The 144,179-nt window shown below is 47.2% G+C and overlaps 1 protein-coding gene across 1 annotated transcript; it reads left to right on the top strand.

The window, feature by feature from the left end:
• Positions 1 to 32,551: 32,551 nt before the first annotated feature.
• Positions 32,552 to 104,650, top strand: LOC142570860 (uncharacterized). Its single transcript, XM_075679172.1, has 11 exons — positions 32,552 to 32,605; positions 36,096 to 36,193; positions 42,142 to 42,216; positions 47,562 to 47,618; positions 49,776 to 50,007; positions 53,072 to 53,225; positions 58,020 to 58,165; positions 75,567 to 75,714; positions 81,883 to 82,044; positions 94,194 to 94,223; positions 103,851 to 104,650. The coding sequence occupies exons 2-11, from the start codon at positions 36,142 to 36,144 to the stop codon at positions 103,884 to 103,886; spliced, it is 1,092 nt and encodes a 363-aa protein (XP_075535287.1). The 5' UTR covers positions 32,552 to 32,605; positions 36,096 to 36,141; the 3' UTR covers positions 103,887 to 104,650.
• The last annotated feature ends 39,529 nt before the right edge of the window (positions 104,651 to 144,179 follow it).

Raw genomic sequence — 144,179 nt, 5'->3', positions numbered from 1 at the left:
AATATACCTACCTAAGAAAAAGTCATGGTATCTAATGGGTCAAACAAGGCGAATAAACATGTTGCGCAATCACAGATTCACAAAATCCTAGATCCCGCCCCAATTCCATCCACTCCCCCCGATGTATCGCGCGCGACGGGGAGCAGCGCGCTTGCTCCCCGCTTTTCTCCTTTGGGCCCACGAGACTGAGCCACCATCGTCGGCTCACCCATTCCCCCCCTACCCCCCCCCCCAAGCTTTCACTCGCACAAACAGCATGCGGCGCGCGGTCACGATGTTATCACCCTTGGACTTTATGAGGAACATGAGGGCGACGGCGACGGCAGGAATGCGCCTACAGCTTCCTTATAATTGCTATCGCAGTAATATAATGAGTATCCGGCAGATGAAGTGTTCCAGGACCCATTACTTTCCGCAAAAGAAGTAACAAAATAGAACTTTCACCATGCGACAATTCGCTGTACCGCAACATTTTTTTTTTCCTTTTGTGGGGCGGGGCACCGTAATGAAAAAAAAAACGCAAAGTATGTTGGTCACAATAGAATGCCTACCTTGGGCAACTGATATGGTTATTAAAGGAATATCGAAGAAAACACGAGACTCTTTGTCCACCAAGAACCATGCGCATACTACTCGGTATCCTACACCGGCGAGACAAGTCTTTCGGGAGAGGTTGCGTTCAAGCGAACGCGCTGCAATCCGTCGAGTTCCCACAGTGATGGCGGCTAGCGACCATTGTTTCTTTTTCTCGTCTGCTAGCTAGAAAGCGTCCAAAGCTCTGCCAGGCGACAATGCACTCGGCCAGAGAGAACCGAACACGCACCGAAGTGCGCCGCGCGGTGGTCGGGGCAACACGAGAAAAACGCATGCGCTCTGGCTGGCTCTGGCAGCGCGCGGGTAGGGGAGCGAGAACAAAAAAATTGAAGAGGCTCATTGTGTTCTCGCGATTAAAAGTCATAGTAGAAAACATAAATAAGAACGTAGTTACCTTGACTGGCTTTAGTGTCTTCACTGGATGCTCTGGCGCAGGTGAAAAAAAAATGTTGATATATTGTATGTGACATGACGGCACGAATGAACCACCACAACGCTTCGTCTCATCGGGCCTCGCTACGGGCTTTGTCATCTTGTCCGATAGTGTGTTGATTTGGCTTGTCTCGTTGTATAGCCCGATGTACGACTTTGGAAAAGTTAATGCACCTTTGGCGCCAAATATTTATGGGGACATTAAACTTACAAAGTTCCGCAATTGAAAATCTAAAGCACACGTTTGGAAATGTCAATGCACCTTTCACATCAAAAGTTTATGAGAACTTTATACTCATAAAGTTTCGGAATTGACATCCACGCGCTCCGTAGATTCCATGATAGAGTGTAGATTCCGCGGCCTCCGCGAGATGCCGCGGCGAGCCCGTTCGCCGTCAAAACGTCCTCAAAATTTTGTGCTCGGATTGGGCTGCTTGCGTTATGTGACTCCCGGTGCATGGGCGTTGCCGCGAAATCCAGCCCGAGTTCGCAATTTTCGCGGTGAAATGGCTTTTCGAGCGTGAAAGAGACGTTCTAGACAAAATCCAGAATGATTTTCTGCGCAGGGGGTTGCTTTGGTCGGCGGTACATGGACAGCGCGAAAACATTTCGGGGGGAGGCTGAAGCCCCATAAGCCCCCCCCCCCCCTCCCCCCCTGGCTACGCCCCTGGAGGTGAGAATGCGTCGTTGCACGCCGGGTGCCAGGCCGATAGGTCAGAACTGCCGGTGAGAAGCTTCGTCAAGGGGGCGATGATAGAAGCATAGTTACAAACGAAGCGTCGGAAATATGAGTGTAGGCCGCTGAAGCTGCGAACCTCTTTCATGGTGGTTGGTTTAGGGGACTCGGATATGGCGCTACGTTTTGTGGGGTCCGGAAGTATACCGTCTTTTGAAACTACATGGCCGAGAATAGTAAGCGTCTGAGCGCCGAAGTGGCATTTCCTCAAATTTAGTTGCAGTCGTGCAGTGGAGAGGCACGCAAGGACTTGCTCGAGGCGGCCGAGGTACGACGCAATGTCGGTGGATAAAAAGCACAATGTCATCTAAATAAAGGAGGCACGTTTTCCACTTAGGCCCTCGAAGAATGGCGTCCATCATTTGCTCGAAAGTGGCAGGCGCGTTGCAAAGGTCGAACGGTGTGACAGTAAATTCATATAGCCCATCAGGTGTTACAAAGGCTGTCTCTTGGCGATCGGCCTCTACCATTGGCACTTTCCAGTACCCGGAGCGCAGATCCAGCGAGGGAAAGAATTCCGCTCCTTGCAGACTGCCCAAGGTATCGTCAGAGTGCGGCGAAGGATAGACATCTTTGCGCGTTATTCGGTTAAGGCGGCGATAGTCGACGCAGAATCTTATGGAGCCATCCTTTTTTTTAACGAAGACAACCGGAAATGCTCAGGGACTGTTAGAGGGCTGTATGATGCCACGCTCCAGAAAGTCGTCAACCTGCTGGTCGATGATCCGGCGTTCAGCGGCCGACACACGATACGGACGCTGGCACAATGGTGTTTGTTGGCCAGTGTCGATACGGTGAATGACTGCAGACGGTCGGCCCAATGATGGTTTGTCAATGTCAGTTGAGGCACGAAAACGCTGGAGGAGCGTTCTAATTTCTATGTGATGCGCAGGTGGGAGTTCTGCGTCGACGGCACGAGCGAAGACGTCTACAGGGGCATCGGCCGCGGTGGGAGGAGTGACGGCGCAAATCGGAAGCGATGCCGTACATCACCAAACATGGTAGCCGGGAGAACGCAATCGGAAGCTTCAGAGGTACGCATGCACTCGCCGCGGAGTAAAGATGATGCCTCAACCCTAACGGACCTGTGCGTGCGTGAGTGCTTCTTTTTTTGCTATTCGCTCTTAGCGCTTTAAATACTAAAGGATATACTGCCTGATAACGCGCTTGCAGGCCGCGACATCAGCGCCCCCATGAGTCATACTTGGCTCTAGAAAAATTATCGAGGTGTTACAGGTTACTGGTCAAAGTTGGCGGAAACCAATTTTACAAGTGCTACTACAGCACTATTCTTATGAGATCGTTGTGTAGTAACTTGACATTTACTAGAATACTTGTACATTTGTTTTAATTTTTGTCTTACACCCAACCACTGGCCGTGCAACGACGCTGGAGACATTGCAGGGAGAAAGAAATAAACAAGGACATTGTCGGAATTTCGAGGCAGCTTACAATTTTATAAGAGAGACTAAAATATTGCTTTGCTGAATTTCTGAAATCATCAATTATTTCTATTATCTCATTTGTTTATGCTAACTTATTTTGTCAAAATATTAACAATATGTTCATTACACTTCTAAATTTCAGTTCGTTAGTCCTACACTTCACTGTTCAAATCTAGTTTTGCTTTAATTCTAACCATGAGGAAAACCGCTTGCTTCTTGGCCAATCCCCCATAGTGGGTGTGCGCCAGTGTTCGGGAGACGAGACGAGGCGAGGTCTACATCTGCATCTTCGAGAAAGGTGGCGCCAGGTCTCTGAGAACAAGAGGAGCAGCTATGGCGGATCTAGACGCAAAAGGTATGCAATCCGTTTTTCACGATGATGCAAAACGTTTGAATCAACCTTCTGTCCCTGCGACCCGCTGTCATCAATTTCCTTTAGTCGATAATGGCAGCCGTGGTTGTTTGAGGCGTGCGACAGCAGTAGTTTCCTTTCGTGGACTCACTCTCGTAGCGCCATCATAATCGCCCAAATTTTGTCCTTGCTGCAACTAGCCGGGCAAACTCGCACATACCCCAGCTGCTGCGTCGTAGCGCCGGGGCTACGTAAAGAATGATGTGCACAAACAGCAATTATTTTCGCTTGTGTAGCTCTCACCGTACTTAAAGGACATACCCGCCTGCACAATGCATTTCTCATGAAATGTTGCGGTTTTACTAAGCAGCAGCGTTTACAAACCTAATGTAATAGGCATGTAGCCGCGGTAATTACCACCCGAAGTAGCGCGCAAATTGGCGATGTGCCTCGCCCCTGTGTGTTGTATTCAGACTTGTATCCGCTACAGAAAAAAGAGTAACCGATTACAGTTATGTAGTTTCGTCCGGTGATTTATTTGCTTCTTTGTTGTAGGGATTTCCAGAGATCGTTCTAATGTTATTGTGATTTGTAAATTCTGTACGTGTTAATTGCTACTGTGTAATGATGTGTTTCTTTTTTAGTTTACCGATCCTCGGATGGTAACCACAACTCGTAAATTTTTTTTCAGCTTTGCACTGCACTGTAATGCTGTCTTTGACGCTGTATGTATGTGTTAAATAAATAAATAAATAAATAAATAAATAAATAAATAAATACAATTACATCTTTAAAAAATGGAATTGATAACGGTTCCCAATTATCTGTCCCACGAATATAATTGAGTAATTGCTAAAAAACTGATCGATTACTTGAACTGCATCTTGCTCGCTACTTTAATGAGACTACAGAAGTGCAGTAAAAAGAACGAGCTGACCTGGCTATTTCAATGCGTCCTTTGCAGTCCTTCACACGTTGTTTATCTTCGCTAACACCTGCTTTTCAATGTTTTCTTCGATAATCTTCTCTCGGTTTCTTGCGGCGACATCTGCAGCAACACTGAAAGCTGCCTTAATGTGCGCGCTAAAGAGAAGGGTGGTGTTGTAAAACACGAACTCCTTGCTCACAAGATAGGGGGATGCGCTCCCGATAGGGCCAGTGAGAAACTGAAAAACCAACCATAGATGACCCTCTAGCATCAACTTCCGAAGTAGCTGTCGCTGTATAAAAGTGCCGTTTTTATTTGTCGGTCACCATCTGATGGACCTCTGCTCGGTGCTCTTTACTCGTTAGGCCTTCAGACTTGACTAAATGTAACAGACGCCAGCAAACGTTCTCGTTCCTCGAAAAGGTAGGTAAATCTGCAATGAAATTTAATATAAAGCTGCATAATAATCATACTTGAAATAATGTTCATGTATTACAGTTGCAAGAACAGGTGTATATGAGTGGGGTAATAAGGGGTGTCCTTTTTTTTTTGTCGTTAACATAGTTTTCGAAAAATCACCCGTCGCGTGTAGCCCAATTCTGAATCTTGAGATAGAATACATTCAGAGGCGGACATTCATAGCTTTGGAAATGAAATTGAGTATTTCACGAATCAGTGAATGTTTGCCAATTACCTTATTACCCAATTAACTTACGGCACATATAATGGAATTTGCGAATTGCAGCTGGTTACTTTGAAAGTCACATCCACTCAGAACAAATTCATAAGACGACTCCAGTTTTGAGATAAGTGTTCTAAAGTTTTCGATGCATTGCATTGGTGTTCCACCAACTTTTTGGACTTCACTACATAAAGAAGCACTTTCGTTGAAGTAGGTCAGACAACAGTGAATTTCTACCGCAGTTCTAACTGCATATGTTTTAAAACTGGCGCTAGTTACAAAATTCGTTCGAATTGGGGTCGTCTCGTGAAATTACTGGCTTCAGTTCACGCATTCTAATGTGTACCCTAAAGTAATTAGTTAAAAAGCCTATTAGTGAATTTTCGTTTATTATTCAAAAATGCATTTTCATGTTTTCGTTTGACTGATGTCTTCCTCTTCGAGGGATCTACATTAAGAAGCAGGTTTGCGTTACATGCCACAGGTAATTTATCATCATCATCATCATCAGCCTAGTTACGCCCACTGCAGGGCAAAGGCCTCTCCCATACTTCTCCAACTACCCCGGTCATGTACTAATTGTGGCCATGTTGTCCCTGCAAACGTCTTAATGTCATCCGCCCACCTAACTTTCTGCCGCCCCCTGCTACGCATCCCTTCCCTTGGAATCCAGTCCGTAACCCTTAGTGACCATCGGTTATCTTCCCTCCTCATTACATGTCCGGCCCATGCCCATTTCTTTTTCTTGACTTCAACTAAGATGTCGTTTACCCGCGTTTGTTGCCTCACCCAATCTGCTCTTTTCTTATCCCTTAATGTCACACCCATCATTCTTCTTTCCATAGCTCGTTGCGTCGTCCTCAATTTCAGCAGAACCCTTTTCGTAAGTCTCCAGGTTTCTGCCCCATATGTGAGTACTGGTAACACACAGCTGTTATACACTTTCCTTTTGAGGGATAGTGGCATCCTGCTGTTCATGATTTGAGAATGCCTGCCAAACGCACCCCAGCCCATTCTTATTCTTCTGGTTATTTCAGTCTCATGATCCGGATCCGTGGTCACTACCTGCCCTAAGTAGATGTAGTCCCTTACCCCTTCCAGTGCTTCGCTACCTATCGTAAACTGCTGTTCTCTTCCGAGCCTGTTAAACATTATTTTAGTTTTCTGCAGATTAATTTTCAGACCCACCCTTCTGCTTTGCCTCTCCAGGTCAGTGAGCATGCATTGCAATTGGTCTCCTGAGTTACTAAGCAAGGCAATATCATCAGCGAATCGCAAGTTGCTAAGGTATTCTCCATCAACTTTTATCCCCAATTCTTCCCACTCCAGGCCTCTGAATACCTCCTGTAAACATGCTGTGAATAGCATTGGAGATATCGTATCTCCCTGTCTGACGCCCTTCTTTATAGGGATTTTGTTGCTTTCTTTGTGGAGGACTACGGTGGCTGTGGAGCCGCTATAGATATCTTCCAGTATCTTTACATATGGCTCATCTACACCCTGATTCCGTAATGCCTCCATGACTGCTGAGGTTTCGACTGAATCAAACGCCTTCTCGTAATCAATGAAAGCTATATATAACGGTTGGTTATATTCTGCACATTTCTCTATCACCTGATTGATAGTGTGAATATGGTCTATTGTTGAGTAGCCTTTACGGAATCCTGCCTGGTCCTTTGGTTGACAGAAGTCTAAGGTGTTCCTGATTCTATTTGCGATTACCTTAGTAAATACTTTGTAGGCAACGGACAGTAAGCTGATCGGTCTATAATTTTTCAAGTCTTTGGCGTCCCCTTTCTTATGGATTAGGATTATGTTAGCGTTCTTCCAAGATTCCGGTACGCTCGAGGTTATGAGGCATTGCGTATACAGGGTGGCCAGTTTCTCTAGAACAATCTGACCACCATCCTTCAACAAATCTGCTGTTACCTGATCCTCCCCAGCTGCCTTCCCCCTTTGCATAGCTCCTAAGGCTTTCTTTACTTCTTCTGGCGTTACCTGTGGGATTTCGAATTCCTCTAGGCTATTCTCTCTTCCACTATCGTCGTGGGTGCCACTGGTACTATATAAATCTCTATAGAACTCCTCAGCCACTTGAACTATCTCATCCATATTAGTAACGATATTGCCGGCTTTGTCTCTTAATGCACACATCTGATTCTTGCCTATTCCTAGTTTCTTCTTCACTGTTTTTAGGCTTCCTCCGTTCCTGAGAGCCTGTTCAATTCTATCCATATTATAGTTCCTGATGTCCGCTGTCTTACGCTTGTTGATTAACTTAGAAAGTTCTGCCAGTTCTATTCTAGCTGTAGGGTCAGAGGCTTTCATACATTGGCGTTTCTTGATCAGATCTTTCGTCTCCTGCGATAGCTTACTGGTTTCCTGTCTAACGGAGTTACCACCGACTTCTATTGCGCACTCCTTAATGGTTCCCATGAGATAGTCGTTCATTGCTTCAACACTAAGGTCCTCTTCCTGAGTTAAAGCCGAATACCTGTTCTGTAGCTTGATCCGGAATTCCTCTAGTTTCCCTCTTACCGCTAACTCATTGATTGGCTTCTTGTGTACCAGTTTCTTCCGTTCCCTCCTCAAGTCTAGGCTAATTCGAGTTCTTACCATCCTATGGTCACTGCAGCGTACCTTGCCTAGTACGTCTACATCTTGTATGATGCCAGGGTTCGCGCAGAGTATGAAGTCGATTTCATTTCTATTCTCACCATTCGGGCTCCTCCACGTCCACTTTCGACTAACCCGCTTGCGGAAAAAGGTGTTCATTATCCGCATATTATTCTGTTCTGCGAACTCTACTAATAATTCTCCTCTGCTATTCCTAGAGCCTATGCCATATTCCCCCACTGACTTGTCTCCAGCCTGCTTCTTGCCTACCCTGGCATTGAAGTCGCCCATCAGTATAGTGTATTTTGTTTTGACTTTACCCATCGCCGATTCCACGTCTTCATAAAAGCTTTCGACTTCCTGGTCATCATGACTGCATGTAGGGGCATAGACTTGTACCACCTTCAATTTGTACCTCTTATTAAGTTTCACAACAAGACCTGCCACCCTCTCGTTAATGCTATAGAATTCCTGTATGTTCCCAGCTATTTCCTTATTAATCAGGAATCCGACTCCTAGTTCTCGTCTCTCCGCTAAGCCCCTGTAACACAGTACATGCCCGCTTTTTAGCACTGTATATGCTTCTTTTGTCCTCCTAACCTCACTGAGCCCTATTATATCCCATTTACTACCCTCTAATTCCTCCAATAACACTGCTAGACTCGCCTCGCTAGATAGCGTTCTAACGTTAAACGTTGCCAGGTTCAGATTCCAATGGCGGCCTGTCCGGAGCCAGGCTACGTTAATGGTAAAATACAGAAACGTATGCTGTTAACGGTCAAGAAGCTCAGTCGATATCAGGAATGGCATGGACGGCGCTAAGCAAATAAAGAGTTGAGTAGCAGCTCTCACCGCCCGTGAAGGCGGATATATATATATATATATATATATATATATATATATATATATATATATATATATATATATATATATATATATATGGGATGCTCATTACACCACATGCACATGTTCTCATCCCTTTGCACGCCGTCGTTGCCGCCAAATTTCATCGCTCAATGCTGCGTCCCCTGTTATAGCTTGTTTCGCCAGAAATGTAACTAGTTATGTGTAATTGACTACTAAAAAAAACAAGTAATTGAAGAATAATTAGTTTCACCGAGTCAATAAAGCAATCGTCAAATTACAAGATTACCCGAAAACGTAAATTTTACAGGTAATTCGTTACGCACAAGTCTAGTCGTACTTGAGGGCGTTGCTTTAGTGGGCAATTTCAATCATTTCAGTAGTTTGCCGCGCGCCTTTCCCCACACGATAAGGGAAGAGCGCATAACAGCTTGACGCACGCTATTTCCGCTTTCAGAATAGTTTCCCTGCTCTGTCAACAATGCTCCTTTGAAGCCGCCATGCCTAAATCCCACAAATTCGAAAGCTTCATTGGGTGATAGATCAATTTCAAAACATATTGCCTGAATAGAAAAATAGTAACGACTATCGGAAATCACTCGCTCTGCTCACGGTCAGCTTATGTTGAAACAAGCAAGTCGTCTGGTGTGACTCGCTGCCTTGAACACCATTGCAGTTGCCGCTCAAGCGGAAGATACAGCACCGGTGAAGCCACCAGAAGAAAAGCCTGACCCTTCACCTGACAAGGAAGGCGTACAGAAGAGCGTCCCAGGTACTAATAATAAAATCCTTGGTTTTTTTCTTTGCCGTCAATACATTAAATAAGTGACACATTGTTCACATTTTCTTACAGTACGTTACATTCATGTCTACTATTTATTTTTTCGTCCTGGCGGCGTTAAACATGTACTACAGTCACAACCACTCGGCACGCCATTAGGTTCGTGGAGCAGGTTATGTTAATTGTAAACCATTCCCATAACTGTGCGCGGGGTCTGCTGCCACAATGCCGTGGCAAGAGGATACAATGATCCCGTTTCATCACATGCCAACTCAGGAAGTCGCACATGGTGACATCAGAGAGTTGCTCACGACGCACCAATACAAACCTTCCTCTTGCTTTCGCGCTAACCCAGAGTCTCGATTTCTTTGGGTCTTAGGGCTAGTTAATAAATAAACAGAACAAAACAAATAGCAGCTCTATTAGGCTGCGAAAAAGCAGATCTCGCGTTGTTCCTAACTGTGCGCGCATCCTACGCAACGGCAACATCGGAAAACGGACTGTAACATTAGCAGTAGCAGCCGCGCACATGCAGCTATCGCGCAACATATTTCGTCATTGAATCTGAAGCGAGCACGCAACTTCCAGGAAGACGCAACGAAGAACGAAAGCCAATTTCTCAGCAGTGGCCTCTATACTATATATGGCATATGAAACTCTCTGGGAAACGGGAAACAAAGAGATAGCGACAGTGTATTAGACGTTCATGCCAATCAGATAATGTTTTACGCTACATACTTCGAGTTCACGCTGCTCCTCTGGCGGCCATCTTTCAAAGAAATTATGCCTTCCAACCACTCAGAATGCCGGTGACAACTTCACGTTTGATCAATTCTGGATATTGTAAATAGTAAACAGCTACTTTTGATTACATGATCGGCCATGACATTGAAATTGCTGATACAACGGAAAGCATTGCACCGGATGCACGTATATAGAACTGTGTATGTTGAGTGAGATAAGAGCTGCACTATAGGCATCGCAGGCAGTTTTAATTGGAGGCAAACTTGGCAAGTGCGCCTCGAATGATAAATTGTTTTGTCTAAACCGAAACAGCGCGAATTGGGTAGGCTGCATGAAAGAGAGACATTCTTATTGAATGACAGGAAGTTATTCGGCATACATCTGGCGATCACTGCCGCGGACAACATCAGTCCCTTTCCACATAAGTATGAGGCTCGGAGCAGGAGCTTTGGCGCTTGAAAATAACCGTTGGCTTGACGAACCAACCGACTGAGCTACCTTTCCGGGCAACATTGAAGGATCACGAGTTCAAATCACATTTTATGTTCCTTTTTTTTCCTTTTTTTTTAATGTATTTTCCTTCCTTTTATCACTGTACGGAAACCCTCCTAAAAAAAAAAAATTATATATCCTCAATTATGTGTGGCCACACATGTGCAGGTCATAAATACCAGGTTCTCTAGCCGAGTTCCATCCATGCGGTATAACCGAGCTCAGATTGGTCCACCTTGACTGATCAAATAGGGCACCACTGTAGGTTTAATGAGGCGTAGAACTCCTGCGGGACCCGCCGTGGTTGCTCAGTGGTCATGGTGTTAGACTGCTGAGCACGAGGTCGCGGGATCGGACCCCGGCCACGGCGGCCGCATTTCGATGGGGGCGAAATGCGAAAACACCCGTGTACTTAGAATTAGGTGCACGTTAAAGAACCCCAGGTGGTCGAAATTTTCGGAGTCCTCCACTACGGCGTGCATAATCAGAAAGTGGTTTTGTCACGCAAAACACCATAATTCAATTTTTAATTTAACTCCTGCGGGGACGGTAGAGTATCCGTCTCCAGTGCAAGAGGACCGTGATTCAAATCCCGGTTCCGCGCAATTCTCCACCGGGAAATACAAAAAAAAAAACCGTGTGTTGAGAAAATTGCACAAACAGGCCTGGAGTGCGGCCTGATCCCGGTGACCAGAACCGGTAACGCACTCTCTCACCAGAGCAGGATTGGCCACCCTGGTGCAGTACTTGGCCACAACCTCCTATATGAATACAACAATCAAACCCCGGCCCTCAGTCCCCAGCAGCCGCGAAGCAACTGACCACGGCGGCGGTCAGATCTGTAACGCTGCAGAGGGTGCTAAGAATACCTGGCTCCGGACAGGCCGCCATTGGAATCTGAACCTGGCAACGTTTAACGTTAGAACGCTATCTAGTGAGGCGAGTCTAGCAGTGTTATTGGAGGAATTAGAGGGTAGTAAATGGGATATAATAGGGCTCAGTGAGGTTAGGAGGACAAAAGAAGCATATACAGTGCTAAAAAGCGGGCATGTACTGTGTTACCGGGGCTTAGCGGAGAGACGAGAACTAGGAGTCGGATTCCTGATTAATAAGGAAATAGCTGGTAACATACAGGAATTCTATAGCATTAACGAGAGGGTGGCAGGTCTTGTTGTGAAACTTAATAAGAGGTACAAATTGAAGGTGGTACAAGTCTATGCCCCTACATGCAGTCATGATGACCAGGAAGTCGAAAGCTTTTATGAAGACGTGGAATCGGCGATGGGTAAAGTCAAAACAAAATACACTATACTGATGGGCGACTTCAATGCCAGGGTAGGCAAGAAGCAGGCTGGAGACAAGTCAGTGGGGGAATGTGGCATAGGCTCTAGGAATAGAAGAGGAGAATTATTAGTAGAGTTTGCAGAACAGAATAATATGCGGATAATGAACACCTTTTTCCGCAAGCGGGTTAGTCGAAAGTGGACGTGGAGGAGCCCGAATGGTGAGACTAGAAATGAAATCGACTTCATACTCTGCGCGAACCCTGGCATCATACAAGATGTAGACGTACTCGGCAAGGTACGCTGCAGTGACCATAGGATGGTAAGAACTCGAATTAGCCTAGACTTGAGGAGGGAACGGAAGAAACTGGTACACAAGAAGCCAATCAATGAGTTAGCGGTAAGAGGGAAACTAGAGGAATTCCAGATCAAGCTACAGAACAGGTATTCGGCTTTAGCTCAGGAAGAGGACCTTAGTGTTGAAGCAATGAACGACTATCTCATGGGAACCATTAAGGAGTGCGCAATAGAAGTCGGTGGTAACTCCGTTAGACAGGAAACCAGTAAGCTATCGCAGGAGACGAAAGATCTGATCAAGAAACGCCAATGTATGAAAGCCTCTAACCCTACAGCTAGAATAGAACTGGCAGAACTTTCTAAGTTAATCAACAAGCGTAAGACAGCGGACATCAGGAACTATAATATGGATAGAATTGAACAGGCTCTCAGGAACGGAGGAAGCCTAAAAACAGTGAAGAAGAAACTAGGAATAGGCAAGAATCAGATGTGTGCGTTAAGAGACAAAGCCGGCAATATCGTTACTAATATGGATGAGATAGTTCAAGTGGCTGAGGAGTTCTATAGAGATTTATACAGTACCAGTGGCACCCACGACGATAGTGGAAGAGAGAATAGCCTAGAGGAATTCGAAATCCCACAGGTAACGCCAGAAGAAGTAAAGAAAGCCTTAGGAGCTATGCAAAGGGGGAAGGCAGCTGGGGAGGATCAGGTAACAGCAGATTTGTTGAAGGATGGTGGTCAGATTGTTCTAGAGAAACTGGCCACCCTGTATACGCAATGCCTCATAACCTCGAGCGTACCGGAATCTTGGAAGAACGCTAACATAATCCTAATCCATAAGAAAGGGGACGCCAAAGACTTGAAAAATTATAGACCGATAAGCTTACTGTCCGTTTCCTACAAAGTATTTACTAAGGTAATCGCAAATAGAATCAGGAACACCTTAGACTTCTGTCAACCAAAGGACCAGGCAGGATTCCGTAAAGGCTACTCAACAATAGACCATATTCACACTATCAATCAAGTGATAGAGAAATGTGCAGAATATAACCAACCGTTATATATAGCTTTCATTGATTACGAGAAAGCGTTTGATTCAGTCGAAACCTCAGCAGTCATGGAGGCATTACGGAATCAGGGTGTAGATGAGCCATATGTAAAGATACTGGAAGATATCTATAGCGGCTCCACAGCCACCGTAGTCCTCCACAAAGAAAGCAACAAAATCCCTATAAAGAAAGGCGTCAGACAGGGAGATACGATATCTCCAATGCTATTCACAGCATGTTTACAGGAGGTATTCAGAGGCCTGAAGTGGGAAGAATTGGGGATAAAAGTTGATGGAGAATACCTTAGCAACTTGCGATTCGCTGATGATATTGCCTTGCTTAGTAACTCAGGAGACCAATTGCAATGCATGCTCACTGACCTGGAGAGGCAAAGCAGAAGGGTGGGTCTGAAAATTAATCTGCAGAAAACTAAAGTAATGTTTAACAGGCTCGGAAGAGAACAGCAGTTTACGATAGGTAGCGAAGCACTGGAAGGGGTAAGGGACTACATCTACTTAGGGCAGGTAGTGACCACGGATCCGGATCATGAGACTGAAATAACCAGAAGAATAAGAATGGGCTGGGGTGCGTTTGGCAGGCATTCTCAAATCATGAACAGCAGGATGCCACTATCCCTCAAAAGGAAAGTGTATAACAGCTGTGTGTTACCAGTACTCACATATGGGGCAGAAACCTGGAGACTTACGAAAAGGGTTCTGCTGAAATTGAGGACGACGCAACGAGCTATGGAAAGAAGAATGATGGGTGTGACATTAAGGGATAAGAAAAGAGCAGATTGGGTGAGGCAACAAACGCGGGTAAACGACATCTTAGTTGAAATCAAGAAAAAGAAATGGACATGGGCCGGACATGTAATGAGGAGGGAAGATAACCGATGGTCACTAAGGGTTACGGACTGGATTCCAAGGGAAGGGATGCGTAGCAGGGGGCGGCAGAAAGTTAGGTGGGCGGATGACATTAAGACGTTTGCAGGGACAACATGGCCACAATTAGTACATGACCGGGGTAGTTGGAGAAGTATGGGAGAGGCCTTTGCCCTGCAGTGGGCGTAACTAGGCTGATGATGATGATGATGATGATGATGATGATGATGATGATGATGATGATGACTTCTTTCTGTATAGAAAGATAATCACTGCAGACATACGTCTTTTGCGGTTTGACTTTTTACGCTCTCTTTCTCTTGTACGCCACTCACCATGCGCAAGCTTTCTGTCATTTAGGTTGCGGCATTGTGTTCACGGGTCTCCACATTCGTAGTTCCGCACACAATGCTGGCTTGTCTTTTTACGAGAGAAAAAAAATAATTGGCAAAGACATTTTTTTTTTGTGACCTTATCTATACGTATTCGCTGGCTCGCTAGCACTTTCTATCCTAAGGCGCCCCCCAAATCCCACGAGTCATGGAAAGGCAGCTGAAAAGAAAAAAGAGCTTTTAGCCTGCGAGCAAGGTGTTCAAACACTGCGCCACTTCAGTTCTAGTTAAATTAAGTGCTGGGGTTTTACGCGCCATTCCACAATTTAATTACAAGCACGCTGTAGTGGGGGACTCCCGAAATTTGGACCGCCTGGGGTTCTTTAACGTGCACCTAAATGTAAGTACACGGGTCCTTTCGCCCCCATCGAAATGCGGCCGCCGTGGCCAGGAGTCGATCTCTCGACCTCATGCTTAGCAGCCGACAATCATAGCCACTAAGCAGCCACGGTGGGTCACTTAAGTTCTATTAAAGTGGTGAAGGAGACATGCGTCACTTTTAGGAAAGCACCCACAAATGACTTCGCCTGTGAAAGTAGCTAATTCCGCTTGCGTTTCTTCTTAATACCTTTAACGTCATTTTGTATAGTCGGCCGTCAGCGTCCCCTAACTTTGGGTCCCTTGTTTCTAAAAACTCTGTAAGGAGACGTGCCACTTTGCGCGTGTATCGCGGAGGACCAAAGCGTGGCGTTTTAAACGCAGCAGCGCTATGCGCTGCAACAATAACAACAATGGCAACAATGCCAGTGATGCAGTTTCCACGCTCTGTGGAAATCGGTGAAAACGAAACTTTCACGGGCGAGCATAGCAAAATGGTGCATTACCGCGACAGACGCGGTGCAAATTTTTTAGTATAGTCGTATGCGCGTCCCTCAGCCACCACGGTGGACGTTGCAGAGTAAGCGAAACATGTTATTCAGCACTAAAATGCGTTGAACCACAACACCAGACGGGCTCGACACTGCAGACACGCGCCAAAGCGCCGCATTGCAACGAAGATGCGCACTAAATTTCGGCGACGCGCGCGTCCCGTGGACTTCTCTCTTTTCAACCAAGAAGGTGCGCGCGCTCGCTGTTCATAATTGTTGATGCGCAACTTGGCCAACGCAGTAACCATCTCAAAGTGCTGGCTTGCACGAAGGAGAATTCACAGGGGCTTCTTGTTTTTGTATATGCTTTTAACACCGTATACAGGGTGTCCCCCATAACTTGAGCCAAGACTTTAAAAATGAAAGGCACATCGGAAGCGAATTGAACCGAACGCATACAATTCACAGTAGCCTATAGTAACTCAGACAATTTTTTTTGTTGTCACCATAACTCACTAAGTAATTCAGTTTATTTACCCAACTAATTAATTATTGGCTGAGGACCCCAAATATGATACGCAGATACGTAGAGCATCTTCAGAAGCCACCGACTGAGTTGTTTCCTTTAAGTTATATCTCACGTAGCCTTTTTTTTCCGGGGTTGCAACGAAAGCCCGCAAAGTAGGGGAAAAGTCACGCGACGGTGCGCTTGCGCAGTGATATCGGGCAGTTCTCAAGTGTGCGTTCGGTGAACAAAGTCGGCTCCCGTCGGGATACGGCGAAAATGCGTGCTGCTGGCCGAGCGCTGCCGATGAGATAAAAAAAACGCCCTGCCGCTTCCTCGTCGCCAGTCACGATGCAGCGTGTGCACGGAACGCTCCCGGACTTTCCTAACCGTGGCGGCTTGCTCGTTGCTGCTGCTGTCTGGCCCAGTAGTTCGCACTTAAACAAAAAAAATTACGTGTTCGGTGGTGCGATCAAACTTCTGTAACCCCTGCAGCACAGCTGACCGATGCCATCCAACCATTAGTTAGGCTAATACAGCGCATACGCTTCTATCGTGCCAACGCGAACTACCTCTCTGAGACGACTGCCGCGGCGTGTGCCACACTGCGTGGCATGGGCGCGCCAGCTTACCTTGCGCCAAAAAGCCAGGAATGAATTAGGCAAACTTATAGCACTTCATTAAGCGCTTCATGAAAGCTTCGCTTCACGTAGATGATTCCAAGATGTGTGTTAGATCTGCATATCTCTTCAAACACACACACACACACACACACACACACACACACACACACACACACACACACACACACACACACACATATATATATATATATATATATATATATATATATATATATATATATATATATGGTGGGCTAGCTATGGCGTTGTGCTGCTTAGCCTGGAGGTCGCGGGTCAAATCCCGGCCGTAGCTGCCGCATTTTGGTGGGCGCGACGTGAAAGAACGCCCGCGTGTGCCGTGCATTGGATACGCGTTAAGTATCCCCAGGTATTCAGAATAAGTTGCGCCCTTCCCCCCCCCCCCCTCGCTACTGATTCCTCTGACTTCCGGCGGCTCGAGCCTAGCTTTCTTCAACGACAGAAGAAAGATTTACGGTTGTTTAAAATTTACGGGCATTTCATTCCGAATACGGTGGCTCCCGGCAAGTTCTACAGGCCTCCGTCCGTAACACATTCTGCGGATAAGCGTCCGACATGCAGCGGCATTGCTTTTTTTTTGTTTTTTTTTAACAGGACGTGTTCTTTCACTTTATTGCTCGCTTTCCTTTCGTCAATGACAGCGACCGAGGCGACGAGTGGCGTGGGTTCTAAGCGGACGAGCGTGACGTCCGTGGATGGAACGGGCGCCGGCGAATCTGTCAACGTGGCGCGACGGAAATCGGTGCTGTTTGGGGGTGAGCTTGAATTCGGTGCTGCACGCAGCTTCATCTAACTGAAGTTTTAAGAAGATATTGGGCGTTCGTGTTAAAGAAAATAAATACACATAATAAAATGAAGAATACGTTTCGAATATCCTGTGTCAAAGAATTTTCATCATCTATATCTTCCGATATTTGTTCGTGACAGAGTAGACTATGATATTTTGGAGTCACACTCCCGCGGAAAATGTCCGTTGGGCATGGTCCACTCGTTACTTGGTGTGTTCGTTATCAGGAAACTATGCAGTAACTTAGGGTCAACTCCTGTTTCTTGCACAATTGGAAATTGAAAGGCATGTCAAATAGTGTTCGGAGTATAGAAGGAAGCGAAAAAAAAAAGAAAACATTTTGTTCCACTTTCCATCTCCCCGTTTCATTGGTTTCGCTTTTTTATTATTATTGTTTGAGAAGCAGTAAAATATTTGGCATTCCATTCGATGTAGAAAACCACATTTTTCAATATTTGCATTCAATTCGAAAATTTCACAATTTGAACACCTCTGAAGAAATTTACGCCGAATGGAAGCTGCATTTACGTTGCTACCCGCACACAGCAAAGCAAAAAAGAAGTGTGCGCGATCGGAAATGATGTTCACTCAGGCACACCACAGTGGTATATTAGCGTTGCGTCACAAAGGCTGCATGTGGGAGACGGGAAGGCAGTGGGTTTGCAGGAAGAAAAAAAAGTGGGGTAGGCAGAAAGAAGGCCTTCAAGAATGCCAACACATCCTGAAAGTGTGTGCGACGCATCCGTTGAGCAGTCAGCTGCCTCTCTCGGGCTTTCAAAATATATATATACAATGAGACACTCCGTTTGCTTAACATATATCTTCGTATTTAACAAGTCACGTATTCCAACCCTATATAGCTTCTGTCGGTCTATATTCTACCTATATAATGTGATGCTTATGGTTCCGTGTCCCTTCTTATAGTATTGTTATGGTCATTGCTACAAAGTTATCATCAGTGTTTATGGTTGCCTGTCATATTTTATTATTGTTAAACTATGTTTTTTTTTTGCAGTCAGTGTTACCGTGATAACTAGAATACAACTACTGAATACCTCACTTTGGTAAATGATTTGTTCCTCTCCTCAGTCTAGGCAGCACTGGAAGCCTGCGACTTATGTGCTAAATAAATAAATAAACAAATAAATAAATGAATAAATAAATAAATAGTTACATGGCAAATCGTTTTAGTCAAGGCTTTCAACTAATTGATCCAACAAGAGCAGTAGAAATAAAGAGAGTTATTTGTTAAAGAATTATTTGCAGCGGCAGACAACAAAATTTGTGTGATAATCGCAGATAAGGTATCACGGGAGTTTGAATTTCGGAATGGTATCTTTTCATAATGGTATAGAGGTAGCTTTCCTGCGAGGCAGTCTGCGCAGCTAGCGGCGGCTTAGTCACTTTTTTGAGAATAGCGCCTAGGCGCTGAGTTTGCTGACGTGTAAAATGCAGACGTTGCGGTCTGGATCAAACCATGTGCAAGATACAAACCCCAAACATTTGTAGCGAGCACTTCGTCTTCATTTGAACGATGACTCGTGCCACTATTACAGTTGGTTAACTGTTCAGTAGAGAAGCGCACTTGCGATTCACAAAAAGGGTCATGACGTGTTCACACCGTATCTCGGGACCACAGGCACCTTGCACAACCCAGAGGTCACCACGTGACAAGTTGTGACTGTGCACCTTGTGACCTGCTATGTACAGCGGGCAATTGACATTGTGTATGTCCGTGTGACGCCTTTGCAGACTGTGTGACAGCGACGACAGAGAAAGTTCTGTATTGTTTCTTTTCTCTGTCTTTTATTTTTGTGTTTGTCTCATCTTTCGCATCCCTCTCCCTCTTCCCTCATACAGGGTAGACAAACCGAGATTAATCTGGTTAACCATCCTGTCTTTCCTTTGCTTCTCTCTCTCTCTCTCTCTCTCAGAGGGCCCTCTGGTGGTTTAATATGTGCGGGAAATTTGTACGCGGTAGAAAGAACATGAGTGTTCTTGGCGCATTATAGTCTGCACGGCTGCTACGCCATAAAAATCTCAAATCATCATCATCATCATCAGCGGTAGAAAGTTTTAGATTAGGGGACGCAAGTGGTTTGCGTACGCAAGAACTATAGGCGACGGTACTGCGTGTGTGCACACCCAGACGCAGAGGTCTGCGCATGCGCAGTACCATGACTCCTAGTTCTTGCGTACGCAACCAGCTTGCGTCCCCTAATCTAAAACTCCCTAACGAAGACGGTAAAATCTTCGTAGGAGACGATGTGTTGTGGAACATGAGAGAGGTTAAGAGTAATATACGTGACAAGAAAGAAATTGTAGTCCAGGTTCAAACAGATCCAGCAATATAAAAGTTGGAGAGCACAAAATTTGGCATAGAAATAAGAAGAAAATGTCCATAACAGCACGGCATATGGACCCGTACAAATCCCGATACAGCTAATCAAACAGCTGGGCCCAAAGAGAAAGGCAGAGCTGGCTAGTGCCATCAATCCAGTGATAAAAAAAGCGATTGAATTGTACGAAATCAGGAAGTAGCTAATTTATAAAGGCAAATAAGGATAAGATGAGCCCGTATAGATAATGACTGTAATGTTGATGATGATGATGTGTGGTGTTTTGTGGCGCAAGGACCAGGTTTGGCCAAAGAGCGCCATGACAAGTGGTAATGACTGTAATGTCGGTGATATACATCAAGGGCAGTGCAAGTCATGAAAATAAAGATGTGGAATTGGCTGAAAAAAACTTATATATTGGGAAAACTCCCTATTGAGTTTAGACTATGCAGATGCTTAGATGATAATAAAATTTTACGAACTCAGAGAATCGAGACTTCAATGGCTGAGAGTAGACCTGTCCGATTGACATTATCTAAATATTAAGGGAACTCACGACAACTTGTAGGCTGGGAAGTACTGTGCCATGCCGAATTAGTAGAGCTGGTGAGGAAGTTATGCAGGAACAACCCAGCACACATCAGATGGAAAGGCCGGAAATGCAAAGAAGTGGAAATTCACAGTGGACTGAAGCGAGGATTCCTTCCGTCTCCATTGTCGTAAGCGCTTTTTGTTAAGAAAATAGAACTGCAACTAGAAAGTAGGCAGTTAGATTTTGATTTATCTAACAGCCGTATAACGGCCTCAAAGTGAAACCGATGGTCCTAGGGCCGATTTATGCGGATGACATAGAGCTGGGCCCTTATAACCTAGAACTATTCCAATATGTTTTTATTCCATTCTCCTGACCACAAGTTTGCGTACCCACCGACGCAAGCATGGGGCGGTGACCCGCAGGGTTGTTTAAGCAGACCAATGAAACGCTCTCCTCGTTTATAGGAGGTCACTTTCGTTTGCTTTAAAAACGAATAACATTGCCTGCACTGAGCGGCTTGTCTTATCTAATTGGTTGATAAGAGGCGAGGAGCACGCTCAAGTGGAGAGGGATTTGATGGGGCCGAGCCAGTGCACTGAAAACCGATAACCGGATGACGAGGGTGGTGCCGGCGTCTGCGATTGGTCCGCTTTTCCTTACTTAGCTTGCGGTGGCTCGTCGAAAATCGCGGCGGCATGCAATGGAAGGTTAAGAATGCCGCTTAAAACGATCCTCAGCAAAAAAAAGTTGGCTGAGTTAGGTCGTAAACGTGCCGACAGTGCTCGAAAACGTTACACGACCGCGCATAAAGTTTTATTGCACGCAAATAAACCCATGCTCTCCGGCCGGTGCTAGTAGCCAGTGCCTGTGCGATTGGCGGTAGCCATTTTTTATTCATTTCGGAATGGGGCAGCCTGCGGCTATTCAGAGAAAAATTCAGTTTTGTTCGGCATATTATTGCATTTTTAACGCGTACACGTCACTTTGACGCGGTGAATTTTCGCGCTTTTGTGACGTCGCGTGACAGGCAGGTGAAGTGGGTGCAGCCCGAAAACTTTTGACCAATAGCCGAGGGCTAATGGCGAAAAGGCATCGAATCAGAAATAACAATTTTTATTTTGTTCAGTCCAATCATGCATAATTAAAGTGTACCCGTCATATCAGATAGGGAGCTATCGCGCTTTGCCGGAGGTCGCGTGACTGACAAGTGAAGTAGGGGTGGCCCAAAAACTTTTTGACCAATCGCGGAGGGCTGATTGCAGAATTGGAATAGAAAAGTTTGGAATAGTTTACGTTATAGCGCACCTGCTGTAGCGGACAACACTGGGGATTCACACACTTGCGAATACGAATAGGAAGTTGGGCACGCATAGCGACATATCTAGCCCTTAATTTTCGAGCATAAAAATTGGTAATTGCGACCTTTAATTAAGAGACGAGTAATGACGTGGTATCAGCAGCAACTCATACTCGCTGTCAAGCAATACAGAGTGGTCTTCTTGTTTTAAGACTATATAGAGATTATTTTGTGAACAGTGCACGTTCAAAAAGTCATACAGCGAATGTGCTGTTTCTTTTTTTTTTTCCGAGGCGAGGCGGACATACGTTGTTTCTAATAGCTTGAGTTTAAGGAGACTGATAAAAAAATTCGTCACCTATCCTTTTTATTACAGCCTTTGAGCTTTGTTTGTATGACAAAGTTGGAAGCTGTCACACTTTTATGCAGCTCGTTTATTTTTTTCCCTTTTAATTTTGCAATTGAACCTAACTTGCGGTATTCACCTTCAAATTCCAACGCTCATTAATCCAGGCAATATCGGAACCGAGCTCGTTCCTGCTCCTACGACATAAGGAAACGCCCATGGAGGGAGAAGCGTATATGACGAGGTTTGAATGTTCGCCAATTCGCTAATTCAATACGACAGTGCAGGGCGCACCATCTGCGCCACGCTCTCTTACTTGCACCCTTCGCAAGACCACTTCAGCACGTTGTTCTCACTTCTCCTGCACTCGCTACTTTCGATGTGCGAGTGTCGTGCAAGCTCTCGGTATAGTAGAACCAGCGTGGCGCAGCGCTAGGTGATTGGCCGCAAGCGGGCGTATATATCGCACGCTGTTGTTACAACTGTCACTGCAGCCGACATAAGGAGGCAAGGTTACAAGTTGGCTGCCTGCGTGGTTGTCAACACTTGTAACACGCTGAATCGTTCGCAGTTGTGTACGGTTTTACAAATGGAATGCGTCAGAAAAGCAAGAAGCATCCATGACCAATATTCTGTTAACGACGTAGACTACCGCGATAGCAATTATAGTAATAAAGAAAAATAGCACCCAACTTTATGCGTCTTTCTCGAAAAGCCTTAACCACCCGCGAGATATTTGTGCTTGCTAGTGTTAATATTTTCCAGTTTTTTTTTTCCTGTAGCGTAAATAGCACATGGACATAGAAGACATAGCGCCTGTTTGTGTCTCTGTTTCTCTTCTATGTCTTCGTACTATTTACGCTACAGGAAAAAAAAAAGCTCCTTAACCACCCGCAACAGAAGACTGCAAAGCGCGATTCGTTGCGCTTTTCTCTTCAATTTACAAAGGCCACGAAACAGTCAGGCGTCGCGGTGCAGTCGCGCGACGTCAACTCGTGCAGTACCGCGCGCGGCACTCTGGAGAACTGCTCCAGAAAGTGCAGAGAAATTGAAGATACCTTCTGTTGAAAGCCGTCCTGCTGCCCTTGAACGTCACATATCCAGCGACCAGGTTGTAACCACCAACGCAAGACCAACGGGAGAAGTTGCAAAGGTGCACCGCTAGGCGATTCCTGCCAGAATGCGAAGGTCAACGGCAACAAGGCAAGCGTCGGAAGATAGAACTACGCCAGACACATCGAGCAAGTATAACCATCTGACGAAGTGGTCACTGATTGGCTATATCCTACGAAGGGAGGCTCAATTCCTTTGAATAAGTGAACAAACCTCGAGCGACCTTAAATTGAATGCACATGTCTCAGCTTTGTTAACGAGAAGAGGCAACGTGCAGTGGTCGGGCAGGGCAGTGATCCTTCAGCCGTCAGCGCCACCACTGGAGTTGAGCGAAACGCCGAGGCGGCCACTTCTACGAGGGCATGGTTAGGCAGCGCGAGTTCAAAGCTGGTCTCAAGTACGTCCGTGGTTTTCTATTGCGGTTCTAGGGGAATTGAAAACGATGATTGATATTTTCGGCCATAGACACTTGAGAAAGGATGACAACGAGCACATATATGCCAAATGTTTGTCACAGCAGAGCAAGCATGTTTACGACGTCGAGCTCCAGCTAACTAAACGAAACAACAAATTCACCATGGGCGGGTCAAATAAAGCGTAATCAATGAGATTGCAAAGATCTCCTTCGAAAGGAGCGAAATGGACGGCAGGCTGACACATGCGTCGCCGCTATTATGGATTGGAAGGGCTTCAGAAGTAAGGCGTGCGCGTTCATCCTGGTATTTTGACAAGAAGTTCACATCTTTAAAAGACGGCTAGCAGCCGCATTCATTGCAATGGAGTGACAATCTCTAGCTTGTTTTTGAACTTTGTGTGTTCGCGCATGCGGTCGTTGATGCACTACCCCGTTTGACCGACGTAGAGACTACACAGTCACAACAGTCAAACACAAACCTCTGCCTGTGCTGCTTTTTACAACTTTTCTTGTTCTCGGTCACCCGATTGACTTGTTGGCAACGGCTACCTCACTTATTTCGGGCACTCACAACATCCTAACGCCAGCACTGCTGACAATCATTTTTTGAGATCATGCGCCACCTGGTACACATGTGGGATAACCACAGTCATTTGCATGGAGTGATTCTCATTTTGAGCGGCTGCCGATTGCTTTCTTTTAAGGCCGGCTGCGAGGCTTTCAGCGATGCTAGTCAAAAGCTTTAATGGGAAACCTGCTAGCTTCAGCGATAACTTGCGATTCGAATCTCAGCGCTCTGATCGGTGTCCTTCTCTTCATCCTGTCCTTTAACGCTGTTTTCTCTACGTTGCCACTCATAGTTTCATTGCACGAAGCGAGCCTGACATCCCGCAAGTGTAGCGGTTTTGTCGAGTCATTACGTCTCGAGTTCATATTCGCAGCGCGCAGTAAACGAGAGCAATTTAAATATAGAGACGTGTGTCCCTGTCTCATTGTTGTTCTCCTCGTTTATCGTGCATTGCGTATATGAAGCCATTGTGCACCTCGCACCCACGCTGACGAACGACAGGCACTTCCCAAGCTTTCCTTCGTTGTGCAAGTTCGCTCTAGATTTAAGTTGGTAAGCGCACTTGACCTCTAAATGTTACCTTTTTCTTCTCGCGCTTCTTCTTCATTCATAGCTGTCGATCGCTATTCGAAAAATTCTGAGTGGAAAAGCTACGCAGCTGTGCTTCGTATGGTGGCTGTCAGTTTAAAGCGCATTGCGCGCGGTTCCAAGACCAGAACGACATGTCTCAAAAGTCACAGCTGCACGCGTTGTTATGGCCCACTAAATCATGCACATGCCTGCACATCTTCGTTACCGACCCATTTAGCAATAGCATGTTATCAGTTGCCTGTTCGCGCATGGAATCGGCTGAAGCACAAATACAGAGGTTGCAAGAGGTGCGTGCTCGCTACGGCCCGCAGAAACAGCTGTGAGCGACGGCGGAGCACAGTTCAAGTCGTCGGGTATTAAAACATTCATGAAAGAGCATGTTGCTCATAACATTTTAACCTTACCCAAGCAGCAATGGGCTTGCAGAGAGGCTGGCGCAAACATTAAATTGAGCGCTCCGGAAAGCCACAGCAGCCTGCACTTTGGAAGGAACTTTGTGCAAGCTCTTGAAGGCCTACCGCAATACGCATCGCGCGTTGGCGCGAGAAGCAACATACCGTGTAAACCCCGTCATTTTTCTTGGCCGTCAGGTTTTTTTTACCCGCCGGCAAAAACCAGTGCATGCATACATAGTACGTTCCGAAACAGTTCAAACGGCAGAGTCGGCGGCGCCTCGCGAACCGTGTGCTCCGAATTTTTAATTATTCAATCGCGGGTCCGTACGCAGTTTCAAGCAGACGACTTAACGCTGCCATTGCTCGGGGACTCGCACAGTGTCTTGCGAGGTCGAGGTATGGTCACCACGTGTCACATATACATGGATTTGTCACTGCGACAGTGCGCGGCCTGCCCCTGCGGCACCCTCGTAGTGCGAGGAAGACACCCCACGATGCCCTTTACCCGGCTGCCAAACATATCGGTTTCGCCTGTATTCGCACGGGCAGTCGATTCCACGTCAGAAATCAACACCCAAGTTATTGACGAGTCAAGCCGCCGCTACCCCCTGCGGGGAGACGACAGCCTCAGCGCTAGACAACATAGGCCTAGCTGCCAACCTCAGATCTCGAACTGTAGTGGATGAAGCGCCTGAAGCAGCCGCGGAGTCTTGTAATGTGTGCAACAAAACAAAAGCCCTCCATTTACTCATTAAACTACTGCTCCTTGAGAGCTGTTTTTTTTTTCTGTACGCGAACATCGCAACCAGAAAGCAAATACAGGCACATATTGTGCATGAGCGGCTCGCAGACACAATTTATGCCAGCCGGCAATGGCCAAATAACATTTCGAAAAGGACGCGAGATGCAATATGAAATATTGTAGAATGGAAGAGCTGCTACAATAATATTGATCGCAAGAGAAATCCAAAGAAATAATGTGTTAGGAAACAGGGTTGCTTGATAGTTTTAATAAAAGTTTTGCTTAAAGGAAGCGCAAGAACAAAGTGTAAACATGGTGGAAGGCGTCATACCATTTTAACGCTGTAGGCCATACGTTTTGTAGGGTCTCTCCATCACAGTTTATTCTTACACGCGGAACTAAACATTTATTTGTTTTTCTCGTAGAAATACACTGATGTATGCGTGTAATTTTGGAGGGATCTTAGCATGTTCAGAGAGACTTGGCAGAGAAAAATATGAGGGAATATAATGATCTGTATTGAAGCAGAATACCCAAACTTAGAACATTGTACGTAAGAAAAATGTTATACGTATGAGTTCTGCAACCGACTCCAGCTATAAGCCTCATTGCTCTTTTCTGTTTTTACATAACTAGAAGCATATCAATGTTGGTTTTAGATGAGGTTGCCCATACCAGGTGACAGTAATTGAGAGGAGATTGGAATATCCCATGGTAGATGATGAGTCTAGGCTAGTTAGGTTGGAATTCATAGCGACATTTTCACAAGAAACCAACGCGCGACAGCTCTTGATGCAGCGTACTTGATGTGGTCGGTCCACCCCATGTACTCATGAAAGATTATACCCCGAGATGTTAAAGTTACTGGCAAGTTAGATAACTGCAATATTTAGCGTCAGTGTTTGGCGTAGCATGAACTTCTTGCCGACCGGGGCGATAAATTACTCCTTTAATCTTTTTCGTATTTCCTGACAATACATTTGCACCTAGACCAAGAGACTATCGTCCTTGAAGCAGCATTACCTCTATTCACGAGCTCTTCTTCTGAGGAGCCATTCAGAAAAAGACTGGTGTCGTCTGCGAACAATACTTATAATATATCATGGACTACATGTGCGCGATGTCGTTCATTTGTACATTAAAAAAAATGGCCCTAGAGGGCCGCGTTGAGGAACACCTATATCGGACAGGTTCGTATTCTGCATGCATAATGCCCGCATGCAGCGAGCGGTTGCACAGCCTGATTGGATGAGGGCAGCCTTGGTTCTGGCGCTCATCACGAGCGTATTCTTACGAGAGGAAAGCGTATTCTATAGACAAATCTAACGGTGTGATTTTGGCAGCGCGATAAAAAGAAAGGGGGGCTAGCGAAAGAAAGACAAACACGAGCTCTTCAGTGAGGAACTTCGACCAACTCGCTATTCTTCGATAAATACAACTATGGTGTGCAAATAATATTATGTATACGGTTATTGTTAAGGTCGTGTAGATAAATGCGCGCTCCAATTATTTGCTGCCACAGCTCCGAGTGTAATCAACGCAGTTCATTCCGTCGTGGTCCTTGCATCAGCTGCTCCCAACGCCGCCATTTCCCATGTGGCATCCCAAAGCGCTCTTGGGTGAGGACGTCCTCGGTTTGGGGAGAAACGCTTTTTCTTTTTTTTGCAAGGATTGAGGTCCCGTAGTAACAGTCACACTCGCGGTCCACTGGCCAGATGGCGTTGCATCTGTTTCGCCTCCGTACAAGTGTTACCGACGCCAGCTGCTTGTACTGTATACGACGAGAATGAGACGGCACTCTGAACGTCAACAGACGGCACGAATATTTTATGGCATGCTTGAACTTGGTTAGCGATACCTGCATGCCCAGTCCACGGCAGCGTTAGAACGCGCATTTCATGAGCTTTCGCTGCACAGTCGCGGACGGTTGTGTATTCTACCTTTGCAGAGCGTGGAAACTCTTACCTGGAAATATAGGATGGTTAAAGGAAACGTGTTACGTTTCCTACAAGATTTGCCTTCTCCGCTCGCTAGGCTATAGTAGTCGTTTGCTGCTGTCAGCATGGAGAACTTCAGCACGTGGTGTCTATATAGAACAGCGACCATGCCGCTTAAACCGCCCCCTGTGAGCCGCTGTATAGCGAGATATACTTAGTTAATGCAGATATTCGTTTTCACAGCGAAGGGTTATCTGCTACACGATGGCCTGGATGCCGTGCAGAGGAAGCACAGGCCTAGTGACCCTGTGCCACAGTAAATATTTTTTTTTATGGCGGCTTGCAATCATCCAAACATGAAAACATTGTTTCGAGGCTTACACTACATTTGCGAGCCGGTGTGTTGAAAGTTCGTTTGCCGGAGCGTACTACGTTTACGTCACTAAGGGATGAATGTTTTTTTCTTTGATATCTACTTCCTTAAACGGGCCGACAACCGCCCAGGTGGTGTTATGAGATGCTGGTGGACATAAAACGACCGTGATCTATAGTGGTAAAATGCTGCGCGCGGTTTAGGAAATATAATTTGAAATTGGCACAAGAAAAATGTCGTGAGAAAACGGCACATCGTGGCACCGTATACACGGTGAAACTTTGATGCTTATAGGGTGGGATTTTCACTACTCGACCGGCAGATTACCGTACGTAAGGCGGCTGTTATTAAGTCCACCACGTGTATTGTTTGAAATCGGGGTCTTTGTATTGTGCAGGCATTTGCGCTTCTTTCTGCGTATTGTGATCTAAGGAGAGTTCACGCTTATACAGCCTGCCTTCGTGGCAGCGCGAGTGGAACGACATAACCGTGTCGTCCCTCATTGCATGGCGGCGCACGTGAGTGTTTTCGTGTATATGTGTTGCGAGTCTGCAAGTGAGAGGTCGAGTCCCGTGGTGTCCTACATGTGAAATGCAAAATTCCACCGAAGCACTGTGCCATACAAGCAGTACGTGAACACCAATATACTAACGTATATCCTGCAACTTATCACCGCGAACCGCAAAAAGCCAATGGGAAGAGACCGTCGGCTGCTCACTGCTACCTCGTGCTCGCATGCCCTCTCTGCTCTGTGCACGTTTGCGCCTTAGACTAGTACATGCCGTCGTGGAAGCCTCATAATGAAAAAAACAAAGACGCGTCAGAAGCGCAGCAACACGGTGAACGGCGATATCGTATAAAAGCATCGTTTCGCTTTGGAAAACTTGGCTCGGATTATAAAAGTACTTGGATTGTCTTGTATACATGACGAAATCTGCTGGACAGGAAACCCCGGAAGCCCCGGAGCTATTGCTTCACAAATAAGCCAATAAATTTCCAGAAGCATGAACCGCGGGAACATCCGGCTTGACAAACAAAACAGTAATTTCTCACAGCTATAGGGCTGCGCCCACCAATGCGGGCGTGCAAACTCTATAGTACTGACCTGTCGCTGTTCTCAGCATTGTTTTTTAATTATAAGGTTTTGCGTGCCAAAACTACTTTCTGATTATGAGGCACGACGTAGTGGAGGACTCCGGAGATTTCGACCACCTGGGGTTCTTTAACGTGCACCTAAGTCTAAGTACACGGGTGTTTTCGCATTTCACCCCCATCGAAATGCGGCCGCCGTGCCCGGGCTTCCAACCCGCGAACTCATGCTCAGCAGCCCAACATCATACCCACTGAGCAACCACGGCGGGTTTCAGCGTGTTTCCAGCGTAGGACTTCATAAGTACGATCACGACTGCAGATTAAAAAAAAAATCTTATCATGAAACGTTCCACGTAGTTTTTCGCCTTACCACTGCAGGATTAGTCACTGGCCCGAAGGCTTTCTGTCGTATTAAAGAAATAATAGGCACCATGAAAATGGATCTTCAAACCCTTTCACACATTCATAGAAATTGTCAATTTTAATCTTACATTGAAATACAATATGCCTAATGTCCACGATGTTTTAGTAGCATAATCCTTTTATTCAGTTATGTCACATATTTCGCGGCTGCCTTTAAATGAGCTCTTGGCTAGTTTACAAGGTGCGCCGTTCGACAGATTTCCTAATGTTCTTGCCAGTTCTTAAGGGCATAAATCTAAAATTCCCCCTGCTTCCCTCTTCAGCTTTTTTTCTATGTTTCCTGCATCTTCAAAACTTGCAAACATTAAATATTCTTATTAAAACATCACTATTTCGGCAGTCCTAATATGAATATTCTGCTAAGACTGTTGTACCACAAAACAATGAAACGCATGAAAGATCGTGCTGTCACGTTTATTTACAATCTCCGTGCTCAGTAAATTTTCGCAAATAATTGTTGTGGTTTTTTTGCGTTACTAAATAGGTAGCCGAAAGGTCATAGCTTTCAATAGCAGGTCACAAATTGTATACTTACTAATTCCTTCTAATCTATGTTTTCTTTTAGTTCGCCGGCGATTACGATACTCCCTATTGCGAAGTTTGAGCGCAGCTCTATGCGTGTTTTCATTTCGCGATATATTGGCTGGCGCGGACAATCTGTGCCGTGCGGCACGTTGCAAACGAAGCGAAGGGTGGCGCTACGGCCTCGCTAATCGGGAGACCACGAGAGGCAGCACATGAGTGGCTCGTGGGCGCGATTCACAGACCTCCGCTCATGCAGTGCTTTGTCTCTATATAGACGACACGCGCTACTAGCTCTGGCGCCATCTCGTAGCCAGCGTTGCCGCAAATCCCGTCTTGCGCAGCACTGCGCTTTTCTTACGCCTTTCGGCGTACCATCTTGCTCCGCTTTCCGCCTTATGGTTCCGCTACAGCCTCCTCCTCACGCTCTCTTTACTATCACTGCCTTTCATCTCTCGCTGCGCTCCGCGTTCTCTTTTATCCTTCAATGTGCTCGTTCGCTCGGTTACCAGGGACAACACCGACGCCGAAGCATGCCGCAGGAACGGGTGCCTCAGCTACGCTCTGAAGCATGCTCATCTCGACGTCCGCCTAAATAAACATTCGCAGCATTGTGGATGCTCCAGTCGGCGTTCACCCATATCGAGAAATACAGATTCTTCTACGCACGTGGTAAAGGTTCGTGATCGGATGGCATTTGTACGCAGGCTTACAAGGCAAGCCAAGCGATACGGAAGCGAAAGCAGAGGCATTTGCCGACGTTGGTCACAGTTGCTTTTCGTAACGCGCCACAAATTTTGCGAGCCGCACTCTCATCACCATCAGTGTCACCAGCTTATGAACAGCCTACTGGAGGTCCAACGACTGTCCCCCTGTGGTCTGTAGTTATACTCCTGCCTAGCCTAAACCGAATATGTGCTGTGCCGTGCAGAATTTGTAATATCGCCCATCCGCCCAATCTTCTGCCGCCCGCAACTACATCTCACTTCCCTTGTCACCCATCCTGTTTATCTACAGGCCGATGGTTACATGTTCTAGGCATTCCATGACCCGCCAAACTCCGATTTCTACGGTTAATCTAAACTATATCAGCTTCCTGCGTTTGACCTCTAGTCTATGGTAACGGCTGCCATCGATATTTTTAAATTGCTCTGCTTTATCTCAATGTAGAATTGTAGTGTCAGCCGCCTCCTGAAGCTCTGCTTGGTTCAACCGCACTTTGCGGTCCACTATACACACACACTCTCCGCCGCTTATAACCAGCACTCCTACGTTTTCTATCCGCAGTTATTTCTACTCTCTTTATATGCCTCGGGATGTAACGACTACGATTCACTACGGTATCGAGAGAAGAAGAGAGCGCCCCTGTGCATTCTGCCAACTGCGACTCGCAAGCACATAGCGATTCCAAAAAAATAGCGCTTCCGCAGCTGAGACAGACGTTTGCAGTTACTGCCATTGCCTCGAGACGCAATGTTAGACAGAATGTCTGTGTGGGACGACAGAAAGTGTCGACGATTGCGCTGTAAGCTTTCTGTAGCTTTCCCGAATAGGCACTGTTAAAGAGTCGGCATCCAAATAGTATAGCCCACGCTGCAGCAAACCATGGGCTTTAGCTTTACAGCTGCAGCAAGGTGCACAAGCAAGTAATAGGTGACATTATTATGGGCCAGCAGCATGAACGCGGAAACGTTTAAGGGCATACATCGCTGCAATATAGCCCTAGAAGTTGCTCCAATGTAGGAAAAAAGAGAAAAGAGAAAGAAGTGAAATGAATCAAGACGTGCGTATGAGCTGAAACAGCGTGAAGACGGGACAGCATCATCCGTAACAACATGATGTTTTGTCTGTTTCTCTATCGTCGCGCTGTTTCTTTTCCATGATTAGTGTTATCTATGTAGTGGTGTGTTGTGGGTCTACTAGAGGAAGAGTTTCACGTTCTTCTTTTTTCATTTTTATTTTTTCTTACTTGACCTGGCCGATACGAAAGCCCTAAAAAGCTTTCCTGACACGACTAACTCCGTGAAAACAATTGCTTTGGTCACCGCATGCAGTGCATGCCTTACTTTCGGAGGATGGAAAGGCAATGTGCAATAAAAGACAAGTGCAGAGCGCTACAAAGTAAAACACAGTCAGCAACCACTTCTCGTCGTAGCAAAAAAAAAGTCTGGTATTTAGACATTATCACAATCTTGGTGCACGATTTATTTGTTTGCAATGGCCAAACTTGTTAGTTGCCCTTGAATGCGTAACGAGCGAGCCATTCACGGTTTATAGCGGCTGCACCTTTAGCTAACCCTTCTAAAATAAATCATTTCTTCAGTACATCAAAGTGTCAAAATTAAATGAGGCGTGCCCTGCTGTAACATATCTAGACTTCATTATCATTCTTTAATATGTTCAGTGCCTGTGCAATGTCTTTCACACTGCTTCGTTGAAAGGCAAGGGACTACCGTCTATAGGGTTGAGCTACCTCTGTGAATCTAACGCTGTTCTTTGCCTTCTTTTTTGATTGAAAAGCATCACGTAGACCCAGCATGTTTTTCGAGGAGCCCGAAGCGCTGGAAGAACCTGAGCCAGGTAACTGCATAAATTAGATTGCAGTCATTACGCTTCGCGATGTAGGTAATGATTCCCCTGCTGCGTCATTTGTTTATGAAGGATGCAATAAGGAAATATTTCTAAGTGATTTTGACTATTTCAAAAATATTTAACGTGTTTCAGTCTCGTTACGCAGGCATATTTTGCACTTGGCCCATTAGAGGACGGTCACTTCCCAAGCGTTGCCGTAGCTTCAAAAGCCAGTGCTGGCCATTGTACACAGTTCAGCAAGTTATATTGTTACAGTTGGCTCAGCTGCAGATTATTAAAAAAAGTTCACCATATCACGCAATTCACAAGGCAATATAAGGATGGCATTCGTAATCTCAACTGTTACTGCAATATTGCAGTAACGCTAGGCATAAATTCAAGTTCCATTATTTATTTCTATATATAAAAGTCATGCTAATGTTAGCGCCTGATACGTTCACAGAAAGAAACAGTAATGGCCACATATATATGCCTCCTGGAAAGTAAATAAGCAAATGAGAAAAAGTACACAAGTGAAAAGTGCATGTTAAAGGAACTTCCTGCTAACTTGCACAATGCTAAGAAGAATGCAAAGGGAAACTACGCTAATGCTGGGAGCTCAAAGTCATTCATCATCCTGTTGAGCAACTCACAGTGTCTTTGGGACGAGCCTAATTTGACAGACTAACGAAGATATGCTAGCTGAGTCCTAAAATCAACCATTGAAACGCAGAATCTTCGGTGAATAAGTTGAAGGCCGTATTCAGAAATGTTGAATAAGTTCGCGTTGGTCGTGAGGTAATTTATTTATGCAACCGAGCAGCAATGATAATCCATGGCGGCACCAGTCAAGCAAGAACACTGATCTTGTGGGCAGCGAAAAACCCAAAGAGCTTCTTCTTCTTCGTCTTCATCATCTTCTTCTTCTTCTTCTCCACTACAATGACCCCGAGAGAAGAGCTGAGCCATCTTTGATGACTCATGGCACATAGGTAGAACGAGCGGGTCATATTATGGTTTAATCGGCTGACATGGGCCGCGTCGCGACCGCGATGTCTGAGGTCGTGTCATGGTGTCATAGGTTCAACGATGTAGTTGGCAGGGGACGTGCGGTCCATTATACGGTGGGGACCAGCATAGCGCGCAAGAAGTTTAGATTAAAGGCCGGGGCTATGAGGCGGGATTCTCAGCCACACCAGGGAGCGAGATGGAAAATTTTGCGTAAGCAGGGCACGGTCATATTGTAGCGTTTGGCGATACTGGGCGGCGGTTGCAATCCAGGTGGTACTGGCCAAGCACGAACACTGATCTCGGGGACAGCGACAGGCCCAAAGCGTTTCTTCTTCCTCGTCACTACAGCACAGCTTCTCTGTATTCAAGTTTTCCAAGATCAGAATTACGACGTGACTAAAACGTCTGCCTGCAGTGGTATTATAGAGTCCCGAATCAAACTACGCATGACCAATCTGTGTTGCGCGCTGACCGGACGTATGAAGAAGCTGTAATTGGAAACGGTGACACTGCTGAGGTGACGGCAACGCAACTGTCGTCTCGGGAAAGCATAACCAGCCCCGGCGGGGAGCCGGTGCATCCCGGCCTGTGTCGGTGGTGTGTCGGCATCGTAAAACGTCGCGCAATGGGCTTTCGTGACATTTCCTATATTCCCCTCCCCTGAACTTTTCAGCAGACATATCAAACGCATTACTCCTGTAATTACTGACAAAGGTTGTTTTCTGTGTTCTGTTGCAGAACCGTAAGTATGAGAACAGTATTCGTATATATTCGCCTGCCCGATGCTTCTGGTCTTTAGAACTTTTTGGCACTTAGAAACGATTGGGCACCGTGCGTAAGCATGTCGGAGCACACCCCCCCCCCCCTTTTGTCCGTTATTCTTTTCTGCCCGTGATGGTTCCTCTCCGTTTGAGAGCAGACTCCGAGAGATTCAATAAATACCAAAACAGTGAAAAAAAAACTGTGACAGATTGGAATAATGAGCGTTTAATGAGCATTAAAACGACACAAAGGTGGCCAAGTCGGTAAGGAATCATGATTTGAAAGGTTAGGCGTAGAAGTCTCTGATGCAACAGGAACGAACAGAAGCACAGGATCTCGACGTTTTTATTCCCGTTTTCGTTCCACTTGCGTTCGCGTCTTCTTCACCTAACCTTTCAAATCGTGCGTTTAGTGGAATCCCTGCTGCACAGCGTGTCTTTTAGGGAATATTGTTTCCTAAAAAGAAAATTAAAGGCAGTTTTCCGACGCTCCCCAGTGTTCTGTGATTGCGTTGTTTAGAGAACACTTCCTGATCAAACGAGCAATGGCCTAACAGTGTTGGAGTTTCTATCTATCGCCAAAACTGTATTCGCTTTGAATGTTACAAATATGCTGAATGGTACAGCTTCTTCACGATGAAGATATCGCACCAATGTATAGAATGATAATTTCACGAAATGTCAGTACTAGACAAATGTTAATATCGTAGACCTGTATTTTCTCGGAAATGTGTCGTGCGATGTTTATTTCTCTCGCACTGTGTGCCGAGAGGTCCACAGCTATCTTCCCATCGAGGCAATAAAAAAGAAAAAAAGAAGAATAAAACTTTACTCTGCTGATAACCGTAAATGAAAATTGCTTGTAGGGGTCAGCACATTCTGTGTGGCTGTATTATTTCAAAGTACCTGGTATTAAATTCAAGCGTTCAAACTGATATTTAAAAGATGCGCTGTTACTGTTAAACGATATAATAGGTAGGCTATGTCATTATTATTAAACTTTCTTTAAATGTTGGTATACTAGGCGAATGATAATAACGCCATTTCGTTCATTAGTCATACTGAAATACTCAGATTTTTTACTCAAGGAAGAATCGCGCAAACGAACAGGGACGAGATAGAAAACATGGACGAGCGCAGACTGCATACAGTCTGCACTTCTAAATCACATCACTAGTTCCTTGGGCTCTTTTCTGCGTTTAAATTTTCTCCTTTTTAACTCCGCAAATTTAGTGGCACATCACGAAGGTCACTTCGCTCGCTGCTGCTGCCGCACTTGCTCACGAGCCAGCGTTTTGACAGCCAGGGTCCGTGGTCATCGAGCGTGATGTGTGCATGTTTGCCTGTGCCCGCACACACCATGCTTGTTAATTCAGTTAGTAAACGAAAGTTTCCAAGTTCACACGGCATTGCTCTCGCAATGGATGCTTCCCCTTTCGGGCGAAACGGTGACTTTTTTTCCAGTACAAAAACTTCGACACACAACAATAGAAATACGGATTTCGGACAATAGTAAAGGACAACGTCTGCTAAAATCAAGATTGACCTATATTTGCAAAACCAAGAGCCTGTTCTTTTCGCTCACTTTTTTTTCCTTGTTTCTTCATTTCTTTATTTGCAATACCTCAACGACCATATAGAAGGGGTTTTGCATAATAAACAGATGTAAACTCTTCTGTCATGAGCGGAGTCCAGAGACACGTTTCAGTTGCTGTTTTTTTTTTCAGATATTTAGTGTGCTGGCGGAAATTCCTGTTGGCCTTGGCCTTCATCATGATTACCATGCTTGCCCTGCTTGTGCCCACCATGAAAAAGATCCGCAGAGGTGAGAATATGCAGTTGGCAGTTCGTCCCTATAAAACAGCACAGCGATGTGGAACATGTCAGATATTCGAGGCTGAGTTTTTCCGGCGTTTTCAAGCACGAAGCATTCGTTATAGACCGGAGCCTTCTCTGCCGTGCTTTCCTCAAATAATTACCGAAATGTATAAGCAGCCGCTGAGATCTGCGAAATATATATTGAAGTCGCGTGCAATGTGCGCAATCTTGTACGGCAAAGTCGAGCGTGCAAATATGTTTTTTGAGAGCTGCTTTAATGCACATTTCAGCTGAAGTTTCATTAATCATCGCGATGACAGGATACTCATATGCACCGCGTGTTCCATGCAAATGCCGAAGATCGTAGAAGACCTGATTAACTGATTGTACTCCTTGGTATACAAAGCTACACTCTTCAAAAAGCTGGCACCCTTTGGGGTGTGTAACTGCCACACAACGATAATCGTTATCTGCCTTGATGCGTTTGCTTTCTTGAAAACGCCGCGCCCGCTACTTTCCTGTCGGGAATGCTGTGTCATGCTGATAACGCGCATGCCGTTCGTTACTGGAAAGTACCGGGTTCGCAGCGTTAAAGAAAGGAAACGCATCAAGGCAGATGACTATTATCGTTGTGTGGCAGATATACACCGTAAAGGGTGCAAACTTTTTTTAGAGTGTAACGTTACGTCTTGCAACTCTACCTTGTGTCCCAGGTAACGTTAGCCAAGCTGTTATGAGAAATAAATGAAAAGAACACGGTGCAAGATGTAATTATAAAAGTTACGCTGTTCGCTCATTGCAGTTCTGGCGACTGAACGCAGTATATCTGATAACGGTGACTTGCACCATTTTTTCTTCTCCTTTGCTTACAATTGCCTGGATAAGGTTAGCCTTGACACCCTACATGAGGGGTGTTTTTTTTAGACCATACAGATTCTTTAATAAAATATTCACCGACAATTACGATGCTCCCCAATGCGAAATTTGAGCGCAGCTCTATGCGTGTTTTCATTTCGCGATAGATTGGCTGACGCGGACAACCTGTCTTGTGTGGCACGTTCCAAACGGAGCGAAGTGTGCCAGGACTGACTCGCTAATCAGGAAATCGCAAAAGGCAGCGTGTGGGTGGTGCGGGGGCGCGATTCAGAGCAGCCGTCTCAGACAGACCTCCTCTCATGCAGCGCTTTGGTGAACAGACGACGTGCGCTACTCTGGTTTTATCTCGTAGCCATTGTCGCCGCAGAGTCCGTCTTGCGCGGCACTTCGCCTTCCTTCTCACGCTTTCGCCATAGCCTCCTCCTCTGCTTTCCGCTTCATGGTTCCACTGTACCATCCTCATCCGCTTTCCTCCTAGCGTTCTCTTCGCTAACGCTTTCTTTCATCTCCCGCTACGCTCCACGTTCGCTTTCATCCTTCATTGCGTTCATTCGCTGTGTTACGAGGTACGACGCCAACGCGCGCCGCACGAACTGGAGCTGCGTTCTAATAAGTAATAAGCGGAGCGAACGTGCCGTTTTTTCGGTCCAGTTCCTAGGCGAGGCGGACATATTTTGTCGCTAATAACGTCAGCTTCAGAAGACTAACAAAATTTCATTAAAAACCTTTTTTTATCACTGCCTCGGGGCAGTGATAAAAAGCAGTGACATATTTGGAGGCTGTGACATTTTCATGCACATCCATCTTTTAAAGATCTTGAAAATCGCGCTGAATTCGAGATATTCACCATCAAATTCCAAAGCTCAATCGAGGCAACATCCATAATGAACGCATTCCCTGCGTGTCAGACGGCAACGCCCCGTAAATAAGTGTGGGACGAAAGTAGGATGATAGCATGCCGCGACAAATACTGACCCGACGCACAGTCGCACATGTTTGCCAGTCAATGCGTGCCGTATCAGTAGCCACCGCGACTGGCCCAGACGTTCGGTTTCTAAGTTCCTCGCGCTTGTCGTCACTGGTCGTTTCGGTCTGATATGATAGCGGGGCCGCCGTTTATGCGCTCCCGCGGCTCTCGGTTTCGATATTGCCTGGATTACTGTTGAAATTCGATGATAAATAACTCGAATCAGGTGCGCCTTTCATGATTTGTAAAAAAAATGAAGATGCGTTAAAATTTGACTGCCATCGAAGTTGTCATTATACATGGTAGAGTGCATAAGCGCGACTGCGAGGACGTAGGAAGAAACAGATACACAGGCACAGCGCGTGTATGTTTCTTCCTACGTCTTCGTACAGTCGCGCTTGTACACTCTACCATGGATTCTAACCAACTAGCCCGCCAACGTGTTTTAGTCATTATAGAACTGCCCCTAAGACACTAACAGAAAACTAAATAATTTTTTTCTTAATTATTTTTCTGGAGCTCACGTTATTAGCCGAAAAGCTTTCGTTATTAGCGATTATGTTAATTTGTGAATTGTAATTTTGATTTTGACATCGTCGTAATTGCGAAAGGCCGTAACACAAACCAATTTCTCCCAATGAATGACTGGATCGTTAGAGATGCCCAATTGCACCATTGCTCTATTTGCTATAAGCACACCTCCTCTTCTATCGCGTCGAGGGGCACCCAACAGAGTGTCAAAGTGTCCATCAACGCTATGCAAGAAGATGCAGCATTTACAGCAATGATGAGCACGCCGAAACGAGGGAAATATTTAAGCATTGCCATTAGTTGGGCGGGTTGGTAAGCTGAAAGCATATTTAGCGCCAGCAACCAAGGACGGAAGGGAGACGACACCACAATGCGCTAATATTTATTTCGCTATTCAACGTGCTTATGCTCATCTTATCCTAACGTGAATCAAGGGAAAAACCAAGGAGCGAGGTCAGGCGTACTTCGCCATGCCCCCCCCCCCCTCGCAAAAAAAAACAAAAAATAGCTACCGGATCCGTCTAACGTAGCTCTAACAAAAGTTGGAGAGCCGTTGGACGTACATTCAACCACAAGGTTTTACGAAAAACGAGATCTGATAAAAAGCTGAATATGTGCGCACCCTCACAATGCAGCCTATAGGCATTTGCAGCCTCTACTGGTATATGTGAACAACACTGCAACGTTCAGTTTTGCTGACTACTGTTGCAGGCTGCTCGGAAAGGGAACGTTTTCTGAGATCCCATGGTCCGTAAACATTTGTGGATGACTGTACCTTTCGTCACATCCCTTTGATTGCGATAGTAATTATATGGACACTGCAGGCGCGTTTTTGCCGTCTCCATCGCCGTGATGTTCCGTATAAAGTACAAGGGCAATAACTCCGTCGCCGCGCGCCTAATATTGTATGTGCGAGTGAAAGTACGGGAGGGGAGCCGATGGTCGCGGTTGTCTGACGCGCGTGAGGGAAGAAAGCTGAGAGCAAACTCACCGTCTTCCGTCGCACGAAAGGCCTTGGGGGGGTTGAAAGGAGGGAGGAGGAAGGCGGCGTTGTGCTCTGGCAGTAACTGCGTATTTGGCGCCAGGCGCAAGGGGAGCTGACGATCGCGACTCAATCTTCACGCGCGAAAGGGAGGAAAGAGGGGAAGCAGCGCGGGAGGTAGCAGCAAGGTCGGCTTCTACTACGCCAGCAACTGCGTACTTTCCGCGGCCGGCCGCGTTCGCGGTCGCAGTATCTTGAAAGCGGTCTGCAGACGGCTTGTTCCTTTGTGCGTGCTGCGTTCTCGCCGTTCAGGGGTGCTATTCTCGACACGCATGGCGGCTGCACGGCCGCCATTATCCGCCATGTTTACTCTCTGATGGCTGTCGAGAGCTCACGTGCCTTGAAATTTGTGCCGGGAAACGGAAGTTCTGCAAAATGCAATTTTGCGTTTTCATCAAGATGACGAAACGTGACGTGGAGCTACAAATTTTATCGACTAACACATGTTTTTTTTTTGTCCTTGGCAGCTATATTGGGACGTTAGCGCTTCAAAAAGAAAGTGAGCGGTTGCGTACAGAAGCCAGTGCAATGCATCTGCAATTTCGCGAATATGTGGTGGGGATCCAAGATATGCGCCATGCGAGCTTGCTGATTTGCTGAAGGAATGTGCTGTGGGGAGCGTCACAGGAAGGGCTGTTTCGTAAACGTCTGTTTGACGTTGCGTGACGCTGCGCTGGGCCGCCATTGCAGAGGTTTTCCGCCATAATTTGTGGTGCGACTTGCCGCGCGAATTATTAGCCCCGAGAACGAACTACAGGGGCGCTGCGAGCGCCGCTCGTGTGACGTCAGGACAAGTACTCGCGCTTGTCGGCTGCTGCAGTTCGGGGGGTGTCCGGGAGCCTTCTGCAGTGTTTTCGTTTGTTCGCTCTCGTTCCCTCTGCTTGTATACTTATGGCGGTCGTCTCAAATATATCTTTACGACGTCTTCGTTCGGGAAAATTTATTCAAAGAGCTTATTTCTTAGACGACAATACAGTTCTCAAAGGCAACGCTACAGTGCCAGCCGAAGGAGCGCAGACCAGCCCAGTGCTGCTTTTTCATGCGCGGATCGACAACCACAAAAAACATAGCATATAAGAATCCAGTTATGATACCACACCAGCAGCGGTGCAACAAATATATCACAAACGCTGGCTATATATGACTTCTACAACATTTACCTTGATTTTAATCTGCTACAACAGGTTTGCGCACGACGAGTAGTTCATGGTATAATATCGAATTTTTGCATTTCTTCACAGAAACGCTCGGCAGTAACACTGGGACTTAACTAACACAGCAGTTTACACTATACCAGCCCCACTTGGCTTCTTCAACTACTTCTCAAAATTAGGCGGTTCTTCGCGTGTTTTATGGCGGTAATTTGAAGTAAAGTTAATTGAGCCTTACAGCTGTTTGCAGAATACCAAAAAGAATGTACCAATATATACTCCTTTTACTGTGCTACACGTTCAACTTACTTGAGCAATTTACTGGTGTTTGTTACTTGAGGAACATACATGACGAATCTGCTTGGCGATCTGGCACAGGCCGCTCGGCCCAAATTTTTTAGTGAAATATGAATTTTGGATTTTATGGCTGCAGCCAGAAAGGAGCCGAACCGTCATTCATTAGTATTTTGGGACACATTGAAGATATAATTCCCCGGTGGAGGGTCAAAAATCAAGTGAAATATGTTATGTGATATGTATATGTGAAACCGGCTACACGCATCCTAGCTAATGAAGCAGACGACGACTTGTACGCAGCAGACGACGGAAGCGAGAAGAGTTTTCGACGGAATAATCGTACGCTTTGAGCTAGCTGCTTTACTTTTACTGGGGAGGAAAACTGCTTTGCTTTATGAAGAAAGTTAGGTTAGGTGCCTTCATTTCAGTTTCTTAGGCAAAACGTCAAGCTTGTGTCACTTTACGAAAGCAAAACGGGGCTATCAGCGCCATCTTGAACGTGTCGGGGCTACGTCACGCCTCGAAGAAAATCGCGGAATGTCCAGAATAGCGCCCCACTTTGCGTTGAAGCGATAGACAGAAAGTCATTTCGCTCGCTGCTGCTGCCGCGCTTGATCACGCCAGCGTTTTGACAGCGAGTGTCCGTGGTCATCGAGTGTGATGCCTTTCCAAGCTTATACGGCCGATAAAACAACCATACGAAATAAGGATAGTAGTCTACTAATGTGCTATCGCCATCGATGCTTTCGGGAGAAAATGCGACTTTTTTTTTTCTACTCAAAGTCTGCCCACCCAAAATGCAAATAATATATAGCCTTCGTAGTTACTCTTTAACTGTCAATATTTTCCACAAATTCCAAGATCAATGCGAAAGTAGCACGAAAGCTTGCGTTTGCCGTTTTTTTTTTTGGTAACATTTGCTACACCTAGGAAACAAGAGACGTAGAATATGTATGTATTTAATGGCGTTCTGTGTTTCCCTTTTCTCTTTTCCAGTTTCTCGCTGTGTGCGCGCTGCTGTTGGTTATCTCAGCGCTTGATAACAGCAGTCTTAATGCTTGCATTGCTTACCATTCCCTGTCCAAACGCAGTGATTGCAACCTGCGACGAACTACCCTCTAGCGTTGGATCAATCGAAGATTACATCGTGCAGGATGTGCCGAGCGGTAAGTCAGCCAAAAATGCATACCCCAGCTTGAATTGCGAGTAGCGTAGTTCATACATTTTTTTTATCTTTTGTTGATCATTCGGGTATTAGACACAATAAGCCACTGAGGCGTTACGTGACTACGAGATTTTGTGATGCACCTCTCCAGGCTGTTCATCATCATCAACGTCATCGTCAGCGTATTTTTTGTTGCCTACAGGACGAAGGCCTCTTCCCTGCAATCTACAATTATCCCTGTTCTGCGCCAACCGATTAAAGCTACCGCCTACGAATTTCTTAATTGGTTCACCCTACCTAGTCTTCTGCCGTCTTCGACTGAGCTTCCCTTCGCTTGGAACCCATTCTGTAAACCTAATGGTCCACCGGTCATATCACCTACGCATTAAATGACCTGCCCAGCTCCTTTTCTTTCTCTTAATGTGAATTAGAATATCGGCTATCCCTGTTTGCTCTCTGATCCACACCGCTCTCTTCCTGTCTGTTAACGTCAGGCCTAACATTCTTCGTTCAATCGCTCTTAATGCTGGCAACTTGTCCGGAACACTGTTAATGTTCAGAGAAACAATAACGTAAACTTTAGCAAAACATTTTCCGAATTAACATGCTTCAACGCGTCACTTGAATGCACCGACTCGGCGTAATGTCAGAGAAATGTTCAGAAGATAGAAGAATATAGTGGCCTGGCCAACTACATAATGAATGTATAGCATATAGTGTCACTAAGGGGTAGCCACCGCTTCCACAGTGTCTAACAGTCCTGCAGAACGTTTCGAAGAAAGTAAACGGAATGGAACAAGTTTTTGGTAACTATACACAAACTTGAAGGCTTCTTGCGTCGTTGGCAAAGTTCACAAACGGCGACGTAACGTCGTACAGAACGGGCAAGGCCCGGCCAGAAAAGCGGCGACGTACATGATCATAGGTTCGATATACGCCAAGATGTCCAGTGATCCAGGCAGTGCAAGTTGATTCTGAGTACTTTGAAGGGCAACGGAGTCATTTCTCGGCGAAACATACCCCACTCTGAAGGCAACCATCGCCGATTCTCTTGGAGAAAGTCGGGCCAGTTGGTTATTCTGTGAATTGGGTTTTATTGAAATATTTTCGCGAAAAAAGAAAGCTTGGTGACGTAAATCGCTCTTTGAAGTTTCCGCGACGAAGCAAATGTTGGTTAGAGGTCATTTTTTTACTCAAGTGTGAAAGTACGTACAATGACAAATCTTATTTTAGCAAATTATACTGGCGTGGTTCTTCATGTAACGTGATTGGCGAACACATCTAGGGATTTTTCGCGTTTAATTTAATCAATGAAAAAATTACGTTTTTTTAATGTTTTGCATAACTATCGATAATGTTTCAGCCACTACAACATTTTACCGCTATTTTCTGAAGCTGTAGTTTCAGCTGAAAGAGTTTCAGAGAGTCAAATCTAGTACTGCTCCAGAAAATTACTCCCGCAGTTACCAAAAGGTCATTTTTTGACGATGTTCAGAGCTAGATTAAGCATTAAGACCCTCAAGATGAAAATACGTGAAATAGTGAATTATTGGCACCAACCTTTCAGCTTGCGATCTAAAAATTATAAATCGAGTAAATCTTGTTTGAGGTGAGCAAAAAAAATTTAAGTTCACAACTCATCTCACCAGTAGGCATTACTAAACTGCATCTTCACTGAAAAACACCTGCCGGCCACAATTGAATTCTTGCCGTGCATACGAACCCCTTATGCATAAAATATGAGCTCATGCTTTTTATGCCCCGTAAGTAGCAGTAAAAATATGCGTTTACGGCTGTTGGAATGTTGATGCGCCCGCAATTACGTTTTACGATAATATATTTGTGTGATGAAGTTAAACCATGACTCCTTCGAGGTTGTCGTTCGGACCGGATATTTATCGGACACGAGATATTGTACATGGCGCTGATTCGTTGTTTTGTAAGCTTTAGAGATAGGCAGATTACGAGTTATGAAAGAAAAAAAAAAGAATCATCAACACACTGCGCCAATCATGGCATGGGAGACAAATTTCAATTAATTTCCAGTTTGCAGGCTGAGAGTAGCCGCGTTTACACGAATGCGACAGAATGCGCCAGTAGCGCATCACCTTTCCTAGCGCATCACGAGTAATGCGATGCGCCAACGTTTACATGTAGCGCATTACCCTTGGTGCGATGGTGGCGCGCGCGGTGTCGCACATCGAAAGGCAGAGCAGCGCATCAGACGCTTCCGGCGCCGCGCCGCAGCTCGGCGAGCGTCTGACGTAGAAGGTAAAGCAGCGCTTTCAGACGCCTTTGGCGCCAAGCCACGCTGCAGCTCGGCGAGCGCAGCATATGAGCAGCACATTCAATTTCCCAGAATTCCTAATGCGATGCGATCGCGTTTACATGCATTGCGAAAGTCGACTAACTCGTCTCAATCCACCTCGGTCTGGCGCATTGATACGACGCGATTTCCTAGCGCATTAGGCCCGCTTACATGGATGCGATGCGCTAGAAAGTTGATGTGATGCTATGCGATGCGCCAGTTGTCGCATTCATGTAAACGCGGCTAGTGACCTTGTATCTGATCAAGCGCCGCTTTCGTTGCGGTTTAAAGCACCAGATAAGAAATGACCCCGCGATTATTCTGCCTCCGCCTAGAATAGACTGAGGCTAAGTTGGCCATTATCTGCCACTGCAAAGAAAGCTGACATCTATGCCGTGTTCACTTACCTGACTTCCCCGAGCCACCAAAATTAGAAGCGGGAGCGCGTGGTACCGCGTGATCAAGCGCGCGTCTAGGTTTGGCAAGCGGATGTAAGAGTATAGGATACTCGTTGGAAGGAGAAGCCGCCGAAGCGTTCGCTACCCTCTGTTTTGACTTTTCATCGCGGAAGTGTTGTGACAACGAGTGTTCGTGGTTATCGAGTAAGATCTGTTTACGTTTTCCTAGGCACGTGACACCATGCTTGCTAATTTATTAGTACGAGAATGTTTACTGCAATTTACAAGGCCGATAAAATTACCAACCTTACTTCGTCTAGTTGCGTAATACCTTGCCATCAATACTTCCCCTTTCGGGTGAAACTGCGCCGTTTTGATCAGAAAATACAACCACAGCTTCTGCTTTCACAGTACGTTTCGGTACGTTTCTTTATTCCCGCCGAGCATGTGTCGATGAACGGTAGAAATAAATGGATCACACTTATACACGTTACAAAAAAAAAAGTACCGGCGACAAGTACAATTACTTTATTCGATATTGCGGTTATTACAGTGACCAATTACTCCCTCCTGAATGTAATTGAACAATTACTAAAACATAACCAATGAATTTACGTCACTTTCCCCCAAACGATCATTAAGGTTTTACAAATACGGTAAATAGAACGAGCTGGCCTGATATCTTTCACAGCGTCCTCAGGAGCCATTCACACGTTGTTTAACATCACTAACAATTACTTTTCATACTTGCCATGGTTGATTTGGCGTTACGCTGCTAAGCTCAAGGTCGCGGCATAAAATCGCGGCCGCGGCGGCCGCATTTCCATGGGGGCGAAATGCTTTCGCACCCGTGTGCTTAGACTAAGGTCCACGTTAAAGAAACCAAGGCGGTCGAAGTTATTCCCGAGTACGTACTCCCCACCCCACCGCTCACCCTAACTACGGCGTGCCTCATAAATAGGTCTTGGTTTTGGCAGGTGAAATTTCAGAATTTAACTTTTTTTTTTTAATTTGCAAAGTTTTTGTCGGCAACCTTCACTCCGTTTTCTTAATTTTTTTTATTTTTTTTTGCGTGGACATCAGCAGCTACACTAAGAACTCTAGGGTGGTGTTGCAACGTGTGAACCCACTGCGCACAATATTGCGGTTACTCACAGTACCGGTGCTCACATTTGGGTCCTGTATAAAGAGCAGAGCTTCGTAGTTGCCGCGGCTCGGAGAGAGCGCTTCCGGTAGTGCCGAGAAAAAGCTTAACGAGACCATATATAGACAGTCTCCTGGCTACTCTCCAGTGTACCCTCGAACCCTCTCCTCGAAGGCGGATATGCCGCGCAGCGCCCACGTGCGTGCTGCGTATAAACAGAGGGTGTGCAGCAGATCTCATCGTCACCTTCGTCATATGTACCACCTTCATCTTCCTATATACCCTGACCCTGTCGTTGCCAGAAGCCTTTTCCGGAACGTGGAGTAGCAGGCTAGAGGCGCGTCACTCAGGCCGACCTCTGCACCTTACTGTCACTAAAATATCTTTCTCGCTCTCCCTCTGAAAAAAAAAGAACATCGTAAATAAATCAGTTGAAAAGAACATCAAATAAATAATTTTCATGTTATGTAAGTCTCTATTATTTGTTATGAATGCATTACTACTTTTTTCATATTGCTTTTGTTCCTTGGAAATTCCTTGAACTAATCCTGTATTTTTTACTCTTCGAATGTATTCTCGCCCCTCCCCTCTGCAATGTACAATTATGTACCTTGAGGGTATCACAAATAAATAAATAAGTACATGGGCGATTTCCTGGCATCGACATACAAAGTGTACATGACTGTGGAGCCATAGCAGCCCAGCTTCAATTTGTCGCCCAACGTCGGGTGGAACGTGAAGATGATGAAATAAATACTGGACATCTATATTTGGCTGTCTCAACATTGGCATCTGCGAGGCTGTTGCGTGGCACAATCACAGGTTCCCTGCTGTAGTTCTTACCAAATTCAAGCACTCCAACCAGCGTTGCCTGCTACAGTTTGTCTCCTCAATAAGGTAACTGGTTACGTGTAATTGGTTACTGATAAAAATAGTTGAATTACAGTTAACGTTACCGAGTAATAATGTGAATCAATTACAAAACGACAAATAAAATGTAATCGATTACGAGTAATTAATTACACGTAATTTGTTGCGTACAAGTCTGGGATAGATGAATGGTGGGAGTTGATTAAAAAAAATTGAAGTGTGGGGTTTTACGTGCCAAAACCACTTTCTGATTATGAGGCACGCCGTAGTGGAGGACTCCGGAGATTTCGATCACCTGGGGTTCTTTAACGTGCACCTAAATCTAAGTAAACGGGTGTTTTTGCATTTCGCCCCGATCGAAATGCGGCCGCCGTGGCCGGGATTCGATCCCGCGACCTCGTGCTCAGCAGCCCAACACCATAGCCACTGAGCAACCACGGCGGGCGGTGGGAGTTGATTAATAGCCTTTTCGTATTCACATATGCTATTGTATTACTTGATTACATTTTCGGCTGTCGCTGCTGGTTTACCCTAGCTGATAGATATTAGTACGTTTCATTGAAACACAACACCACCGCTATAATTCGTCACTGCACTAACCGACTTGAATAACTGCTTCTTTACAGTGCCCGCGAGTAACTTTCCTGGACACGACGCCGATGTGCAATTGGTTGCTCCAAAAAGTAAGCATTTAACGCCAAATGATATTTCTGTCCTTGGTCGTTTTGGGTCACGTATAGGCTGGCATAACATCGGGTCTGTCGGATGTGCGTGTTTGTCGGGGAGAAATGTTTGATTGATTGATTGATTGATTGATTGATTGATTGATTGATTGATTGATTGATTGATTGATTGATTGATTGATTGATTGATTGATTGAGTGAGTGAGTGAGTGAGTGAGTGTGTGAGTGAGTGAGTGAGTGAGTGAGTGAGTGAGTGAGTGAGTGAGTGAGTGAGTGAGTGAGTGAGTGAGTGAGTGAGTGAGTGAGTGAGTGAGTGATGGGCTACCAACTAGGTAACTGGTTACCGGCCCCTTACAGAGTTCTACACCAAGTGAGCGTCTGTAGGTTTGTGAGAAACGTCTCTGTAGGAAGCAACATGCTACGTAATTCTATTCACTCTAAAAAAAGTAAGTTATGCAAAAGTTCTACCTTTGTAGAACACGAAGAGTTCAGCCGAGAGACGATCCGCCCTGGTTGCTTAGTGGCTATGGTGTTGGGCTGCTAAGCACGAGGTCGCGGAATCGAATCCCGGCCACGGCGGCCGCATTTCGATGGAAGCGAAAATAACCGTGTACTTAAATTTAGGAGCACGTTAAAGAACCCCAGGCAGTCCGAAGTCCCCGACTACGGCGTGCCTCATAATCAGATCGTGGTTTTCGCACGTAAAACTCCGTAATTTAATTTCTAGCCGAGAGAAATCACCGTAATAAGAATACTCAACATAGATTTTGCGCGCTATAAGAAAGCGCACTTAAAGGAAAATCACTGGCAAAATATTTACCTTTAGAACGCGTTGCATACATTAGAGCCACTTCTGATAAGTTTGAATAACCTGCTGCAAGTTTGAGCAATCAGTGTAAAACGTTTCAGTAAAGCGAGTTGAAAGGAAGATAACTGAGTGTTTGCTCTTCTAGTGCCAGTACGTCGACAGACAGCGGGTTCACTGCTTTCATTCTTTTCCACAGTCTTCTATATCAGGAATAATTTTCAAGCGGCTGAATCGGCGTCTCCCACGTGTGCCAGACGTAAAATAGTTGACCTTCGCATATTGAATTTGTATCCTCGGGCTTTACATGTCAAAACCCCCATTCGATTATGAGGCATGCCGGAGTGGGGGACTCCGGATTAATTTTGACCACCGGGGGATCTTTAACGGGCTCCCAAAGCACGGGACATGGGCGTTTTTGCATTTCGCCCCCATCGAAATGCGGCCGCCGCGGCCGGGACTTGATCCCGCGACCTCGTGCTTATAGCAGCGCAACTCCACAGCCGCTAAGCCGCCGCGGCGGGTTCTTCACATATCTGACGTTACTGTAGGGAGTTCTAACTTGGAGTCTGCATCCCGTACGAATGACAAAAGTCACTCAAAATGGGAAAATTCTTAATTATTTCTGCAGCTGTATGATTTTCCCGATTATGTAGATGCATGAAATTCAATGCGAAACTAAATTTTCAATGCACGGAATCGTTTGGTTCTTGAAGAAGAAACAGTCCCGTTACAAAGGCGATGCAATGGAGTAGGAAGCATAAGATGGAGGGAAAATTTTTGTGACTGATAAGGTAACCGCAAATGAAAACAAAATAACTAGCGGGCTTAAAGTCAGTTAACGCAGCATGTTCGAAAAATACAATCACCATCGCTTCTAAAAGATAAATATGAAGAGTAGCTCAAAGAAGGTCAACTAGGCATTTCACTACCTTCGGAAATACGGAAACAACTTCACATTAAAAATGAAAGAGAGAGAGAGAGAGAGAGAGAGAGAGAGAGAGAGAGAGAGAGAGAGAGAGAGGTAAAGGAGAGGCCATACTACAGAATTTACACCTCCTTCTTCACGGGGAAGACTGGTATCAAGTAAAGAGCACGCAGTTTCCTTATAAATATTGGTTCGCGGTAATCCGAGTTAAACCTTTCATATCAAATATACGCGAACACGCATTTGGTCTGCTTTTTCAAAAGCACAGTGAATCGAGGCTTTTCCACTTCTTTCGATTCGTCTCTGTGACCACCCACACAATAATTCGAAAAAGGAAGCACACGTACTTTGTGAGTGTATATTGTAAGCATCGTCAACACCCCAATCCTAAACCTTCTGTTTCTTTCGACGCGCTTTTCCTCAGATGTACCGCAGGAAGCGCTGGTCACCAGGCCAGTCCACTGCACGTACCACTGCCGCCAAGCGTCCGGAACTCCCGCCGGCTTTCCGCCGGACGGTCTGTGCGACTTCGTCTACTTCCAGAACCCGAAGGAGCTGTCATTCGCGGAGTACGGCAAGAGCGGCTGCGCCAAGCTGATGACCACGTCGGCCGCCAAGGCGCGAAAGACGCTGTACGGCATCAGCATATACGCCACGTACGTGTCCCGTACACCCCATTTTTTTTTTCACGCAGTTACGAAGGTGCAGAGCGAAGCTGTAGTTTCTTCCTGCGGCTCACTCTCTTTACTTCCAAATTTAGGTTATTTAGTTAATTATTTGCTTCTTTTCAAATTCAGCGCACACTTTTATTTTCATTCGAAGGTATGTCACACGGGAAACTATGCACGATGACGTCCCAAACTTAACGAAGACCACGGGCGAGGCCTTAGGTTTTTTTAATCCTAAGACGGAGGGGGGGGGGGGGGGGGAGGTGCGTCTGCAGTGTATACCGATGGCGCCGTGGCATATGACCAGTGAAATAGCCGGAGTCCTTGTTTCTATCTCTCTCTCTCTGAATGTTCTTTATTTTAGACGCACTGAAATCAGTCTCTTTGTCAGGCGCACATGGCCATGTGGAGCAACAACCACGCCATTTGTTAATTTGAGTTAAGAACAGCGAGGGGCTAGGGAAGGGGCGGCGGGGGATGAAGCGATGGGTTACGATGACAAGGGGCAGCTGGTAATGAAGGCAGTGAAAGAAAACGCAGTGTCGAATGCATTGTGATCGTTAGAGGGCGCAACGTAATATCACTGAACTTCTCATGCACGCGTAGGGGTAACTCGGCCTATTAAATGACCTTTTAACGTTGATATATGACACATAGCGCATAGAAGCTGTCCACCCTACAATAGTGGCGCCTCTGAAAAACTTACGCGAGCGAGAGCAGCTATATCTTTTGATGTTGTGCATGTCCCTGTGTGCATCCCCCCCCCCCTACATCTGAAACGTTGTCGTTATTTGAAGAGACTACAGAAATAAAGTGATTCAGTCGGAAAAAGATTTAATACTCATTTCTGCATATATAGAGTAGAGATCCGCTACACTTGCAAAGAGTACAATCATTGCATTCTACCACTACTAACACAGATGGCGGAAACTTGGAGTTTAAGAACGAAGCTTGATAAGAAACAAAGGACCGCGCAAGGATCGGTGGAAAAAAAATGTTAAGCGTAACGTTAATAATAATATTTGAGGTTTTACGTGCCAAAACCACTTTCTGATTATGAGGCACGCCGTAGTGGAGGACTCCGGAAATTTTGACCACCTGGGGTTCTTTAACGTGCACCTAAATCTAAGCACACGGGTGTTTTCGCATTTCGCCCCCATCGAAATGCGGCCGCCGTGGCCGGGATTCGATCCCGCGACCTAGTGCTCAGCAGCCCAACACCATAGCCACTGAGCAACCACGGCGGGTTAAGCGTAACGTTAAGAGACAAGAAGACAGCGGTATGGATTTGAGAGCAAATGGGGGCAGCCGATATTTCAGGTGACATTAAGAGGAAAATACGAAGCTGGGCAGTCGAATGGGCGTCGAGGGAAAGGAAGCGCAGTTGCCGATGGCAGATATTTGGGTTGTTTGAGAAAATTTGCAGGCATAACTTATATAGCTAGCGCAAGACAGGGGTAAATGAAGATCGCAGGGAGACGCCTTCGTCCCGCCAGTTAACATGAAAATAGGCTGATGATCGCAGACACTCAATTTTAAAAACTCGACGGGGACCGCAGGAGTTCTTCGTAAAATAGGGTGTCCAGTATTTCTTTTTTTTCAATGAGCACACGTGTGTGCTAGACTATAGCCATGCAATATATTCAAGACCGCTTCTCGTATTTGTCACTGTCGCAGTTAATGTTTCATTTTTGCATTTCTTTCTCGCTTCTTTTCATTGTGAGTAGTCGCGATGCTACTCATTTTTGCACGAACTGCTCGGAAATGGATCTTTAACAATTTGCCGAATGCTTGGCTCTCATTTCAGTGTATTGGCTTTGAATGTGTTATCTATTGTTTTATTCTAATAATAATTAAATCATGTTCTCTTTGTTATCTTGTTTTCATGATAGTGTTTAATTATTTTTTATATATTAATATAGTACAATGTCAACGTAAGCTGTCACAAAGCATGCAGTTAGGCAGAATTGAAAGGGAAGAAATAATCAGGTGATCAGTGTCTGAAACTTGCGATTGCAAGGACTTACGTTGAAACCAGCATGTTAACGCATTAAGTGTGCTTGCGTTATCAAGGTGATGCCTGTTCCTTTTCTTTCTTCTTATCTTTCTTGTTTTCCTTTGTTTTTTTTTACTCTCCGCCAGCAATGGCTTGCACATACTGGACGGCACAAGAACACTTACATTTTCAACTGAAAACACTCTTGAGCAGCAAGATAGATGCTTTGGCTTCACTTATGGCTCAGCCACAAGGCGTTACAAACTTTTAACGAAACCCAAAACACACGTTTAACTGCATACATCCAATAGTTTGGCGACGTTTGCTGCGCGCGACTTTCACAACCTCGCAATGTTGCATCATCCCCCTGGACGCACCACATTTCTCACGCCGCCGTTCGGGATTAGGAATCAACAACAGCACGATGCAAATGCGTCTGCTCGGCATATCTGTAGCACTGCTATTGACAGCGCTTCGTTCCTCATTCCAGCGTTCTAGGCCCATAATCAGATACCAGGGTGATTGCAGCAACGCATACACAACTCAGCTACCTTCTCTATACCCTCGGTTTCCTTCCCTTTCCTGCGAACTACCGTCACCTCACCCGCCCACATAGGACAGTGTGGACTTGCGTCGTGAAACTTGTTCTGTGTCAAGTGGAAGATCAGCCAAGTACCCTACGCCTCCAAACGCGGCACACTGCTTACATGGCCTCGGTACAGCGCGCTTCATGCCTCCACCTCGTCGGCCCCCACTATATGCCCATTGGTGCTCCACTCCATGCGTCCTTCTCTACAACGTGCTATCTTTAGCTCGCAGTTCCCCATCGGTTCTCCAGAAAGCAGCGCGTTTTCGAGCGGACGGAAGAGTGATAGATGCAGTAAACGAGCCTATGGAATATGTAAATGAGTAAATTAATTAACCTATGGAGTGAACCTAATCAAGTAAATTAAGCTAATCAGTGAACTAAGTAAATGAACTTATTTTAAGTGTACGTTTCATATCCAAAGCATGCGTGACAGCGCAAAGGCGGAGATGCTCGCTTTTCGCACGCAGGACGGCTGAAAAGAACGAGAAGCAACTAACAACCAGTGCAGGCCTCACCAAGTTCAAAGAGCTCTGGGACTCGAACGTAACCTGCCATGGAATCAACTTCCACATTGCTGATCCTGAAGAACTGGCGAAGTTCGAGGGTTATTCGTTCCTCAAGGTGAGGAACGCGTGTGAACTTAGCATCTCGGCCATCTCAGCGGCAATTGAGTATTGGGTGGGAGTACAAAAGTTTGGCTATCACAAAACAGCCGTAGGTACCAAATTTCTTTTTCGTAGCCTTTCTTTACCGGCGGCGTGAAACCTGAGGAGGACATCGCATAAGACGAACGCAGGACTATGTGGCCACAACCTTTGTTTTCAGGCTGCAGTGACTGGTTTCGAGAAACTTTTTTTTCCGCTTTCGAATCACTGATGGCTCTATACTGAAATGTTTTGTTAGGGCATAAGGCAAAATTTGCTTAACGAATGTTTGTGCAAAGTGGACAGTCTCCGTTTGCGATTTACAAAACGTTTCCGCCTACAGTGAATACAGCTGTAGTTTCGAAATGATATTTTACCAGTCTAGATAAGCCTAGAGTTTGTCTCTGCAGTGTACCTTCAAGAATGCCAAGGTAGAACCACAGGAAGCGGAAACTACCTGGCCTCTGTCAGTAACTATGTGCCTGTATTCTCTTACGAAATGCAGCCAGCCATTACGCATTACTGATTGTTTCACTCGTAGTTGTATGTGAAGGCGGGGTTAACCAGGTTATGTCAAACACTCAAAAATAAAGAGAGCGCATCTCATAGAAGAAGAAGAAGCGTCGTATGATGCATCAACCTCGACGCTCCCGTTCGAAACAGTTGGTCGGGAAAAAAAATAGTTGGCGCCAGTGTCACCCTTGAATTGTTATATTCTCCCGGTCAGTACTTGGAATATTCACACATAAGTAAAACGGAAGCATATGAAAATGTGCAAGTGCGTATGTGTAAGCATGCCTAAATATGACATGTTGCTGTGTTTCTCGGTGTATAATTCATCGCTGTTACACTCCTTTTGTGACGCACGTGCGTATGCAGCATCTAGTAAATAAATGAGGTATGAGCCCTAACTGAAGGAAATCGGGTAGGCAAGGGCAGGAACAGCAGTAAATTGGGCTTTCTAGACGTCAATATACGCACGACTGTTTCACTTCTGCGGATAGCGTGGGAAGGTATAGCGAATATGCTAGAGCAGGGGCCTCTGCCGGCCACGAATGTTGAACAGGCGCCAACTCGACGCATTTCGCAAATATCAAATCACGCTTGGAACGAACTAAAGCCTAAACCAGGAAATTGATCCGACTTGTTAAGGCACACGTCGCGCGTGCCACATATACGGTTGTAATTTTGTGCGGGAACAAAGTATTCTCAAGGAGTGTGCAGCATAGAATATAATATAAAATAAGCTATAATATAACATATTCTGCATTAATTTATAGAAGTAATTTTATGCCGCCTGGGAATCGGACACACACACCTAACACATAACTTTCTCCTGACAAAACAAGAAAAACCCTTATGTGAAAAATGTGGAGATGAACTCACTGTATATCACATTTTATTCTCGTGCACACAACTCGAACGGCTAAGGAAAAAATATTCTACTGTTTTTTACAATGAACGCATTGCCTTCCATCCCAGTCTACTTTCAGGAGATAACCCACTTGTAGGAACTTCATCTGTTTTTAGTTTTCTTGAAAGACACAGCGATCCTAAACGAAATATAGTATATCACAGAACTACTAATTCTAAAAATTCTTACCCAGTTTTTTGACGCATCTTATGATGCACCTCACCCATTTTCTCAGTCCTGAGAAGAAGGCTCAGGTCTCCGTTTGATTTGTTGGGCTCCTCAGAGTCCTTGTGCGGACAAGGACTTTCGCTGAGGATACCCAATTTTTAAAATAAATTATACCAGGTGTTTGGCGCATGATAGCCTGAGTTGCTTATGCGCCATAAAACCCAATACAATACAATACAATGCATTAATTTCGACCACCATGGTATCTTTAACGTGCCCCCAATGCACGGAACACCGAGGTGTTTGCGTTTCGCCCCCATCGAAATGCGGTCGCCGCGGTCGAGATTTGATCCCGCGATCTCGTGCTTAGCATCGCAGCACCATAGCCGCTAAGGTACCGCGGTGGGTGTGCGTATCACATGTGTATATTCTTCAGGTACGGGTAGAAACAGGGCTTATCGAAGTGGAAGTTCAACACAAAATTCGATGGAAAACAAAACTTGAACCATAAGTGAGCAAAACGAAACGAAATAAAAGCTATATATAATTTTCAAGACATTTTACGAGAGATAGTTGCGAGAGAGAAGACTATAGTCACTTACTCTATGTATATTACCCATGAGCTGAATGGGAGAAGAAATTATTGCACACAAAGCAGAAAACGATTTACGTTGTAATTACTGCAAGCAGTTCAACGCAGCGTTTCTCCACTTGAATCGATGCATGGGTTTTACTCACAATTTAAAAAAACATAAATCGCACAAGATTGCTTTGAACGAATGGAGAGTCACATTATCCTGCATGTTCGAACCCAGCTATGGGCGCCTGTTCGTTTTGGGGGCTACAATAGGCCAACAAATAATAAAGCAGTTTTCATTTAACGCCACAGTCACGCGCAGTTTGCCAGTCAATTTTCTTCTGCCTCGGATGATAAATGTTCATTCCTGTTTTAACTATTTTTTACGATGATCCACGGCTGGCTTCTTGCGGCTCGCGCTGAGCCAGAAAACCAAATTTTTAGAGGTCTGTCAATTCACGAAGCTCCCCTCTGTGTCTGGATTCTACACTGGAGAAACTAAGTATAAGTACAGCGGTCATGCTGAGGGGCGTAACTATCACACACAAAATAAAGCCTTGCTAGACCACCCAGTGGCACTATTCACTCTGGAAGTCTTACGAAAAGTCATATAGTATAGTTGAAGTCGCTTATCTGGTTCAGCTATCTCGATAATGCCAGACGTCACATCCGTTGTTATATCGGCGGGAAAGCTTCAACACCCATAACTTGTCTGGTTGTATGTTATTCCGTACGCGTCTTCTACGACTTTCCTGTAGGCCCAGCGTGTTCTTGTTTCAATTTAGTATTTTCATTGTTCCTACATCATTGCGATCACTGGAAGACTATTCCAAATTATTACAAACAGGCTGCTTGACGGGAAGGCGGAACTGAACAGCAAGATAGCCTAAACGTTTTTGAAGGTTTTGTGTGCTTCCGCAGCTTTTTAAATAAACGTTTACTTTCTTTCGAAGTACTGAGAACATGTATTTAGTGTTTTGCGCCAGATGTGTAATTTCATTAAATAATCACTGCTGAAGCAAAACGTTTCCACCTCTGAGGCAGTAGGGAAAACCTGTTGGCTCGATAGAAGTGACCCCTCGTGGATAGCTGTGCCTTTGTTGCAACGAGCTGCTGTTAACAACGAACCCCGTTCCAGAAACGTAAGCATAATTAAGGATGCACACAGAAGCACATTATTTACATGAGTCAGGTTCTGATGTCCAATTGATTCATATATCCCATTGAGGGATTTATAGATGCCATGTTAACTTATTGCAGAGAGGCGTAACTCTGAGAGTAAAAATTAATCCGGAGCCCCCCCCCCCCCCCCGCCTCTTCCTTACTACGGTATGCGCGATACACAGATCGTGGTTTCGGCACGTAAAACCCAAATTTTAATTTTAAAGGCCTCACCGTAGAATGTACAAAATATAAATATATAGAGAGAGATAATTACTTGCACCGCGGCTGCCCTTTGGTTCGCATCTATGCTATAATGATCGTAAACGTACGATCAAATAATGCCTGTTTATTATTGCGATAGCAATTTATGGAGACTTCAGGCGCATTTCTACTGTCGGCGTGCAGGCCTGCGTCGGTGTCGCCGTCGCCGTGAGGTTCCGCATAAGGTTCAAGGGCGATACAATCATCGCTGCGCGCCGTATGCTGTATGTACGAGTGAAAGCGTGCGCTAGAGAGTGAGGCCGGCGATCGCGGCTCAATGTCGCGCACGCAACGGCGGAAAGCAGGGGGGGGGGGGGGGGGGTAACCGCATCGCCTTCCTTCACGCGCAAGGCTTGGGGGGAGGGGAGGGTGAGGGGAGCCGCCCTGAGTATTCTATTCAGGGCGGCTTGAATTGCCGTGCGCACCCGGCCAGGCCGCCGTACTTGAAAGCTATCTGCGACGGGTACTGGGTCCGCGCTGCGCTGTCTTTTCACTGAGTACTTCGCGCCGATGCGAGTGGCTGCACAAAGGTCAATTCGCTCGCTGCTGCTGCAGTGCTTTTCTCTGCAGCGTTTTGACAGCCATTTTCTGCGATCATCGAGTGAGACGTGTTCATGTTGGCTTGTGCGCGCGTGAAACCATGCTTGTTAATTTAGTTAGCATGCCAATGTTTACAAGTGTATGCGGCTGATAAAACTACTATCCTTACTTTGTATAGTTGTCCACTAATTTGCTATCGCAATCGATGCTTCGCCTTTCGGGCGAAACGGCGACTTTTTATCTTGAAAGAATGGTATAAACTAGTTTCTATAAGAGACACGCTTCGGGTGATAAACAAGCTAACATGTTGTATCGATTGAATTGTTGAGTGATTCACTGATTAATCTTAGTTTAGGCTTCCATAGATGCTATATTTCTACATCCCTATGTGCACGTGATGAAAAGAAGATATATTCAAAGCATGAAAATGTCTAGTTGATGTAAGTGAAGCGGGTGGGATGTAGTTACTGAGTAGAAGAAATCTTGGAGAATTATTCGTGGCGACGTGCAGTGGTAGTGACGAGCTGACGAGTGGAAAATTGGAACGAATGAAAAATCCCTCTTTAACGACGATAAATGAAGCGCAGGGCTTTCACCTGGGCATATGCAGTTTTGTCGATGTTCGGTTTCGTTTTCGTGTATTGCAGAGGGTTTGGTACCTGCAGCGCGTCATGGCCGGCCTCAGCGAGAAGATGTGGCTTGTGCCGTACAACCTCGCCGGCGTCTACGTCGTCTCGACAGATTACAATAAAGCAAAGAAAAACATCACCGACGTTCTCGGTCGTCTCACCAGGTACTGTACTGTCGCCTCTTCGAAGGATGCACACCCGCCGTGGTTGCTCAGTGGCTATGGTGTTGGGCTGCTGAGCACGAGGTCGCGGGATCGAATCCCGGCCACGGCGGCCGCATTTCGATGGGGGCGAAATGCGAAAACACCCGTGTACTTAGATTTAGGTGCACGTTAAAGAACCCCAGGTGGACCAAATTTCCGGAGTCCCCCACTACGACGTGCCTCATGATCAGAAAGTGGTTTTGGCACGTAAAACCCCATGATTTAATTTCATTTTTCTTCGAGGGATGCACAAGCATTTGCGTCATAAGCAGCGGTGTCACGAGTTCTTACACTGTAGTGCTCCGTTAGGTGTTCGAGACAAAGAGTAAGATCTACCATGTTACAATGAAACTTTAGATATGCCGAACAATGTGCACGCACTTCATCTGTTTCTCATAGATCCCATGCACGCATGCAAAAAAAAGCAAGAAAAGTCGCAGTTTCACGCACTTTCGCCCGAAAGGCGAAGCATCGTATGCTATAGTAAATTAGTAGACAGCTATACGAATTAAGGATAGTAGCTTAATCGGCCGTATAAACTGCTAATAATTCACTTACTAACTAAATTATCAAGCATGGTGCCACGTGCGCACAAGTAAACGTGAACACATCTCACTCAATGACCGCGCACACTCGCTGTCAAGACGCTGGAGTGTGAAAGTGCGGCAGTAGCACTATCGAATTGACCTCCGTGCTGCATCGCTTCAACGCGAACTAAGCGGCGAGAACACAGCGCGCACAAAGACATCAGCACTCCGCCACCCTCTCCCCATTCAAGATAGGGCCCGCGCGGCCGCGCCGTACGCATTCGCCACTGGGGTAACCCCCCCCCCCCCGCCTGCCTTGCTCGCGAGGGAAGACGGCGCACTTCGTCCCCCATTCCTCCCTTGCGAGCGCGAGATTGAGGCGCCATCGCCCGCTCACCCTCACACGCTTTCACTCGCACATACAGCATATGGCACGCGGCGACGATGGTATCGCCCTTAGACTTTGTACGGAACATCACGGCGACGGCGTAAAGGCGCCTGGAGTGTCCATATAATTGCTATCCCAATAAAAATTACCTTATCGTTAACTGCACACTCGGTAAAGGCGAATTTCTCCGATGCCAGCTGCTCTGCTCAGCAAGACGCCTGGAGCAACCACTAGTATCAAATTCTGTTTCTGTGTAGACATAAACAACAATGCCAGTGTCGTCAATCTTGTGGAAATCTGCAGGGCTGACACCATGGAAACATTAAGGGTAGAGGCTGTCGATGTTCCTTTACAGGCTGATTAGCATGGCGATTTCAGTGATTGAAGTGCCTATAACCAGTGATGTGCTCGCTCGTAAGTAGAAACACAAACACACACGTGCACATACACCCACGCACACACGCACACTTCTTGGTTTAAGGTGAAAAACACTACTGCCAAATTCGAACAAAAAAATAAAAGGGCTCCTTCACGACTTGTCTTCTTCCACAAAATAATATCGTACACAGGCTGTCAAACTATCATAAAATAACTGGTTCGGAGAACTCCCGGAAAGCGTGCCACGCTTGTCAACACACCTTCTGTCACTTCTACTATAGCAACGAAATTTCACTGCCTCCAAGTACCCGTGCAACGGCGTGCGGTTTTAAATTTGCTAATGATCAGTTTTCTACAAATCGGAATCCCGTATTGGGATGTCACATCTCTCGCAGATTTTAAGCATGAAATGCTTCTAGCTCCCGCTGTCGGTGACCTTCAAGTGACCTCAAATGGCCCGTTACCAGGTCAGGCCATTTTGAGTTGACAAGCGCAGAGCATACAATGCGCGCCAACGATCGTGTTTGCAAAGAATTACATCGCTAAGCGCCGCGGAAATGCCTCAAATTTCAATTTGAACACCGTTTCTCCCTTCACTCGCCGCGAATCTGCCCGGAGAGGGACGGTGACGTAGTCGGGTTCCTGCGCCTACGTAATCGTGTCCGCAGTGTGACGTAGCTCGTGGTGACACGTGACTTCGATAATTATTCAAAGCAACATTTGTCATTTTTATGATCTGTTGCTTGAATTGACAAATTGAGGTTGAGAGAAATAAGAAAGCACACAAACGGAATGTCTGCGCGATCTTTTGTTTTACTTCGCACCGAGGCAAGAGCGATGTACTTCCGTATCGCCTGCTTGTTCCCACGGTCGTGCAGTCACGTGCAGAGGTACCGAAACTATGCCATTTTCTACCGTGTTCCAGCGCGTGATCATGCTCTGCGATCTGCTTGTTCTGCCCCTGTATTCATGTAGCCCTGAATTATACCGCTAGTCATGTTTCCTTGTGCACAGCGCGCAAAATCGTTCGCAAGAGCTCGCGCGCAGCGCGATCAGCGAAAATGAGTAGGGCAGGGAAAAAAAAGCGAGGAGAAAAAAAAATGAAGGCGGGGCCTGTGACATATGCGTCACGCGATCCTCGAGGTCTGGTATGGTAGAACTCACGGAAAGAATGTCGCTTGCGAAGGCTAGACGGTGCGAGTGGAGAGAGCGTCTTGCTTGGCAGTGGAGCCCGCCTGCTTAAGTCATGGATTCGCGGGACAGAAATATTTATATCTCGGCTATTAATGAGCCGATTTGAAAAAATTTTGCGGCAGAGCGCTCCCTAGAGGACACGCAACAAGTTCCAGCCTATAAAAAAAATTTGCTATGGGGTCTGGTGAGGGGCCCTTTAAGCCAAAAGACAGAGCCGTTATTCGGGAAACTTGTTAAAACAAAACGAGATCATCCGGGAAAGCAGTCAAAACTGAAGCAAAGGTGGTCTCTGGCCCCCAATCCTTTGCACAGGATGGCATTGCATACGCTAGTTACTGCTCAAATAAGTTTTAAAAAATATTGCTTCCGAGTTCTTCATAATCTTCGTTCACAAATATCACTCAAGATCTAACTTCTAGTACTCTGAAGTGTTGTTTGTCATTTCCAATAGCGATGTTGGAAAGACAGATGCAGGGTACCACACAGTTCATCGTCATGTTTTAGCGCTGAGGCAGGGTTGCCTGTGTCCTCTTTTGAACGCCAAGGCTCAGGGAGTTCTGCGGCGTGTGTTTTGCGTCGCCCAGAGAGGCGTGTCGCCTCCTTGAGGCGATTTTCTTCTTCTAGCTGGTGTTTGGATCGCACCGCTGGTACGATCTGTTGGGAACTCGGCGCTGACGCCCGTGGTTGTACCTGGGTCGCAAGCCCCAAGGGTAGCGTTGGCCTGGCGGCCTGGGGTACAACTGGAAGCATCCGAAGGTCCCGGCAAAGCATGAGTCGACTGGTAACAACAAAACAACTTGTTTATTTTAACATTGCAAAGAGTTGGCGGTCAGGTTGACCGAAGTAGAGAGACGGGAGAGCACTTCACCCAACAGAAGAAATCGGAGCCCTCCTTTTGGCGTCCGGGGGCAGCTGTTTTTATACTCTCGCAGTTGAGGGCAAGAAGGAACCCCTCAAAAGACGAGCACGTGAATGTACAATGGGCTAATGGTGACGCACACTGTCGTAGCGCTGCCGTAGCACCATGTCGAGCACGATCTCGTAGCACCCTGTCGTAGCGCTGCCGTAGCACCATGTCGAGCACGATCTCGTAGCACCCTGTCGTAGCGCTGCCGGTCGGGCACAATGACTGCAATGAGAGGGTGATCCTTTGCGGTCGCATCGCCGCAGTCGCGCCTGGAAACACCTGCCGATGAGCGTTGCGGCGACGATGATCGGGCCAAAATGTCTGCCGCCTCGCCGCAGTCGCGCCGGCAAAACCACGTGTCGCAGGCGAAACGCAACAGACCGCCCCGCCGGGGGAAGGAGATCCCGATGGACAGGGGACTGCATCCGCTGTCCGGAGGGATGTCGCTCGATGATGCTCATAACCGAAGTCGGGCGTCCCTCGACGTTTCTTGAGCGCAGCGCACAGAGAAGGCCTCGTTCTCTTGTTCAGGTTCGCACGGGACACTGCAAAGTGACTTCGGGAGAGTTCACATTTTTGTTCTCGTTCCCGGCAAGCGTTAGAACTACGCTGAAACTCAACCGCTCAGTCAGCAAGCACGGCACAACCCTCACTAAGCCCTGCCAGGCTCTTTCCCCTTTTTATACCACTGCCTAGTTCCTTACAGTAGTCTAGCATCACTCAGAACGCGTCCACAAATTGAAAAATTGCACTAGAAAGCATATCATCACTTTGAAGCACTAAACAAAAGCAATATGTTAAAAAAAATCCTGCCTCAGGAAGAAAAACATCAGTAACAAACAATTTTGAGGCTGATTCCTACGTTAGGGGCTTCGACTTAAGCCATCGGCGTTACCGTTGAGACTCCCCTTTTTGTAACGCACCTCAAAGGAATATTGTTGTAAAGCGAGGCTCCAGCGCAGGAGGCGGCCATTTTTGGGAGAGATGGTCTGCAGCCATTGGAGAGGGCAGTGATCCGTCTCAATGATAAACCTCGAGCCGGCTAGATAGCATGACAATTTCTGAACGGCCCACACGAGACACGCACACTCTTTCTCGGTGGCGCTATACGCCTGCTCACGACTGGACAGCTTACGACTAGCATACAGGACGGGGTGTTCTACTTCTCCATTTTCCCGTTGGCACAGTACAACGCCCATGCCTCGCTCACTAGCATCGCACTGAACAACGAACCCTTTTGTATAGTCTGGCGATCGTAGCACAGGCTGGTTTGTTAGGGCACTCTTTAGGGCGCTAAAAGCTCTTTCCTTTGTCTCGTCCCAGACGACTGTTTGAGGCTCTGTTTTTCTTAGAGCATCCGTCAGGGGAGCCGCGATATCAGAGTACCTAGGGATGTACCTCTGATAGTAGCCGGCGACACCCAAGAACGACCGAATATCGGTCTTTGTGCGCGGTTGCGGAAAGTCTCGCACAGCGGCCACTTTTATTTCAGAGGGGCGGCGACGACCCTGACCAATCACGTGACCGAGGTAGACAACCTCGGCCTGTGCTAACTGGCACTTAGGAGCCTTTACTGTCAAGCCCGCTTCGCGCAGGCGGGTTAGCACTGCCCGCAAGTGTGTCATATGCTCAGACCAGGATGCGGAGAATATCGCTACGTCGTCTAGATACGGTAAAGCGAATTCTTGCTGTCCCCGCAACACTTTATCCATGAGGCTTGAAAAACAGTATGGCGCGTTCTTCAAACCAAAACTCAACACTTTAGGACGGAATGTTCCCATTGGTGAAATGAACGCCGCATACCTACTAGCCTCTTCTGTAAGTGGAACCTGCCAATAACCCCTGACAAGATCTAGGGTGGAAATAAACTGAGCGCTACTAACTTTCTCAAGGCGCTCCTCGATGTTAGGGATCGGATAAATTTGATCCTTAGTGATGGAATTAAGCCTGCGGTAGTCGACGCAAGGACGAGGTTCCTTGCCCGGTACCTCAACTAAAATCAAAGGGGAGGTATAATCACTCTCACCTGCCTCAATAACACCGAGCTGTAGCATTTTCTTTACCTCAGCCTCCATAATATCGCTCTGGCGGGGTGACACCCGATACGCCTTGGATCGTACTGGCTCTGGGGAGGTAAGTTCTATATCATGAGTAAGTACAGAAGTCCTACCAGGCCTCTCAGAGAACAGACCTTGAAACTCTTGTAATAGCTGGTGTAGTTCGGTTTTCTGCTCGGGCGACAGCGGTGCTTTACTGATAAGGTCACTAATGACTTGACCGGTGTCTTCCCTGTTCGTCACTGAGCCTAGTCCCGGAAGCTCGACCGGAAGCTCTTCAGGAACGTTTACCATCATGCACACCACTGCTTCCCTTTGTCTATAAGGTTTGAGCAGATTACAGTGGTAAACTTGCTGTGCTTTCCGCTTTCCTGGCAGACTTACCACGTAGTTAACGTCCGACAGTTTCTGAACAATTCGTGCTGGGCCCTCCCACTGCACGTCTAGTTTGTTGTTTAGCGATGTGCGCAATATCATGACCTCATCGCCAACCTCAAAACGACGGGCCCTGGCTGTCCGATCATAATAAACCTTGGCCCTCTGCTGGGCCTTTGTCATTGCTTCACCTGACAACTCCTGTGCCCTTCTTAAGCGTTCGAGGAGCTTAAGCACGTACTCCACCACGACTGGGTCGTCGCCCCTACCTTCCCACGATTCTCGAAGCATGCGAAGCGGAGATCGAAGCGAGCGACCGTACACCAGTTCAGCTGGCGAAAACCCCGTAGCCGCATGCGCCGCGGTCCTTAAAGCAAACATCACCCCAGGCAGACACAGCTCCCAGTCAGTTCGATGTTCGAAACACAACGCTCTCAACACGCGCTTCATGACGGAGTGGAGCTTCTCAACGGAATTCGACTGTGGGTGGTACACTGAGCTGTGTAACAGCTTTACCCCACACCTTTCGAGAAAAGTTGTCGTCAAAGCGCTAGTAAACACTGTGCCCTGATCTGATTGGATTTCCGCAGGGAAACCAACTCGCGCAAATATGGACAGTAGTGCATTAACTATCTCAACTGAGCTGAGTTCTTTAAGCGGCACTGCTTCAGGGAACTTTGTCGCTGGGCAGATCACAGTCAAAATGTGTCTGTACCCCGTGGCTGTTACCGGCAGAGGTCCCACAGTATCAATAACGAGCCGTCTAAAAGGCTCCGTAATGATAGGTACCAATTTCAACGGCGCCCTCGATTTGTCCCCTGGTTTGCCCACCCGCTGACAAGTGTCACATGTCCTCACGAAATGGTCTGCGTCCCGAAAACACCCTGGCCAATAGTACTCTTGCAAGAGACGGTCCTTAGTTTTCTTAACTCCAAGGTGTCCGGACCACGAACCCCCGTGTGACAAGCGCAACAGATCCTGACGATAGCATTGAGGCACGATCAGCTGATCGAACTCCACTCCTCGGCGGTCTAGATACTTCCGGTACAGGACTCCACCTCTTTCCACAAAACGCGCAGTTTTCCTGGCGATACCTTCTTTGAGATTGCAGCGCACGTTTTCCAGGCTGCCATCCTTTTTTTGCTCGGCTATCAAAGCCGACCGGCTGACTTTTAGCAACCTATTAAGTCCGTCTGACGTAGGCGCGATGAGCAAATCAGTAGATAGCTCTTCTAACTTTCCCGTGTCGGGCGTTTCCTCTCCAGTATCTGGCGCCTTTAACGTTACAGACTCAAGTTTATTCAGTTCGGGCGTGCTCTGAATATCAGCTTGCTGCGCCTCTGACCCTTTTTCGTTGTTTGATAACGTCGGCCTCGCAACTACCGCCTTTGCAGCGAGCTCCCGAACCTTCGATCTGGTTAAGGCCTGAACACTAGCTTCACCAAACAAAAGCCCCTTCTCGCGCAGGAGGTGATCGGACCTGTTTGAAAATAGGTACGGGTACTGGGGTGGCAGCATAGATGACACTGCCGCCTCCGTCTCAAGCGCTCCGAAAGGTCCTTCAATAAGCACTTTTGCTACCGGCAGACACACGCTATGAGCTTCCACGGCTTGCTTGATCCATGCGCACTCGCCCGTGAACATATGGGGTTCTACGTAAGACGGGTGAACTACATCCATCGTAGCTGCGGAATCGCGAAGCACTCGGCACTCTTTCCCGTTCACGAGGAGGTCTCGCATGTAAGGCTCGAGAAGCTTCATGTTCTCGTCAGTGCTGCCTATTGAAAAAAAAACACAACTTTTGGTGTTGTTTCCGGACACTGCGCCGAAAAGTGACCCGGCTTCTGGCACGTATAACAAACGCGCGCTCGCCTCATCTCGAACCGCTTTCTGCGTTCGGCTTCGGCTGCTGCCGTCTCCTTAGGTTCGGTCGCACTGCTTCCACTCGCATCCGCACTACGCGTGTTCCCCTTTGCTCTCATGGGTGTGAACTTCGGCCTCTCAAACTTCGAGCCAAATTCACCCTTTTGACCGTCCTTAGCTCCGCGAGCCCGACGCGTCACAAACTCCTCGGCTAGCTCAGCGGCTTTAGCCACCGTACAAACGTCTGGCCTATCCAAGACCCAGTATCGCACGTTCTCCGGTAACCGACTATAAAACTGTTCTAGCCCGAAACACTGCAGAACTTTATCGTGGTCACCAAACGCTTTCTCTTCTTTGAGCCACTCCTGCATGTTCGACATAAGCCTATACGCAAACTCTGTATATGACTCACTTCTGCCTTTCTCATTTTCCCGAAACTTCCGACGGAACGCCTCCGCAGACAGCCGGTACTTTTTTAGCAGACTCGATTTTACTTTGTCGAAATCCTCTGCTTCCTCTCTATCCAAGCGAGCGACTACGTCGGCCGCCTCGCCGGGTAACAAAGTGAGCAAGCGCTGTGGCCACGTTTCCCGAGAGAACCCCTGCTTCTCGCACGTTCGCTCAAAGTTAACCAGGAACAAACCAATGTCCTCTCCAAGCTTAAACGGCCGCATCAGGTCAGTCATTTTGAACAATACTCGTTCTCCTGCACCGTGTGCCTGACTTCCATTACGAGCGCGTTCCATCTCTACCTCGAGACGCTTCATTTCCAAAGCGTGTTCGCGCTCTTCTTTTTTCTCTTGTTGCTCTCGCTCTTTCTGTTCTTTACGTTCACGCTCTTCTTTTTCTTTCTGTTCTTTAAGTTCACGCTCTTCTTTTTCTTTCTGTTCTTTAAGTTCGCGCTCCTGTCTTTTTGACCTCTCCTCAATAGTCTCAAGGCATTCCGACAGCTCGTCATCCTCAGCCTCTAACTCAAGAATAGCCTTTAGCAGTTCAGGTTTTCTTAGTTTGTCTGAGACATCCAGACCCAACTCTCTTGCAAGCTCCAACAATTTCGGTTTGCGCAACGACTTCAAATCCATGGCTGCTCTGAATGCTGCTTTCTCTACTGCTTACTATTGTCTTGCCGCAAACTAACCCGGCAGCAACGACAACCACAATTACCAGCTCTGTTTCTGACACTAACAAAAAGCCTGGCAAAGCTCAGAAGAAGAAAGTCCCGCACTCACCAAACCTCGCAGCCAAGAGTCCAGCGCAGTCGTTCCGCTGCAGGCAACCAGTCATCACACAGGGCTCGTTGCACTGCTCCCGGATCGTCGATGAGCTGCTCAGCATACAGTCAACTGCATCTCTTTGCCGCTGGCCTCCGTTGTCGCGATCTCACCGCTGGCAACCAGATGTTTGAATCGCACCGCTGGTACGATCTGTTGGGAACTCGGCGCTGACGCCCGTGGTTGTACCTGGGTCGCAAGCCCCAAGGGTAGCGTTGGCCTGGCGGCCTGGGGTACAACTGGAAGCATCCGAAGGTCCCGGCAAAGCATGAGTCGACTGGTAACAACAAAACAACTTGTTTATTTTAACATTGCAAAGAGTTGGCGGTCAGGTTGACCGAAGTAGAGAGACGGGAGAGCACTTCACTCAACAGAAGAAATCGGAGCCCTCCTTTTGGCGTCCGGGGGCAGCTGTTTTTATACTCTCGCAGTTGAGGGCAAGAAGGAACCCCTCAAAAGACGAGCACGTGAATGTACAATGGGCTAATGGTGACGCACACTGTCGTAGCGCTGCCGTAGCACCATGTCGAGCACGATCTCGTAGCACCCTGTCGTAGCGCTGCCGTAGCACCATGTCGAGCACGATCTCGTAGCACCCTGTCGTAGCGCTGCCGGTCGGGCACAATGACTGCAATGAGAGGGTGATCCTTTGCGGTCGCATCGCCGCAGTCGCGCCTGGAAACACCTGCCGATGAGCGTTGCGGCGACGATGATCGGGCCAAAATGTCTGCCGCCTCGCCGCAGTCGCGCCGGCAAAACCACGTGTCGCAGGCGAAACGCAACAGACCGCCCCGCCGGGGGAAGGAGATCCCGATGGACAGGGGACTGCATCCGCTGTCCGGAGGGATGTCGCTCGATGATGCTCATAACCGAAGTCGGGCGTCCCTCGACGTTTCTTGAGCGCAGCGCACAGAGAAGGCCTCGTTCTCTTGTTCAGGTTCGCACGGGACACTGCAAAGTGACTTCGGGAGAGTTCACATTTTTGTTCTCGTTCCCGGCAAGCGTTAGAACTACGCTGAAACTCAACCGCTCAGTCAGCAAGCACGGCACAACCCTCACTAAGCCCTGCCAGGCTCTTTCCCCTTTTTATACCACTGCCTAGTTCCTTACAGTAGTCTAGCATCACTCAGAACGCGTCCACAAATTGAAAAATTGCACTAGAAAGCATATCATCACTTTGAAACACTAAACAAAAGCAATATGTTAAAAAAAATCCTGCCTCAGGAAGAAAAACATCAGTAACAAACAATTTTGAGGCTGATTCCTACGTTAGGGGCTTCGACTTAAGCCATCGGCGTTACCGTTGAGACTCCCCTTTTTGTAACGCACCTCAAAGGAATATTGTTGTAAAGCGAGGCTCCAGCGCAGGAGGCGGCCATTTTTGGGAGAGATGGTCTGCAGCCATTGGAGAGGGCAGTGATCCGTCTCAATGATAAACCTCGAGCCGGCTAGATAGCATGACAATTTCTGAACGGCCCACACGAGACACGCACACTCTTTCTCGGTGGCGCTATACGCCTGCTCACGACTGGACAGCTTACGACTAGCATACAGGACGGGGTGTTCTACTTCTCCATTTTCCCGTTGGCACAGTACAACGCCCATGCCTCGCTCACTAGCATCGCACTGAACAACGAACCCTTTTGTATAGTCTGGCGATCGTAGCACAGGCTGGTTTGTTAGGGCACTCTTTAGGGCGCTAAAAGCTCTTTCCTTTGTCTCGTCCCAGACGACTGTTTGAGGCTCTGTTTTTCTTAGAGCATCCGTCAGGGGAGCCGCGATATCAGAGTACCTAGGGATGTACCTCTGATAGTAGCCGGCGACACCCAAGAACGACCGAATATCGGTCTTTGTGCGCGGTTGCGGAAAGTCTCGCACAGCGGCCACTTTTATTTCAGAGGGGCGGCGACGACCCTGACCAATCACGTGACCGAGGTAGACAACCTCGGCCTGTGCTAACTGGCACTTAGGAGCCTTTACTGTCAAGCCCGCTTCGCGCAGGCGGGTTAGCACTGCCCGCAAGTGTGTCATATGCTCAGACCAGGATGCGGAGAATATCGCTACGTCGTCTAGATACGGTAAAGCGAATTCTTGCTGTCCCCGCAACACTTTATCCATGAGGCTTGAAAAACAGTATGGCGCGTTCTTCAAACCAAAACTCAACACTTTAGGACGGAATGTTCCCATTGGTGAAATGAACGCCGCATACCTACTAGCCTCTTCTGTAAGTGGAACCTGCCAATAACCCCTGACAAGATCTAGGGTGGAAATAAACTGAGCGCTACTAACTTTCTCAAGGCGCTCCTCGATGTTAGGGATCGGATAAATTTGATCCTTAGTGATGGAATTAAGCCTGCGGTAGTCGACGCAAGGACGAGGTTCCTTGCCCGGTACCTCAACTAAAATCAAAGGGGAGGTATAATCACTCTCACCTGCCTCAATAACACCGAGCTGTAGCATTTTCTTTACCTCAGCCTCCATAATATCGCTCTGGCGGGGTGACACCCGATACGCCTTGGATCGTACTGGCTCTGGGGAGGTAAGTTCTATATCATGAGTAAGTACAGAAGTCCTACCAGGCCTCTCAGAGAACAGACCTTGAAACTCTTGTAATAGCTGGTGTAGTTCGGTTTTCTGCTCGGGCGACAGCGGTGCTTTACTGATAAGGTCACTAATGACTTGACCGGTGTCTTCCCTGTTCGTCACTGAGCCTAGTCCCGGAAGCTCGACCGGAAGCTCTTCAGGAACGTTTACCATCATGCACACCACTGCTTCCCTTTGTCTATAAGGTTTGAGCAGATTACAGTGGTAAACTTGCTGTGCTTTCCGCTTTCCTGGCAGACTTACCACGTAGTTAACGTCCGACAGTTTCTGAACAATTCGTGCTGGGCCCTCCCACTGCACGTCTAGTTTGTTGTTTAGCGATGTGCGCAATATCATGACCTCATCGCCAACCTCAAAACGACGGGCCCTGGCTGTCCGATCATAATAAACCTTGGCCCTCTGCTGGGCCTTTGTCATTGCTTCACCTGACAACTCCTGTGCCCTTCTTAAGCGTTCGAGGAGCTTAAGCACGTACTCCACCACGACTGGGTCGTCGCCCCTACCTTCCCACGATTCTCGAAGCATGCGAAGCGGAGATCGAAGCGAGCGACCGTACACCAGTTCAGCTGGCGAAAACCCCGTAGCCGCATGCGCCGCGGTCCTTAAAGCAAACATCACCCCAGGCAGACACAGCTCCCAGTCAGTTCGATGTTCGAAACACAACGCTCTCAACACGCGCTTCATGACGGAGTGGAGCTTCTCAACGGAATTCGACTGTGGGTGGTACACTGAGCTGTGTAACAGCTTTACCCCACACCTTTCGAGAAAAGTTGTCGTCAAAGCGCTAGTAAACACTGTGCCCTGATCTGATTGGATTTCCGCAGGGAAACCAACTCGCGCAAATATGGACAGTAGTGCATTAACTATCTCAACTGAGCTGAGTTCTTTAAGCGGCACTGCTTCAGGGAACTTTGTCGCTGGGCAGATCACAGTCAAAATGTGTCTGTACCCCGTGGCTGTTACCGGCAGAGGTCCCACAGTATCAATAACGAGCCGTCTAAAAGGCTCCGTAATGATAGGTACCAATTTCAACGGCGCCCTCGATTTGTCCCCTGGTTTGCCCACCCGCTGACAAGTGTCACATGTCCTCACGAAATGGTCTGCGTCCCGAAAACACCCTGGCCAATAGTACTCTTGCAAGAGACGGTCCTTAGTTTTCTTAACTCCAAGGTGTCCGGACCACGAACCCCCGTGTGACAAGCGCAACAGATCCTGACGATAGCATTGAGGCACGATCAGCTGATCGAACTCCACTCCTCGGCGGTCTAGATACTTCCGGTACAGGACTCCACCTCTTTCCACAAAACGCGCAGTTTTCCTGGCGATACCTTCTTTGACATTGCAGCGCACGTTTTCCAGGCTGCCATCCTTTTTTTGCTCGGCTATCAAAGCCGACCGGCTGACTTTTAGCAACCTATTAAGTCCGTCTGACGTAGGCGCGATGAGCAAATCAGTAGATAGCTCTTCTAACTTTCCCGTGTCGGGCGTTTCCTCTCCAGTATCTGGCGCCTTTAACGTTACAGACTCAAGTTTATTCAGTTCGGGCGTGCTCTGAATATCAGCTTGCTGCGCCTCTGACCCTTTTTCGTTGTTTGATAACGTCGGCCTCGCAACTACCGCCTTTGCAGCGAGCTCCCGAACCTTCGATCTGGTTAAGGCCTGAACACTAGCTTCACCAAACAAAAGCCCCTTCTCGCGCAGGAGGTGATCGGACCTGTTTGAAAATAGGTACGGGTACTGGGGTGGCAGCATAGATGACACTGCCGCCTCCGTCTCAAGCGCTCCGAAAGGTCCTTCAATAAGCACTTTTGCTACCGGCAGACACACGCTATGAGCTTCCACGGCTTGCTTGATCCATGCGCACTCGCCCGTGAACATATGGGGTTCTACGTAAGACGGGTGAACTACATCCATCGTAGCTGCGGAATCGCGAAGCACTCGGCACTCTTTCCCGTTCACGAGGAGGTCTCGCATGTAAGGCTCGAGAAGCTTCATGTTCTCGTCAGTGCTGCCTATTGAAAAAAAACACAACTTTTGGTGTTGTTTCCGGACACTGCGCCGAAAAGTGACCCGGCTTCTGGCACGTATAACAAACGCGCGCTCGCCTCATCTCGAACCGCTTTCTGCGTTCGGCTTCGGCTGCTGCCGTCTCCTTAGGTTCGGTCGCACTGCTTCCACTCGCATCCGCACTACGCGTGTTCCCCTTTGCTCTCATGGGTGTGAACTTCGGCCTCTCAAACTTCGAGCCAAATTCACCCTTTTGACCGTCCTTAGCTCCGCGAGCCCGACGCGTCACAAACTCCTCGGCTAGCTCAGCGGCTTTAGCCACCGTACAAACGTCTGGCCTATCCAAGACCCAGTATCGCACGTTCTCCGGTAACCGACTATAAAACTGTTCTAGCCCGAAACACTGCAGAACTTTATCGTGGTCACCAAACGCTTTCTCTTCTTTGAGCCACTCCTGCATGTTCGACATAAGCCTATACGCAAACTCTGTATATGACTCACTTCTGCCTTTCTCATTTTCCCGAAACTTCCGACGGAACGCCTCCGCAGACAGCCGGTACTTTTTTAGCAGACTCGATTTTACTTTGTCGAAATCCTCTGCTTCCTCTCTATCCAAGCGAGCGACTACGTCGGCCGCCTCGCCGGGTAACAAAGTGAGCAAGCGCTGTGGCCACGTTTCCCGAGAGAACCCCTGCTTCTCGCACGTTCGCTCAAAGTTAACCAGGAACAAACCAATGTCCTCTCCAAGCTTAAACGGCCGCATCAGGTCAGTCATTTTGAACAATACTCGTTCTCCTGCACCGTGTGCCTGACTTCCATTACGAGCGCGTTCCATCTCTACCTCGAGACGCTTCATTTCCAAAGCGTGTTCGCGCTCTTCTTTTTTCTCTTGTTGCTCTCGCTCTTTCTGTTCTTTACGTTCACGCTCTTCTTTTTCTTTCTGTTCTTTAAGTTCACGCTCTTCTTTTTCTTTCTGTTCTTTAAGTTCGCGCTCCTGTCTTTTTGACCTCTCCTCAATAGTCTCAAGGCATTCCGACAGCTCGTCATCCTCAGCCTCTAACTCAAGAATAGCCTTTAGCAGTTCAGGTTTTCTTAGTTTGTCTGAGACATCCAGACCCAACTCTCTTGCAAGCTCCAACAATTTCGGTTTGCGCAACGACTTCAAATCCATGGCTGCTCTGAATGCTGCTTTCTCTACTGCTTACTATTGTCTTGCCGCAAACTAACCCGGCAGCAACGACAACCACAATTACCAGCTCTGTTTCTGACACTAACAAAAAGCCTGGCAAAGCTCAGAAGAAGAAAGTCCCGCACTCACCAAACCTCGCAGCCAAGAGTCCAGCGCAGTCGTTCCGCTGCAGGCAACCAGTCATCACACAGGGCTCGTTGCACTGCTCCCGGATCGTCGATGAGCTGCTCAGCATACAGTCAACTGCATCTCTTTGCCGCTGGCCTCCGTTGTCGCGATCTCACCGCTGGCAACCAGATGTTTGAATCGCACCGCTGGTACGATCTGTTGGGAACTCGGCGCTGACGCCCGTGGTTGTACCTGGGTCGCAAGCCCCAAGGGTAGCGTTGGCCTGGCGGCCTGGGGTACAACTGGAAGCATCCGAAGGTCCCGGCAAAGCATGAGTCGACTGGTAACAACAAAACAACTTGTTTATTTTAACATTGCAAAGAGTTGGCGGTCAGGTTGACCGAAGTAGAGAGACGGGAGAGCACTTCACTCAACAGAAGAAATCGGAGCCCTCCTTTTGGCGTCCGGGGGCAGCTGTTTTTATACTCTCGCAGTTGAGGGCAAGAAGGAACCCCTCAAAAGACGAGCACGTGAATGTACAATGGGCTAATGGTGACGCACACTGTCGTAGCGCTGCCGTAGCACCATGTCGAGCACGATCTCGTAGCACCCTGTCGTAGCGCTGCCGTAGCACCATGTCGAGCACGATCTCGTAGCACCCTGTCGTAGCGCTGCCGGTCGGGCACAATGACTGCAATGAGAGGGTGATCCTTTGCGGTCGCATCGCCGCAGTCGCGCCTGGAAACACCTGCCGATGAGCGTTGCGGCGACGATGATCGGGCCAAAATGTCTGCCGCCTCGCCGCAGTCGCGCCGGCAAAACCACGTGTCGCAGGCGAAACGCAACACTGGGCAGTGCGCTTTGTCTACCTGGCGCCTTTCGCTGCCTGTCGTGCCGTCATCAGCCGTTTTTTTTTTGTTTTTTTCGTGTGGGCAGCGTCCATATGGACCAGTGCACAGTGTGGCGTAGTGCGGTGTAGTGTGGTGGAGTGTGCCGATGCGAACATGCGCTACACCTATTTAAAGATTGGGACTAGTATAATCTCCAAGCAATCTGCTTTCCCGGCTGCCATTTCATGCTTACATCTACTCTCGGTTACGTGTTAGCCAGCAATTTTTTTCCTGTTTCTCATGTTACAAATTAGTCCCTTTTTCTACTTCCAATGTGCTGATGGAAAGAATGCGGAACGGTTTCTCTCACAAAGGGATATTTTGACACAGCCCATACAAAAATTCTAGAGACGTACCTTATTTTTAAGTTTATATCTTATCAGTGGACATCAAGTATGCTTTCATCGTATGCTCCCTGACGACTAATGTGTCTAAAATCCCCGAAGACAACCTGTTTGAAACCGTATGAACCACGATAGACAAAATCGAAGAGCTCACGACTTATGTGAACTGGCTGTCATGCAATTTTTAAAGCCAAAGTGCCAAGTCTGTAAGTTGTCAGAGTAGTCTTTAAGAAGTCTATAGATAATTCAAATACTGTCCGAAATCATTTTAGGCGTCACTATTTGACGCTAAACCGTGCTGTTTCATCCTTCACTGTAAAAAACAGCTCTTAATCTTATTGTCATTCGTCGTCTTGCTTGCGTTTGTATTCTTGCAAACTCTGCGCTCACTATACTTCCCTGCCGAGAAAGCTATCTCATGCCAGAGTCCCACTATGGTCACGCTGATAGCGCGCATTTTCATTCGTGACATGGGCGTGCCTGGCGCGCAGCGCTAAAGAAAGTAAAGCAAAATAGATGTCGAATATTTGCGGTTGGACAAAGATACTCCCCAGATGATGTATTTTAAATGTTGTAGCAAGCACAAGGACGAACCGGCTCTGCACGATGTTCGTAGTGCAACTTTTCGTCATTTCAAAGTCCCAATCCTTGCTTCGCATTGCGATATGGGAGGGCACTAAGAGAGAAAGAGAAAACTTTGGGCACAACGCGTAACAGTGGCGAATCCAAGTGTGCTTACTCTCGGGTGCAACAAGAACCATGTGACTCTGCAACAAGCAACAGCTGCTGCTTAACCGGGTCGAGCTGTAGCCTAAGCATACGGCGCTCTGTAATATACTTGCCGGTGTTACCACTTTTGGCATACACGAATCCGATTTCGTTTCGTGGCAATACAATACTAACAAGTGCCCGTTCTTAAAGGAATATTCAGCTTAAGAACACTTCGTGTTCTATTTGAAGCAGCTGCAATCGAGCATGTTGCATGGAACCGCGGGAAGAAAATGAAGCAGTTACATTGCACGTTACATTATCTACACGCGGTATTTCCGAATAGAATGTTTGTGCGTACGAGCCACTTTTCTTGCACGCGCCTTAACACCTCCATTCGTTGGAACTAGGCTTGCTGTTTATGAATATGGGAAAGTTCTCGGGAGTACTCGGAAGATTCTCGATTGTGTTATGTTCAAAATCTGGTGGTGGTTCTACGAGAAAGCTGTTTGTACCAGTACTGCTGCTTTACCCCAATTGGGTTTCTTCCAGAAATTACAAAATCAACCTCCTGGTGTTTAACACCCACTCGATGAAGTACGCGGAGCAAATACCATACCAGCCCCTTCAGGGACAGCGCTGCACCGTCACGGGACCCACACCTTCCGTACCCTCAAAAGATCCTACTGAGCTTACGCTGGTGAGTTAATATTCTTTAGATTTTCTTGGCTTCTTTTATCTTTGAATCGCTTCAAAAAATTTCTCCTGGGTACGACTGTTAGCTACAACATGTGTGGGGGATATGCACACCCCAATAAATTCCTGAATTAAATCGGATTTTACTTGCCAAGCCCACGGTGTCATTAGAGACATTTAGCGTGTCCGTTATTCCGGCAAACCGGGGCGGTTTGGGCGGATTACCGATGATAGGGGGCGTAAACGTGAGCGGCCAGATTGGTGGCGCCAGCTGGTGGTGCAAAGCTCAACCACCCAAACACAGAGCCAATTGCTATATTCTTCTTAGCTGGGGTGTAAGTTTTCGACAGCGGCGTAATTGTGAACACAATTGCGCCGCTGCCGAAAATTTGCACCAACAGCGAAACAGAATAAAGTAGGTTACTGCAATTTTAGTTCTGTGTTTGTCTCATTGAGCTCTACAACACCCGCCGGCTGCACCGCTCCGGCCGCTCACGTTTACGCCCCCGACCATCCGGTAATTCGCCCAAACCGCCCCGTTTTGCCGGAATAGCGGACACGCTAAAAGTCTCTATTAAGAAGCACCCCGTGGTGGGGGACCCCGGATTAGTTTTTACCACGTGGGGTTTTTTTGAGTGCCCCTAAATCTAATTAAACGAGCATTTTAGGCATTTCGCCCCCATCGAAATGCGGCCGCCGCGGCCGGAATTGAACCAGGAACCTCGAGCACAACGCCATAGCCACTACCTAACTGCGGCGGCTGCTGGGTAAATGTGTTCCTTTTTCATAGCTATAAAGCTAATAACGAATTAAGGGTTAACTGGTGTCTCCATTTGATCTGCACCCGCTGCAATGGCTCACTGTCATCTGCTATGTGGTTTTGCTCCTAGGCACATGATCGTCGAAATTAATGTGGGGTTCTCCACTCTAATACCCTCATACAGCCAATAATCAGCCGTGTAACGCAAAGCATCAGGTGATACGCACAAGTTGGCAAGTGAGCTAATTGAAGTTCACTAATGAGCTCAGTAGTAAATCAAGTTTACCTACTATCAACTATAGTTAGCCAGAGTTATTCGAACTGAGCCATCCCTTCCAGATATGTGTGCGCAGATTGTTCCGGCAAAGGCATTCGGCGTTCGTCGCATTATTGCTCTGAAATGAGGAGACAGTGGTCGATTTGCGGACACACGTAGAGCCTTTACTATCACTCGTTTATTCATAAAATGAACATTCCTTGCGTTCAGTGGCGTTCTACGATTCTGCCAAGTAAGAACGCGTGTCCTGGAGGTGTTAGGTAAACGGTAATTGGTCAACTTCGGTTAGTTCGACAATTAGCAATCGCGATGCCCTTTCTTATGATGCCTGTCGCCGCTGATAGGATTACCTGCGCCTTTTTTTTTCTTTCTAAAATTACACTAGCCAGCAGTTGTCTGGCAAGTAGGAAAGAACTTCTCCGAGAATACGTTAACGCATTTCGTCAAAGTACTGCCACCCTGTTAACACGAGAATTCAATTTATCTAGAAACAAACTTCCCGATAAGCCATTATATATTTAGTTACTAGACCTCGAGTTATGCCACTAGATATAAAAGAGTGAATATGCGACGATTTTCAGGCTGCTATACATGAATATGGATCTTAATGTAAAAAAAACACAAAACAATACAAATGCACCACGAGAAGGAAGTCTTTAGCTTATGTAATAATTCCAGGAAAGCTGACTGATGTTCTAATGGTCACGATCATGACCAACGAATATTAGAAATCTGGATCATTTCGCATTACTTCCATGCATTACTGCAATGTCTGAATCACTCTGGACGCCTGCATACTCCGGCTGAGTTCACTTATCAGTGAAAGTGCCGATCGAAAAACATGGTGGTCGCTTCGTATGAGAGGAAAATGAGTCGACGCATGGTGTAGAAAATGAATACGTGGAGAGTTGCAGTATATTGAACGAAAACAGTAATAAGTCCTCGCACTGCTAGCCCTTCTTGTCGGCACAAAAACAGTTGAAAATAGTGCTTGCCCCGCGTCCAGTCCCCTCATCTTTCGCGTTGTTTGTGTGTATTCTGCGATCTTTAAGTAGGTCGCAAAGTTGTGGACGGAGCGCTAATGGCTAGAACTGAGTTCTACATTTTTATTCCTGCTACCTATTGTTCTGAGTGGGTGGCGACTAGTGCATGAGCGGGGTCGGCAAACCTATAAACAGTGAAAAATCGTAGTCTTCTGAAAAATAGGTTTCCTCGGAAAATGTCAGTATTGATTGATTGATTGCGTTGAACGCCCAGAAGCGGCTCCTTGAGTGTGACAGACGCTGTGGTGGAAGATACCGAGATAATTTTATTCACCTTGGGTTCCTTATATACCGCGGCCTCAATTCAATTACGCCACAGTTTTACCGTTCCGCACACATAGAAGAAGAAGAAGAAACTTTATTAAAGAATAGTCCGGCAGTTCTTGCTGTGGTGGCCTCAGGTGACGGCTCAAAGTCCTTGGACTCGAGCGGCATCTTCGGCTTGCCGGACGGCTCAGAGCTGGTCTGCCAGCATTGAACTTCTGATAGCCGCCTCCCAGCAGCGGCGACGCCTACGGAGAAGGTCCCCGGCGGCTCCCCCATCCGGGGCGGCGTCGGCAAAAAGCGAGCTCGAGCCGTCTCCTACTCTGGCAACGGCCGCGATTATGGACAGTCAGAGTTATCGGACGATCCCACCGCTGTCAACCAGATGTAGGAGTCGTCGGACGATCTCGCCGATGTCACTATTTGAAGGAGTTGAAGGTCGCAGAGAGGAACTCGGTGAACAGGATTTATTTTCATTATTTACATCTTAGACCAGACATATATCGACAGTCTAGCGTGACTCCCATATGGAGCCCACAAGACTAACATACAGCAAACAGCTTACGAGCACACAGCTCACGAGTACATTTCGAGCATGACAACGAGCACGCAGCTCACTAGTACATCTCGAGCACGACAACGAGCACACACTAGCAGCCGACAATCGCTGCTTATAAGCACTTGGTCCCCCCTTGATTCTAAGCGGACGGAAACGTTCGTCCAATCATCGTTCGACATCGCTGTTCGATGTCACCGTAGACCAGCCCTTTTGGAGGAGGATGAGGACTCACATACACGTGCCGCACATGCACACAGGTGTAATGGTCCGGAGCCGACGTCAGAGGGGCTTCGTAGAACTCTGAGCCGTTCCGGGCAGCACATTGTCTTGCGTCTTGGTCGGAACGCGGGAAGGAGCCCCTGTCGACGTTCCCGCGGCAACTCCCCCATTCACAGCAGAACAGGGCGGCGCTGTCGTGCCGCGCACAAAGCCTGCTTCGTCGAACTCCTTCACTCGCAACGGCGACGAGGCTAGAGCGCAACGGTGGCGGTTTCAGCACAAAGCCTGCTTCGTCAAACTCCTTCACTCGCAACGGCGACGAGGCTAAAGCGCAACGGTGGCGGTTTCAGCACAAAGCCTGCTTCGTCAAACTCCTTCACTCGCAACGGCGACGAGGCTAAAGCGCAACGGTGGCGGTTTCAGCACAAAGCCGCTTCGTCAAACTCCTTCACTCGCAACGGCGACGAGGCTAGAGGTTGGGGGCGGCGTTCCAAGATGAGGTTACCACCGCTGGCGTAAATGGCTGGCAAACTTGCACTGCAGCTGGCCGTTCTTAACAGGACGCGTCGCGAGCGGAGCTGGTTTGATTACCGTTGTTGCCGGCCCATTCCCAGAGCATGTGTCGCAGCGTTGCTCTCTGTCCGCACGTTTTACACGCGTTTGTTGGATATAAACGCGGATAGCAGTAAATGCTAATATTCCAGCTCACTTTGACAAAGGAACAAGTCGTACAGAGCGTTATACTAGTGAAAATAAATATCTGAATGTATGGCGTGTGAGGAAAGATGGAGAGCAGTATTTGACACGAACTGCGCTAAGTAATTTGATTATTCGCAAAAGGACACTTATACTGTATACGTAACGGCATCTAAAAACACAACACAAAACTTACAACTAAATTGGGTCCACTTCGTGCACTTTTCAACGTGGTAGTAGGGTATACCTTTGGCCCATCAGTAGTATCCACAGGGTCGCGGGTGGACGCAGATGAAGAGCCACGTGGGGACCCCTGTTGGCCGTACACTAAAATTACTTGCACCCTTAAATGTGAATACGGCTGTAAATCGGTCTATAATTGTCTAAATTGTTTTACAGTGTATTTTCCTGAAACCTATTCCTTAACTAAACACAGACTCATCACGTCGAAAGAGGGGTCCCTGCGCCATGATAGATGAACGTCACGGTGTGGCGCTAATATACAGTTTTTTTTAGACAATGCGGCTATATATATACAAGGTGTTTGAGCTAACTTTAGCAAGAGATTAACAATATTCCGACGATACACTCTAGGACGACGCGACCAAATACCTTTGCTCACTTTTGTATGTATTGCGTCACGCTATTTTTTTGTACATGGCTTAATTAGATAATCGGTCAAGATTAATTAACCGACTTCTGAACTTCGGCGCATTGCGCGCGACGGAATACGGCGCGCTTCCTCCCCGTTTTCTCAAACTTTCCGGCCTTGCGCACGCAAGATTAAGCCGCCATCGTCGGCTCATTCTCACACGCTTTCACTCGTACATACATCATACGGCACGTGGCGACGATGCTATCGCCCTTGAACTTTACTCTGAACATCACGGTGACAGCCACAGCACAATTGCGCCTGCAGTGTCCACATAATTGCTATCGCAATAAAGAATTGATGCACATTAATATATGACTGCCTCCAAACTATCTGTATAAACAATTGCCTTCATGGTTCTCAAAAAAAAAAAAAAGTGCGCTTCCACTCTGTGAAGAAGTATGACCAATGATGCTGTGTATGTAGGCCCCTTAATGGCGAACTGCACCTCAGCCGCGGCACTGCACTATCTTTGGGTTCGGCTCACGTATCCGTGTTTAACGCCTGCTTCACTTCCGCCGTGGGTCGGCGCGGTATTGCACTATCTTCGGGATCGGCCCACGTATGGGGAGTGCGTATCGCCTGCGTTACCTCCGCCGCGCGTCGGCCCGGCATTGCAATATCTTCGGGATTGTTTTCTACACGCGGACACGATAGTAAGGAAAATAGCCTTAAAAGCTTCGCTGTAAAAAAAACTTAAACGACTTTCCTTCAATTGTTTCATCAAACATATGTTATTAGTATTTTTACGTTATTATTTCTCTCAAGCTTGCGTCCGCCTCGCCTTGCAACACCTCTGGCAAAAAATGCTACGTTCGCTGCGCTCAGAGCCGTTCTATAAGAAATCTGTACAGTTAAAAAAAATCACCACCTAAGCACTCCGGCGCAGCTGAAACATGCGGCCTCGGTTTTTATCACTGGGTTAATCCCGACGGTTCATAAGCGACAGCTTCGTAGGCGGCTGGATCCTCGGGACGCAGTTGCTGCTTGCGCTCGGCTGCACGAGCCTGTTCTTGAGCCCAGGCTGAAGCAACGGCACGACGCATGCAGACGAGCTCGTTCTTGGTTCTGCTCGCAGCGTTGCTAATCGAAAGCTGCCTGCTCCGAAGGAGAACCTATGACGCGTTGCCTACCCATTTCGGAGCCGGAGAGAAACTGCTGCGTGCGCGTTCGGCTGTGACGCAGAGCAACGACGTCGCTACTGGTGAAGGTAATCCAACGCCACCTAGATAGCACAAGCCCTTTTCACTGCGATCCATGATGTCATGTTACCTGGCCCGACGGCCATAGAACCTAATGGGGATGCTCCCGAGTAGGCAACAGTAATTTTGACGTCACCGCTTTCGTGAATCACGCCAGCCTTGTCGGTGGAAATTTCGGGTCAGGTAGCGTGACGTCATGAGTCGGAGTTCACAGGTCTTGAGCTTTCTAGGTTGTGTTGGCTAATCACGCGGCTCTCTTTCTCTCTTTTTTTTTTTCGCTTTTCGTGCATACGCATGGGGTTGCGCCGGAGGAGCTTTCGACGTACAGGAGACGGACGGACGAGCAGACTAGCCCCCCCCCCATATATAGATTCGCTATAAAAAAACAGAAAGAAAGAAAACACGTTGTACTGTCGCACTTGTTTGCGACGGCATTCCACCCTTTATTCCTGTCAAGGAAACGCTGCAATAACATTGTTCTTTATTGATTACGCTTGCAGTTTCTGGCCAAAGACCTGCTGAAGCACGTGATCATACCGAGTTACGTTCGTTTGATGATCTCCTTTTCCGCGGCTGCTCACGAGTTCGAGGTGGTATATCCTAGTCCGACGAAAGTATACGGTGCAGATTGCACCAGTCAGGACTTCGTCCCTTATGAAGTGGTAAGAAAGTCACTCGCAATTATATACCCATGCATGTTATGTGCGATACCTACAGTGAAGTTTGCCGGAATTATTGAGCGACGCTAAACGGATAGGGAAATAAATATTACGAACGTCGCTAAAGCCACAAACAGCGCAACGATTTTTTTTTCTTATTTCTTAAGCGTCCACGTCGCATGCTCATCAGCGCTACCAATTACCGCAACCAGATATGCGCCCGCTGTGCACTGTGCAAACACAAAGCAAGTTAGAATTATATTGAACAACGCCCCCCCCCCCCCCCATTTAAAAAAAAAAGTTCTTACGCCAGCACTGTTGGCAAGATCGGATGTCAGTCAAATGTATATACCGAACATATTATTAGCCAATGCGGCCAGCCGATGGCAAACGGGACTTACAAAAGAAAAGCTTTGCGAATTCGGCCGTATTTTTCGAGGCTGGTTAAACAGACAGGTGATCACGGAGCTTAAAATCAATGGTGCCAACAACAAATGGCGTTCACGCCAGAAATGCACTCAAGACAGGTTCGACGCTTACAGATTGATCGATCTGACCCGGTGTCTGTAATAAGCGGTGAGCAAAGGAAAAAGCGTGTAGGGGAGTGCCTCACTCATTACCGAAAGGGTTCGACTGAAAAAGGGCCATAATACAAGTGAAAGCTAGTAAGCTAATTATTTTGTGTTCAAATAATACGTTAATCGCCAGTAAACACTCTAAAATAGATGATACGTTAACATACTTACTGCAAGCCGCCAGGCTTGGTACATGGCCCGAACGGCACAGGTGAAAACGTGCCACCGTCTGGCAGCCTTTTATTATAAAACAGAAGGTGGCCAATATTGCGCAGCGTTCTAGAAACGCGAAATAACGGTAAAACAATCGTTGCAACGGCACACGTCACAAATTTTTGGGACGATGCTCTGGAGGAAAACCACCCCGCTCATTTCGGCTGTGCCTGATAAGTATAACAAACGAGAATAACATTTATTAAAAGAAATACAACTTTAGCATATAAACCTATGAGGCAGAACAAGAGCATCAGTTATCGAAGTTACAAAGGATGCTAAAATATTGACGCACATGTTGGGGTGATTTCGCTTTTACTTATTTACAGTGGCGGCCTTATGGCGTCCGTTTACTTTCGCGTTCCGTGCGTTATCTGCAGTATGAAACAGTATTCATTTCAAAGTTGATGTTTTCTCTCCCTCATTGAAGCAGAGGCGTTTCACACAGAACTCTTAAAGCAGGCTTCCGATTACGTTATCTTGATTTTTGTTTTTTTTAGCATCGCATAAAGCCGCTGAAATATTGCATGAAAAAGCATATCTTCATGATTCTATCTTTCTCCTCTTACTTTGCATCGTGACGTCTCTTGCCCGCGTCTTCTTATCGCCGCGCCCCAGACTTGCACCACCGAGCTTAAGGATCGTAAGCACGAAGACAAGCCAAACGTGGAAACAGCCATCAGAACAGCATCGGATAAGCGCGTCGTCGTCTGGGAGCTTGCAGCTGGAGTTCTGAATAAGGTATGCGGTCCGCGCGAAGGAGCATTCTCAGCTCTACCGTGCCGTGACACGACTAAAGAGAAAAAGAGTGCTGATTTCGCTTCTGTATGCGCTTGCCCACATGCCATGCCAGTTTTATGCGGTGTAAGCTTCTTTTCTTCTTTTTTTCTTTTTGTTTAGCAACCACTCGGAAGAGCGACGCACGATGGCACAGCAGTTTGGTTAATTGCGGCTTTCACTAACAACATTACTGTGGCAGATGAAGCGTTCCATATTGGCAAATAACGGTATTGTTTTCATACGAGGACAGAACATATACTGCGGGTTTCACGTCACTTGAACCAATTAAGCTTTAAAATATAGTGATACATCTTACGTGGTTGAGGCCAAAGGCATATTGCTCGTAATCGTCCCGAGCGACGCCGACAATTTTTTTAAATTTTTCTGTCGAATAACCTTAGTTCGACTGCATGATTTTTTTAAATATTCATTTTACAGCACAAGGGTGATTGTGAAAGTAGCAGAGTATGCTTAATAAAACCCAATGAAGTACTTTCCGAGATATTATTTATTAAGACGTGGCAACTTTTTGGGGGGCCTCTGGGAAAGGTCTGTGAAATATGAAACAAGAAATAACTTCGGGCTTGTTCGCCTGGTTTGCAATGTTCTCAACCACGTTTCGAAAGAAGGAAATTCACAGTCCCATCGTGGAAGAAGCTGACAACTGTGATCCGATTCGTGTTCAATGCCAGCCTACCGTTAATATCGCTTTGAACCATGCTGGATGCCAGGACCTATTGCTTCCCTCAAGTGAATGTACAGCTTTTGTTCTCTCGAAACATGGTTGAGAGTCCTGCAAACCACACAACCGTACAGCGATCTCTCTCTCTCTCTCTCTTTCCTGATATTTCGCGGGTTTCCTTTTTTAACACGTTAAAAAACAACCATGTAAAACATTACGTCACTAAAGAAAATTCATTCAGTGCTATTAAGCCCGCACTACAATTGTTGAAATAGCACTGACGCCCTAAAACACATTTAATTATTTGTATAGCTAAACATTGCTGCTTAGCAAAACTAAAGCCACTGCAAAAAATACCCTGAAAAGCTCTGGATAGACGCAAGCGCCGTTGGCGTATTCAAGATGCGCCAAAGTTGTACCACTAGTTTTTGAAACTTTTTTCAGAGTTACGTGATGCACCCGGTATGTGCATTGCCGTCATTGTCGTTCCTTTCCATATAATGCCGTGCCGATTGCGCCAACTTTGACGGCACTTCACGCCAGCTTTCGATTGTGCCCAATGAGGGAACTTGTGACGCCCGAAGAATTCGAGCATACGTAGTTTACCCGCATTGGCTTTGGATATGCACGCGCACAACGTCTGTGTCCGTGATATGACGTTGACTAAGAAACCTTCGCGGTGTGGTTGACCATTGTAGGTGGCTGATGTGTGTGTTCTAGGGATAAGCGTCGTAAGGGGGGAGGGGGAGGCGGGGGAACGACATTCACTCACTTTCGGTTATGGGGTCCGGCAAGGTGGCCGCAGTACAAGTAAGCTGTTTCGCTGTCACGGCCAAGCCGGCAGGTCGCAATACATTCGTCGGACGCGTTCGTAGGCACCTAGCGCGCAAGCTTGCCACTCTGACAGCAGCGCCATAACAAAAAGTCACGGGGAACCAGTCGCTGGTCAGGAGGCGCTACACGACAGTTCGAGTGTGCAAATAAAACATTCTGACATTGTCCGCAGGGAGGCCGCATAAGTTGAACATTTCGAACCATGACAGACGCACGCCTGTGTAGACGTTCGCTTTAGCCCGGCGCGTGCATCTAAGCTCGATCCGTCCGTGACCAAGCGAGTTACGAGGAGCGCATGCTCTCTTATGCTATAGCACGCCAGTGTCCAGTAAGGTCAGAAGCGGCGTAACATACGTGCCTCCACAAGAGTGGTGAATTTGCTGACGCCAAATCAGACACCACGTAATACCGAAAAAAAATATACCTCCACTCCCTAGTAGCGTTTGCATACGCGCTGCTGTATGAAAACGCCAAGTTTCAACTAATGGTTGCTTATAGCGAGGACAGAAAGGAAAATAGCAGGGACGTAATGTCGCGATCGTGATGTCCCACCAAGGTCGATTCAAATAGGTCGCGAAGCTTCGGGCGAAAAGCGGTTCAGTACAGATTGTCACCGATATCAGCATGGGGGGTTATGGGATCAGCGGTTGAAGCGCGACTATGTTAAGAGGGAACAAACATTGGGAAAGAAATACGCGTTCTTTAATTCAAACGAGACACAGTTAGATTCATTCAACGAAAATAAAATTCCTAGTCAATTTTATATATTCGTGAATAGTTAAGAAAATACCAATTTAATTTTACTATTATTAATAAATGCATTTCTTTACAGCGGCCATCGCTACGGGGGGCGTTGACGCCACTATCACTCGCAATGCAATGCACGTCTTGAAATGGGCAGAAAGGCGCACTCGTAAAGTTCACCTGTTGAAATACGCCCCTCCCCCCCCCCCCCACACCGTTTGTGCTTTCTTGCTTGTCGAAGTTTGTCTGAATTTGGTGACGCAGGTAGCTTCATCGCTTCTTAATCTGTTCAGTCAAAAGTAGTGAGTTACGACCGCCAGCTAATTGTGTAGTTGTTTTCGCGCGACTGCGCTGGCCGACGGGCTTGGCATCCGACAATAGGATCAGCACTCCACACCTAAAGCTTTCGTCGGCATCCAAGAAAGTATGTTCTGGGCAGGGATGCGATTTCGACAACCGTACGGCTGGCCTTTTCCTGCATCGCTTTCCACGCTGAAAGCTCGAAACGCCCATCAAGTCGAATGGCGGGGCATTTGAATATATAGCTCCCAAAGCAGGACAACAAAACAAATTTCGCGCCTTCGAAAATAACATGACGTCACTTCTGCTTTTAACGGACATGGCATCACATTATTTTTTCTTCCGCCGGAAGTGTTCCCACCACATACAGATGGCGCTAAGCCCCATGAACCGCGGATGGACCGCCATGTTTTGAACGTATGGGCTCCTATGGAAGCTTCGCTACCAGGTATATTTACCTTGGTCCCACTGTCAGGTGGTGGCGGCTATATTTCCATGATAAGTGATGACTTATGATGATGATGATGACGATAATTTCTGTTCGAATCCCCTTCTAAGCGGGGTGGCGACAAGTAGTTACCTAGCTTGCTTCAACCAATGAGTTCGTATACGCATGCACAGCAGTCTAGTATAGCATTGTGCCTATCTCTCCTTGATATTTTCTAGCTTCATGAAAAGATGGAGGGCGCCTATGCTTCCCCTGTAAGAATGGAAGGCGATAGCAATCAATGATCCCTGACGGATTCTCTCGCTTCCCGGCAACTGAAGCGTATGTATCCGTAATGTTTACCGGGAAACGCTGGCCACGAACGCTATGCCCGAAGTTGGGCTTTTTGGTAGAAACGCTGCCCATGCAATGGGTGGATGAATGTTATGAACGTCCCCTTTGGAACGGGGCGGTGGGTTGCGCCACCAAGCTCTTGTTATGTTATTGTCTACTGTCCTACCTACGTTAAAAAAGAGAAAAAAAAAAGGAAAAACACCCACGATGAATTCCCATAACCAAAGTTTCTGAACCCCTATTGTGAACTTTGTTTTTGTACGCCTCCGTTCTTTGTCGTTTCCATACTTTTCTTCCACCATTCTTCCAATCGCCTCTTACTAATCTCTATTGCGGACATGTTTACTTTTGCCCTGCTCTCGCTGAACCCAAGGGCTTCCAGGAGGCCATTGGTGCCTAAATCGACCGCATTCTAATAAAACATGCTCCATCGTTTCTCTAGCTTTACCGCAGATAGCACATGCTTCTTCTTCCTTCTTATATCTCGCTATATAAATGAGTTAATTCTAAGGCTTCCTGATCACGCTTCGAAAAGTAATGAGCTTCCCTTTGAGTTATGATAAATTGTTTCTTTCCCGATTTCGTCTTTTCCTCTCTAGAAGTTACTCATGGCAGGCTTCTTTTCCATTGCCGCCACCCATGAGATTATTTCAGCCTCTCTGAATTTCCGCGTGACGTTCTTTGTTGCTGTGTTGCTCACCCTACAGGCCGCATATTTGCTGGTAAGCTTCCTAGTTCTTTTCTTCCACTGTGAATCAATGTCTTTTCTGTACAGATACTTGAACACTCACCCAGCCCGTTTACTTTCTTCCATATTCCTCAGTCGTTCTTCATACTCAATTTTACTGCGAGCTTCCCTCACTTCAAAACTTGTCCAGTCAATATCAACCTGCACAGCTTTATTTGTAGTCTTCCCGTGAGCGCCCAGTGCTAGACGTCCCACTGACGCTTGGTTGCCATCGAGTCCTGATTCTACCCCTGATTTCAATCAAGCAAACAACCACATTTCCAAAAGTAAGTACTGGAACCATTGCACCTCCCCACATACCCCGGAGCACCTTGTACCTATTGTATCCCCTTGGCGATCTGTGTTTCATTATGGCCGCATTTCTCTTCGGCTTTATGTATATTGTTTTTCCCTGTGTTTCCAGATATCTATTGCCTTCGTTTATCCATATACCACGGTATTTATATTCTTTGACGCAAGGTATCTTTTGACCCTGCATTGTCACTGTCTGCTCGCTGCGTTCATTGAAAACCATAATACTTGACCTTTTAAGACAAAATCTCAGACCTAAACTTTCGCCTTCCTGTGCACAGATATTAGCCAGACGTTGCAAATCACTTTGCTTGTTAGCTAGCAACACAATGTCGTCCACATAACACAAACCTGGAAGCTGCTGCTCTATACTATATACCCGCCTATTTGTATGAGTGACTAAACCCGATATTACTTCCTTTAAGCGCCCTCTCCATACTCACTACGAACATCATAAACATCAGTGTCTCAGTCCCTTGTTGATATTGATACATGCATATTGCTTGTTTCTTGTGGACGACGCACGCGGGAGCCCCGACGAAGACGACAAACGCTCTCTGGCTCTCGAGCTGTTGGCTGAACTGGCCAGCGCTGCATTATCCTTTGTAAATATACTTTGTAAATAGTCTCCAGTCCTTAATCCTTCGTTCGCGTAACAGTATCAACTTTCGCCTCGCTCCTCATTCGTTCCCATTCAATGCAAACGATATTTTCTAAATAAATCTCTCTGAAAATTTGTAGACAATCGTCGCCTAAGCCTTTCCTTTCCTGATTATCCTGCAAAATGTTGCGGTCTACGTTGTCACACGCTCCTGTAATGTCTAAAAAGGCCATTTAGAACAGTCTACGTTTCATTTCAATATACTGAGTAAGGACAAATAAGTTTTCATCCAAACGCCTACCTATTCTGAAGCCCCGTTCTGAAGTACTCCCAAAATTCAATTATTCTCTGCCCATGCTTGCAGCTCTGACTTAATTGCCTGCATTGCTAACCTGTATATTACCTATACGCAGCAGGTCTATACGAATGAATTATATCTTTCTCTCGCTTACCTTTATAAATTAAATTCATTCTACTTTGTCGCCAACTGTCTGGTATTCGTCTATCTTTCAGACTTTTTTCTAATGCTTTCAGCACAGCTTGCTTACTTTTTGGTCCTAGTTCATTAATCAGCCTAACGGGAACCTGTGGCTGTGCGCTTAGTACTTTTCTCTTCGGTTTTCTTCCAGTTGAAATTGGTCAGCACCAGCTTGTTTTCCATGTGGCTTTATATCATCCCCCTTTTTTTCCCCAACTACAGCCTCGTCATTGCCTTTGAAAGATTCGGCTGTTATTTTTCGGATGTAATTTAATGCCACGTCCCCTTCCAGTTTATTTCTATCTTCGCCTAGGATATGTTGTATTGTTCCAGACTTCCTGCCTAATAATTTTATGTGGTTGCAAAAGATTCTAGGTGCGGCCTTCTTTTTCTAACGTACTTCTGACAACCGACGTTCACTTTACCTTTTATCTTCGCTTGCTCCCGTATTTGAACCATAGAGTTTTTTCCCGGTATATTTCCTATTTTCTGGCTACTTCATCCTGCGGCAACTGCGCTTTTTTTTTTTTTTTTGCCTCCCTGTGCTCTGGGGATGATTTCTGTCATTCGGCAATCGTTTATCATATCTCCCTGTTCTACCAGCTTTTCAGTTTATTTTGTCCTTTCCAACGAACATGTTGCTTCCCTTTCCATATTTCTGTCGTTATTACACTTAGACGCTCACTATATTCCCATTCTTTGCTTGGCCATTTTCCAAGTTCTTCCTCGACTCTTGTGACTATATTTGTTATTTGTTCAGTGTTGAAATTTGGACTGGCCATTTTGCTCTCTTTCCCTACTACACATCCCATATTGAACATGATGTGATTGTGGTCATTCCCAATGCTGCTATGATTGTGGTCATTCCCATTTCTCTCAACTTATGAATTCCTTTTAACATCAGACTGTAATCAATCTTAGATTGCCGGTTTCCCACTTCCCACGTGATCTGCACTTCACACTTAGGCCCTGTATACACGATAACGAGGTTATGTTGCTCACAAAGATCTAGAATTGTCTGCCCATTGTTGTCGGTATAGCCATCTAGATCGTGTATGTGGGCATTCATGTCACCTAACAGGATAATTTCGGCATCGTTCCCGAAACCCTTAATATCAGCACTTAGGCATTACACTAACTCTTAATTCTTGTCTGTGCAATTATTTCCAGTTCACAAATACGTTACGCCCAGCCAAGTTTTCTTTCCACTCATTGTACCTAATAACCAAAGATGCTCTTGACATATTCAATTTACTCTTTTCTATTTGGCTCCCTGATAGATGAGCATTCCGACTCCTCCTCCCTTTCTTTCCAACTTACTTCTGTTGCACCCTTCCCAAACATAATTCTCAATCACTGGCGGCTCTTCCGAGTCTCTAACGTGCGTTTCTGTAACCGCATACACCCCTATTTCTTCTCTATTTAACTGCTCCTCAATCTCTGCCCACTTTTCCTTTCTTCAGCCGCCCTGCATGTTTATGTAGCCTATTCCATGGCGAGCTCTCTTTCTTGATTTCCTCCTTTTTCTGTTATTGACGGCGATGCTGTTCTGAAGTCCCCCTATGGGACCTTCTTCATTACTACCTACTCCTGCCTCCTGAGCGCCCGTGGTCACCCTAAAAAGGCTACCGCGCGGCCAGCAATTCGCCAACCCACTTCTCGTCCAAACCTACACTTGAAGTGGATCCCGTCTCGTTCAAAACCACCACACCTTCTCACTTCCTAGTTTACTTCAGCAACCCCAAAGCTTTCTCTCGCTTGATTGTCCATATAGCCTCATTAGCCGTCACTACGGCTGTTTGTGCGTTACTATCACGTAAAGGCACCTCCGACACCGTGCACACCTCGGTCTGCACCCGAGGGGACAGCTCGCGCAAGTCGTCTGCCCCCTTCGCCAAGCGCTGGGCTAGTCCTGTCCCTTTTTTGTTTAGGACATCATTTAGCCCACATGCTACCACGAAAAGGTTGCGTCCGTGGACATTTTCCGCGAGCTTTGCTTTTGGTCGCTCCATGACAGAACCCAGTGTCCGCCCTGGAAATGTGCTTACCGCCATTCTTTTATTGACTCTCACCGTCTCCACAATTGCTTCTGAGCACCTAGCCAGGTTTGAGTCGCCGGCGATAATTATCCTTTCACTCCCTCCTACTGCTCAGGCCTCTCACTGCTTCCCTTCGTTATCCTTTTCCGTGTGATTCGGACTTGACTACAGACATTGACCCCGGCGTTCCTGCTTTTTGTTTGTGGTGGCCTCAAGCTAGGTGCAGGTCTTTCCAGCTACCCCCTCCCCACGTTGCGCGCATTCCACGTGCTTTGCTGACACTCTGTGCCCTGTCACGTCGGAGACTTCGTTCCATTGTAACGACCATTCTCGTTCGCGATGGTGGCTCTGTTCAGCTTTTCCTCGGCTGCTTGAAGGCCATTTTTCCACCGCCTTCCGGGCATCACGCTCTATATTTAGCTAATTTTTGAGCTCTTCGACCTGTTTCACAAGCTCATGCTGGAATACCTCCAGTTTCTTTAGCCTAGCATCGACATCACAGTGTCTGCCGATTGACTCGATTTCATCTCTATTCTCATCCTTCCCCTCGTCTGCCTTGGGGCACCCCCCGCACACTGCACGCTTTGCCTTCATCTTGCCATGTGTTGCACTTATCTTTTTCTAATGCAAACATTGAAGCTTTCACCTGGCTTCTAACAGAAGCCGATACGCGCAGTCTCTAAATCCTTAACATGTCGCAAAGTAATTATCACCAATCCTTTAGAAGCAATAAATGTCGCGCAGATTTGATGTATTACTAAGGTGACTGTTCGGGGGCATGTTGTTAGGCCATGAAGACAGCTTTTTACACATAAGACGAGGACAAATTAGAGGCTGAGACGCACGAGCGCAGACTTACAGTGTTTTGTGTTGACAAAACTCAAAATAAAATTGCTGAGTCGATTCCAGACTTTTCCTGCCGCAAACATACTGTGCTTCATTTTGTTGCGAATATTTGCTCTCGTATGTTTCTTTTTTTTGTCCTCAAGAAGATAAATAACAGCGTCACAGGGCCACATGGCCGGTTCAAGGTTCCTATAGCGTTACAATTCCGATGCACGATAGGGAGAAAAACCTGAAAGCTTCTTTAAACAGAAGCCCTCCTAGGCTCTTCCCTCCTCACTCTACACGGGAGGCTATCTTGTGGAATAGGCTGCCCATCCCGAAGACAGCGTAATCAAAGTCGCTGGCAGTCTGGCTCAATACTGACATCAGTGCGTGATCTAGCTCTGTCCTCGCAAGTATATTAACGGGGTTGGAAACGCGGGCCACTCTTGGAGGCTGTGCAACGCCACATTGCTGACTTACCTTGTATCCCGCCCCTTATTAGGGCCAAACAATAGCTACCTCGAGCAGCATACTGTTTTTCAGCAGGTTCTATTGAGAAGCTTTCGCATGGCTTCATCCTATCATGGAATTATCTGTATAATATGATGGTTTCTATGATTATTTCTGCCTATTTTTGCTTTTGTCTTTAGTTCATCTTCCTTCTGCTTCTTGTAACTCCGTTCTCTCCACCGTACGTTTTTCATCCCCTGCACACTGATCCACCGTGCACAAAGCTTTTATTCTTATTTTATTTGTTGTAAACGTACACGTACACTGTCTGGGATAATGAGAAAAGAAACAGATCATCGTGAAGCGGGTTGTGCACTGCAACATTTGTCGCCCTCTTGCACGTCCGCTGTTATGTGCGACAAACTGTGCTAGAACGACGCTCTGAGCCTGTGATAAACATGAACGAATTACTCATTCGGCACTTTTGTGCGTGCGTGTGCGTCTGTGTGCGTGTGTGTGTGTGCGTGTGTGCGCGCGTGTGTGCGTGTGCGTATGTGCGTGTGCCTGTGTGCGCGCGTGCACGATCTTGCGTGTGTGTGTGTACGTGCGTGTGCGTGCGTGTGTGTGTGTGTGGTAGTGTGTGTGCGTGTGTGTGCGTGTGTTTAGATTATGTTCGCACCAAAGAACTCCAATTGATCTAAATTGATCCGAAGCTATACGGTGCATGTCATAGCTCATGTGTTACTTTGCAGCGCTATCAAGCCCTGACTCAGCCGTGATGACATTATCCATGTTAACAGCTTGTGTTCGCAAAGCACATTCACCCCGCTTATGTGGGTGTCGGGAAACACAAAAGCACTAGCGCTGTATATAGCTTTTTTTTTCTGACTACAAATGTTTGCTCTGCAAGCGGAGTCACAAAAATACTTTGGTGCGCTTGCGGAAGGTCTTTCAGAAACAGCGCAAACGGCATGAAAGACATGGCAGAAGGGCACAAGACACGCGCCTACTGACATCGTGCAAAAGACTTCATGTACGTCGTGACATAGTGAATTCGCCGAAGTATTCCACATCAGAAAGATGTCTGATAAATGCATATCAGCCTCTTCTGTTTCCTTGTTCGATCGAGACAAAAAAAAAATGTTTGCCCGAAGTTGCTGTTCGATGAGTGTAAGCGCGTAAAGGTTGTCCTTGTATATATTCGCTCATTCTGCTATAAAAGAATGTCACTAGTGAGTCAGCGCATGCCCTGTGTACTTCATCCGGTGTCCCTCGTCCCATTCGCGCTGTTTCAAATGTGAACGCTAAGCAACTCGTCCAATTGCTCACTTTGCTGCAATTCATTCTTGTCACCCGTAACACACTTTGAAACTGACGTTTTACGTTGCGCAAAAAAAAAAGAACATCAGGAACGACACGCCACAGCACCTCCCTTGGATGTTATTACAAGAACCTGTCGAAAAGTCTCATATGACACACATGCCATATATCCAGTAATACCATATGAACACGTACCTTTTATTCTCATATCGTGTTAGATATGCGTCATATGAGATTTTTTGATATGGTATAAACGCTGATCCACCAGGCTTACTACACGAGCTATTCTGATCAGCGAGTTCCTGAGAGAATCGACCAAACCTTCAATCGAAGGTGTACAAACGAAAACGAACATATCGTTCTTCATACGGTACCTTCTAAACTGCCCATAACGTCGCGCTATATCTGCGATGAGCGCCAGTGTATATCGTGTCCCGTAATCATTATCGCGGTCGCTTTTGACGCAATGCTTCTGTTTTTCACTGCAGGCCAACCGCACGCAAGCCTGGTTGAATAAGGTAGAGCTTGGCTTCTCTGTCGACCATACTGAGTGCGCCTACGTCAGTGCAAGAGCGCGGGTGAAATGCCCGGACACACCGGACTATCCCGTTGTCTCTGCAGTCCGAAATTTCATAGGGAAGACGCCTCCTTAGCGTGGTGCACAAGCACGGACAAGGCAGATCGATCGTTTGATCATATCGCCCTGTGAACATAGCTTGGTCACGCTGCTACCAACAGCTGTCTGGGAATCAATATCAGCTTTATCGCATATCGGGACATTTTAAGCATACTGCGTATGCTGCGTTGGTACTGATTCTAGCAAAAGTGCTATACCGGCGCAGCATTCGTGCAAACGAAATGAATTTTGCTAATAAAATATGCGCAGTATAAACGAAGCGGGTGAGTGGCGACACTCTATATTTCCATTTATTTTGTTTGGTTTCTCTTCGGCGTTTACGGAGCGTGGAAAGTGGTCTCTAAGACGACGACCAGTTCGCTATATGGGCAGGCATAATGTGACAGGCTATACGTATCATAGGAATAAGGTAAGTTCAAGAAACACTAGTTGATGTACCAAGTAAGCTGCAACTTTTTCTACCTATAAAGTTTGCGACTTCTGCCAAGCCGCTTAATAGTACTTTTGTCTTACGTTTACGCTCAACACGCGCAAACTACATGCGTAGCTTTGTTACCTTTTACCACAAAAAAAGCAAAAAAGAAAGAATACAGAATTTTCCAGACAGATCATTGGCCTGAGCCATTTCGAGAGCCAACAATAGACAGCGATCTTTTAAAAAAAATGTGCCTTAGTGGTAATAGTAACATCAACAGGCCTTTCTTTAACTTGGCTGCAGCCATCTTGGGAAAATGGCACCATCTATTGTGTCTGCCCGCACTCCGCCATCATGCTGGATTGTGCCTGCAGCTGCAACGGTTGTTGGCTGTCTACGCGACACAAACTGCATCGTCGAGCTGCATAAAGGTTTTTTTTGCTTTTTTTTTCTGGCTAGAAGTAAATGCTCTCCTTAGCGTCAGGGTGCGACCGGAGTGCTAGCTTGTTAATCGTTCCCATTCTACAAGCACAGAGTATTGTGTTGTCAGTGTTTGCCTGCCTAGTTCATACCGTCGGCGCGAGAAAATCCTAACGGAAACCAAAGAGGTTCGCAGGGCTATAAGCAAGCTGACTGCATGATCAATACGCTCATTCCAAGATATGGTTGCTTTTTGACTGCCGACGGAAGGAGGTCCTTTGTACGATTATTCATACCAATGGAACTAGCTGTCATCATTTTAACATAGCTTACGTGCTACACATCAGCTTAAATCATTGATAAAGTCCCCCCCCCCCCCGAAACAATGCAAGAATTGGCGCTCCATGCCCGATGTCGTCCGATGTCGTCCGATGTTACCGGATGTCAATCACCGCCATGGTCGAATAAACATCGGGGCTATAGCCAACAAGACCGCAAGAGTGGGTACGATGCCACTAACCGCGTTGCTTCCCTCCACCCTTTACTCGAGGTTCTTCTCTGGACACCCCTTCGTGAGCACGTTTTATCTCGCGAGCTTCTGAGTCGGTAGATTGGCCTCTGCAGAGCCTTAAGTAGCGTAAATATCCTGGGTGAACTACGGTTCTACACCTGTTGATACACCTTCCGCCTACGGGTGCCGCGGGACAGAGATCGTGCACGCTTCCTGCCTCAAGTCCTTTATTGAGCGCTCTCGAATGGCTTAACTCGCGGCCATGTTGGTCCCTTCCGCCAACGGCGCAATTGATGGCAGAGTTTGTATCGACATAATATTCCTCACCTGTATATCATTGTCAGTCATCAACGCCTCGCGTCGTCGTCTCCGATGCGCAGCTCGCTTATATATATATATATATATATATATATATATATATATATATATATATATATATATATATATATATATATATATATATATATATACAAAAGTAATTTTATCAGTCACATGTACTAACGAACGCCGAACACGTCGAGCGCTCAATGCTATTTCAGCGCCGTCTGTATGGCGTGCCCCTCCATTGTGAAGGAGGGATGCCTTAGACTGAAAACAGATGTGTTATTTAATTACGACTCTGTCGAGTCAACTGGAAAGGTATTCACAAAAAATGTTCGTAGGCTAAAATTGTTCCTAAGAGCGAAATTCGGCCAATTGCGATACCGGACATACTGTTGGCAAACGCGGCGGGCCAATGTGAAAGATCACTTACGAATGAGAAGTCATGTAATTTCATCCCCTGCTTAAAAAGAAAAAGTAAAATCTAATTTTAGTTTGTATTACTGTGAGGTAGGGGCATAGACCGTTTTATCGGTGAGGAAGACACTACTGTTAAAGGAGCGAGCGAAGTGGTTCTGAGTGAGAAGGGGGAAAGGTTGGCGCTATTTTCGGCAGCCCTTACGGGAGCACGGCTCCGTGCCCGGGAGCGAGCCGCGTGTTCCGTCATGGGCGCCATGCCGTTGCTCTGCTCTCTGGCCCGTGCGATCCACCGCTGACGCGCTTGAATTGCCGCTCGTCTACGCGGCCTGTCACAGTCGCTCAACCTCATTTTCAACACTTCTTGTGCAATGTCGGATTATTCTCGATCCGTGGGAAGCCACTCCGCACTTGTGGCATCCAAAAACAGCTATCGGAAACGTAAACGAAAAAAAACAAAACGGGAGACGAAACGTGTGCCCTTCACGACCGATTTCGAGGGGACGCAGGCGAGAGAGAGACTTTATTTCTTAACGACTCTCAGTCTGAGTCATCACTGCCCGGTTCAGCTGAGTCCCGGGTCTTGGTGATGAGCCCATTTGTCTGGACTGATTAATGTGTTTGACATGGGCTACAAGCACTGCCCAAAGTGCAGGGCGCAGCTCTTGTGGTGGTGAGGTCCAGTTCTATCAGGTGTTTAGGGAAGGTAGGGTAAGATGCTCGAGCGAATTAGAAGTGCGGAGAAGAATTAGTGCTCTGGGGCATTCCTAAAAAAAAATATAGGTATGGATGGCCTTCGGGTATTTGCTACATACTGGACGCGCTCGGTGTGTGGAAGCGCCTTATTTAGCTCCAATCACTTTTTTTTTCGTATAACATAAGCGACGCCTTTGTCCCTCACCAGTGCGAATAAAAAATAATTTATGTCTAGGCAGTGTGCGACGTTAAACATGGTGAGCTCATCTGGTGCGGTGAAACCTGGTTATGCGTTCAAAAACCAAACTTTTCATCCCATTCAGCGGAGATTTACGGATCCACGTACTCCTTATGTCTGTCCAGATTGTCATGAGTCATTAGGTTTTAGATGGTGCATTTGCTTCAGCATCATTCTTTCAGCTCGCTATGAACCGTATGGAAGCACATGCACTAATGTGACAGCGTCGCATCGCTATCAAGACTGAATGCGAAGACTCCAAGTTGTCAGGTCCTACCAAAGTTGTCCCATACTGGGAAAAATACGTATACTCATTTTCAGTCCCACGGTCTCTTCAAGCTTTCTTCCGAAGTTTCTTGTTGATTTTTTATCTCTGTATAAGTGCATGTTTGGCTGGGAGGGGGGGAGATTGGGAGGGACGGGGGGCATGAGCTTTGTGAACGTGCAGTAAGCTTGCTTATAGCCATGCGAATCTCTCTAGCTTTCACTAAAGTTTTCTTGCTCTGACCGCGTCGACTAGTCTGGAAAAGCAGGCACAACAAACAGAGAACTGCAAGTTTGTATATAGTGAATAATTACCAAGGTAAGACTCTGGTTGCAACCTTACGCTAAATAGGACATTTATTTCTTGCATGAAGGTGACCACGCTCATGAAAACAAAACAAAAAAATTACATGATACTGTGAGCGTGCATAATAAATTTGCATGTTCTTATCTGGGGATAAACTTCATGTTGGTTTACAGCAATCCACGCGTTTATTATATTTTTTTTTAGTGCTAAGCAAAAGCACGAAACTTAATTTCAAAAATTTGCATAGCAGAGCCAGCAAATGGCGGTACGCCGATGCGCGGGAGTTTTTGAAACACAATCCGGCACACGCCACGTGCACGCTTCGCCTTCTCCGCCTCCGCACCTGCGTTTCCTCCTCAACTCTCATACTCCATGCCTTCGAATGCCCTATGGCCGTCCGTCTATACAGCGAAGAAACACAAACTATGCAAAGTGGGCGAAGTATCTAATGAAAGCTGTCGCTTTAAAAGCTTGTTTAGATTTGGGCGACGTGGCATCAAAAACATATATTTGAGATGTCAACTTGTCTGCGGTCTGCACGTATCATAAACCTTGTTCAGAAAACCTCTTCCTTTATTCCTTTTGGTGAGTGACAATGTATAGCTAACAAAGCATAGATGCCGAAGCGGCCATTCCTTGAGTGTCATATCGACGACTGAGGCCAACCTGTCTGATAAAAAGTCCCAGAACCTTAAGGTAGGATGCCATGTACAGAAAACAATTTCTTTTTCTTCAAAAAAAGTATTTCTTGCTCTTTCTAGGAGAGTTGGGGTTTCGGCGCAAATGCAGCATGTTCCTGAGCGAGCGCATGGTGCAGAACACTTTAGGTGAATAATCTGGGCACATAACTTTAGAGCATATCCAGTCATTCATTAAGAATGCCTCATTTTCAGGCAGCATACGTAGGAGTTCCTTGTTTCAATGCAGTATTTGGTCACTTTTAACACGTTTGCATAGCTTTAAAAAATCTTTACTGTAGCATGTCTTTCCTTCAACGAATACAACACCGCGCGTGAATCGGGTGGAGTGCTGTTACTTTACTTTAACACTGCCATTCTTGTAAAGCCCCGGAAAACTGAGGGCGATTGTTCTCGATTTAAATGTTCCTCAGTAGCCCGGACTTCCAATTGCAAACAATACTGCATGCATATTTCAAATAACGTATGTAAGCCTCATCTTATCGCCGAATGGGCTCTGCGGAAGGTTATTTGTTTATAAGGACAATAGGGACGGTTCTAGGCAGACTGGGACGAACTGGTACACAAATGACATACGTGGGCGGTTTCGGTCACAGTCGCCGCACTCGCCATGGAGGACACCGAAAAGGGGGCGCTGTGCGCTCTTACCCGCAAGCCAAAAAAATGCTTGTGCGCTACGTGGACGATTGTGTTTTACGCGGTGATGTCATCTGTGGTGGACAATTTGCTCGCGCAGTTGAACTCCATACAGCCGGCGATGCTGCTTACAGTGGAGCGCGAAAATTCTTACTTGTCCACGTGAAAAGAGAGCTACCGAATCTGTCCTTTTCCGTATAAAACAGACACCCAGATGACGATACCTTCACTTTAAATCTGATCAGTCCACCTGCCACAAGCTTTCTGCAGCACGAATCTTCGTCGGGAGAGCCGAAAGAATTTGCTCGTCGCCGCACCTCCAGAAGGAAGAAAAGAACTCAGTAATCCGTGAACTTGGGATGAACGTGACCTTGGGTTACGTACGAGGCGTCAGCGAGACATTAGAGAGATTGAGATTAGGTGAACGCAAGCGTTGGCACCCTCACATAAAACTCTCTATTAGCCCGTGTGACGCGAGGAGCAGGGGTTGACGTCGTTCACCAGCCTCTCTCTACGGTCGGCAGCTTACGCGGTCTTTCTTAACAAAATGTTCTTTTACGCATTGAAGCACAAAAGTAACTGGAATTGGAAGGTCAATGCATTGTACCGCAAAGATCAGCATATAATATCTTGAAACTGGTGTCATCCTGAGAATTCGTTTTAAGTGGATCCTCCTTGCGAACTCCACGTCTAGAGTTTGTAAATTGCAGTATGCGCCATAAGGTAATTGGTTAAAAACTTAATTAGTGAATTTTTGTTAATCAGTCAATTATGGATTTCAATTTCTTTGTGCAAGTGGTGTCCACCGCTTCGAGTAGACCACCTCAAGGACTAGAATTGTGCTATCTGCCACAGGCATCCTTGGATAATTTTTTTTAACATGTTCGCTGAAACACCCTGTATAGCTAACCACTGCGCTTCGAATACAGCTGATAATGGAAATGATAGCCTGCGCCCCCATATCTTCAGAGCACAGTTATCCCGCTAACAAAGACAACAGGCCTCCGCCTACCACCGTCACACGGCCTCTCCCTGCAGTGCGCGAAGGGCCCGCAGCAGCGCGATCAACACGGGGATTTCAGCGAAGCGCACAGCGCGCAAATACGGCCTCGCGAAACCACCTCGCAGCATGAGGGAGTGAGCAATTTGTTAGGCGTGTGGCGCTCCTCCCAAGTGGGACAAAACGGGGGAGGGGGGGGAGGAGCGCGAAGCATAAGAGGAACACATAAATATGGGTTTCCTCACGCAAGCGCGGCGTGCATAGGCTCTCGAGCGGCCCCGGTAGGCAACGGTAAAAAGCCGCCACTGCTGGGATGCCGGCTCGCACCATTGCCTCGCGAAATTATATCTTCCCTAATGCTGAGCGATAAAAAAAAACTATTACGTTATTCAGGTCCCCGGACGGCGCTGTACAACTTCCACAGCAGCAGAAATATTGCAGACCGTGTCCTGCTATGGGGCCCTTTAAAAACATTCCCTTTATGAACAACGGTTGCGTACGCATCCCCACAGCTCGTTTTCTTTGGACTTTCAGTGACTTTACTTTCTAACAGCGCCTTTAGTTGACCGGATCGTATGCCGTCCAGCTCCTGACTACATAAACATGTTAATAGTACTTGGGCAATGAAGGCGTTATGATATAATTCAAAGCAAAGGTTAGTGCTCCTATTTGCCGACATAGTGCTCGGGCATCGATGGGGTTAATGAGGGATAAATGTATGGTTTCCTGGTGGAGACTTGTGTACGCTTGCCATCTTACGTTATACGTTCAATTAACTTTGCCCCCCCCCCCTTATGAGTGTAATTCCCGGCTACGACAACGACACAGACGAGCTAGGACACGTCTATGACCGACATTGGGGACATTGAAGTCGATATTCATAAACCCTGGAACACGTGGATCCACGATTTTATCCATAATATCTGTACCGACTCCTATTTGTGTCTCCTCTCGACACGACCCCAAATCAGCTTGCCAGCGTGTCTCACAGTCTAGGTGCAATCTACCACGTCTTTGCTCACGAGTTGTACACCTGTAAGCTTGTACAAGTAAGTACGTCTTTTATACTGCTCCACGCACCGGTCCATATTTTCAGATGCCACTATTAGGTTGGGTTTATGTAATTTTTTTTTTTAGATATGCGTCGTACTTCTCAGCGAATGCGCCTATCAGCATTCTTCCTCGACAAGCGTGGCATATCACCGTTGCCTTCTCAACATCGCTGCATAGACGATTCACACTGTGCGTCAGCCTGATGGGGTGCTTGTATTTCGGCAAAGCCCTCTGAGCGGCGTAATGCGTTAACGCAGACGTTGCGTCAGATTAAAGTTCATACCGCCGCGGTGAATAAAGATAAACATTACATGAAGTCACCCGCTGCATAGCGTGAAAATTAACACAATTTCGGGGCATCGCATTTTGTTGTATGTAATTTAATTTACCTCTTCACAAGAGTTTTGCTTCACACAGATTCGAGCATGTTGTTGTTGTTGCCTCAAAACACCAACAACAGCATTCGTTGGATCTGCATAACTTTATTTCTTCGACCCGGCACGCAGGCGAACGTGCTAACACGGCAACGACGTGCACAGAAGGCGAAAAAGAGGGTGGCATAATGTATGTCGGGATGGAAAGGCAATGACACCCAGTCCGTTGACAAATAAATGTGATATGAAGGGAAGTTACAAATTGAGGACGGAAGATAGAGCAGCAGCATTTGTTCCAAAAGTGGAAGTAGGAAAGGAAGTAGAAGAAATTGGCCATTGGACGAAGGATCGATATCGAAGTGAATTATCATGCATAATACCAAGGACAACCAAAAAGGAAGAGGATATTATCTCGTGTCCCATCCCAGGGAAGCAGACAAGCCAGCGGGCGTTTGTGAATTAACCCTGAATCAAACCAGCCGGCTTCAGCAACAGTATCAATAATGCTTTAGACTTAGCCCCAGCGTATGCTGAAACAGGTTCTCCTGTGTCGGTACTAATCTTGCACCATAATTCCCTTTTTACTCCTTCCCCAGCAGGCGGTCGGTAGTCTTGATCAATAAACGTTTATTCGATCAATCAATTATCTTCTTGAAAATTTAAAACAGTCAAAAGACGAACAACACAAGAGAGACGTGGCACACACGACTGGACTAACAACTGTGCTTTACTGAAAAGACATTGATTGTGAAATAGACCAAGTAGCTATAGCGCCAGTACGATAGGAAACATAGTTCCTTCTGCATCAGTGAGATAGAAATTGTGCTGATCTAATTAGTTCCCTTGCATGCTGGCGTGATGAATTTCGAGAATTTCACGCTCTTTCTTGCTCTTCGCTCAGCCAATAATTTTAACATTGGAAAAAAGCGGGACGCCTCTGCCAAAGTTCTTGGTAGAGGCAAGGGCAAGGAAGAGCGTGAAATTCTCAAAGTTTCTCATACCAGCATGCAAGGGAACTAATTATATCAGCACAGCTTCTATCTCGCTGATGCAGAACGAACTAAGTTTCCTATCGCACTGGCGCTAGCTACGTGGTCTATGTCGCAATCAACGTGGCTTGGCTCTTCTGCTACGCATGCTCGCCTAGTTTTCCTTGGTGTCTGTTTTTTTTTTAATTAAGCCCAGTCGTTAGTCCAGTCGTTGTGTGTGCCACGTCTCTCCTCTGTTCTTCGTCTTTTGACTGGTTTAAATTTTACGAACTGATCCAGATCGCAACTATCCCGCAATTATCTTCACCTGGAGAAGGCGAGTCAGCCCGTGAGAGGCATGTTTCACCAAACTCTCACTCTGAGTGCGACAACAATCCAGTTTGCTGGCTCCTTTGGTTCGAACGCCTAGCCATGTTCAGATGTCAGCCTTCATGCCAGAAATTTGTTGTTTGCCTTAAAACCTTTGCATCATACCCACTATGGGAAATTGGTCATATTTAGCGTGGCGGTAGACAAAATTTGCATCTTCCTTATGAATCAATGAATTAATTCTAGGGTTTTGCGTGCGAAAACAACTATTTGATTATGTGACACGCTGGAGTAGGGGACTCCGGAATAATTTTGACCAGCAGCCGGGGGATCTCTAACGTGCCCCAAATGCACGGGACACAGGCGTTATTGCATTTCGCCCCCATCGAAATGCGGCATCTTGTCTTCCAGCTTTTGTGCCAATGAGTAATAATCAGTGATGACTTTCCGCTATGACGTCAAATGCCCACAGCGTTTCTCTTCATCGCGAAGGTAGGACACCTTGGTGGTTGCCTTTCGATAGCTTGTCCCGTGTCTGCAGCTTAACTTCTTTATCTTTTTTTTTCCCTGAAACACCTGCACTACTCATTAGCCGCAGGAATTTTTCTAATGACGTCTTCAGTTTACTGCGCGGGACAGGGATGTTTGCATGCCAAGACTTTCATATCTCCCTTTTAAAACTCGTGTATTCTTGTATCCGTCTACCGGCCCTATTCACTGTGATACCGCACGTGCTTAGCGTTTCAGTTAATTTTATTGGTTTATTATTATTTGTTGCTCTTTCAGAAAAAGAAAAGAAGTCATTTCGATTTTATTTTCCCCTGCCAACCGCGCACTCATTGGCATTGTCTCTCGCACAGAATCGCGCCATTTCGCTCGAGAAACAGCCCCGGTAATCCACGCGACGAAGACAAAGCGGTCCGCGGTCCCGTCAGCTATGGCTACCGATTCGGAAGTCAACCGCCCCCGAACGCCTCAACTTAGCGCGACGACGCCGCCGCCAGCGGCTGCCGGCGACTGCCGACCAACACCTTCCAACCCCATTGCTATCACGCGTACGGGCCGCCTTCCGATGAGTGCGCCCTCGGGACGACATGGCTGGCCGGAAAGTTTCATGGAGCAGTACAGACACGTAACGGTTGGCTCGCCGTCTACACCGCCAGAGTACTACATCCCGAGGGCGTCGACGCGGCGGCCCCCTACCAACCGGGTCGAGCGCGCAGCAGCGGATGCGCTGGCATCAAGCCGGGACCGGCAGCCGCTGCTCATGGCAGACACCTACACCGTGCCTCTTCAGGACGGCACCGTGAGCCCCAGGCAGTACTGCATGATTGGCATCCTGCTAGCCAGCCTCTGCGTCGCCGCGGCCCTGGTCTTCGTCGATGTGCCTGGAGGAAATGCGACCACGCACGACGTTCGTCCCAAAGCTGTGTACGAGGAAAAACGCCCGCGCCTGCCGAGCTACGATCCGCACGATCCGGTCGATCGCAGCGCAGTGGCGGTCATCCCGCGCCCCGAGGAGCGACGCTCCCCCGGTGTCCAAGGCCCGACCGTCTCCGGACCACTTCAAAAACCAGGGAACTCGGCGGACACAACGGTCGCGGTCAAGGATGACGCCGCTCAGGAAGCCATCACAGTCAGCTCATTGGCTGCCGAAGGACGCGTAAGTGTGCCGGAATAAGTTTGATAGCGTAGGTGGAGTCCGTTGTGGTTGCAAAGACCAAAATGCTTTAACACGATACGACTATACCTGAACGGTTACATGGGAAATTGAGGTGAAATTATGGCGACGAATCACGTGTCTCCGAAGCTGCAGCTACGACGCGTGTTAAGGTTAGAGTGGACCAAAAAAAAAAAGAAGAAATAGTACATCAGTGTTTTGGTGATGATTTTTGTTTTCCCCGAGAATCGATTTGCATTTCTCTGGCGAAAGAAAGGTTGGCCATCAGCGGAGAAAATTCATAAGCACAGTGTACCTCTTTTTCAATTTCGCGCCTAAATCGCAGCATTGTTACGTTGGTATTACGTGACGAATTCCAGTGTACTTTTGCATGATTGGGCCTAATTTTGCTTCGACAAAAGAAAATTCCTAGAGCTCACTAGGTTGAGACTTTCATTGCGCTAGAATAGAATCTTGTCTTTGTTTATCGACGAACTATTAGGCAATCCCGAACAAATATTGCACAAATCGTAAAACGTTGCGAGCAGCCGGAGCAGAGACTATTAACCGGCATTACCGTTACTGCGCCTTTTATGGGTAACGAAAAGGCTCTCATGGTAAGAATGACATTTCAGGTTTTCCCCAGAAGTGTAATCTACTCATTCAGTTTATCTTAACATTGCTTTCCTAGCATTCCTTTACCCGCCGTGGTTGCTCAGTGGCTATGGGGTTCGGCTCCTGAGCACGAGGTCGAGGAATCGAATCCCGGCCACGGCGGCCGCATTTCGATGGGGGCGAAATGCGAAAACACCCGTGTACTTAGATTTAGGTGCACTTTAAAGCACCCCAGGTGGTCGAAATTTCCGGAGTACTCCACTACGGCGTGCCTCATAATGAGAAAGTGGTTTTGGCACGTAAAACCCCATAATTTAATAATAGCATTCCTTTAACCTTCCATACAATCTCGTTTCGCTTGTCTTTCGTTCACTTGAACGGTAATTAAAACAACGAAAAGTATTACAATGCAATATATTTCCAAAAGGCTATTCGTCTTTTAACACTCATAGCACTTGAGAAAAGTTACTGAACCGGAAATACGCCTTCTAACATTGACCGACAGAAGGACAAACCTAAAGAATCAACGATTACATATCCTCCATATATCGAAAGTGTGTCTGTGAAAAGCTTGATATGCAGTGCTGGCATTGCCAATCTCAAGGTTCTTTCGAGTTAAACAAATGGAGGGTTTAGGTTTTAAATTTGGGAAGAAGCAGGAATAATTCGGTACCTTTTTTTGTATTAATCTTTTTTTTCTATTTACATAGTTCGCATGTTTCATGCCATATGGCTATGCTGCTGCTGTTATTCATAGTCTGGGTAGACAGGCTTGTCAAAGAATAAAATGTCGCTCAAATGAGAAATAGTTAATTTTTTCTGCTGACAAAGTTCCTTATACCAAATAAACACGGGACATGGGGCTGGATGGATGGATGGATGGATGGATGGATGGATGGATGGATGTTAGGAGCGTCACCATTGGAACGGGGTGCTGGGTTGCACCGCCAAGCTGTCGTTATTTTATTGCCTAATGTCCTACCTATATTAAGAAAGAAAAAAGAAAGTAAACAAAACACGATGAATTCCCATAACTGCACTTTCTGAACCCCTATTGTGAACTTTGTTTTTATACGCCTCCGTTGTTGGTCATTTCCCTAGTTTTCTTCCACCAATCTTCCAATATCCTCTTGCTAATCTCTATTGCGGACATATTTACTTTTCCTCTGCTCTCTCGGAGGCCAGTGATTCCTAAATTGACCGCTGGGTAGATACCTTCCCATTCTAATACAACAAGCTCCATCATTTCCCTAGCTTTACCGCAGCAAGCATACACTTCTTCTTCCCTATTATATCTCCTTTATAACTGCGTGTTCTAAGGCATCCTGATCTCGCTACCAAAAGCAACGAGCTTCCCTTTGAGTTATCATAAATTGTTTAATTCCTGATTTGAAACTCTTGATTGAAACCTGCCATCAAACCTGCAACTCATGGCAGGTTTCCATTGCCGCCACCTATGAGATTATCTCAGCCTCTCCGACTTTCCGCTTGACGTTCTTTGCTGCTGTGTTACCATACAGGTAGCATACTTGCTGCTAAGCTTCCTAGTTCGTTTCCTCCACTGTGAAACAATGTTTTTCCTGTACAGATACCTCGACACTCTCCCTGCCCATTTACTTTCTTCCATATTCCTCAGTCGTTCTTCATAATCAATTTTACTGTGAGCTTCCCTCACTTCAAAACTTGTCCAGCCCAAATCGCCCTGCACAGATTCATTTGTAGTCTTCCCGCGAGCGCCCAGTGCGAGGCGTCCCACGGACCTTTGCTTGCGATCGAGTCCTGATTGTACGCTTGATTGTTTCATGATTGTACCCCTAGGCAGGCGAAGCGAAACAACTAACGCCCTCTCTCGGCGCGTATCTGTTGGCGCTGCATCACTAAATGAACATTAAAGTCTAAAAATAAAATCCCACGAAATGAAACGCAGTCGCCAATTAAATTTCATTGTAATTTAGAGAAGACCAATTTGGGGACGTCTTCGGAAATCTTGAGCATAGTGCTAATAACGCTCAGGGTTCATGATCAGTTTATTTCAAATATGTTTCACTGAAATATCCAAACTACTCAGAAACCTACACTCCTCTTCATACATAACAAGTAACACTGCGAAGCCTAGAGATACTATAACTGCTCGCATTCGCGACCAAAGAATAGTGCGGCCTTTATGAAAAAAAGACGTATGTATGCGTTAATTAATTCGATGTTCCATAAAGCCTTGTACGTTTACGTCACAAAATGTGACGTACTTACATTATGTGGACGGCATTGTAGACATGAACCTCTTTACCTCGAAATGAGTGGGGCAGCGCGTTTCTGTGGCCAGCGGCCGCAGCGCATCAATGTCGCTCATGAGGAAAACACAGTGCGTCACACGCAAGCAGCACAAACCTGCACAAACAATATATGATTTGACGTCACCATAAAGTTAACAGACTGTAGTTGTAATAAATAAAGTATTGATGCCATAGAAAGCATTGCTGATTGGTAACAACATGCACTGCGAAACACGCGCAGCGTTACATCTATGACCGCACTATTTGCATAACTTCCACAGCGTGACCTGCTAATAACTAAGAAACGAAACGGAGTATGGTAGAGCGTTATTACCACAGCGCTCAAACTTTCCGGAGATGTTGGTCAATCCGTCTTTCTGAAATATCATTTAAATTGTAATTGATAACTGGGGTTTATTCTTGAGATTATTATTTTTTTTTAGTGCATTGCTCAATCGGTTAGCCAGCGCTGACGGACGCCTATCAGGAGAGGGCGCTAGGCGTCTTGCTCGCCTCGTCATCATCATCGTGTTCAGCATTTCTGGACATGCGTGCGTCGCCGAAGGGACGGATATTGATGTAGGTTGGGCGATATTCCGTGCAAGCAAGGACACGCAAAACAAGTTGGGTACGAGGGTAAGAGTAGCAGAAAATGGCTTCTCTGGCATTGTGTACCTGCTAACGTTATCATGTAGGCTCCTGACCAAGCACGGCACCGATGCGCGACTTCCAGCACTGACGAGATGGAAAAAGGAGAGATAATCGTTCTGCCGAGCAGAAATGAGCCAGCCGAGCGCTGCGCTGTCAAAAGCGCGGGCGTACTTTTTCGCAACATCTTCATTTCAGGCATTTCACACTTCGAGAGCTAGCAAAATCTATAAACTGAACTTGCAGTATCCGTTACGTCATGGACGTCACGTCTTCCTCTTTGTTTCATGTCGTCGGTGTCTTCGTCGCAGCTCCTCGTCTTCAACTTTACCACTGTAAAATGGCGAAGGAAAACGAAACTTGACCCGCCACAGGTATGCATCTCCCGGTTGCAATGTTTAGTTGGGAGACGGGTGTGATAACCACTGAGACGTGGAACCGTAGCTATTCGCGCCAGCGTTTGCCACGCTGACTCTGTAAGCGATGATCTCCGCCATGGAAAAATAAAATAAACTAGGACAGCACATTACCTCGCGCGACCAGTCTTTCCAAGCCAACTCTCCGCGCTCTATATACTTCGCTTTTTCGCTCGCAGTGTCGATCCAACACGTGACCTCCGAGACATCGGCCTATTCGCCTGGAATCTTTGATTCCCAGTAGTTTTTGACCGATGCGCACTTGTTTGGCTTCCCTGCTGTAGTTCTGCCTGCAAAGATCGAGCAGTAAAACTTACCGCGTGCTCTGACGTGACGATCACGGCCTGGGCCGATACGTTTGGCTTCAATCGTGTCGCGCAGTGCTCTCTCCTAGCTATTCGTTTCCTCCTAGGTCTCCACAATTTCCTAAGCTGGGCCAGTACTACAGTAGTGGGTGAATACCACATTGCGGGCATCGCGGAGAATATAGCGTCATTATTTGTGATCCAACAAGGATGGCGGTACTGCCAGATACTGCTGACCTCGTGGCAAAGCACTCCAGAAGCGGAGTCTGACCTATTTTTTTTTTTCGAATTGCTATATAGATAGTTGTATACTCGGTGCCCTCTTAGCTTACATCTGTGTCAATCACTCGTAGGCTGCCATTTTTATAGACACAGCCCAAAAGTAATATTATGTAATATTATGTACTTAATAATATATGCACCAAGAGCACTGCATCATCGGCAGCTTTTTAAAGCAGAACACTTCGCGCCTTCATTTTACCTTGCAGAGAAGGCACGACTGCAAGCAGTATTACTACACGTACTGCAATAGACCCACGGCCAACGGGTTCCACTACGATCCAGAACAGATGGCGTGCGTCCCGACCACGAAACCTGGCGCTCAGCTGTGCAACCGCGGCATCAACCGGTTCAGCAGCTGGGAACGGTGCCGTGCCAACTGCCTGCAGCCCGACCGCGCCTCTGACATGTGCTTCGAGCGCGCGCTGTTCATCCCATGTTCCAGGTGAGTAAACGGAGGCAGAGATACAAACGTATATCTTCTTTTATCTTCATTTCTTTACACACGACGAAAGCACTGCAAAACAATATTTGTCAGAGAGATGGAATAGAAACAAAACGAGCCGCGGTCAGTTTCCGATTAACGCTATTTAATAGAGGTGCGAAGACTAGGAATAGATGGCAAACTTTGAGGTAGTTTAACAGTGATTACCAAGCATTCTTAGAAGTACTGAGTGCATTCTTTTTATGAAACTAGCATTTCAGGCATCACACAGTACTGTTAAAGTCACTGCTGTAGAGTGACAGTATACTCCTGTAGTTCTGCAACCTACGTTCATTATTGCTTACGCGTTCATGTTTCAGTGTCACATGACGGACCATGGGCGCGTTGTAGCCTGCTATAAAGGTGGTGGGCGGCTTTGCTGCCTTTAGTCGAAAAAGACGTTCTGGTGTCGGTGCGATTTACTCCATTAGTTAAAGCTGTCAGACCTAATTTCACTTAGACCGTTGTAAAGTTTCATAACAATTCACGTAAGACAATTTCTCTTAAACTGATGTTTTGTGCGAGAGCTCTTGCTTTTAGGAGAAACTTAACTGACGCAATTATGTTTCTCTTTAGTGGATAGCTGCTAGTCCAGCAATTGCGGTAGGATGCCGCAATTCCCCATAACTAATAATTAAATTTATCATCTCCTACGGCAACCGGCTGAGTATATACACTATAGACCAAGTAGAGCTGAGCTCTTTGTGTGTGAATTAAGCTGCATGTTAGACCCCCTGAAATCGCAAGTGATGTCCACGTGGTACCAGATGCTATTGACGCGCAAGCCAGTCTGTTCATTGCACTCGTCTAAAGCCACACCGTGAACGTGCCGCCAAAATCTGAGCGCACTGAACCCAAACAATTGCGCGGATCCCATGCACTGTGGGAATCAGTGTTATACGAAACATAGGTAGCTGGTTATTAGCATAGTTTTGGGATTGCTCAAAGTGTTGCCAGATGGCCCTACAATGGCTGTGCGTAAGGCGATCAATCGCAAAAGTAGGGTATCAGCCTTTGCATGTGCCGAATGTGCAGAAACTTGGAGTGAAGGACAGTGGGAGGGGCCCGTTTACCGATGCCGGCTGAGGTTTCAGTCTTGGAGCCGTGCTTCGGCCTTCGATCGTTGCACCAAGCCGACAAGCACGCGCGTCAGGTACAGTTCTGGACGCTGCGTGACTATAGCTTCACCACCACGGCTTTTCGGTGATATTATAATGGGATACGTGGCTATGTCGCGCCCGAAGCTTTTGTATTTTGCTCATGCATAGAACTGGTCGAGTTCGTAGAATGTGTAAATAATGATTTGATCAATGCCGCTAACAAGCTACGAATTCTGAGGCGAGATATGCGCAAAGTTGGAGGGCAGGGTCAGCATCGGGCAATCGACTAAGGCGTAGCCAACAAATCAAGCGTGAGGGTAGCTTAAAGTGCTTTTCACCAGGCACTCTCCAAAATACACTACAGATTATAAATCGCCGCCCCTGTGTCGATTATACTACCAGAATTTTTCAAAAGTGTTCGATAACAGTTTTAAAAAGAAGTAATAAACCCGACGTGGTGACATAGCGGCTGTACGGTGTTGCACTGCTAAGAACATCCAGGCCGCGGCGGCTTCATTTCGATGGGGGTGAAAATTCAAAAACGTCCGTGTCCCGTGCATTGGGGGCACGTTAAAGATCCCCTGGTGGTCAAAATTAATCCGGAGTCCCCCACTATGGCGTGCCTCATAATCAAATCATGGTTTTGGCACGTAAAATCCCAGGATTAAGAAACGAAAAACAAACCAAATGTTTGGAATGGCACAAGGACGGAAGCTACCCTCCCTGCAGCAGCCGTCCCTGCAGCAGGAGCTCAATTTCGGGGACTCGAGCAGCGTCTCCAAGCTGCCTTCCTTCCTAGCGATCCCATCGGAGCCGATAGCCGCGTCATGTTTGGAAGTCAAGAGCTTCGCCTGCCATGTTTTTTTTTTTTTCCTGCGCGCAACACTTTCTATGGCAGCTTTTATCGTATTCGCGTTTATGGAAAATCTCGTGTTCGCATTTCTGTTGGCCATCCGTGCTCTGCTGGCGAGACATGTCAAGCAGTAGGCGGAACCTGTGACGTCGCCTCTGCTGGAGAGGTGACTGCGGGCTGAGGTGAAGGTACGCGTAAGTATTGGTTGGCATTTCCAGCTATTACACCTAGAAGTAATATTTACCAGGCACGATCGGTCACCACAGTGGGACTCATGCATCGGGCTTGTTTGGCAGCTCTTAAATGCCGAGAAGGACCGCGCGGGCCTCTTGCAGTCGCTCGGAGTGTTTGAGAGCCCCGAGATGACCATGTTTTCAGATAGCTGATGCACGCGACCGACAGTAAATTCAGTGACTTGGCATAATGTGTGCTCACATGCCGATGCAAACATAGTGAAATGAAACATTCGCTAAGCACGGTCAAAAAGAGCTTTCCACAACTTCTGGGACTTAGCCCCTAGCTTCTTTATAGGGCTTATCTGGTTAGCCGTGGGCATACGATACTGACCCCATATTGTCGCAATTCTCGATGACGCAGGCAAGATTTTGTGAACCCGCTGTGGTACTTCAACGGAACAACATGCACAAAGTGGACCTTCCCTGATGGCCAATGTCCATCCGGCCAGCGCGGAGTCTACAGAAATTTCGACCAGTGCTCACGCCAATGTCTGGTGCACAACGGGACATCCAACTCGAGCTCCGCAGACTGCAAAGTTCCGCCGTCTGGAGCGTGCAGCCTGGAACTGCTGCGGTATCCATTCTTTGCGGATATGCAGGCGGAAGGCACGGCAAGGTGTGTCAACGCATCTAGCACGACTTTGTTGGCCCGGCGCTGTCTCGTCGGCAACAACCAGTTCGACTCCCTAATGGCCTGCCAAAAAGCGTGCGTGGAAAAAACCGTGTCCTTCGGTACGCAGCTGCCAACAGCTCAATAAAAGATCGCTGGAGACTGTAGGCAAATTGTATGGTGTGTTTTATTATATGCCGGAAATGACAGGGCTTGAACCATGTGTTAGCCGAATGCTATTCACTGACTAACCATTACTATTCGGTTCTGTCGAAAAAAAAAATCAGAAAGAGAGTCGCCATAGCGAATATTTGGGGCCTCGGTGGTATAGAACGGCAAAGCAATATTTCAAAAGTGGCCGTCAAAAAAAGGATACTTTCTACAAGTATGCGAAACAGCATGATGTTTAATACAACGACCTGTGAAGCTATAGAGGTGACCTAGGCGATTATTAAGTATGCAATTCTTGCACGGGGTATTCCAACTTTCGTGGCTTCCGTAACTTCCAGCCTTTCTGTGACTTTGTCTCGGTGTCGATTATATCAGGAGAAGCCAACAAAGACGCCAAGGACAATATAGAGGTTGTCTCCTATGTTGTCATTGGCGTCTTTGTTTGTTGGCTTCTCCTATGTTGTCCTTCTCCTATGTTGTCCGGACAGGCCGCCATTGGAATCTGAACCTGGCAACGTTTAACGTTAGAACGCTATCTATTGAGGCGAGTCTAGCAGTGTTATTGGAGGAATTAGAGGGTACTAAATGGGATATAATAGGGCTCAGTGAGGTTAAAAAAACAGTGCTAAAAAGCGGGCATGTACTGTGTTACCGGGGCTTAGCGGAGAGACGAGAACTAGGAGTCGGATTCCTGATTAACAAGGAAATAGCTGGTAACATACAGCAATTCTATAGCATTAACGAGAGGGTGGCAGGTCTTGTTGTGAAACTTAATAAGAGGTACAAATTGAAGGTGGTACAAGTCTATGCCCTATACATGCAGTCATGATGACCAGGAAGTCGAAAGCTTTTATGAAGACGTGGAATCGGCGATGGGTAAAGTCAAAACAAAATACACTATACTGATGGGCGACTTCAATGCCAGGGTAGGCAAGAAGCAGGCTGGAGACAAGTCAGTGGGGGAATATGGCATAGGCTCTAGGAATAGCAGAGGAGAATTATTAGTAGAGTTTGCAGAACAGAATAATATGCGGATAATGAACACCTTTTTCCGCAAGCGGGTTAGTCGAAAGTGGACGTGGAGGAGCCCGAACGGTGAGACTAGAAATGAAATCGACTTCATACTCTGCGCGAACCCTGGCATCATACAAGATGTAGACGTGCTCGGCAAGGTACGCTGCAGTGACCATAGGATGGTAAGAAGTCGAATTAGCCTAGACTTGAGGAGGGAACGGAAGAAACTGGTACACAAGAAGCCAATCAATGAGTTAGCGGTAAGAGGGAAACTAGAGGAATTTCGGATCAAGCTACAGAACAGGTATTCGGCTTTAACTCAGGAAGAGGACCTTAGTGTTGAAGCAACGAACGACCATCTCATGGGCATCATTAAGGAGTGCGCAATAGAAGTCGGTGGTAACGCCGTTAGACAGGAAACCAGTAAGCTATCGCAGGAGACGAAAGATCTGATCAAGAAACGCCAATGTATGAAAGCCTCTAACCCTACAGCTAGAATAGAACTGGCAGAACTTTCTAAGTTAATCAACAAGCGTAAGACAGCGGACATCAGAAACTATAATATGGATAGAATTGAACAGGCTCTCAGGAACGGAGGAAGCCTAAAAACAGTGAAGAAGAAACTAGGAATAGGCAAGAATCAGATGTGTGCGTTAAGAGACAAAGCCGGCAATATCGTTACTAATATGGATGAGATAGTTCAAGTGGCTGAGGAGTTCTATAGAGATTTATACAGTACCAGTGGCACCCACGACGATAGTGGAAGAGAGAATAGCCTAGAGGAATTCGAAATCCCACAGGTAACGCCAGAAGAAGTAAAGAAAGCCTTAGGAGCTATGCAAAGGGGGAAGGCAGCTGGGGAGGATCAGGTAACAGCAGATTTGTTGAAGGATGGTGGTCAGATGGTTCTAGAGAAACTGGCCACCCTGTATACGCAATGCCTCATAACCTCGAGCGTACCGGAATCTTGGAAGAACGCTAACATAATCCTAATCCATAAGAAAGGGGACGCCAAAGACTTGAAAAATTATAGACCGATCAGCTTACTGTCCGTTGCCTACAAAGTATTTACTAAGGTAATCGCAAATAGAATCAGGAACACCTTAGACTTCTGTCAACCAAAGGACCAGGCAGGATTCCGTAAAGGCTACTCAACAATAGACCATATTCACACTATCAATCAAGTGATAGAGAAATGTGCCGAATATAACCAACCCTTATATATAGCTTTCATTGATTACGAGAAAGCGTTTGACTCAGTCGAAACCTCAGCAGTCATGGAGGCATTACGGAATCAGGGTGTAGATGAGCCATATGTAAAGATACTGGAAGACATCTATAGCGGCTCCACGGCCACCGTAGTCCTCCACAAAGAAAGCAACAAAATCCCTATAAAGAAAGGCGTCAGACAGGGAGATACGATATCTCCAATGCTATTCACAGCATGTTTACAGGAGGTATTCAGAGGCCTGGAGTGGGAAGAATTGGGGATAAAAGTTGATGGAGAATACCTTAGCAACTTGCGATTCGCTGATGATATTGCCTTGCTTATTAACTCAGGAGACCAATTGCAATGCATGCTCACTGACCTGGAGAGGCAAAGCAGAAGGGTGGGTCTGAAAATTAATCTGCAGAAAACTAAAGTATTGTTTAACCGTCTCGGAAGAGAACAGCAGTTTACGATAGGTAGCGAAGCACTGGAAGTGGTAAGGGAATACATCTACTTAGGGCAGGTAGTGACCACGGATCCGGATCATGAGACTGGAATAACCAGAAGAATAAGAATGGGCTGGGGTGCGTTTGGCAGGCATTCTCAAATCATGAACAGCAGGTTGCCGCTATCCCTCAAAAGGAAAGTGTATAACAGCTGTGTGTTACCAGTACTCACATATGGGGCAGAAACCTGGAGGCTTACGAAAAGGGTTCTGCTGAAATTGAGGACGACGCAACGAGCTATGGAAAGAAGAATGATGGGTGTGACGTTAAGGGATAAGAAAAGAGCAGATTGGGCGAGGCAACAAACGCGGGTAAACGACATCTTAGTTGAAATCAAGAAAAAGAAATGGGCATGGGCCGGACATGTAATGAGGAGGGAAGATAACCGATGGTCACTAAGGGTTACGGACTGGATTCCAAGGGAAGGGATGCGTAGCAGGGGGCGGCAGAAAGTTAGGTGGGCGGATGACATTAAGGCGTTTGCAGGGACAACATGGCCACAATTAGTACATGACCGGGGTAGTTGGAGAAGTATGGGAGAGGCCTTTGCCCTGCAGTGGGCGTAACTAGGCTGATGATGATGCTGATGATGCTGATGATGATGATGATGATGATGATGATGATGATGATGATGATGATGTTGTTGTTGTCCTGGGCGTCTTTGTTTGTTGGCTTCTCATGATAAGATTAATAAAAATCGGGCCCCTCGGTTAACCCCTTCTCTTCTCGTTCTTTGTGACGACGTACGACAAGGCTACTAGATTTTATTTGTTTCGGAGAGTAGCAAAGGGAGAAGGAAGCGTAAGAACAGAGTAGATTGTGTCACCCTTTATAGGGAATGTGCAGGAGTACAGCTTTGCAAGCAGAATGACGCCAAGCAATCAGGCTTACCTGAAGACGCAAACGACGGAGAGTATTCGTCCAGGATTCCTATAACAGTGGTTCAAAAGTTCTACTGCTGTATCATAACCTGTCAGCCAGCAGAGAACTTGCATATTTGCTTTTGAGATCTCAGTTATATTAGTGGAGCAGCGAAACATCAGTGACACAACTAAGTGTACAAACTTCATTACTGTTTTCATTTATGAATACGGGCCACAAATAGCTAAAAGCACTCTTGGTGTAGATAGGAACTTTTTTTGTGTGTGTTTCCACGAAGATGTTTAACTTGCGACGAGGTTTATTGGACTCCTCAAGCGTCAGCCAAGAACACAGCGGCAGCAACGATCGCTTAGCTAGGGCGGCGAACTGGCCGCGCAACACGCGATGGCGATAGTGCTTTCTAGTGTGCCGATCTTCTTGTGGCTGCGAAACACGTGATAGACACGGGACATTACAGTGCAATTCTTCTTCCTTAGTGTCTATAAAATATTTGAGGGCACTCTGTCGTAGTGCATGAATGAACGGAGCTTGTGAATTAACGCGCTAGGCACAAAAATAGTTTAGTCGCGGTCACTGTACTAACAGTGATCGGCGCTACAAAACTGAGCCACAACTCTAATTAACCACTTCCTGAACAAAATGATCCAATTACTCCCTGAACCTTCTCCTTCAGGTAAGAAATATGCCAATCGAAATCCTGCTGTCTCCTTACTCAGTACGTTTCAGTATTGTCTTTTTCTTTGTATTTTAAGTATACCAACGGTCGTGACACTATAAACGTTGACTTGATGGGGCCCTCAAACACTTTTCTGACTAATTACACAATGGCCTCACTATTAAAAGACGTCGCCTGATGAATATTCTGCAGCAAGAATGCTTCAACTCATACAAGTCTAAGCGGAGATATATATAGTTATCGCTCCGATGAGGCGGCTTTATCGCTCCTCTCGCCATCACTAGCGCGCTGCAAGGTATACAGGGAGGGTGGCAAGGGGCAAGGCTCCGCTAAAAATTGAAGCGTCTTGCCGGCGAGTTGTTTTTTTTATTGAGATAGCAATTATATGGACACTCCAAGCGCACGTCTGCCATCGGTGTCGCGGTGAGGTTCCGTATAAAGTTCAAGGCGTTAACACCGTTGCTGCGCTCCCTATGCTGTATGTGCGAGTGAAAGCGTGCGAGAGGAGCCGACGATCGCGGCTCAATGTCGCCCGCGCAAAAGAGGCGATAGCGGTGGAAAAGCGGGCCGTCTTCCGTCGCGCGCGGGGCACCCAACGTTACGAGGCACCGGGGGAGGGGAGGGATGGGGCGTTCTACTCCGGCTGCAACTGCGCATGCGGCGGCTGCGGGCGGTCGCGCGGCCGTATCCTAAAGGCACGTTCACCCCGAAGGCGAAGCAGAGAAGCGGACAAGCGGATCCGGCCAAGAGGCCGCGGATTTTCCGCTTTGCGGAAAATACGCGGCCGCGTGGCCGGATCGCGCACGGACCGATTTTTGCCGCGCGGACAAGTTGGCCGCTTTGGCCGCAGCCAAACGGAACACGACACGGCGGAAGAGCTGGTGAACGAATGTGAACGAATGTCTTTCTCTGGACTTTTCGCTTCTGTTCTTGAAAAGCGTCAAAACGGCAAGTTGGGCCAGTTGGTTGGGATTTATAGAACGGTTTGTTACAGCGCAACACAAGGACAAAAGAAGATATAAAACGACGACACGGCGCCGTGTCGTCGCTGTATACCTTCTTTTGTCCTTGTCTTGTGTTGAACTGCAACAAATCTTGAAAAGCGATATACAAGTGGCGAGTAAAATGCCAACGATCTCGTCTTCTTCGTCTGAGCTCATCATTTTACAGAAGTAGATAGCGGACGGGAGCGTGCCAACCCTCGACGAAAAAAAATATCGAAAGTGCGCGTACAAACACAAAGTGCTGCGAGATGGCGGCACGTCCCTGAAATTACTAAAGAAATTGCGAGATGCCCCGCCTTCCCGGCGGCGCGGACAGCCAGACAACGCGGCTGGTCTGAACAGGCGCGTGCGCTCGCCGCCTTGCCGCTTTGGAAATCCGCTTGTCCGCTTAGGCGCTCCGCTTTCGATATGAATGCGCTATGACTGCTGCAGTGGCCGCTCATCGCAGGCACGTTCGCCGCAGAGAATGCCGGGAAGGCAAACAATGTGGTCGCATGATACATCTTCACCCTCGCACCTGCTCTCAGAGCGCATAGAATGTTACATTGGGGGAGCAAGCAGTTGCGCTCTCGCTGTACTACTGCTCTGCTCTCCCCTGCTTTTTGCCTCCGCTCCTGTTCTGCCAATTGAATGCGAAATAACTATGTTCAAGCAGTGTTTAAGCTGACCGAATAATGCCGGAACTGGGTTTGACAAAGGACGCATATTCCTCGCCGAGAATGGACGCTTTTCTGTTTCCGCGGTGACAAAGTGTCCTTATCTCCATGGTAACAGTCATACTGGCCCAAGCGGCAGGGATATAGGAGCTGCGCAGGTGCAGCTAAAGTGGCTCGAGTCTCGATGGTCAGTCACTGCCCGTATAGTAAGATATCAGGGTGTTCAGTAGCTACCGGGAGAGCTCTAACGAATTCACTGCAGACAACCAATGAAAAAGGCAAGTTTGAGTCCTCTATAGCGAACACAACAAAACTGGAAATGTGTTCTGCGTCTCTGATAATACAGGCCAAAGGGTGCTCACAAAATCAAATGTGGGTAAACGTTCGCAGCCCCCCCCCCAAAAAAAATGAAACATAGTACGTGGTTACAGAAACCATTTTTGCCGCTGTTCTATAAGACAGCGATTCGTCCTACACGATCACTTTGTGCGCGTATGCGTCTTGCACTTGATAGGATTCGTGCAAGAAAGTCTGCACTGTCTCTCCCCATATTGTCTTCCTCCTACGTCATCGAAAACATCAATATCGCTAAATATAACGTCGAGTAAATGCAAAAGTACAGTAACCTTCGCCTATTTCACAAAGGTTTTTTTTTTCCCTACATGCGAATTGTATGATACTCGTACAACATCGGCCGAGCAATCTTCTTCAGTACAGGGAATTGCGTCCTCCGACGTCACTGCAGGATCGTCACTGCTCAACCCAGTTTTAAGGAAAAATTGAAGGTCTGGGCTTTCATGGGTCAAAGCTACAATCTGATTATGAGGTTGCCCGTAGTGGGCGAGCCGGGATTAATTTTCACCACCTGCAGCGCTTTAATTCTTTAACCGTGATTTGCCAACCCAAAAAAAAAAATATCGGCACGGTCCAGGTTCTACGCACGCCGATTTCATTCCGGTTCAGTTCCGTTTCGCATATATAAAATTGCATAAAGGTTTATGAACCGCTTTGGCACAGTAAACATTATCTTCTCCTAAGATGGCGACATATGCTATATACGGCTGTTGCCTTTTCCGCATGGCGCATGCGTATGTTTTGGCAGAAGGGATGGGATTCCTGGCCCATAGACACAGCAGAAATTTATAGAGGTGTCCTTATGGCAAAACTTTCTAATTGAATCGAAGATGAATATTCGAGAAAAAAAGGACCGTGAAATATCGTATATTCACAATTTCTAAAAACAAATGAAATAAAGCATTTCGTGGACTCTGTTCGGCAACAAAATGCTAGCTTACATTATTTCATAGATGTACACCAGAGGTTATACAATACGATCACATGTGTTGCATGATAATAAAAGTAATGGAAAAGAAGGGCACATCCCATATGCAGAGTGCTCGTTACACTACAGCACCAGGCACAGTTTCGAAGGAATCCAAACCTGTTGGGATGGGTCAAATTATAAATTTCTTTGTCTACATCAAGACAGCGAATTCATAGGCTGCCTAAGACGAGGCATTCTTACTCGACCGCTGGTAACTATTGCACATAGGTGACGTCCTCCGTGTGTTTGCTCAGGAATTCGATCATCTGCACAACAACTGCGGCGCTGATAAAACAATCGTTCAGACGAGTCTCCATTTGCATCGGTCTTTTCCTTGTAGACTGCGAGAACGGTTGTCCTTTATAGCATTTGGGTGAAACTATAAGGATTGGCCTTGAGGGTGCAGCGTAGATCCGGGAGTTCAGATGCGGACAATGCGAACAGCGGCCACGCGGTTCCATGCACGATCTGTTTTTCTTTGAACACTTTTTGTAAGTTTCTTTTCCCTTTATTTTATTTATCTTTTATGACCTGTTTTGTCTAAGAGAGCGCACGTTCATATTAAAAACACACATGAAGCTGACCTATAGCTGCCGAATTGGGAGCCTTAACAAAAGCAGAGCCCCTGAATTAAAGTTTTGGCCATGGCACAGAACTGGCGTGGCCGAGTTCCGAAGTGCCAGCGTCTCTGCTCACGTCTATAACGATTCTCGCGCACAACGCAACTCGTGAGTCGTAACAACCTCCCAGTGCGTTGTGCCGACTGAAGAAAGTGATATTTCGAAGAATCGCTTATCTACAGAGCACCCATATATGTTACTGAGCATATATGCTTGAAACACTTCGTGCCGAATCGGTAGCCATTATTTTTTTTTTTAGGGCTCAGCTTTTAGACGCCCGTTCCTGCGGCGACCATCGGCGTCGCTCTCGGCGTAGCCAGGCGAACGAGCACAACATCAAAGGATGAGAGAGCGAACTAGGAGCGGCAGATGAAATACTTCCTAATGCGAAATTTGAGCGCAGCAAATAAGCTGTTTCACCTTTTCGATAGATTGAGGCAAAGAAATCGAGCAACACATGTATGCGCTCTCACAGAATTTTTTTTTTATTTTTCACACGTATTCCTTTAACAAAGACTCCACTAACAGTTCTTGACAGTCATGAAGGAAGCTTTGTGGTCGGAGAAATAGACTGATATATGTTCGACTTGGTACACCAATGCTTGATTCTCAAAGACGAGATCTATACAAGTGCCTCGCGAGGTTGTCACAGCCGTGGGACGCGTTACGAGCGAGAGAAACGGGATGTTCTCCCGCATAAGTGTTAGGAAATTGCTGTTTGTCTTTATGTCAAGCCGCCACCGATCTGGCTCTCTGATTGCCACCGCACAGGGCGAACGGCAGCGGCAATTTCGGCTCGGGCGGTGCACATATACAGATCCGCCGCCACCGATCTGGCTCTCTGATTGCCACAGCACAGGGGTTGCATTGGAGGAGGAGCGAAGAAAGGAATTAAGTTCGAGCCGGCGCTTTGACAACCGGAGACTCGCAGGAAGAGGGGGGAGGGGGGCGGCGTGTACACCCAGCGGCAAACGATGGGGGCAGAAGCGCGCGCAGCAAGCGGACAACACGATAAAGGGAGGAGGGAAGAGATAGCAGCGACTGACTGATGCCGCTGACGCCGATAGTGAGTCAACCCCAGCTGCGGAGTTGGTTTCAGGGACAACGAATAACCGGCGCGTCGGCAACTGAAGAGCACCCTATCCGCCACACAAGAACAGGGGGGGGGGACCCTTTCCTCCTCTTTCTGCATGGCGGCGACGGTGTTCTATGCAGTCACGTTATCTTGACTCTCTAGCGGCGTCAGCGGCATCCAGCGGTATCAGTCGGTCGCTGCTAGCGCTGGGGGGATGAAAGGGGGGCGGAGCTGGTTACGAGGCCGACGACGACGACGACGCGAAACCCAGGAACGGACGCCAAAGAGCTGCGCTCTAAAAAGACGCGAGCCGCGAACGGCGGACACCAATGGGAGCGGCCCCTTCAGTGACGTGCGCGTGGGAAACTGGTTTCACGCGGACCCGCCAGACCGCTCAGCCTGTTCTGGCCTCAACCGGACCGCTAGTTTCGTACTATCGTCTGCTCGCGTGAGCTCTCACTCGGGTTTGTTTGATTTGGTTGGTTTGGTCTCGTTCGCTCTTCTTTCAATTGTCATGGTTTGCGATTGTTTGGTAATCTGATTGTATGCGCGACGCGAATTGTGTAGTACTTTCTGGAAGCCAAGTGGTCCCAGCGATTGCACTGAAACCGTGCACTGAAAGAGCCGACGCGTTTGAGCCGCAGATCAGATTTTCGATGATTTCCGACTCTGCTACACGTCTCTCTCAAATTGTTTGCCGCAGTATATTGCGAAATAAAAACACGTATAGAGGTGCGCTCAAATTTCGAATTAGGGAGTATCGTAATCATCGGTGATTTTTTTTCTCTCCGGGGCTCGCCGCAGTGGCGCTAACGTAATCCGAAGTTAATGCCAACTCGCCCACTTGTCAGGCTTTTAGTGGTAGGAATGTTTGTTGCAAGCTGTTGCACTTCCATGTTCTCCCAGCTTACACCGGCTGCCGGGATGCCGATGCCGATAACTGGATGAAATAGGCTTCAAACGACTCGCACACAACTCACCAAAACACAGCAGTCGTGTTTGTGACCTCCGCATAGCTGAATGATTGGCGTAGGAGGTGATATCACCAGCGCCACTTTTTGGTTGGCGGCAATGCTGCCTGGTGACGTCACCAACAAAAAAAGCTTTCGCTCCATGCTTAAACACATGCAGACGCTAGAGCGAAATAGAAGGGCTGTACTGACGCTGGTGGGCTCGCGACTAGAGCTTACTAGACTATCCTACCATATGAAATGAGTACTGAAGTATTACGCGTAAGTAAAGTTAATAAAGCAATAATAATATTAATTACCACGAAATTAAGCCTAAACAAGGCTGCTTAAGACTAAGTGGGAGGTAAGGAAGGCTGTGAAGATTAATCAGCGAATAATTTATTAATAATTCATTAATTATATAACCAAAGTACGCTTAGTTATTTATTAACATTTTCCAGATTATTTAAAGTAATAAGGATGACTTCCTAACCTATGTTAATTACGATTACTTTATCTAAACCCAATCAATACTAATAAAGGTAATTAAACAATTCATATGACTTCAGTTACACTAATTACGATTAGAATAATTTCGAACCATGCGATTATTCCCGACTCATTAGGTTCACCAATTCGTTAAACGCAGCACGTCATTGCAATAGTTGCAGCACATCGCGTAAACGTTGACACATGAGCCGCGGTGTGCGTAAATTGGTCACTCAATAAATCATTGGTTGCAAGAGTGTAAGACCAGAGACTGGAAATAATGCTTCACATTATCTGACAAATCCCAGAGTTTCTGCAGTAATTTTACTAATGATCTGATATCAGTGCCAGGTGTTCTGCGTGTGTTGTTTTTCGCGTTTTCTTGTTTTTGAGTATCCGATCCCTGTGGTGGCCAACCTTACCTCTTTTGTTATGATTTCTTCCCTCGAATACACAAGTACAATGCATCATATATTTATTATTGACACAGATAAATGACCCTTTGCAAAAGGAGGCTTCCAGACAAGCTGTTTGTTTAGCATCATGACTCAACACAAGTACCACAGGTATGACTGGGCGTCACTCCTTGAGCGTAGGACGTAGCGCAAGGAAATGCAACGTGTCCGACAGGCGAAAGGAGTCGCAGTTTCGCCAGAAAGGCAAAGCATTGACTGCGATAGCAAATTAGTGGACCTCTACAAGACGTAAGGATGGTAGTTTTATCCGTCGTGTAAAGTTGTAAATATAGGCATGCTAACTAAATTGACAGGCATGGTGTTATGCGCACACAAGCGTTCACGAACACCTATCACTCGATGACCGCGGAAAGTCACTGTCAAAACGCTGCAGTGAGGAAACGTGGCAGCAGCAGTGCGCGAATTGAGCTTCGTACAGCCGCTCGCATCAAGGCGAAGTACGCCGCGAAAAACAGAGGGCGGACTGTGTGCCTTTCAAGATACAGCAGCACGGCCGGACGCGCGCGACCTCCCGGGTTGCCCGGTGGCATATTTCCAATTGCAAGTAGGTACAGCGGGGCGTGGCACTTGTGGAGACGACGGACGTCTGCGCGCATGCGCGAGTAAGAGCGGGTGCGAGAGAGGAAATGTGGGGACTTTTGCTCCTTGAATGTACGACTCCGCCTGGCCACTACGGAGGAGTTTCTTAGCGCGTGTTGTATGCGCTTGTCCCTAGGCGCGCCGGCAGAAGTCGCGGTGCGCGATAGTGCTGAACCTAGCACCGGAAGTTGGCAGCTAGACGCAATTATATTTATTCAGTGGTGTTGTTTGCTAATTAAAAGAACGTGTCACTATTTCGCATTATTGGCGGCGCCTCCAGGACACAAAAGCGGCAACGGGGACATGAAAGCTAGAAGCCGGACGGGTCCGTGGTTTGGGGCTCGCAGAGGCCTGCGCGTGCCAGGGGGTGGTCGCATAAAAAATTGGCTGTCCGCGATAGCCTCTGCGAGCCCTAACCCACGGGCCCGTCCGGCTTCTAGCTTTGATCCCCCCGCTACCGCTTGGGTGCCCCGGAGATCCTGCGCCGCCTCCTTTAATATAACCGCAGATGGTCTCCTGAGGACTCGGTTTGCCGGTTACATGTGCGCTCCTGGAGCAGTGCTTGTAAAAAATGCAATCTATCATCGCGACTAACAAAGTGACCCGCAACTTCTACAACACCACTCAGAAGCTTGCCCCTTCAGAGACAGTGATCACCAAATGGGGCGTCCGTGCCCACTGCCTCACCGCGCGGGCCGTCAGCGGCGAAGCGTAAACAAACTCGACCCCCCTCCGCCATGCCGGCATGTATAGGGGACAAACGCATACAACACGCGCAAAGAAACTTCTCCACCGTAGTGCCTAGGCAGTCACATATTCAAAGAGCAAAGGCCTCCAAATTTTCGAAGTTTCGCGCCTGCGCAGAAACTTCGAGCGACGTCAAAAGCGCCATGCCCCGCTGTGCCTACTGGCGATTGTAAAATCGCTGCCCGGAGTAAAGAACCCCCCCCCCCCCCCTCCTGCCATCCTCCCAAGCCTTGAGCAAGGTAAGTATACCTGGTAGCGAAGCTTCCATAGGAGCCCATACATTCAAAACATGGCGGTCCATCAGTGGTTTGTGGGGCTTAGCGCCATCTGTATGTGGTGGGAACACTTCTGGTGGAAGAAAAAATAATGCGACGCCATGTCCATTAAAAGCAGGAGTGACGTTATTTTGTTTTCGAAGGCACGAAATTTGTTTTGTTGGCCTGCATTTGGAGCTATATATTCGAATGCCCTGCCATTCGACTTGATGGGCGTTTCGAGCTTTCAGCGCGGAAAGCGATGCAGAAAAAGCGAGCCGTACGGTTGTCGAAATCTCACCCCTGCACAGAACATACTTTATCTGGAGGCCGACGAAAGCTTTAGGTGTAGAGTGCTTGCTGATCCTATCGTCGGACGCCAAGCTCGTCGGCAAGAGCAGTCGCACGAAAACAACTACACCATTATCTGGCGGCCGTAACTCACTACTTTTGACTGAACAGATTAAGAAGCGATGAAGCTACCGAATCACCAAATTCAGACAAAAATTTAAACAGGTGAACTTTACGAGTGCGCCATTCTGCCCATTTCAAGACGTGAATGCCGCCTGTAACGATTGGCGCCGAAAATAAATGCATTTCTTAATAATAATAAAATTGAATAAACTTGTATTTTCTTAACTCGTCACGAATGTATAAAATTGACCAGGAATTTTATTTTCGTTGAATGAATCTAGCTGTGTCTCACTTGAATTAAAAGAAATGCTTTGTTTCTTTCCCAATGTTTGTTCCCTCCAAATATAGTCGCGCTTCAATCGCTGCTCCCATAACCCCCCTTGCTGATGTCGGTGACAATCTGTACTGAACCGCTTTTCGCACGAAGCTTCGCGACCTATTTGGATCGACCTTGCCTTGAGCGTGACGGAAGGCGGCGCGCTTCTTCCCCGCTTTCCTCGCTTGCGTGCGCGAGATTGAGCCGCGATCGCCAGATCACCCTCGCGCGCTTTCACTCGCACATGCGACAGATGGTACGCGGCGACAATTTTATCGCCGTTAGCATACGGAACATCACGGCGATAGCGACGCCCACGCCGACGGCAGAAATGCGCCTGCAGCTTCCGTATAATAGCTATCGCAATAAAAAGAAGCAGGAATTGCGTACACAACCTGAATGTCAGCAGCGCACACGTGTTACAGCGGCCGCACTCTCCTTGGTTTCTTTAACGCCAGCGCTACGCGCGGCGGTTCACAGAAGTGGCAACAGCTCTGTCATAGGCCGCGTCGCGCGCCCTTTCCACTATAGCCAAAGTATTCTAGCGCGCTGTATCGCGACTATCCGACTATCCTGCATCCGCCTGCGAATGGTGGACGCCTGGTGCAGCGCTTCAACGCTCATGTCTCGCCAAGCGCGTCGAATTCGTTTATTCGGGGTGGGGCATATTTCTGACGAAGATTTCGACATGTGCCTTTACCTGCATGACGACCCGGACGGGCGCCCGTACAATAACTCGGATTACGAGCGAGCACTGGAAGCACGCGGACTTCTCGAGTACGTCGACTTTGTCGGACCGAAACGATTCAGCAGCGTGTGGGTGTTGAAGCTGAAGACGACTGAGGGTAAGCAAACCGTGGCGAACGTTCGGAGCCTCTATGTGAAAGGACTTTACTGCGCTATCGTTGATCCCTGTCTGGACGATACGTGCATCAAAGTACACTGGGTGCCGTTCGGTATTCCAGATGAAACTCTCCGAATCGCGTTTCGGCGTTTTGGCGTTGTTAAAGAAGTGATCCGTGAGAAAGTGTTCGAAGATATCGAATCGACCACCCGGCACATTACCATTTCCCTCAAAGGCGGAATTCGCAAGGAAGACCTACCACACCTGTGGGAATTAGACGGTAAAAAAGTTCACATTTATATCCCAGGGCGGCCGCGAGGGTGCCTAGTGTGCGGCGGGCCATACCATGAGCGCGATGAATGCCCTGGGAAGGAATGCGACGAGTGTGGAAGGGATCTCTGTGCGGACCACATCTGTGTGCTTCCTTACCGCCTGTAGCACCTCCAACGTTAGATTGACACACGAAGCGTGCATGGGTACAAAAACTGAAGGTCATTTAGTCCGGCATATGGTATCTAAGTATCAAAGTAATTTTGAGACAGTAATGAGCAGTACCACACCCCGAAGTAACGGATGAAGACAACAACGAAGACTCGACTTGTGCGGAAACTGCGAACAATGACGTGTCAAAAGAAGTGACCATTACGTTACCTCGGTAACGCTCATGCCTTGAAATTTTCTCCAATGGAAGTGAACCAACGCTTTCGCAGCCTTGAACGTGGTGGCCGTACTGTTTGCGAAGGGTTGCCGCAGTCTGAGTGGCTAGGCCAGAGATTTCCTCGGTCGATACCGAAACGGGGCCTGCGCCTCAAACAGTGGCTGTCTTGAACATTCCGTTTGGATTAATCAAACTGGACGTCAGGGGAACTCGGGTAGCATACGAAGCAGTTCCTGCTGTCACATATGCGTGTCGGGAAAGAAATTGATGCCGTGGTTATTTGTGGACTTCGTGATCGACAGCCAGCAACGGACAGATAATAGATTGTCTTTTATTGAGAAGTTCAGTGTCCGTGTCAGATGCACTGCTGGAAGAGCAGGAAGGCTTTGTAGTTGCTTGCCGTATTTTGTAGTAGCGTTGGTCAGTGCGTTGTGTGTGATAACGTTAGTTCAAGGTCTCGGAACTGGGGGCGATGTGTGCGTGCGTGTCAACAATGAAAGATTATGTAGGGTGTGTATGGCCAATAATTTAGTTTGCAACTGACTCGTGATGCTGATAGATTTTATCCCCGATAAAGGTTGTGTTCCGTGCATCTGTTCCTTTTCTGTGCAATATCCTTCATGTCGAATAAATAAAGAAATGTTCTGTTTCGTTGTGATATATGGACACGTGCGATAAGTTTTCGGCGTTATATGAAGTGTCGTATTCTGTCGGTGTTATACCTGCTAGGTTCGCGCCGAAATTATTGGCAGTTTGATCCGCAATATACCCGACGCGTAATTTCCTCACGTGCTCTAGAATGATAATTAAAGGGCGCTTTAAAGGGAACTGAAAAATTGCCGCCCCGTCAAGTTGTGAATACTCGTTAGCTTCATACCGGGAGCATTTTGTCCCGACTGGGACGGAGGACAGACACATTTATGTTTAAATCTCTGGCGAAGAATCACGCACTTTAAAGCGCCCCTAAACCACTCTGAGCTCGAAGGCGAGCGAGTGGATTCTACGTTAGTACCAAACGCCACGTTAACTCTCTTTGCTTGAAAGCAGCAATATGCACTCTGCGCTTTTCTGCTGCAGATTGTTGCCATCACACGCGCAGTGCAAAACAAGATGCTCGAGGTGAAATCAGCTGATTGCGTATGATACAGACGAGACGAGCAGGGAAAGCGGGCGTCTGACTCCGTGGCAAAGGAGTGCTTGCAAATGGATTGGAACTGATGTCCTTGGAAACAATGAACTAATCGAGTCTTTACACCGATGACGTCTCCTGAATGCACCTGTCGACGTAATAATAATAATAATAATAGTTGTGGTTTTACGTGCCAAAACCACTTTCTGATTATGAGGCACGCCGTAGTGGAGGACTCCGGAAATTTTGACCACCTGGGGTTCTTTAACGTGCACCTAAATCTAAGCACACGGGTGTTTTCGCATTTCGCCCCCATCGAAATGCGGCCGCCTTGGCCGGGATTCGATCCCGCGACCTCGTGCCACCTGTCGACGTCGGGACGTATGAACCTAATGCCGAGAAAGTTTGATATGAGCGTGCAACTGGTTTTTAAGTTATCGGAGGTTGTTCAGTGGCACTTTAGGTATGGCAGCAGCATTTTCTTTCCCCGCTTCAGAGACGTGTTTCCTTTTGATAGTTGCGGTGTTCGGGCTCCATGAAATATGGAGTAGCCACATGATTGAATGTGGGGCACTAAGATGAACGTGCTTGTTACTATTTCGTAGAGTTCACTTGTAAGTCACTTGATGTTTATGAACGCCTTCAATGTGCTGGACATATTGTGATTGTTTTTTTTTCATTTAATAAATAACACTTAATGCTAACAAGTCCTGGAAAACAGATACGTAGAATATGATGTAGCGATTGTGTGAAGTTTGTACGTGTCAAGCCCGAAAATAAAAAGGAAAACGGAGACCTGCCAAGCTTTTGTACGATTTACTTAACTCGCATTGCCGCGAGCCGAAGATACGAGCTCTCGACTCCTCTATAAGGCGCTGAGAAACGCAACGTATAGGAGGTGGTTCTAATAGTTTTATGCTGTTCTGGATACTCGTGCGATGGCACACCCCACACGGCACCAAACAAGTGAAACAACAACAAAAAAAACTTGGGATATAGCTGCCTACCGGTTTTCACAGACCTTCCACTTTGTAGCGGAATGGAAATCCCACCATTCGAAGTGTCTGGACGTGCGGTAGTTTCTTTGGAAAGTGAGCACAAATTCTTAAACCACAATTTTACAGGGAAGCTGTATGCCTCTACCGTCCAAGGAAATTTCCTTGCCCTTGTGGTAAGCAAAAAGCTCCCCATACGTGGGCCGATACCGAAGATAGTGCAATGCCGGGCCGACCCACGGCGGAGGTGGAGCAGGCGTCAAGCACTCCCCATACGTGGGCTGATCCCGAAGACAGTGCAATGCCGGGCCGAGCCGAGCCACGGCGCAGGTGAGGCAGGCGTTAAGGATTCCCCATGCGTGGGCCGATCCCCAAGGTAGTGCAATGCCGGGCCGATCCGCGGCAGAGGTGCAGTTCTGCACTAAAGGCTACCTAGCCAGGTCTCGCCATTTTGAGCTGACAAGCGCAGCGCATATATTGCGTGATAGCGATCGTGTCTGCAAAGTATGAGATCGCTACGCGCCGCGGAAAGATCTGAAATTTCAAATCGAACGCCGTTTTTCCTTCTCCTCGCGGCCGCCGCGCTCCAAGCCGGAGGATGACGTGCTCGCGTCCCTGCGCCTACATACTCGGGTCCGCATTGTGTCGTCGCTCGTGGGGACACGTGACTTCTAGAATTACTCAAGGTACCATCTGTTATTTGTGTGATCTGTTGCTTGAATAAACGAATTTAAGTTTAGAGAAATAATAAAACACGCAAACGGAATGTTTGCGTGCTTTTTCCTTTAGTTCGCACCCAAACAAGAGAGATGTACTTCCACTTGACCCGTCGTGGTTGCTCAGTGGCTATGGCGTTGGGCTGCTGAACACAAGGACGCGGGATCGAATCCCGGCCACGGCGGCCGCATTTCGATGGGGGCGAAAACACCCGTGTACTTAGATTTAGGTGCACGTTAAACAAACCCGGGTGGTCGAAATTTCCGGAGTCCTCCACTACGGCGTGCTTCATAATCGGAAAGTGGTTTTGGCACGTAAAACCCCATAATTTATTATTTTTTTACTTCCACTTCATCTGCTCGTTCCCACGGTCGTGCGGTCACGTGCGCAGGCACCGAAACTATGCCATTTTCTACCGTGTTCCGGCGCGTGATCATGCTCTGCGATCCGCTTGTTCTGCCTAAGTATTCGTATAGCACTGAATTATACCGCTAGTCATGTGTCCTTGTGCACAGCGCAGAAGATCGTGCGCTGTTCGAAACGATAACAGCTCGCGCGCAGCTCCGCCAGCGGATAAACCAAGGAAAGTGCGCGTCGCGCAAAATAAATAAATAAAGGAAATAACGAGGAGAAAAAAAAACTGAAGGCCGGGCCCGTGACATCTGTGGCACGCCATCCTGGAGGTCCGGCATGGAGAACGCATGGAAGGAATTTCGCTTGCGAAGGCTAGATGGGCGAGTGGAGAGGGAGTCTCGCTATGCAGTGGAGCCCGCCTGCTGAAATCATGGGTTCGCGGCACTGAAATATTTCTATCTCGGCTATTAACACGCCCACTTGAAAAATGTTTGCGGTAGGACGCTCCCTATAGGACATGTAATAACTTCCAGCGTGTAACCAAAATTTGCTATGGGGCCTGGTGGGGGGCCCTTTAAGGGGCCCACATACATAGCTTCGCTGGTCATCCTTCTTCACATAGTGGAAGGGCACTGAGTTTTTTTTTTTTCGTTCTGCGTATTCGCTTCAGAAAACTCTGGGGAAGTGGTTTGTGCAATCAACTGCATCTGCTGTGCGCTGCACTAATTGGTCCACATTCTCTACATCTGTCGAAGAGTACTGTGGAGACATCACTTACCATCTGATATAGAAGACATTATTGTATCGTCAGTGCAGAAGACAATAAGTTCATCAATGCACCTACTTCCAGAACGGCGATTGATATTGAATATGAACGGCTCCGAGCGATCCGTCGTAGAGCGGAAAGGAAGGTTAGGCGAACTCAGTCGTCATTAGACTTTGTCTTATGTCGACGAGCTCAACGAAAAATACGGCGTCACCTTCAAAAAATGGGAAAACAATGGTGGAGGACCTTCTGTTCATCCCTGGATCCTCGAAAGCCACTTTCTAGGATCTGGCAGATAGTAAGAAGCCTTCGTGCCCCTCCTCAGCAAAACATCCTTTCCGTGCTCTAGCACTTCTCCAATCTCTGACGGAAGTGCAGGTTGCCGAGGACTTCTGTAAGAGAGTCACCCGTACCGATGTTTCAGCATGTCCACCATTCGATCGACCCGTGCTACCTCCTAAAGATGATCGTCTTGACCTTCGTTTCACGATGCCGGAATGGGAAGCTGCACTTGCTGCGTCGAGACGATCTTCTGCACCTGGACCGGACGGTATTTCATATACTGCTCTGTGCTACCTTGGTGTGGAAGGTCGGAAAGTCCTGCTGTCGTACTGTTAAGAACGGCCCGCTGAGGTGCAAGTTTTGCCAGCCAGGTGCGACAGCATCGTCGACTTTTCCTGGAAAGCCAAACGGCGCCACTAAGTCTACTGTATACCAAGGACAATACGTCGCGTCCGCCACTATGCGTCGCGGGATTGCCGAGAGGAGTTCGACGAACCAGGCTTTGTGACGGAACACGCCACCGCCGACCCGGTCTGCTGTGAACAAGGGAGCCCCCGAGGGAACATAGTTCGAGGCTCGTTCCCACGCACCGTTCCTGACGTCAGCCCCAAGTTCTGCGAAGACCGTCTGACCTCGGTTGGGCACCGTGAACCTGTGTGTGTAAGCCCTCGCGCAAAGAGGCGGCTCGTTTCTGAGGAGAGGAGTTACTGTGTGATGTTTTTTCTTGTTCCTGGACGTTTAATAAGCGTACTGTACGGCGCCAGCGCCTTGCTATTGTTTCTGCTGGAAGAGAGATAGTGATGTCAAAAAGGAAAGGAAGCTTGAGCGCAGCGATGCTTCCTAGTGGGCTAGTGGTGCGAGAAACCCTCCATGTCCCACGATTATCGCAGCTTTTGTAGATCAAAGCGCCTCGCACACCATGATCAACTTCTTATCACATCCCTTTATTCCATTATCCAAACTGGAAAATTTCGTCCAGTGTTGCGTCAGCTTCCGCACGCAACTCTTATTTCGAAACAGCCTAGGCGGCTTGTTTTGAAAAACCTATTTTCTCTTAGCGACAGCTGGGTGAGCATATTGTGCGCCCAGGCAAAACATCTCCCCAGTCCTGCGTCAAGTACCTACAGGGACCTAGGGAGCGCTCGCCGTGACGCTTCGGGGAAAAAGCACCTGGAAACGTGGTACACGCGAGCGGTGCATGGTGGCGCAGCGGTCGAGCGCTGGGCTTGGGCGTAAATAGAAACACGCCACCAGGCCCCATAGCAAATTTTGGTTATAGGCTGGAAGTTGCTACGTGCCCTCTAGAGAGCGTTCTGCTACAAACATTTTTTTATTCGGCTAATTAATAGCCGAGATAGAAATACTTCAGTGCCCCGAACCCATGATTTCAGGAGGCGAGCTCCACTGCCCAGCAGACACTCTCTCTGCTCGCCCCGTCTCGCCTCACCAAGCGAGATTCCTTCCTTGCGTTCTCCCATACCGAACCTCGAGGATCGCGTGACGCATACATCACGGGCCCCACCTTCATTTTTTTTCTCCTTGCATTTTCCTTATTTTTTCCCCGGCGCTGCGCACTACCGTTGACGGCGTTGCGTGCGAGCTGTTGTGATAATAGCGTATGCTAAGCAGCGAACGTTTGTTACAGTTGTAGTTGAACTGCCATATCTTCGGATCTCAAAGTCCATATGCCGTCGTTGGGGCTATCTTCCGACTGGAGTGATAGGTGGCGCTGACATCTCGAATGCTAGTAGGGTGCCTCGATGCCAACGGGGGCGCTGGCATCGAGGCACCCTAGAATGCTTGAAGTTAAAGCTGCAAGCATAGGCAGAGAATAATGGTATTTTGGAAGAATTTCAGTATGGCTTCAGAATAGATAGGCGTTTGGATGATAACTTATTTTTTTCTTACTCAGTGTATTGAAATATCAAGAGTAGGAAGCAGACCGTTATGTGTGGCCCTTTTAGACGCTACAGGAGCGTATGACAACATAGACCGCAACATTTTGTGGGATATTCTGGAAGGGGAAGGCTTAGGCGACGATTGTGTACAGCTTTTGATAGAGATGTACTGAGAAAATAGCGTTTGCGTTGAATGGGAAGGGATGAGAAGCGAGGAGAAAGTTGATATCAACAAGATTCTGTGGCAGGGGTTCCCTTTATCCCCACTTCTGTTTATGATGTACATGGTGAGGATGGAGATGGCGCTAGAAAGAAATAATATCGGGTTTAATCTCTCATACCAACAGGCAGGAACAGTAGCAGAGCAGCAGCTTCCAGGTTTGTTTTAGGCGGACGACATTGTATTGCTAGCTAACAAGCAAAGTGATTTGCAACGTCTGGCTAATATCTGTAGACAGGAAGGCGAGAATTCAGTGGTATTCAATGAAATCAGTGAATAGACAGTGGTAATACAGGGCCAAGAAATGCGACTGGTAAAAGAATATAAATATATTGGTATATAGATAAACGAAGGCAATATATATATGGAAACACAGGAAAAATAATAACAGTAAAGGGGAAGAGAAATGCAGCCACAATGGAAACACAAAGCGCTGTGGGGATAGAATAGGTACGAGGTGCTCCGGGGTAGGTTGAAAGGTGTAATGGTTCCAGTACTTACTTTTGGAAATGCGGTTCTTTGCTTGAAATCAGGGGTATAATCAGGATTCGATGGCATCCAAAGATCAGTAGGACGTCTCACATTGGGCGCTCACAGGAAGACTACAAATGAAGCTTTGCAGGGTAATATGGGCTGGACAAGTTTTGATGTGAGGGAAGCTCACAATAAAATTGATTAAGAAGAACGACTGAGGAATACGCAAGAAAGTAAATGGGCTGCGAAAGTGTTGAGGTATTTGTACAAAAAAAAATCATTGATTCACAGTGGAGGAAAAGAACTAGGACGCTTAGTTTTACGAAAAGCAACGCCAAATTCAGTTGGAAGCGGGCAGCCGGGACCGCCGCCAGGTTTCCCGCAAACCACGCAAACCACGCCAATCACGCAAATACAATAACACTAAATCTGTGAAATAACGTGCGTACGCTATACGCTATAGGTCGTTTAGCGTTCTGCGCATGCGCAGTAACGACCTGCTATATTGTAGCGTACCCAATGGTATAAGGTGCGCTATACAAACCTGTCTATTGTCTCTTTTCGTGCAGCGCACGCTTTTGCGCGCTGTGCACAAGGACGCATGACCAGCGGCATAATTCAGTGCTACAGGAATACTGAGGCAGAACAAGCGGATCGCGGAGCATGATCACGCGCTGGAACACGGTAGAAAATGGCATGGTTTCCGTACCTGCGCATGTGACTGCACGACCATGGGAACAAGCAGACGAAGCGGAAGTGCATGCATCTTGCTTCTGTGCGAAGTAAAACAAAAAGGCCCACACATTCTGTTTGTGTGTTTTATTATTTCTCTAAACTACAATTCGTCAATTGAAGCAGTAGATCACACAAATAACAGGTGTTGCCTTGAATAATTATCGAAGTCACGCGTCACCACGACAGACGTCGCACTGTGGAGAGCAATACGTAGGCGCCCGACAAGAGTACGTCAACGTCCGGCTTGGAGCGTGGTCGCCGCGAGGGAGAGGGGAAACGGCGTTCGGATTGAAATTTCAGACCTCCCCTCCGCGTATCGATGTAACGCTTTGCAAACAGTATCGTTAGTGCGCATTGTATGCTCTGTGCTTTTCAGCTCGAAATGGCCAGACCTGGTGAAGGGCCCTGTAAAGACTAGAATGGCTGTGATTGTTCTTTTTTTTAAATTGCCGATTTTCAGGAGCCTTGGGCAAACAAGAAATGAAGTACTAAATCAAATTCTGCTTCCTAGAGTTTATATAGCTTAATAGCCATGTCACACGGGCGCTTGGAAGGCCTTCCAACCGATAGTCAGTTGACTCAAAGGTCAAGTTTGAGCTGCTACACGGGCGGTTTCGAAGGCCGGCGAGTCGATAGACAATCGAGTCAACGGAGCACCTTACAACTCTATCGAAATCTCGATGGCCTTTGAGGAACGGAAACGGAAACAGCGCGAACATGCCCTCTCGTTCACAGAGTGCTCGTACTCACGGTTAGAAAGAACAAATCAAACCAAAATGCTCTAAAATACTGTATATGAGTGTTATTAATTATTCAATACAGTATTTTTGCCACTTGATATGTGTGAACTGCACGTACTCTCCACAACAGCGACGTGCAGCGACGCAAACGTTGCCGCAGTTTCGCTACTCAAGAACTTAAAAACTAAGCACATATGTATGGCAATGCATAAACAATTTTTTTGAATGTATAAACAAACATGGAAGAAATTATAGTGCTTTTAAGTAGTTTTAATGTTGTTTAACTTATTCTGACATGAAAACGTAAATAAAGATCCGCATCGCCACACAATTTTGCGAGAAACACCTGAACCACTCAGCGGCCTTTCAAGTGTGCCGTGTAGCAGCGTGACAACTCCTTTGAGTCGATAGAGTTGTGGCGTTTCGAAGGCCGTCGACTGGAAGGCCTTCCAAATGTGCCCGTGTGACACAGGTATAACTTTCTCCACTGCAACAAGCTTCATTTAAACCGATCCAGCGGTTGCCTCGTAAAAGCACTTCTGCGTTTTGCGTGTATTTCAATAGAACAACTAGAAAAAATAGAAAAGATATTGAAACAGTCAACGTCGACTTTGTATGTGCCATAGTGCCCCTTTAAGAGGAAAAAAAGAAATCAGGAAAGAAACATTTTATGATAATTGAAAGGAAAGCTCATTACTTTTCGAAGCGAGATCGGGATGCCTTAGAACACGCACCTATAAAGCGAGATATAAGAAGGAAGAAGAGGCATGTGATTGCTGCCGTAAAGCTAGGGAAGCGATGGAGCATAATTTATTAGAATGTGAAGATATCTCCCCGGCGGTCGATTTAGCCACCACTGGCCTCCTTGAAGCCCTTGGGTTCAGCGAGAACAAGGGGAAAGTAAACATGTCCGGAATAGAGATTAGTAAGAGGCGATTGGAAGATTGTTGGTAGTAGGCAAACGACGAAATACGGAGATGTACAAAAAATTTACAATAGGGGGTATCTGAAAATTTGGTTATGGGAAATAATCCTGCTTTTATTTTCCTTTCATTTATTTTTTGAGCCTAGATATGTCATTAGACAGTATAAAAGCAAGAGCTTGGTGGCGCAACCCACCACCCTGTTTCAAAGGGGACGCTCATAACATCCATCCATCTAGGGTGCTTCGATGTAGCGCACCGCCGTACAGGGTGGTGACACCTTTCGGCCTGCGCCAAGCCGCCGTTTTGCCCCGCGGTCGCCATATTGAGGCGTGTCGCTTGCTTGGTAAAGCAGCATTGTTGGGGAGTTTGCGAAGCTGCTGCGTTGCGCCCCAGGTGCTAGGCGATTGAACTGTGTTCAGTCGCAAAAACCAGCATAACCGAGTGTTGTGTACCACTTTGTGCCGGCTAGACAACGACAGGCATGTGCTGTTTTCGCTTTCCACGGCATAAGGAACGGAGAAAAGTGTGCACCGGTCCTCTTTTAGGTACCAGCATTGTGTGGTTAGAATAATTCCGGGAAGCTTGCTTTTGCTTGTTTGATCATTCTTAAGCCGGCCGACACGCCGCTTTTTTTTGTGTGTGTGACGCCAGGTGCAACCAGCTTTACCTGCATTGATCCGAGCCACGCGCGACAATGCCGGGTTCCAGAATTTTGTCGTTGTCTTTAGCATGTTATCTCGAAGTTTCCTTACCGGCTTTAAATTGAGCTCGGCTGAGAGCGGCGGGCATCCTGTTCATCGATGACAGCCGAGCACGTTTGCTGGTATCGCCACCGCGAAGGCGTCCAGTTCTTAGTAGGCGCAAGGTGGCCTAATAAAGTGTTCCTTTTAGGAGCCTCAACTCAACGTCAACTGGTTGCTGATTTGTAGCAAGAGAAACACTTGAAGGCTACTGCATCTTATGCACCTCATAAACTCTCATGCCCGACAGCACCGAAAGGCGTTCCCTTATAAAGCATTCAATCTAATCAAGTAATTCGTCGATTTGAGCAGAGGAAATGACTACTAGCTGCACAGTAGTCATTTCCTCTGAGATCTATGCATGCAACAAACGCTGTTTTATTTGTGTGCAAGAAGCGCTTAGGATTGCGAGTAAATGTGCAAGACATTTACACACCTGAATTTGCTGGCGCAAGCTCATGCTAAACAAGAATATCGGCCGACGCTCTATTGTCCGCCGTATCCGCGCTCGCCCCAATCTGGCAGTCACGAAGGCGGCGTCTCCACCCTGTACGGCGTTGCGCTACAACGAGGCACTACCATACATCCATTCATGGTCGATTAATTGACAACAGTTGCCTCCAAGTTCGGTTCGTGCGCTGCGTTCGCCAAAGGGGACGCTTACAACATCCATCCATCCATCCATCCATAGCCGATCAATGTAAAACAGTTGCCTCCAAGTTCGGTTCATCCGTTTCGTTTGCCTAAAGTAAACCCGAAAAACAGCAACGCCGAGGTGCGTGTGCCACTAAGTGATACCTAAGTAAAATATTAGGGTCGTCTACCATTTTTTATCTCCAAACAGGTTTTCTTGATTCAGTGAAAGTAGTTCTACCTTAACGTTCGCAAGCATCGCTGATAATTTCTAGAATGTCGAACGGACGAAGCATTAGGGTGCCGCAGCTTCTTTAGCAAAGCCATTGAACGAAAAAAAAAGGTTAGAAAACACCGTGCAAGACACAATTTCAAGACCTATGGTGTTACGTCGTCAGAGATCTTGCACCGTGTCTTTAAAATGTTATTTTTCGTTGTGCAGCTTGGCTAAGGTTAGCCGGAACACCCTGTAAATATACGGTTCTCGTCTCGCGTATTCTTCTGGTGAATTTCCATGCTGTCCTAAGGTAATGTGGGATCGCGGGGGGGGGGGGGGGGGGAAGGATATTTATGTTTTTTCTTATTGCACTGCAAGCGTGACACTTCGCAAAAGCGTTCCGATAATGCAAATCTGGCTTGGCTCGTGGGAAGCCAAGCCGACTACGATCAGTAAACAGCGCCAAACAAAAGGACGAAGAGTGGGACCAACCAACGTGTATAAAAACGTTCGGACCAACCAGCCCAAATACGTACTTTTCTGCAAGCTGACTAGTACCAACAAGTCGGCAACTATTGGGAAGTACCCAGGCTCTTCAGCGAGCCATTCCAAAGGGGCAGGGGTCAGGCATTACCCGCTGCGGTTGCTCAGTGGCTATGGTGTTGGGCTGATGCGCACGAGGAAGCAGGATCGAATCTCGGGCGTGGCAGTCACATTTCGTTGCGGAGGAAATGCGGAAACACCCGTGTATTTACATTTGGGTGCGCTGTAAAGAACCCCCACGTGGTCCAAATTTTTCCGGAGTCCTCGCACTACGCTGTGCCTCATAGTTAGATTGTCGTTTTGGTACCGAACACCCCATATATATATATATATATATATTAGGCATCAGGGATACATTTCCCACCAAACTTTTCCTGTGCATCAGCCTCGTGGAATGTCAGAAGGGCTCTTAATCAATTTGATAATGTCTTGATATTTTTGTTTTCCAAGACACCAAATTTTCTTTTCAAAGCTATTAATTACTTTGTTTAAAGCAACTTCCCCGTGAAATTCAGACGTGACCCAGAGCATTTTCTGACGTGTTCTTACTTTTTGCGCCAACGGCCATTTTTCCAGTCATCGCTTCATCACGCCGGATTTTCTGCCTGATGGCACCATATAATGCTTTCGCATTAAATAAAACTGCACAGTGTGGCTGTTGCTAGTAATGGCGTCTTGACAGTATGCAACCACCGTGCATCATGTCGGCGTGCGGCAAGCGTTTATTGCTTTCTAATATACGATGTTGTGGCGTGCATTGCGTGAGTGCCACAGCGCGTCGCAAATCGCTACAGAAGACGGATGCCAAGCGCGAAAGAGGTAGCACTCAAAACCGTAGCTTTTTCTTTCCGCTTGTGCCTGCCAAACGGGCCATGCGTAGCGAGGACTGAAAAAGCCTGCACGGGAGAATGACATCATGCAACTAGTCTCGATCGAGAAGCCCTTCCGTTTTTAGGGGGCCCATTTGCGCTTTAACTCTAGGGAATAACACCTCGAATCTAGAGCGTTCTTTGCTGGACCATGGCACACGATATTAGACAGCTTTAGTTTAGCGTCCGCAATTTTAGTTGGCCGGCGATATCTTCGGATCTCAGAGGCCATATGCCGTCGTTGCGGCTATTTCGCGCCTTTAGCGACAGGTGGCGCTAACATCTCGAACGTTTCTTTCGTTAGGCTTCGACTTCGAGGTTATCCATAATACTCTGTCGTCGAAGCGGCCTGAGACTAAGCGAAAGCCGTTTACACAGTCATTTGCTACGAACGAAGTGCATTTTACAAAAGCAACGCCAAATTCAATTCGAAGTGGGCAGCCGGGACCGCCGCCATGTTTCCCGCAAGCTCCGCAAACCCTGCAAAAACGCTAACGCTAACTCGTTTGCGTTGCGTACGCCCGCTATACCCGCTATTTCGTTTAGCGTTCAGCGCATGCGCAGTGAAGACCCGCTATTTTTTAGCGTACGCAATGGAATAGCGTACGCTATACTAAAACTGTCTATTTAGAACGAAAACACCGCAACTATAACGCTAGGAAAAACGTAGTCAGACGCTGTCTTTGGCTGCTTACCTTTCTTGTCCCGTTATCTACGCTGTTTACATACTAAAACCCACACACGGCCCCGTTTACATGAATGCGACATCGCATTTCCAAGCGCATTAGGGAAAGGCGATGCGACGCAGTTTACATGTAGCGCCTTAACTTTCGCGAGAACGTAGCGCCACATGGTGCCGTATAAGGGAAGTGCAACCGACTTCCGGTGTAACTGGTTTCTGGTAGTAGGCCGAGTGCACGTTGGTGGTTGAGTGCCGAGAAATAGACAGCTTTAGTTTAGCGTACGCAACTTATAGCGTACGCTATACGCTATAGTGTAGCGGACGCAAAGCCGCGCACGTGTTTTGCAGCTTTAGTTGGCCAGCGAGATCTTCGGATCTCAGAGGCCATATGCCGTCGTTGCGGCTATTTTCCGACTCCAGCGATAGGTAGCGCTGACATCTCGAATGTTTCTTTCGTTAGGCTTCGACTCGTTCGAAACGAGAAGCGATCTCGAAAACACCACAAGGGTATCCGTAATACTCTGTCGTCGAAGCGGCCTGAGACTAAGCGAAAGCCGTTTACACAATCATTTGCTGCGAACGAAGTGCATTTTACAAAAGCAACGCCAAATTCAATTCGAAGCGGGCAGCCGGGACCGCCGCCATGTTGATGGCTAATTCCTTCCCATCATTCCTAATGCGACGATCCTGCGTTTACATGCTCCGCGAGAGTCGACTCGCGCCCGTAAATATACCCTCGCCTCGCATTACTGCTGGAAGCGCATTAGCGCATTACTGCTGTTTACATGCCGCGTTTACATGAATGCGACAGTGTCGCATCGCATCGCATTTCTAGCGCATCACATTCATGTAAACAGCAGTAATGCGCTAGGAAGGCGCATCGCATTAATGCGCCAGGCGCATTAATGCGCGTACGCTAACTAAAACTAGCCCCGTTTACATGAATGCGACAGTGGCGCATCGCATTTCCAAGCGCATTTGGGAAAGGCGATGCGACACCGTTTACATGTAGCGCCTTAACTCTCGCAAAAACGTAGCGCCGTATGGTGTCGTATAAGTGAAGTGCGACCGACTTCCGGTGTAACTGGTTTCCGGTAGTGGGCCGAGTGCACGTTGACGGTTGAGTGCCGAGAAATAGACAGCTTTAGTTTAGCGTACGCAACTTATAGCGCACGCTAGACGCTATAGTGTAGCGGACGCGAAGCAGCGTACGTTTTTTGCAGCTTTAGCTGGCCAGCGAAATCTTCGGATCTCGGAGGCCATTAGTCGTCGTTGCGGCTATTTTCCGACTATAGCGATAGGTAGCGCTGACATCTCGAACGTTTCTTCCGTTAGGCTTCGCCTCGTTCGAAACGAGAAGCGATCTCGAAAACACCACAAGGCTATCCATAATACCAAGTCGTCGAAGCGGCCTGAGACTAAGCGAAAGCCGTTTACACAATCATTTGCTGCGAACGAAGTGCATTTTACAAAAGCAACGCCAAATTAAATTCGAAGCGGGCAGCCGGGACCGCCGCCATGTTGGTGGCTAATTCCTTCCCATAATTCCTAATGCGACGATCCTGCGTTTACATGCTCCGCGAGAGTCGACTCGCGCCCGTAAATCTACCCTCGCCTGACGCATTAATGCGATGCGCCTTCCTAGCGCATTACTACTGTTTACATGAATGTGATGCGCTGGAAATGCGATGCGATGCGACACTGTCGCATTCATGTAAACGCGGACTGTCTATTTCACGGCACTCAACCACCAACGTGCACTCGACCTACTACCGGAAACCAGTTACACCGGAAGTCGGTTGCACTTCTCTTATACGACACCATGTGGCGCTAAGTTCTCGCGATAGTTAAGGGAAGTGCACCGGCTGGGAGAGTGTTCAGGTATCTGTACAGGCAAAACATTGATTCACAGTGGAGGAAAAGAACTAGGAAGCTTACCAGCAAGTATGCGGCCTGTGGGGTGGGCAACACAGCAACAAAGAAGGTCAAGCGGAAAGTCAGAGAGGCTGAATTAATCTCATGGGTGGCGGCAATGGAAAAGAAACCTCCCATGAGTAACTACTTAAGGGGAAAAAACGAAATTAGGAAAGAAACCATTTATGATAACTCAAAGGGAAGCTCATTACTTTTCGAAGCGAGATCGGGATGCCTTAGAACACGCACCTATAAAGCGAGATATAAGAAGGAAGAAGAAGCATGTGCTTGCTGCGGTAAAGCTAGGGAAACGACGGAGCATATTTTATTAGAATGTGAAGACGTCTATCCAGCGGTCGATTTAGGCACCACTGGCCTCCTTGAAGCCCTTGGGTTCAGCGGGAGCAGTGGTAAAGCAAACAGGTCCGCAATAGACATCAGTAAGAGGCGATTGGAGGATTGGTGGAAGAAAAGTAGGGAAACGACAAAAGACGGAGACGTACAAAAGCACAGTTCGCAATAGGGTATCAGAAAATTTGGACGTGGTAGTTCATAGTGTTTTTTTTTTTTTCATTGGTTAATCTAGGTAGGATATTAGGCAGCATAGTAGCAAGAGCTTGGTGGCGCAAGCCACCGCCCCGTTCCAAAGGGGACGCTCATAACATCCATCCATCCAGTTAAGGCGCTACATGTAAACGGCGTCGCATCGCCTTTCCCTATTGCGCTTGGAAATGCGATGCGCCACTGTCGCATTCATGTAAACGCGGCAAGCGTCTTGCTCATGTTTCAAGAAAGGGCTTTTCGGGGTTGCTGCCCCTGAATATTTCTCTTTTGGTTCGCGAGTGGGAGAGTGTAAGTGATTCAGAGAGTTGGGGAAGAAGGTCACCCCGCTCTTCCTCTCTCCATTCTATTGTTAACACGGCGGCTGCGCGGCGGTTTCACGAATAGCAAGGTGCCCGGCGAAAACTCACCCTTTCTCTCAGCAAAAAGGGTCGGGTGGGACACGTTGAACGACATTTTTTGTTTGTGATTTGTTATTACTGACCCCAGCAACCACCGCGAAAGGAGCAGCGCTAGCGCTGTATAGTGTCGTCACCCGCCCCCTTCTTCGAACGCCTGCTGAACATTTCAGCCGGCGCTGATCAGCTGCCGGCTCATTCTGCGTGTGGCATCTGAGCGCGGTCAACGCCATAGACAGCGCTCGAAAAGCAACAGTGATGCTTGGTCAAGACGTATCGCATGCCAAAGAGGTGTTAAAGACATCGGTCTTGTCCGTTCAAGATGACCAAGCGTCTGCCGCATCGCCTGCCAAAGAGATGTTGAAGCCATCGGTCGTGCTTGGTGAAGATGAACGAGGATCTGATGCATCGTCTGCCAAAGAAGAGATGTTAAAGGCCGCCCCACATTCAGCGTTTTCCCGGCGTTTTCTGGCGTTTTGTCACCCGGCGTCGCTCGGCGTCGACGCTGAGGCTGGCGCCAAGCCAAAACGTCGTGCTCAAGGGACACCAGATCTCGCCGCCGCCGTCGGAAGCGGCTCGACAGGGCCGACCAATCAGCGCGTGGCAGGGCGTGGCCGCGCTGCTGGCAACTCTTGCAAGAAACTTCCGCAGATTCGCAGTTCGCGCCGCCATTGCTGTTTGTTTGGTTGCTTCAATCATGCTACCGGCGAACATCGATAACGAGCTTCTCATAGCCATTGTAGAAGCAAGGCCGATATTGTGGCAGACCAAACACAAGGAACACAAGAATCGTGTTTAAAAGAACGTTTTGTGGATTGAAGTCGCCGCCATCGTCCTGCCGGGTGTACCAAATGAGAAGCAGGAGCTTCTTTTTTAGCAGCAAAAGCTGCTGCCTTCTTTCCATGATGTGGCGTATGGCGTCTAGCAATAAAAAGCACCTACTTCCCCCTCTATCATAGAATAAAGAACCCTCGATGCTCAGCTTCGGACGCCGACGCGCCGACCGCTCGTGATGTTCACGCCGATATTGCTGCCAGTTTTCTGAAGCTTAG

This window comes from Dermacentor variabilis, chromosome 1 (assembly GCF_050947875.1).
Source record: "Dermacentor variabilis isolate Ectoservices chromosome 1, ASM5094787v1, whole genome shotgun sequence".
NCBI lineage: Eukaryota > Metazoa > Arthropoda > Arachnida > Ixodida > Ixodidae > Dermacentor > Dermacentor variabilis.
The sequence above is the reverse complement of the archived record's forward strand: the minus strand, read 5'-3'. Positions and strand labels throughout refer to the sequence as shown.

Bases quoted from the DNA above. Each gene is read 5' to 3' on its own strand.
- LOC142570860 (XM_075679172.1), top strand. From the start codon at position 36,142: ATGATTACCATGCTTGCCCTGCTTGTGCCCACCATGAAAAAGATCCGC. The intron at 36,194-42,141 runs GTGAGAATATGC...GTCCAAACGCAG, and splicing joins CATGAAAAAGATCCGCAGAG to TGATTGCAACCTGCGACGAA. The intron at 94,224-103,850 runs GTAGAGCTTGGC...TCTCTCGCACAG, and splicing joins CGCAAGCCTGGTTGAATAAG to AATCGCGCCATTTCGCTCGA.